The 128,208-nt window shown below is 38.2% G+C and overlaps 3 protein-coding genes, 1 long non-coding RNA gene and 1 other non-coding gene across 5 annotated transcripts; 1 reads left to right on the forward strand and 4 right to left on the reverse strand.

Moving 5' to 3' along the window:
* Window positions 1-3,866: 3,866 nt before the first annotated feature.
* On the reverse strand, window positions 3,867-11,770 carry LOC105392380. Its single transcript, XM_038121734.2, has 18 exons — window positions 11,610-11,770; window positions 11,207-11,326; window positions 10,554-10,648; window positions 10,083-10,272; window positions 9,190-9,783; window positions 8,675-9,074; window positions 8,560-8,590; window positions 8,413-8,482; window positions 8,254-8,303; window positions 8,127-8,163; window positions 7,565-7,617; window positions 7,152-7,218; window positions 6,849-6,910; window positions 6,603-6,669; window positions 6,127-6,165; window positions 5,818-5,882; window positions 4,897-4,995; window positions 3,867-4,007 (listed from the first exon to the last, which is right to left on the reverse strand). Exons 1-18 carry the CDS (start codon window positions 11,612-11,614, stop codon window positions 3,922-3,924), a joined length of 2,130 nt encoding a protein of 709 aa, XP_037977662.2. The 5' UTR covers window positions 11,615-11,770; the 3' UTR covers window positions 3,867-3,921.
* Window positions 11,771-16,117: 4,347 nt separating this feature from the next.
* LOC105392388 (Krueppel-like factor 8) lies at window positions 16,118-81,851 on the reverse strand. The gene is made up of 8 exons (XM_038121677.2): window positions 81,427-81,851; window positions 78,890-79,188; window positions 78,145-78,207; window positions 66,075-66,122; window positions 48,538-48,607; window positions 19,201-19,270; window positions 16,902-17,395; window positions 16,118-16,343 (listed from the first exon to the last, which is right to left on the reverse strand). Exons 3-8 carry the CDS (start codon window positions 78,154-78,156, stop codon window positions 16,171-16,173), a joined length of 867 nt encoding a protein of 288 aa, XP_037977605.2. The 5' UTR covers window positions 78,157-78,207; window positions 78,890-79,188; window positions 81,427-81,851; the 3' UTR covers window positions 16,118-16,170.
* Window positions 40,853-41,706, forward strand: LOC125491074. The gene is made up of 2 exons (XR_007268104.1): window positions 40,853-41,477; window positions 41,596-41,706. It is a non-coding gene; the product is annotated as an uncharacterized LOC125491074 (long non-coding RNA).
* A 4,110-nt stretch (window positions 81,852-85,961) lies between the features above and the next one.
* LOC105385589 (mitochondrial potassium channel) lies at window positions 85,962-102,457 on the reverse strand. The gene is made up of 6 exons (XM_048632136.1): window positions 102,080-102,457; window positions 94,953-95,102; window positions 93,440-93,602; window positions 87,498-87,676; window positions 87,008-87,083; window positions 85,962-86,595 (listed from the first exon to the last, which is right to left on the reverse strand). The coding sequence occupies exons 1-6, from the start codon at window positions 102,344-102,346 to the stop codon at window positions 86,321-86,323; spliced, it is 1,110 nt and encodes a 369-aa protein (XP_048488093.1). The 5' UTR covers window positions 102,347-102,457; the 3' UTR covers window positions 85,962-86,320.
* A 10,401-nt stretch (window positions 102,458-112,858) lies between these two features.
* On the reverse strand, window positions 112,859-112,938 carry Trnal-uag. Its single transcript has one exon. It is a non-coding gene; the product is annotated as a tRNA-Leu (tRNA).
* Between the last annotated feature and the right edge of the window lie 15,270 nt (window positions 112,939-128,208).

A 128,208-nucleotide genomic window follows, 5' to 3' on the forward strand; every position in this document is an offset into this window, starting at 1 on the left:
ATTTCTGTGTTTGTGTGCAGTAGAGAATTATCTATCTTTGGACGGCCCGGCAGTGTTGTTGGTTGTTGGTCTGCACGCTGACTCTTGTGCCTGGGGTGTTCTATCGACATAGGTGTACGGTGGCCTGCGCCTAAAAGTATACAGGCGAAGTTTTTAAAATAGCGATTTCAAGCTCACATGCTGCTCAAGCACATCCACATAAACACCACTGCTACACACATCACACGCAACACGTCCCCGGATTTATAACAGATGTAGCTGGTCCCTTCATCATCAGGGATCGCTATTTTTAAAACTCCGCCTGTATACTTTTAGGCGCAGGCCACCGTACATTAAATTGTTTGGACAAAAGGTGGGCTTAATGCTAAGAGCATTTTCTACCAAAAAATGGACGACTGTTGGGTGATTAGATGATTATGGCTACGACTATTTGTTTGTATTTGCAGGGAATATTTATACATTAAATGCGTAATTAAATGGTATTTATGGAGATAGTAGAGATCAAATACTATAATAATAAATATGATTTACTTATCGTCATTTACAGCGGATATATTTTTAGTTAGTAATGGCTTTTGATCTTTTCCACGAGTAAAGGCATACTTTTTGGGGCATGTTAGGGATTTTTGAGTCAAAAATATAACTTACCAAGGGCCTGTTTCACAATTTCTGGATAGTGGCTACCATGGCTACATGTGGAATAAAATACATGCTGTCACTCTCTGTAATGTTATTTGAAAGTGACAGCATGTCTTTTACCCAGAGATATGTCAACCTTTTACCCCACAGGTAGCCATTGTGAAACAAGCCCTATGTACCTTATGTATGGTATAAGTACTTACCTATTACCTATTATAAGGGAATTTTTATATACTTATCGATAAAATAATATATTATTTCATTCATATATCTTCCACCACGTGTCTTAGGATCAAACTGGGCACTGGTGTGGCAAACCATCCCTTTTTCCGACTGTATGTACCTACATTATTTTCTAGAGTAATCTGTATTCACAACAAGTAAGTACCTATATACAGTGTACATACGTATCTGCTAAGTAACTTCATTCGTAAGTATGTAGGTACAATTGTAGGTACATAATAAGCTATTCTAATCTAAGTACAAACAAATAAGATAACACCAGAGTTCCTAGCCAGCACTTATTGTATCCGTGTCAACGAGTGTGACCTAAGATTAGCCTGTCCATCTTCCTGGAATAGTCTAGAATCTAGATTGGTTTGCCTAGTTTATACACACTCAATTAGAAAGTATATTTCACATTTTATTACACATGAGTGAGACCAATCACCGATGGGGTAGTCATATAATATATAAACACTCACACTTTGTACTAATGTAGGTACTCCCTTGCAGGGTAGGCAGAGGTGCATTGCTGCACCCACTTTTCGCCAGTGTTTATGTTAGTCCCAATGTAATAGGGGGCGGGCCTATTGCCATTTTACGGGCACATCCAAGACCCGAGAACAAATATCTGTGTTTAAACAATTATCTGCCCCGGCCGGGAATCGAACCCGAGACCTTCGGTACAAGAGTCAGTGTTGCTAACCGCTGCGCCATCCGTCGACCTTAGGCGGGTGACGGGAAGTGGTTGGATGAGGAAGGCCGAGGACCGAGTGTTGTGCGCTCCTTGGGAGAGGCCTTTGTCCAGCAGTGGATGATTATTGGCTGATGATGATTTGAAGATAATAATACTTCTATCATCAAGATTTGATTACTATGTTTGTAAGTAGTTTTTATAGTTTTGTAAAAAAGCGCGTGTAAATTAATTACTTAACTGTAACATAAGTACCTAGCGTCATAAATAGTCATAATATCATAAAACAGTCATTAGGTATACTTACTTATCTGTAAGTAAGTAGTTAAGTATTATGTGTTTCTGCTACAGAACCCAAAAAAAAATTACCTGCCTACCAATAAAGGATGTAAAAGCGCAACGCATTTCTAAATTCTTATCGCGAATTAATTCGAAGGTTTTAGGATCGCATATTCATTATCAGTGTTTTATTAATTTATTTATAAAAGCTAATTATTTCAATTTAAAAGTAGGTCTTCAGATTTTATACCTATAGCTATTTTATAGGTCTTGCGCCCCGTGCTAGGCCTTATGCTTAGATATTTTGTACTGTCCAACTTAGAACATATTGATCTCCAATTTAAATGATATTTTTTTGGAATTTTTAAATCTTTTGTTTTACTTTTGAAGAAATTTTTACTTTTACATTATTGTCACCTAGTTGTCTAGAGCCGGCAGCATAAATTTTCGCGTGAACGTGAAGTAAAATTCATCGAGTATTTTTGTATGAAAAAAATTTATGCTACGGGCTCAGTACACAAATACGTAGATTAAGGTATTTTTAAATTAAGGAATTAAGTACTTCTATAGGATTTATGTTAGTTTGTCTCCAGTGCCAAATTATTTTGTACACTTTATTTAGCAATTTTGGCATCGTAACTAAATTTACCTTAACCCATTTTGAAAAGTTTTACAAAATGATCTCCAAAGTATACGACTGTATTTTTATAAAAAATCGTACCTAGAAAGTAATGTTATAGAGGGCATGGTCTATTCAACCTTAAACTAAGTGAACCGCAGTAACGGGTTTACACATTTTACTTGTTATAAAACTGGTTGTATCGTGGGTAAGTTCGAGGTTGGCTGAATCTAGGCTATACTCCTTGGCAGCCATTATGTAATGAATAGAGGGGCTTTACCTCGGATTTATTGTAAACATTTGTTTATAAACATTGTTGCTGAGTTGATGTACACACTTGTGTTGAGGAGTTCTTCATCTGTTTAAAAAAATATATGAAAATATGTTCAGTTGATTGGGAGCTACGCTACCACAGGCAGACACACACCTTAAACTTATAAAACCCCTCTTTTTATCAAATTTAAAATCTTTATGCTACGATAAGTTTTATGAAACATCGTCATCAACGTTGTTGTCACATCACTATGATACGAGCATATTTATAAGTTTGATTTAAATAAACAAATGAATAGGTAATAAAATAAAATTCAAAATGCATAAGAGAATTTCGAAATGCTTGGCGAATAATTCTATTTGAAGGTTATGAGAATAACCGTTATACTATCATGACGCCAAAGAATTAGGTATTGTAATTTATTAACTTAGATTGTGGCTAATTGCTGAGTTAGATCGATATCACAGACTCAGAACTGTGGGGCTACCACCACCGTGCATTAGCAAAAAATTTAGAATCCTTAAGCAGCGTGCTTACTTTACCGCCTTTGTAGGTATACTTAATTACTTATCTACAACTTTATTATTTGTATTCTATTCTATTCTCTGTGGGGGTGTAGTACCTGCACCTGGCTCTCTCGAATGGAACCTTTGTGCAAATCCCCAAGGTCTAAACTGCCTTCCTAAGCTTGGACCATTTCCCTCACGCTGGTCCACTGCGGGTTGGTGGGTTCACGTATTTAGATGTGCTAAATCTAGATATGCAGGTTTCGTCACGATGTTTTCCTTCACCGTAAGTGCGATGGTATATGTCAGCGCCGGGATTCGAACCCGCATCTCTGGCGTGAGAAGCGGGCGCTTACCCGACTGAGCTACCACCGCTCTCATTATTATTAATATTTATTGTAATTGTAACTTTTTTGTATAAAATAAAGTGTTTATGACTATAATCTATATACATACATGTTGTAGCAAAGCAGAAGTGGTACTTATACTTACCTAGCAAGCCAACGTTTGTTCTAACTAAACTATCAACAAGTATTGGAAATTTGCAGCATCCTGTATAAATAACCTTTGTTTTAGTTACGATATGGAGACTCGCCATTCGCTTCACACCCCAACAAGTTAAACGATTTCATCAAAGTTGTTCAATATTTTTTTATTATTTACTCAATAATTAGGTAAACTGAGTTACTCATGATTCTCTGAATTTGCACAGCTCCATTTTGAGAAGGTCCGTGGTGGCGCGGGCGGGATTATTCCGAGTGCGTTTCGGTTGATCTGAGAGAATAAGAATAAGAATAATAAGAATAATATTTATTCAAAAAACTATATCCTCTTTAATATGCTTATTATTATATATAAGTAACATGGTATGTAGTTTATTATATATTAATATATATTTTAATATATTATATATTATGATGCTAGGTATATAAATTATGTATGTAAATATATTGTAGGTAGTATGTTTTGGTATATTAAATATTTATGGTATATTCTTTATTCCTGCTACACTTTACCCTTTACATCTAAATATCCTTCCACCCAAAGGTTGTCTGGAAGAAATCGCTTTTAGCGATAAGACCGCCATTTGTACATATGTGTTAGATTAAGTTTTGTATTGTTGTCCATATTTTTTTGTGCAAATAAAGAATATCTTATCTTATCTTATCTTATAGGTAGTATTTTAATTAAAAAATACATTAGTTACCTATTTAATATACTCGTATTATAACATACTTGCACATAATAACAAACTCTATAGATAGGTACCGAGTTAGAAAGCTTAAGTGGCAGTGGGGCTGGTCACATCTGAACCGATAACCGACTAGGCAAACGTAGTGTGGGACGCCCTCTGGCTAGATGGGGGACGACTTGCCAAAGGTGGCTGGTTATGATTGGATGCGGAAAGCTATAGATCACATCCAGTGGCGTGCTTTGGGAGAGGCCTACGTCCAGCAGTGGATTACTTTAGGCTGATGATGTTGGTAGATAGGTTAAGTATTTTTCATGTCAGGCTGCGACGGGGTGCCCTGGGTATCTCTTTTGCTGACTGTACGGTCACGTGCAGAGTAACCTGACCCCCCTCTCATAGTAACAATGCTTCTGAGAGGGGTCAGATTTATCTGCCTTATACTGTACATAAGAGACATAGGTAAGGTCTTACTTTTGTTAGTTTTGTCTCTATCACAGACGGCGGGTGGTGAGTTTGTGAAGAAACTCTTGATATGGGCTCGTATTTTTGCCAGTTCTTCGCGATTAGGCCCTGAAATATGTATACAACGATATTTTAATACAAACTAGATTAATAGAGTACAATAAAGAGGTAAATAAATAAAATTAATTGAAGAAAAAAACTCGACAAATAAATAACACTCCTTTTCTACCACTCAGCTCTGAATGCTATAAGCATTAATTAAATGATATATTATGTACCTTGAATTCATCATCATTACCTACGACCCATCACGTCCCCACTGCTGGGGCACGGGACGTCTCCTTCCAATGAAGGAAGGGTACTAGGCCTAGTCCACCAACCGACGGTTGAATGGTGTAGTGGTTGGTGACACTGACTGCTATGCCGAAGGTGCCGGGTTCGATTCCCGGCTGGGGCAGATATTTGTTAAAAGACAGATATTTGTACTCGGGTCGTGGGTGTTGATATTTATAATTTAGTATGTATCTATCTATGTATTTGTGTAGAAATACTAGATATATCAGCTGTCCGACACCCATAACACAGGTTCTGCCTAGCTTGGGGTCTGATGGCCGTGTGTGAGATGTCCCCACATATCTATTATTTATTTACCACGCTGGCCTAGTGCGAGTTGGTGGACCCATGGATTGATGTGCAATACGGAATTTAATATATAATAACTAGCTGTTCCCGCGCGCTTCGCTTCGCCTTAAAAAGTTTTCCCGTGGGAATTCCGGGATAAAAAGTAGCCTATGTTCTTTCCCAGGGTCTAGCCGTATGTATACCAAATTTCATTCAAATCCGTTCAGTAGTTTTGGCGTGAAAGAGTAACAGACAGACAGACAGACAGACACAGTTACTTTCGCATTTATAATATTAGTTAAGTTATACCTGCGAGCCGCATGGCTTGCCGTCGCATACATCTGTAGCTGTGAGATCTTTCGTAGTGAGGGCATCTGTGGGATAAAATATTAGATACTGTAGTGTACAGTGGGGAGCAAAGAAACCTAACCCATCCAATCCATCTTCATACAGATTATGATGACTTTTGAAATGAGACTATACAGGAGAGAATATAGGTGCTGCTAAATCATTTAAAAAGCCGAAGGGGTAAGTTAAGTTTCAATTTCTTTGTACCTTTGTACTTCGACTTTCGCAAATTATCTTCTACCTAAAGGTACTTAATTTAGGTATAATTACCTTATCGTCATATTTTTTGCCTTTGATGGTACAGGAACCCTGAAATAAATCATAATACCAAATCATCATATACCATCTTTACAAATTTTATCGCGCGGAACTAGTGCAGCGCGTATACCGCTAGGTGGCGACTCTCCCACGCCATACAAATTCGCGTTTACTCGCCGCTACTCGCACGGAGTTAAAACTCGCACTCCCCATACAGACCTGACCCCTTAGCATGAATTTTCATCGTGACGTGAAATTACTCGATGAAATTTGTACGGAAATTTTAATTCTGCTACCGACCGCCAGGGGCGCTGTTCATATTTTCATACAAAATTACTCGATGAATTTTACGTCACGTTCACGATGAAAATTCATTCTAAGGGGTCTGAGTGACAATGCTACTAGTGTAGAGTGTATTGGCAATGACCCCTATGCTTACACTATACATAGTGTAGGTTATATAAAATATACAGTAAGTTATTGGTTACCATCCGAGTCTGTGAATCCGGCTTTTTCTGCGATTAATTGATTTATAAAGAGGACGAAAACCGCGCCCTGGAAATATAGTTATTAATAATAACTAATTATTATTTGTTTTATTTATTTAAAAAAATATACAGGGTAGCAAAAAGGGTAAGTATACTAAGCCGAAAGGGGGTGACTCAAAGGGGGCTCATTCTGAAGAATGCATAATAGGATTTTTGAAAATAAGAGTATCATTTATTTATACGTACCTTGATGTCTAGGGACCTCTTCAGTAAACAAAGATCTTAAATATGGCATCAAGTTCAGTCTCCTGAAAATAAAATCTCGGTATAGCGCCGCCTGGCGTCGGGTAGATGTAACAATTTCACGGTGTACATTTAAAACTACTAAAATATTTACAAAATGTTGCCCGTTTCTCTATGAACGATAATATAAAAAATATTGTGCCAATAAAGGCTATTTTTATTCAGCAAATTCCATGTATTTTTTTAAATTCGCCAGTACAAAAACTTATCATTTTAGTTTTGAATAGATGAAGTTGTTAAACTTACTCATAATGTTCGTCATCTTTGATAGCGGCTTCCACCAAAGAGCTACGTTCTAGAATATTTTTTTTGACTGAAAATTAATAAGTTTAGTTAGGTAACTATTTAAAAAAATGTCATGAGTATAAAAAAAAAGTTGATAAAAATTCATGCTGCATGCTCTGACCGTTTGTATTACGTTTTATTGCTATCACAACCTCATCATCATCACTACCCATCACGTCCCCACTGCTGGGGCACGGGTCTCCTTCCAATGAAGGAAGGGTTTTAGGCCTAGTCCACCACGCTGGCCTATAGTGCGGGTTGGTGGACCCCAACACAAGCAAGCTTGTGCTGAGAGAGTTGTCGGGTAAGTGGGCAACCCGACTGTCACAACATTTGATCACAAATTTTAGTAAGATGTTAATTTAAATACTAACAAAGTGTTAAGGGTATTTTGAAAAGGCTGCCAATTCTGCGGTCCAAGAAGTGTCTGGAAAACATAAGTGTAAGTAGCTAGAGTCTTTATACAATACTAGCTGTTCCTGCGAGCTTTGCTTCGCCTTAAAAAGTTTTCCCGTGGGTATTCCGGGATAAAAAGTAGTCTATGTTCTTTCTTAGGGTCTAAACCATATGAATACCAAATTTCATCTAAATCCGTTCAGTAGTTTTGGCGTGAAAGACTAACATACAGACAGATAGACAGACAGACAGACACAGTTACTTTCGCATTTATAATATTAGTTAGGATAACATAGGGTTTTTTAAATTACTAAAACCTATCATTAATATGTATATGAAAAGAAATCTACTATTTCAAATAAAGCGAAACAAGCCTGCCTTAAATATTTTTGAGTTATTTGTTTCATCACAAAGGATTAAAATGTTGATTATTAGGAATGGATTACCAATCGGTAGGCACTACGAATACTACGATACTTATAACTATTGTTTTGTCCCCCTTGCGTATAGTAAAAATATAAAACCAATAAAATACATTACAATTGATGTGCACTATCAGAGAAACTGGAACTTGAACCTGAAAAATACATAACATTCACAATTTCATAAATAAACATAATGAAGATACCTAAAATATACTTTCTTGAAATAGTACTATCATACTGACCATGAGATTCTTTCGACGCCTGATTAGGTATGAAGCAGAAAATTGTGGATCTGTAAATATATTTAGGCATATACAATGTAAATAAAATAAAATCTCTTAAAATTTACACGATATATTATAATTACCTACTGAAATTTTGCTAAAATAAAATTTACTTACACTGAGCTTTTCGTTCTGTGATTATGATTAATTAGACCCATATGTGTTATTTCTGTGGAGATACCTAGTTCTGTAAAATTAAGTTTAGACTTAAAGTAATAGTTTTATTAAATATTATAATTTCTGACTACTTAATTAGGAAATAACCTGCAATTCTAGCATCACTGCAGTCTTTGTGCTGTTGGTAAAGAAGAAAATTAGCATTAGTTTTTAATATTGCAATTTTTAAAAATGGTATTTAAAGACTATCACATTAACTCACCTTACGAAGGATATTTTTATTCGCCTTTTTAGAAGTCCATTTGTATCTTCTAATGAATGGCAAATTCCTTTTTATTATATGTCTGCTTTTGGCTGGCTTACAGATTACGCATTTCTTGCTATTTCTTTTATCTGGACTTGTAAATATATTTCTTGCTTTGCTGGAGAATCTTTTACTAAATTTACACTCATCCGTACTATGATGGCAAAATCTATGTATGTTGTTGTTATTTTTGTTTACTTTTATATATCTATTCGTTTCGATATCGTGTATGCTTTGCATTTCCCTGTCTACCATTGGATGATTAACTGATTTAGATTTTAATATTCCATTGAATCTTGACATTATATTCTCTAGCTCTGGCATTTTCAATTCTGTCTGCGTTGGTGTTATATCCTTTCTGTAATTTGTTGGGAAACATAAAGTAACGGAGCAGAGTAAAGGAAATGTAAGGACTAACTAGGGGTTCTGGGTGAGTATAAAGCATTCAACATTAGGATTAGGTACCTACTTACCTTAGAACATTTTGCATTTGATCATATCCCTGAGATCCAGTTCGATATTTAGTGGAATCTATAAAATTATGCATTGTTTCTACTGGTGATTTTCTGGAGACAGCTTCGTATGTATTTTCTGTATTCTTCTGACTTACTGCTTCTTTTAAATCTATTGTTGCTTTAGATTTTTTTACAATTGGAATATCTTTAGCTATCGATCTCGCCATTGGTTTATCTAAATTACTTATCGATTCTTCTTCTTTTGAAGTATCTGGAGTAATCATGAATTGTTCCAATGTGTTTCTTGATGTATTTTTATCAATGTTTGTACCGTTGATATGGTTAGAATCCGGTGAAAACCCCTTTGGAGATTTATTAGTGCCCATTTCCGATAAAACGTTCTGTATAGTTGTCTTGACAACTTTTGAAACTGTTTTTTCTATTGTATCTTTTAAATATTCCAGATCAGCTGTCGTTGGATTTCTATACGTGATTGTTTCTACGTTCCCTTTGATTGTGTTGAGTGACTTTTTGAAAGCTGGTTGGCAGTCAGATAGTGGTAGTGGTGGTCGGTAGTGGCTTACAGTGCGGCGGTCTCCATAGTCGAGGCCCCTAGATTATATTAATCAGTTTATTTTTCATACCTAACTATTATTATTATATTAATAACTATCAGTGCATATGTGTTTTTCTTTACTAACAACCAAACTGTTTAGCGACAGTTCGATTCAAATGCATGCATGAAAAAAAAATATCCAGCACTTCTAAAGTTCAGTAGCGACGTCGCGTCGTCACTCTACCAAATAACTCATACGTTTAAGGTTTGCTGGATTCGAATCGAACCTTGGACCCCGGTTCATGTTGTTCGTATTCGCTACACTGTAATCTATCTAAAATAAATGTTTTTATACCTCCATACGTTATCACGAGCACTGTATTCTGAAAACATTCGAGGCAGAGTCTTTCTTGTATGACCATCTGCTGGTGGCCTTTGCCAAGTGTTTCTAGAACGTCCTCGAAAAATGCGTGTCGCGCACCCTTCACAGAATATTACGCCTTTAAATGTCTCGGCGTTTTCCAGGTCCAAAGCGTCACAGACGTCTGCAAAATAATATAAATATAAATCTAGCCGTTATAATTACTTGCGAAAAAAAATACCTAAAAACGTGACATTTCACTATTCCCTCGGGAAAAGTAGTTGTGTAAATACATGAATATTTAAAATAACTAAAGAAATGTTAGTATAGATAAATAATACACGATAGTTAAATATCAGAAAAACAAAATAAATACGATTTCAAAAGTAACCCGTAGCACAATCAAGTCGGCTACTCGACAACAGATGGCGCTATAACAACAATTTATTACAAATACATTCTTACAGCATTTGTGGCATTCTAGATGGTAGCTGTACCCGTCGCGATACACCCACGTCGCCTCCTTCAGTGGCGACTCGCAGTGTTCACAGACATCACTACTGGATATAGAAATAAAATTTGTGTATAAAATGATGTGGTTATGAGTGCGGTGGTAGCTCAGTCGGGTAAGCGCCCGCTTCTCACTCCAGAGATGCGGGTTCGAATCCCGGCGCTGACATGTACCAATGAGTTCTTTTAACTTAAGTACAATGTATACCATAGCTCTTACGGTGAAGGAAAACATCGTGAGGAAACCTGCATATCTAGATTTAGCACATCTAGATATGTGAACCTACCAACCCGCAGTGGACCAGCGTGGTAGGAAATGGTCCAAGCTTAGGAAGGCAGTTTAGACCTTGGGGATATGCACAAAGGTTCCACTCGAGAGAGCCAGGTGCAGGTACTTACACCCCCACAGAGAATAGAATAGAATAGATGTGGTTATGTCCAGCTACCGTACCACGACAGCAATTATCTTAAACATGTGTCAGGTTTGATTTGAAAAGGGCAATACTTGTGAATATGTTGTTTATACTCTTTCACGTAAAAAGTTATAAACTATTGGATAACTTTTAAAGCTCGCGGGAACAGCTAAGTAGGTAGTGAATTGAACTTACCTCTTGTCACAATTCATATAGGCAGGGGGCGGGATAGGCCGCGTCGAGAGACGCTCCACACACGGACTTTGTGGTAGTCTAGACTTGTCTAGTCTAGATAGACCAGCGCAATTACTACTTCTGAAAATAGGACAAGGTGTATATTACATTCAGAAGGCCTAGCATGGGACTCAAGAGGCGCACGCCAAGACATGACAAACGGTTTCCGTCTCACTCGCTCCCGAAGCCGCGCGACGTGAATAAGCACGACACACAACTTTTGTCACGTCTTGCGTCCCGTGCTAGGCCTTCAGAAATCGAACCCACACTAGACCGCTTTATTTAAAACTTAAACCATACTTAAACCTGAAAAGTTATTTTGAACATTTGATTATTATAGGTATCTAGGTAGGTGGGTACTTACGCCATTTCTCTGTTTCTTTAAAACAATTTTTGTGTTATAATTTCATCTTTTGTACGGTTTTTTTTGTAAGTCAACACATCACTGGAGATTTAATTATTTTATGTATTTTCCACCGTGATTCCGTGATTGCAGAAATGTTAGAAATTTTTTACATATTTTTGTTATTGTTTCTATCACAGATTAAAAAAATCACAGATTATAAGTTCATAAATAACTTATTTAAATAAAGTGCGAATACTTTGCGAATATGACACTATTCTTATTCAGAAAATAAACAAGACTTAGGGTATGGCCCCATTGTTACATTGCGGTGGTATCGGTACATTATAAATGGTAGTACTAATGAGATATCTACTTTCAGCCGCTTGTCTACCGTCAGCTAAGATAACCGAAATATTATAAAGAAAGAATTAAATAAAACACCAAACAAATAAGCGTTAAGAAACTATATAATTTGCTATAAAATATACATACTTAGGTACAATTACAATAATAATAAAAATATTATCAAATTGAAGATCACACGAAGTTTTTACAGCACCATGTAGGTATACATAGAGGGACATCTTAGAGTAAACATTACTGAGAGTAATAGATTTTACCATGGGAACAAATAGGTTTAGTTAGGGTGCTTTTCCACCAGAGATGTGCTATGCAGCTATGCTGCGAAGATGTGATATCTACGCTACGAAAATATGTGACCGTTTCCACCAATACTACGCTAGGTAGCTGTGCGAGAAAGATGCGCATCTCGAGCTATGCTATGTATCGATAGTACAAAATAACTTTTTGCTTCCACGATGGCATGTCTACTTTCAGTGAAAAACGCGGGCATACTGTAGGTCTGCTCTGCACATACATAGCTACACCACTCGCGATGGTCCATAGCACATATCCATAGCACGCATCCATAGCACACATCCATAGCACGCATCATTCCATACAAAAAACATATCTTAGTTGAATCCGTTTCCACCAGTGCTAAGCTATGTGCACCAATAATATGATTGGTGGATATCAAACGCATCCATAGCATCGTAGCATAGCACATCTCTGGTGGAAAAGCACCCAGTGTTGATCCAACTTATACAAGATGTTGCAAAAGAGGTGTACTAAACCGAAAGTGGGTGACTCAGGGGGTTATCCCGAACAGCTTTTGTTCTACGGCTTTTGAAAATTCGCCCAAAATATCTGCTCCCCATGGTTAGTCATATGATATCACGATATACCCCTTTTGCAACAAACGACCTTTACAATTGTCGATTTTGAGCCTGTTCATCATAAGCCTGTAAATTTATGAGTTGTACGTCTATTTTTCAAGTAGCACAATAAATTTAATAAAAGTCAACCAGGCATACTGGACCAACGGCGACTTTCTAGGTTCGTGTAATGTTTCACCTAAGATGTTTAATACAATAGTTAGCGCCTGTTTCACAATGTCTGGATAATGGATACCTGTGGGATAAAAGACATCACTGTCTAAAACAGAATTACAGAGAGTGAGAACATGTCTTTTATCCCACAGGTAATCATTATCCAGAGACATTGTGTAACAGGCCCTCAGTATACTTACTTATATATTTACGTAGCTGTTACTTATCAAATCAACTTGAGCAGTAGGTTACCATTAGGCCGTCAATATGAAGTAATTTTAAACGTTGACGATTGTTTAACAAACTCAACTAACTTATTTCCATTCAACAAAATATACAGAAATATTACTTAGATACTGAACTTAATATCAATAATTACAAATCATAATTTTTAGGTAGGTAATAGTTAATACCTTGTAGGTAGTCTGAATTTATATTCATAATTCATTTATTCAGTTGGAATTACATTAAGTATTTCTTTAAAACACAAGTCCATATATATAGTCATGAAAACGGAAATGGATCCCAACTAATTATTTTATCCGGTGTTAAATCGATGTTTTATAATATTATTTATTTTTAAGTACAAATATGTTCAATAGATACTACGATTCGATCTATTTTTAACATTAAATTTTAAGTAACTATGTAACTAAGTGCCAATTTCTCCATAGTCGGTGAGAGCATAACCAGGGAGTAGTGGTTGACTTTTGACACATCTGTCATGAATTTTATATGGAGATGACGTATAATTGATAAATCAATCCCTGTCCCTGTCGGTTAGATAACCGACTATGGAGAAATTGGCTCTAAGTATAACAAAAAGTTTTTGCAATATCGCGCTCTATAGTTTCATGACTATATAAATGGTCTTTATGCTTTATGTAATAGCGGTGAAATGAAATCGATACCTACTTAAAGGTTAATATTTATATCTCTATTTTACGTAACTTACCTAATAAATTATATAATAAAAATATTTTAAAATTAAAACTGGCCTGTAAAATGCTAGGAATATGAACTAAAGTGGCGTGCAAATAATTAGGTACAGTGTAAGGCAGAGAAATCTGACCCCTCTCAGAAGCATTGTTACTACGAGAGGGGGTCAGGTTTGTCTGCACATGACCGTACACCCATTATTTTATTAATAATAAGTACATATTTTAAAACTGGCTGTAGCTACATTATCTATACTATAATACCTACTGTGATATTTTATAACTTAAAGGAATGTTTTAAGTTTATATCAACACATTATAGCAGCTAATTTTCAAATACTTAATAAGTACTTATAAAATTTGCAAGCGAAATAACTAAGTATATTTTTTTACAAACTTTGTATATAAAACAATTTAAGTACATACATAGACGGTTCGTATATTGAGATCAGAATTCACAGAGAGAATAATATAATCATTAATTTTTATTTAAAATATTGAATATCCAATCTGAGATCATTTTACGAGAAAGGGTAATTTTTAGGAAACATTCACAATTATTTTCTAGTAAATTATATTTTTGTTTTTCACATTTTTATTCATAATTAAACCTTAAAATACTTGCATTTCAAAATACTGGCCCCAAAGTTATCACTATCACCTATATATTTTTTAACTAAATACTTCATTAAAAATATATTACGACTATGCATTAAATGCCTATAAAACAAACATATTTTTTATAAACATTTGAAACAAAACAGACTTCATATCGTAAATCGTAGGTATATTTCTTAACTAAAAACTTTTTTTTACCTCTAATCTTAATTCAAATAAAATGTCATATAATAGTAAGTAAACTTAATAGGATATTTATCCTAATATTGCCACAAGAGCCCAAGTATAGGTACGTAAGTGTAAATGTATAATTTTTACATCTAGTGTGGAGCTTGAGAACAACTTTTGAGCATTTGATAACAGATTTATATACAATATCACACTAATGCCTAGTTTCACTTAGTGCCAATTTCTTCATAGTCGGTTAGAGCATAACCAGGGAGTAGTGGTTGACTTTTGACACATCTGTCAAGAATTTTACACGGAGATTACGTATAATTGATTGTGAATTGATGAATGATAACTGGTCGGTTAGATAACCGACTATGGCGAAATAGGCACTTAGGAAGTTAAAAACTTATATCGACTTTGTCTGTCACTTTATGTTCATAATATTGTCAAAATAGTAATAGTATTAAAGTCGATCATAGTTTAAAGTTCCTTAGCAAAACTCAGCGTAAATTACATAAAACCTAATTAAAATTATTAAAAAAAGTATTCTGTTTACTGGCCTTAAGTACGCTTTATAATGCCGCTGTTGGGACTATAAATAAGTTTCATTAAATTTAAGTTCATTCCATTTAGCAGTAGTTTTTTTAATGCCATTATTATATGGGTAAACTTTTATCAGTGGTCGGGATATAGGTCGGAGTGTTCGGTGTTCGGTATAATAATATACACGTATTTTTATGTATAAAAATCGCATCGTTAACAAATAAAGTGGGAAAATTTTAGTTGCTACAAAGTAATTTCGAAAAATTGAAATCATTTTGATCCTTATTTTATACGAAAAAATATTAGGAATTCGTTTATATTAATATTAATATATATTAAATTAATAAGCAGCTCCATTTTACACCCCAAGCCAACCTTTAGTGCTTAACTTCATTATTTTTAATTTTCATATAAATTCAGGTTGTTAGCTTCACGTGGACGGTTTTTTTTATTACTTCCTCAATTCCTCAGATTCATTATTTCTCTATGAATTGCTTAAATTAGGTTAACATGTATTTAATGGGGTAAATTATGTTAACTTATTGCTGTCGTACAAAATGTAGACCTTCAACTCAGCATTATTAGGCCACCAAATCGGTACCGCCCGCAAAAATAGTAACTATTTAAAATTGCACAATATTTTCCACAACATGTTTAGTATAAACTAAATATAGCTATTTATAATTGGAAGCATGTTTCGGTCACGAATAAACCTCTCAGCATCACATCGCACTCAAAAGATGCTAATAAACATTTAAAATCAATTTCTGCAATATCACAACTATGACAAAAGAACACAAAAATAAACAATTCACCCCACAACGTCATTCAATTTACCCCAAACGACATCCAATTTACCCCTCTAACATCCAAGTTACCCCACCCAATTTACCCCCAACATCCAATTTACCCCACCTGTCAATGCCGTCTCATGTGCAGGCGCAGATGGTCGGACCGCGCGAAGGCCCGGCGGCACAGCGGGCAGCTGAACGGGCGGTGGCCGGTGTGCTTGCGCGTGTGGCGGGTCAGCTCGTCCGAGCGGGCGAAGCGCCACTCGCAGCCCGCCCAGCCGCACGAGTAGGGCTTCTCTCCTGAGGGGGTTGGAAGAAATAGGGTAAATACTTTTGCAAAAACTAGTTCAGACCCCTTAGCATGAATTTTCATCGTGAACGTGACGTGAAATTGCTCGATGAATTTTGTAGAGAAATTTTAGTTCTGTTACCGACCACCAGGTACATATTTTCATACAAAATTACTCGATGAATTCTACTACACGTTCACGATGAAAATTCATGCTAAGGGGTCAGTTTAAAAGAAAAAGCTTTTTGAAAAGAGCAGTGCTTATGTTGGCAGCCCAGTGTAATATGACTTTTTGGTCCAGTAAAAAATAATATGAATATTAATTATTTAAGTATTTTATTATCTATTCTCTATGAGGGTGCAGGTACATGCACCTGGCTCTCTCGAGTGCTAAACTGCCGTCCTAAGTTTGGACCATTCTCCACTACGTTAGTCTCCTGCGGGTCAGTGGGATGTCCCTATAACTTTTTTAACTTTATCTGACGTTATAAACCGTCGTTCTTTTAGAGGGTATTTTATAGAAATTCGACAAAATAGATAAAGATGATAGATAAAGTCAAACGACTTACCAGTATGCGTGCGTTTGTGGGCCTTCAGATGCGAACTTTTCGTGTACACCTTGTGACAGCCAGCCACGTCGCATTTATGAAGCTTCTTTCTTCCACTCACACCCTCCTCGTTGTTATTATCACTGATCTCTGGCACTTTCGTCTCACACTCTTTAATTTCTTTCGTAACCGTCTTTGTAAACGCTCTCTTTTGCGTAAGTTGATTCAACGATCCAGACAACGCGTTTTGCAGCGCTGTGCTCAGAAGGTAGTTGTTGAAATCGGCTTCGGTTTTCAAACTCCCTTTCGCTGGCCCGTTGGGGATGTTGAACGGCAGTATTGGCGGGAGAAATGGCGTTTTGACAGCTCGTGTGACGTTTGACAGGTCGTGTGACGTTACGTGGTGCGTTTGTGAAGCATGTTGGTGAGTATTCTGGGCTTGCGGTTTGAGTCGCGGTTTGCGCGCGCTCCGGAGGTCCGGACCGACTTTTATTTTCGGGACTTGATGGTTGGACCTGAGGACAGATCAATATTGGGTGGTTAAATAATATTCAGCACGATATTTTGCTATAAAATAAACTAAAGAAAGAAAGAAGAAGGAAAGAAAGAAAGAAAGAAAATACATTTATTTCACACACACACGGAAACAACACAAAAATAAATAATAAAACAAATAATAAAGAGGTTTAAATAAAGGAAAATGAGCAAGGGTGTTGCTTCCCGGTGCAGAAACGGGTACTAGCTCAGCTTGGTGCTATGATAAACCATAGCGCTGGTTTTCAGCTAGAACTAACGTCTGTTATTTTATCTCAGATACTAAACCGACTATGCGGTATAGTGGATGGATGAGGAAAACTGAGGACCAAGCATTGAGAGGCTTATTGGGATAGTCTTACAATACAATACTCTTTATTTACACCAAAGGAAATAATAAAAAAATAAACTTATAAACTTAAAAAAAAATAGTACAAAAGACGGCCTTAATGCTTAAAGCAATCTCTACCAGACAACCTTTGGATGGATGCACGACTAGTGATGTATGATAGCTACGCCGGTACATGACTCAGATCCAACAAAAGAACAGTCGCTAAAAACTACCACAAGTCTTTAATTAATTAACGCACACTTAAACCTGTGGTTTCGCTTACGATTTACACGTTAACAATAAATTTATTAATAACTGGTTATTTATCTGTCAATCAATATCTTATCGTGATGCCGGCTCGACCTCAGCTAACCGGTGGTTAGACCATCACGCAAGTCTAAGTCTAAGTTTTTTGTTTTGTTTTGATAAATGGCGAACTCGCAGTGTCCCTAATTATCTGTCCAGCAGTGGACAAACAAATGGCTACTGAAATAATGTTTTTTTTTCGTTTCGTTTATTGAAATATTAGAATTAATAATTTGGAGATCATATTTTTAATATTAAATTGGTGAATAAAAAAACATTTTAAAATTGGTAACATTCATAAGTCCATCTTATATCGTTTCAATTAATTTAAAAAAGTCAAACATAAATTGTACTTTGTACTTTCGCTTTTTTTTAGTTGGTTTTTTTAAGCTTAGCAGTAATTTAGTGCTTTTCTCACTAGAACTTTTTAATTGCTCATGGGTGTGTCTGTTAAACTGACATGATTTGTAATGAGGATACGGAACACATAAAATGTTCCTTATTCATTAGCTGCTTGAACACTTATCATATCGATCGTAATATTTAAGTATTTCACTACCTACCCTATCATTTTTGTTGTTTAAACTTAAACGTTAACTGATTGCTATAAACAAGTTATACTTATACTTGTGTTATGTACGTACCTACTTGCTAACTACCTACAGAATTTATTTTTTTCTAAAACATAATATAAGTATATTTTTTCTAAAATACTATCTTATTATGTAAGTAAATTATAAATTTTAAATAGTTCCTAACTTCTTGTTATTGTCACCTGAGTATACGAAGGATGCCTGGCTACCCATAGCACAGGGTATCCTAGTTTGGGACCCAGGAACCCATTTCTAAACCAAATAGGCAAATAAATATTTTCATTTCATTTCATTTGTATAAATCTGACAGATGTTTCACAAATCACCGTATAGCAGCTGTTTTGTTTATGCCTAGTTTCACCATAGTATGTTAGATCATTTAGATCCCTGGTTACATTGTATACGTCATCTCCATATAAAATTCTTGACATATGTGTCAAAAGTCTAAAGCTAATCCCTTGTTATGATCTAACAGAGTATGGTAAAACTGGGGCTCAAGGTTTAAGATCCACCGGGCAGGTGGGCGTCCCACATTACGTAAAAAGTATCAACTTACTCAAATGTGAGTAGAGCCGAGGTGGACTGGTCCAGCTTCGCACATTTCGATGGAGTCGGGGAGGTGGCGCCTGGAAAATACAAAATAAACACTTTATTTATTTTTAAACACTTTATTCACTTTTTTTTTTACACCTTTGGGTGGGGTGCAAGGTGCAACAGAAGATTGGAACCTGCAAATACATAGGCACATTTTTTATAAATACTCATAAGTTTTTGTTACATTAGTAAAGATTCAGCTTTATTTATAAATGTTTTCATTCGATGTAAGGAAGAAAATGTTTATAAGTACGTAGTTTAAGTTTTGATGTCTAAAAGTAGGTATAGACGGTAGACGAAATATCGTTAAAAAATGGCTGGCAATGTTAAAATGCATTTGCTGCTACAGGTAAGTATAAATTAGAATAGATTAGGAAGTTTTGAAAGGTGTAATAAAAATTGCTTATCACACTAAGTTTGCTTTCCAAAAACTTTAAAAGGGTCTTATTTCTTTACAAAAGAATTATTTTTTATTTCGATCCTATCACCATTTTTTTGCAAACCTCTGTATTCTCACCTCGTCAAGTTTTTACGAACTCACGTCCGCATGACGCAAGGCCTAGCCCTTGCGACAAGCACTAAATCAAGGCGCACGCACTAACTTAAAGCCTAGGTTTTTGTCCAATCTAGGTAGGCAGTTAGCCCTATAAGTCTATAACCTATTACTGGGATTAGGCCGGCATTCTTACGCGAGCGGCACGATAAAAACAAATCGACTTTAAATCTTTGCCCTGGGATTCTATCAATCTTGAGTGGTTGGGTAAAGGGAAACTAAACTGCAGTGTATTTTGAACGTTTGTAAAATTCATTTGAGACAAATTTCAGTGTGGTTACAGGTTTCACATAATTCGCTTCTTTATTACCTACATGGAGAGGCCGATAAACAACCACTAAATCCTAAAATATCATTTTAAATCGGCTGAATCGATTTTTCAAGTATGGCCGATCATTCGTTCAATTGCTAGTAGTAGTGCTCGGCCGGGGATACTGTCTCACCATTCTACTCGGTAGGTGTAATGATAGTATTATATTGGTTTCACTATTACTATTATACACAAACTATTAACTGCCTCTGTGGTCTAGTGGTTAAAGCTTCGCTTCATGGCCCTGAGATCCCGGGTTCGATTCCCGGGTGGGACCATCAATTAGTGTTTCTGAATTGTGGTTCTAAGTTTGGTTAGGACATAGAAGGCTGATCATCTGTTGTCCGAAATAGTGAAACGATCCATGCTGTCGGATGGGCATGTAAAGCAGTCGGTCCTGCGCCTAGCTCTCTCCAGTCGTGTCGGTCAATCCGTCCCATTGGGCTATGAGAGTGATGGAACAGAGAGTGCTCCTGTGTACTGCGCACACACTTGGGCACTATAATCTACTCCTGCGTAGATGGCTGATCTCAAATGAGATTGGCCGCCGTAGTCGAAATTCGGCTAGGAGGACATTATTATTATTATTATACACAAACCTACATTACAGCAGCAATAGTTCGGCTAACAGTTACGCCTAATTCGTTGTCCTGTGCCAATATATTGTCGACCACGACGACGTATCGCGTGTTGTATACAGGGTGTGTTGACACCTAATAGCATTATTATTATTATTATTAAACTCTTTATTGAACAAAATAAATTGTTACAAAGGCGAACTTAATGCTAGCAGCATTTTCTATCAGTTAACCTTTGGTGATGTTGAAAAAGTGATTGGTAGTGCTTACGATAGAAGATGGTCTAAATTGAGTACCTAACCAAAATATTAATATAACTATACCTATACAATATAAGTAAATAATTATATACATGATACATACATACATACATTACATACATACATAAACTTAAAATTACTATCATCATCATCGCATAGATAGGGATCAGTTAAGCTGAATGTTCTGCTCTTGGAGGTAGTGGAGACGAACTTTAGATTTAAAAAGATTAGATTTAGATTTACAACTACACCATTTACCATGGGGTGCAAGCAACAATATTTGAATACGGACTAGATGGAGTGTCAGTGCAAAAGAAACGTCTCGACAAATAACACAACACTTGTACCGCTGAGAATTTTTGAATTAGTTCGGTTAAGATTTATGAGTTTACTAGCTGTTCCCGCGAGCTTCGCTTCGCCTTAAAAAGTTTTGCCGTGGGAATTCCGGGATAAAAAGTAGCCTATGTTTTTTCCCAGGGTCTAGACCGTATGTATACCAAATTTCATTCAAATCCGTTCAGTAGTTTTGGCGTGAAAGAGTAACAGACAGACAGACAGACAGACAGACACAGTTACTTTCGCATTTATAATATTAGTAAGGATTAGTAAGGATTCATTGGTGCAATGGTTGTCATTAGGTTGATATAAGGTCACCGCGCATAAGTGTAACGTAAAGGGATCGCCTGTTTTTCTCCTGTCAACCAGTAGAACGCGAGCTCGCGAACGCCTGGTTGACAAATGAAAAAGAGGCGATCCCTTTACGTTACTTATAAGTGCTGAGACCCTTATGCTTTGGTTTTCTATATGCCAATCATACCATCTCAATTGTTTATCAAAAACTAACTGACCATAACGAAACATGACTTTGGTTTACTATTCTTTTCCTTTTTTGTTATTCTTTTTTTTTGTACACCTTATTACCTATTCTTCCTGTACCTCGTGCGGGTTGACTGGCAGAAAATGCTTTTAGCATTAAGTCCACCCTTTGTACTTTTATTTGTAATATTTGTACAATAAAGAGTTAAATAGTTGTACAGTCCAACTGAAAAGTATTTATCATTGTAATTAAAAGTTAGGATCCACTTCCGTTTTCAGGACCTTGTACTGTACCTACCTTGTTTTTATTTTATTTTTTGTGTACTTTTTACTTTTTTTTCTGTTTGTTTTTGGTGTGTGTTTGCAGTGCACTGAATAAACATTTTCTTTCTTTCTTTCTTTCAAATAAATAAATAAATAATACACCCTGTACATCGATTGTCTCGTGTGCAGAACGTCGAGAGCCGTGCCAAGGTGAAGTGGAGTAGATTGCGGAGATAGGCCTCGGGAATGTTGTCGCTGAGTCCAATTACGCGGTTTATCATTCAATTTGATGTTGAGCGAATGTGTGGTTCGCTTTGAATAATGTAATTGCCGTTTAGACGCGGTTTAGCGTAAGCGCCCACCTATCGGTCTCTTTCATCATCAGCCAATAATCATCCACTGCTGGACATAGGCCTCTCCCAAGGAGCGCCACAACACTCGGTCCTCGGCCTTCCTCATCCAACCACTACCCGCCACCCGCCTAAGGTCGTCAGTCCATCGGTCTCTTTCGTATCACACAAAACGGATTGTCGTGAATGTATGGAGCAATGCCGATGAAGTGGACGCACTTGCGTGAATTTCTAAGTATACAAAGAATACGGAATGCGATGCGTCCGAATGCCGAAACGTGGACGCTTACCTTTCCAGTTCAGATTGAGTGGTACCGTGATCAGCCGAATGTTATCGTTTAATTTAGTAGGCACTAATGATGTAGGAAACTATACTTAGGGCCTGTCGTACAATGTCTTGATAATGGCTACCTGCTGCCGTTTCACGAGTTCGTTATCGACGTAGATAAACGTCACTTTATCGCAATTCATCATAGAGACGGCGCTGTCATTCGATGAAAGCGTATTAAACGACTTATCGTCGTCGATTACAACCCCGTGCCGCGTGTGGGATAATAGTCGGCACTGTCTAAAACATAATTACAGACCGACTTCAGTGCTAAAACTCAACCCTCCACAAATAATAAAAAAAAAAACACGCACTCACGCCTTGTACTAATGTACTCCCTTGCGGGGTAGGCATTTATTATATTGCATTGTATTAGAGGTGCATTGCTGCACCCACTTTTCGCCAGAGTGTTATGTTAGTCCCATGTAATAGGGGGCGGGCCTATTGCCATTTTACGGGCACATCCAAGACCCGAGAACAAATATCTGTGTTTAAACAAATATCTGCCCCAGCCGGGAATCGAACCCGGGACCATCGGCTCAGTAGTCAGGGTCACTAACCACTACGCCATTCGGTCGTCTTTGCTCCATACCCTCCACAAATGTCGGCAACATTGTACACACAGCCACAGAGATCTGGCACACACCTTTCCACTGCTACGCCCATGCTGGCGACACACGCCCGCCGTAATGGTATGTCATTGCGGACAGTTGCTACACCACCCTGATTGCGAAGACGAACCATTCTACGTTATTCTAGAACGTTCCAATACTCACTTTTAGTGATAAGACCGCCTTTTGTACCCTAATTAAGTTGCAATTTGTAATTCCTATGATTCTTTGTTGGTGTGCAAATAAAGAGTATTCTATCTATCTACTCACTATTTTTATTTTAAAAAATGCATGAAAAATAAATAAGTAATTATAACCAAAGGTTGTCTGGAAGAAATTGGTTTAAGCGATGAGGCCGCCATTTGTACATATATGGGTTAGATAAGTTTTTTTGTAATGTGTCCATGTTTTTTGTGTACCATTAAAGAATATCTTATCTTATCTTGTAATATACCTCCTGTAGGTTGGCTGGTAGAAAATTAAGGCCACCTTGTGTACACTTTTATGTCTTATTTGTGCAATAAAGTATTAAATAATAAATACAGGGTGTCCCAAAAGTCAACGTCATCCCTTAAAGGGCTGATAGGTCAGCTCATGAGAGGCCAGAATATCACAATATGACCTTAGAAAAAACTCGATAATTTTCGAGATATTGGCACTTTTATAAATTTGCTGAAAATCGACACCTTGGATCAGTTTTTTGCGTGCCGCCGGTACAAAAATCCATATTGTTAGAATTTGTTTGGTGTTGCATCACCCTGTCTAACCATGCTATTGATCGCAGTCAAAATAAATATCGAGTAATGCTGTATGTTTAAAAAAACACGGTTTTCAAAGTCATAAAAGGTAATCGTATTTTTTTATAAACAACTTTGACTCTACATACTGTACAAAAAAATATACCACGCAAACCTGGCACCTCATTTGAAAAGATTGTTCATTTAATGCAGTTTCCAAAATGGTACGAAACGTTGCTATTGTTTCAATTAACAAAAAAGTTATTGCTATTTTAGTACAAAACGACCTCGATGTAAAATTGTTTGAAGGAAATTTATCTGACTGAATTTATTAAGGGTAAGTCATGTTGGAATGAGTAAAAGTAAAATCTCTCATGAGCTGACCTATCAGCCCTTTAAGGGATTACTTTGACTTTTGGGACACCCTGTATAACGCTTGGATCACGGTAGCCCATGCCGACTTCATGCCAAACTTTTTTACTGAGTAATAATTTGTGGGGACATCTCACATAACGCCATCACACCCCAAGCTAGGCCGAGCCTGTAATATCAGTCAGCTGATATATTTTCTACACAGATACATACATACAGACGACCGAATGGCGTAGTGGTTAGTGACCCGACTACTGAGCCGAAGGTCCCGGGTTCGATTCCCGGCTGGGGCACATATTTGTTTAAACACAGATATTTGTTCTCGGGTCTTGGATGTGCCCGTAAAATGGCAATAGGCCCGCCCCCTATTACATTGGGACTAACATAACACTCTGGCGAAAAGTGGGTGCAGCAATGCACCTCTGCCTACCGCGCAAGGGAGTACATTAGTACAAGGCGTGAGTGGGTGTTTTTTTTTTATTAGATTTTCGCGCTTTAGGAAACAGACCTGTAACAGCCAATAGCCAACCCTTGTTGCTACAACGACATATCAATATCGGCAATGACAGACAGACAAAATTAAAGACTGGTTTCAAGATAACAGAACCGATCGGTATTTAGCGATACAGTAAATGACACTTTCTGCATTTCTGAGGTGGGCGTAGCTTCTGGTCAGACTAGTCCGGTGTTTACTGGGTGTTTAGTGTTGATTTGTGGCCTTTTAAAGCCTTATAAACTTAGTACTATGTACCTTTATTACTATAAAGTTCAAAGATTGACCCGCGATTAAGTGACGTATCGTTTTATTGGCGGGACAATCGACTGTTGATGAACCGTTCAGAATCTTTCAATTTAGTATCTGAGAAAAAAAAAACAGACTTCAGTAAATAATGTTTCAGTAATAACTGTTGACTTTGGCGACTGATGGACGAGCGAGTGAGCACAATTCATTGACAAAGGAATAAAGAGAGGACATGGCATATCCACGAAAAAAATGCGCCTACCTAAACTTTGGTTTCAATTAAAATGGCGGGTTTTTTCTTGAAAAATGTAAACAAACAAACTGTTTGACAGCTGAAGTACCTTGTGTTTGGATGTCAATCAAAATGGCGACCGGTCGCAATGTTTTAATTTTAGGCAAAGACAAAACTACTGTTGTCCCTTTTTACGTAGGATAACACCAATAAGTTAAAAGAGACGACGATATATTTTTAAGTACAGATTTTTATGCCAGGTCCTCTCTTTATTCCTTTGTCATTGGCACAATTCGATTCAAACTTTGATTAGTTTGACAAAGCACTTACAAAAGTTAAATCGCAGCCAAATTCAGGAACTTTCAAGTTGTTTGGACCGAACTGTGATTAAACATTTCAATGGAAAGGAAAGGTGCTTAAACACGGATCTATGTATTGACTGTGTAATTCAATTTCGTATCAGTCAAGCCGTTAAAACGTTATAGCTACTACAACGTCTATCAAGACTCAAGGCAAGGTGAAATTTTATTAGTGATCGTGACGGAAACAGCCTTAGGACGAAATAAATATACAGGATGTTACAAACACACACACACACTCACCCTTGTACTAATGTACTCCCTTGCGGGGTAAGCCAAGGTGCATTGCTGCACCCACTTTTCGCCAGAGTGTTATGTTAGTCCCAATGAAATAGGGGGCGGGCCTATTGCCATTTTACGGGCACATCCAAGACCCGAGAACAAATATCTGTGTTTAAACAAATATCTGCCCCAGCCGGGAATCGAACCCGGGACCTTCGGCTCAGTAGTCAGGGTCACTAACCACTACGCCATTCGGTCGGCCATACAGGGTGTTGCAAAAAGGGTCTGAAATCAAAATTTGAAAATTCACGAAGAAAAATTTCCGTTTTCATAGAAACTATCTTGGTCACGTGACTTTTTACTATGGAAAATGATTTTTTTTTCGCGAATTTTGAAATTCTGATTTTATTTTCGGGCTTAGATATACTTACCATGCTGCACATATAGGTTTCGGTTTAGTACCTCTACCCTTTTTGCAACAACCTGTATAGGACCAAATTTTATCAGTGTCATATTCAAACATATTTAAGAATATTGAACGAATAAATTTGTTCTCCATATAAGAACACCTGAAATCAATCTCGAGGACGTCCAACTGATTCAACATAAAAAAGCAAGTACGTACATAAGAAGATCTTCGTCTAGTCCACTGACAAACCCCCACCCTGTATACACTAAACACACTTTCTCAGACCCAACTAAGGCTGCGTATAGATTAGGCCGGCACTTAATTCCGTGCCCATTTAGAGCAGATATACGCGCGCCCTATAACACTAAATTATTTGTCCACAACAAATAATTCCTAATGGACATAAATTATTTGTGGAAAATCATTTAATCAGTATTTACGTACGACAATTTCGAAAGCCCTATTGTTTTGTCTGGCGGGGCTCGGCCATGGTCGTAAATATGGGGTACAGTGGTGTAACTCCAGAGTTTCTGGCTACAATAGTACGAATTACAAACACGCACTCACGCCTTGTACTAATGTACTCCCTTGCGGGGTAGGCAGAGGTGCATTGCTGCACCCACTTTTCGCCAGAGTGTTATGTTAGTCCCAATGTAATAGGGGGCAGGCCTATTGCCATTTTACGGGCACATCCAAGACCCGAGAACAAATATCTGTGTTTAAACAAATATCTGCCCCAGCCGGGAATCGAACCCGGGACCATCGGCTCAGTAGTCAGGGTCACTAACCACTACGCCATTCGGTCGTTGTAGTACGAACTATCACTGCTCAAAGCTCATACATAAATGAGCTGCCAATTATGCAGGGTGAGTCTTTCATAGAGAATGAGGGTGAGTCTCACATACTTCCGGATATGCACCTACGAAAGATTCACCCTGTATAAAGCTATAGTCAATTTGTAATTAACAAACGAGTAATGAGTAGGTATGTCTCCGGCTTATTTCGGATATTGATAAAGCGTGATGGGTCATTGTTAGGACCAATAGCAACGCTCTTTAATAAATTACGTGGACGAAAGCAATGCAGTAAAAAAAAAACAATCGTATTTAATAACAATGGTCTATAGAACCTAGAATTAATATAAACATTCCTATTTACTACTTCTTTTTCTTAATTAGCCTGGTTTGTGTTCCCACTGCTGGTATCCCACTAAACGAATGTGACTATATTATTATAGTTATAAAGGCAGTAAATCGGACTTTTTGAATTTCGAGAAACTCTGATGGTCATGTGGCTTTTTTACTATGGAGAAGCATATTTTTTTTCGCGTATTTCCAAATGTCGTAGGGCGAAAATTGATCAGATTGTCACTTCCATTCGCCTGGTAGGTATAATCAGTTTTATTTTATAGTCTATGGCTTATATATTTAATCTAATTAGAACACTATGACATCACTATGGGCATAAACAATACGCTGTCAATGTCAGCCCGCCATATTTGTTTACATGATTTTTGGATTCTATTGCAAACGATTATAAGTACTACAATTTCTTTCATGTTCGTCAAATTTTATGACCAAATACAAAAAGTACAGTAGGTACCAAGCTTGAGCACTGTATCAGACACTGCATTTAAGCCATGGCTTGCCTTTGCCAATACCAAGTTATTATATTCGTACCTATATTACTTAACTAGCGTTCTTGTTAGTTCAACGCTTATTTATAACTTAATAATCTGGGGTTTACATCAGTTTTGTTTGGATATTACCCATACACATTCTACAGTTTAAGCTAGGTATATGCTAAGTTTAAGCTAAGTTATGTTTGTATTTTTTTGCACTTTCCCCTTTTCTTTTGTATAATTTCTCTCGTCCGAGGTAGTCTGGAAGAAATTACTCATAGTAATAAGGCCGCCATTTGTACCGTCTATGTTGTGCATATTCTATTGTAATTTCTGTGTTTGTGTGCAATAAAGAATCTATCTATCTATCTATATGATGTCACTGCTCATTTAAATACATACATAATAAATAATGCTCAGCAGGGTTACCACCACCGTTAACAACCCCCTACATTCAACACTAAAAGTCGCATAACTCTTGAACGACTACGCTGATTTTGGTAAATATGGCTGAGAACACTCCGGTTTAAATTACCTTTTATAAACCGAAAAAAAAAACGAAAATGGGTTAAGCTTGGGAGGCAGATATACAAACAGATACACAGAAACGCATTGACTTATATTACTCTCAGACACTTATAACACCCCTTCCGTCAGGGGTTAAAAACGCACATATGCAAACGCATAGCACATACAAAAGGTATAAAATGACAAAAGTAATAGGTATAGGTAGCATAGCATAGAATGAGGGGACATCTCACACACGGCCATCAGACCCCAAGCTAGGCAAAGCCTGTGTTATGGGTATCGGACAGCTGATATATCTACACAAATACATAGATAGATACATATTAAATATAAATATTAACACCCAAGACCCGAGTAGACAAATATTTGTCTTTAAACAAATATCTGCCCCAGCCGGTAATCGAACCCGGGACCATCGGCATAGCAGTCAGGGCCACTAACCACTACGCCATTCGACCGTCTATATCCCTAAGCCCTATTCCCGTTTAGGCCGACAACTCGGCCCAGAATTGATCTATAACATTATTTAGTTTGCCCCAGGCAAACCGCCTTTTCGGGAGCGCCTAACAACCGTAGTATTAAGTTATAACAGTCTAAAAGACAATTTAATCGAACAATAACGTACAATATTGGACAATACTAAGTTAAAGCCTAATTATAGCGAGTCCGTTGTACAGAACCTTAAAAGGTGATGGTATGTTTTGTGTAATGTCGTTGGTATGACTTGTTATGAAGTGAATAAGCCAAGAGATATCTTGGGCTAGATTGATTAAGAAGTTGCTTAAGTCACAATGCAAAATTCGCCATGTCCATTATTTATTACTAGCTGTTCCCGCGAGCTTCACTTCGCCTTAAAAAGTTTTCCCGTGGGAAATCCGGGATAAAAAGTAGCCTATGTTCTTTCCCAGGGTCTATACCATATGTATACCAAATTTCATTCAAATCCGTTCAGTAGTTTTGGCGTGAAAGAGTAACAGACAGACACAGTTACTTTCGCATCCTAACTAATATTATAAATGCGAAAGTAACTGTGTCTGTCTGTCTGTCTGTCTGTCTGTCTGTCTGTCTGTCTGTTACTCTTTCACGCCAAAACTACTGAACGGATTTGAATGAAATTTGGTATACATACGGTCTAGACCCTGGGAAAGAACATAGGCTACTTTTTATCCCGGAATTCCCACGGGAAAACTTTTTAAGGCGAAGCGAAGCGCGCGGGAACAGCTAGTTTATAATATTAGTTAGGATACTTACTATTTTTTTGGAACTAGCGTTAAGTAAGGCTCTATAAGTCTATAATGTAGAATGTATCTAATCTGATATATGTAATGTATCTAATCTGATATATGTAAAGTATCTAATATCTAGAATGTAGAAGTTTATTTTAATATACAAAATGCTTGGATTACCTATAAACATTTTCCATAGTCGCTTTTTAGAAAAAGGTTTTCGAAAATAAGATACCTATATTTTTTTCTATTGGCGACTTTAGTTTGCACATGTATATTCATAAGCTAGTATGTATCTAAAGCCCCCGAAAATATTATGAAACACCTACTGAAGCTTTTGTCATCTAAACCAAAATAGACACAAAAAAATGATCTAACTACATATATAAGTTACACAATATAACTTTACTGAAAACACACACAACATAAAATTCTTACATTAAAAAGTAAGAGTATAAGTACAATAGGCGACCTTATCGCTAAAAGTGATATGTAATGTTAGTTAAACCTAAATTGTACTCTATCCATTATAATCCGAAAGGTCTACACTCAGTTAGATGAATGTAGGCTGTAACGGTAGCACCTTCAACTGATAGGCACCGTTTAACTGTTTTGATTGGTACAACTGATTGCTGAGTAATGCGGGGTCCAAGTTCATAAGCGAGTTTTTTTTTTTTAAATACAGTCACGAACTTTGAAAAGTTCTACTTACAGAATGTCGTCACCAAATGACCCCAATTTTTAAAACATTTAATGAAACCTAAACATATTACAAACATAATTATTATTACTATCTAAATAATTCAAACTAAATAAAAAAGAAAATGGTGGCCGGATCGCCACCGCTTGAATTTATCAGTTGATCGAAATAATAATAATATCCATTTATTTCAGGCATCAATGACCCATAGTATACGTTTTTCGTTCCTAATATTCTGATGTGCTGATAAATGTACTTCAATATTATTTTTTTCATTTAGGGGTCTGCTGTTCCGGCAACCTCCAGTAGTGAACTAGTAGAAGAAGAAGGAGTAAGGTAAATTGTCACTGGAACTTTTTCATTATTTTCATCACTTATTGTATTACACTCACTTTTGTAAATAGCTAAGTAGGTACTCGTGTACGTGACTGAGGTCACTTAAAAGGGCCAGCTGAAAATCAGCGCTGTGGCCTTACTGTCCACAGCTCATGCTGAGCTGGTGCCGTTTCGACACTCCGGACAGCAACCCGTTGTGTTATTGTTTTATATTTTGCCTGTATTTTTGTTTTTGCCTCATGTTAATTTTTTATTATTATTTTTTTGGCCTTGTTATCTTGTATATGTATTTCTTTTCTTTAAGTCTGTATTTTTCTTTTTGTTGTTGTTGCTGTCTATGTGTCGAATAAATGTTTCTTTATCTTTATCTTTATCTTTATCTTTATCTTTATTACATTTATAAGAGGGATGAAAAATATGAGCAGGTGCCATTTTTTATATTACTCAAAAAAAACTTTTTTTTACTCCATTTTGTGTTGTTTCTGTGTGCGTGAAATAAATTTATTTTCCTTCTTTCTCTCTAAACTTGGACCAAACGCCTACAAACAGATTCTCACACTGCGAACACTAGAATTAGTCTAGGATTTATGAATATTACGTGTACCGCGACAATAAGGCTGAACTGTTATGGCCGATCGGTGGTTAAGATTGTCACTCTCACCACTTTGGTGCAGGAGATTCGATCTGACGCTTTTTACATAAGTACATACATACACAGTCGTAAAGCCTAGTCAGAGGCCTTCGGGCGGCTTGAAAACATCTGACAGTCGGGTTGCCCACTTACCCGACAACTCTCTCAGAACTATCTTGCTTGTGTTGGCGTCCACCAACCCGCACTTGGCCAGCGTGGTTGACTAGGCCTAAAACCCTTCCTTCATTGGAAGGAGACCCATGCCCCAGCAGTGGGGACGTGATGGGTTGTGATGATGTGATGACACATACATATTATGCTCACGACTGTAATCCGCGAAGGGGTAGACAGAGGCGACTCGCAAGCGAGACACCCGCTTTTCGCAATACATTTCAATTCACGTGATGGGTCGCGATCCGTATCGCCGTTTTTTAATGAGTAGGTACAATTCACTTACTGCCAGTTTCTATAACTCTATCTATCGATGACTGGTAGTTACTTTCATACGATTTTGACAGATTGTAACCTTTCATTGTGTCAAAATCGTATGAAAGTAACTACCAGTTATGGATAGATAGAGTTATAGAAACTGGCACTTAGTGTACAGTACACAACTAGAATCTACAGGATGTTGCAAATAGGGTATACTAAGCTGAAAGGAGGTGACTCAGGGGGTCACCCCCTTTCGGCTTCCTATACACTTTTTTAACACCCTGTATAAACACTATTCAGGGATAGGTACGATATTTGAACAGCCACTAGCTACAAAGTACACCATAGTAGGTTAAACATACAATATACACTCACGGGCAATGAAAAGGTTCCACTGAGAAAAGCACCACATTACTCCTAAGCGGAAAATTCTGGCTTAATGACGCCTTTTGCAAAATTGAAACACATTTAACAGAGCATCAGGATATTACGAACTAAAAACGGTAATAATTTGTAAGTGGAACGTTTTCATTGCCCGTGAGTGTATAAATAAATACACACGCACTCACACACACACGCACTCACGCCTTGTACTAATGTACTCCCTTGCGGGGTAGGCAGAGGTGCATTGCTGCACCCACTTTTCGCCAGAGTGTTATGTTAGTCCCAATGTAATAGGGGGCGGGCCTATGGCCATTTTACGGGCACATCCAAGACCCGAGAACAAATATCTGTGTTTAAACAAATATCTGCCCCAGCCGGGAATCGAACCCGGGACCATCGGCTCAGTAGTCACTAACCACTACGCCATTCGGTAGTCATAAATACTATCAAATTAATACTATCTATGGATAGGCACGATATTCAAGCAGCCACAAGCTACAAAGTAGACCACAGAAGGCTAGATTTACATGACTATTGAGTTGGTTTGATTAATAAATCAAACTTGCAACTCCCTCATGAGAGGCGAGCCGTCAACCACAAGACTAATGCGGCCGGTAAATATTAGTAGCGACGCACTGCAGTATGATATAGTGAGAAGAGCTTAGGCCGTCCGCACAGCGACGTTTGGGTTACCACCACTGACACATTAGCAATTCGGTATGTTAAGTATTGTTATGTTATTTTTTTTATCATTTCTTATTGAAGTATGTGGGAATTTGAGACACTAATTAGAAGATTTTAGATTTTAATGCTTTGGTAATTTTTTTTTATTTTTTTAAAGATCCGGTCCTTTTGTACAGCGTGACGTCACGTGTTACATTAAAAGAAATTTATTTTTAAAATAATGCATAATTACACCATAAAAGAGGTGTTCTGTGGTACTTTATTATGGTTCCCTGTCTGTTTGATACACTAACAGTGATAATAGCATTGTTAACTATTGCAATTTTAGAAGAGGAACAAATATTGAAACTATGACCTTGATGAGCGTCTTGAAGAACAAAGTATATTTATGTATTTGTTAATAAAATCGGAATCTTTCGCTATTTTTTTTTTTTTTATCAATGAAAGCATTTACTAGGAGGACAATATCTCGAAGTGGTTTTGGAATCAGCATCATTTAATTTTACTTAACATACCGAATTAACAATCCATAAGCAGTGTCGCTCGTCTGTCAAACAGCTTTCAGATCCATATAAGTTTCGTCAGATTTGAAAAGTGAGCCACGCCTTGGTGATGGTATAGTGGGGTTGGCGGTGGCGGCACAGACCGAAACTAATTATTGTATTTAAAAAACATTCAACCATGTTTAGCGGTTGTTTAGAACGGATTTTGACAATTTAGTCTTTGGCCATTTCTTCTCTTGATAGACAAAGCCTTTTCGATATGTATTAAATTGTTGTTCCTTTTTTAAGTTACTTCGATCAAAATATTTTTAGTTAATTTTAAATAAGAGGTCAGTTTAGCACATCTAGATATGTGATTCAGCACATCTAGATATGTGAACCCACCAACCCGCAGTGGACTAGCGTGATGGGAAATGGTCCAAGATTAGGAAGGCAGTTTAGACCTTGGGGATATGCACAAAGGTTCCATTCGAGAGAGCCAGGTGCACGTACTAACACCCCCACAGAGAATAGAATAGAATAGGTCATCTGGCTAAAGTGTCATTAGCTTTGTAAATACATATTTATCCAACATACACTGGTGTGTGCGGACGACCTAACCCATCTATATGCAACATCGGCAGTATTGGGGTTAGCGAAACTGGGCACTAGTGAGGGGCAGTTAGGTCGGTAATTGACTGTCGATGATTGATTCAGCCAAAGATTTATTGTAAACCTTTGATTTATTGTTGAGTGTACAATCGGCTGCGTAAATGTATGTGCAATTTTGTAAGTCGAAATACACACACAAATATAATATGAACGGTTTTAGAAGTTATATTTTATCAAAGTAGCGATCACTTTCAAAAGTGGTTAAGAATGGCCTAATGAGTCACCCCTCTTTTTGCAACACCCTGTATATGTATTTATGGAATCAATTGTACACGGACGGTTGTGGGTTGAGCTTCAATGTAGACTGATATAAATTAAGTTCAGTATTTTGTATTTTGGTTGGTGAGGAAATCAAAATTGATTTAGCTTATGTTATGATCAATTTTGACCACAAACTGCTATTACTCGTATTTATAGACGTTACTTACCTACTAAATAAGCTATTTATATCCTTAACACACAAGTCTTTTTTTACATCGTGTTGGTGACAAAAAGAGAGCTAGATAAGCATTTGTAATCGTGGCGAAAGGATGAATCAGTCAGAAGAGCGGCAGTCGCTGACTACCCTGGATACTGTACGCCTTCCAATGAGGCTCCAATGAGGCTCTTTTCATCCCTCTTAACGTACAAAAGTTGGAGGAAAAACATTTTTTATGATTATATTTTGATTTTAGTAAGTACTTAGCGTACTTACCTATTTAATTTATTTTTTACTAGCTGTTCCCGCGAGCTTCGCTTCGCCTTAGAAAGTTTTCCCGTGGGAATTCCGGGATAAAAAGTAGCCTATCTTCTTTCCCAGGGTCTAGACCGTATGTATACCAAATTTCATTCAAATCCGTTCAGTAGTTTTGGCGTGAAAGAGTAACAGACAGACAGACAGACAGACACAGTTACTTTCGCATTTATAAAATTAGTTAGGATTTACAGCTGATTTAATCATTATCTTTAAACGAAAAGCCTTAACCAAATATCCATAAAACACCAACCCACAAAATTAAAAAAAAACTATCGACATCGACAAAGTTACCGCCACTACCCCATCCCTAGCACATCATCTTCACATAGCGTCGCGAAGGCGCGGCGGGTCAAGTCAAGATGTGCTCACAGAGGAGAAACCTGTTGCTCTAACGACCCCGTACCGTCGCGGCCGTGTCTAGTGTGACACAACTTATACAGGGTGTTACAAAAAGGGTATACTAAGCCGAAACCTACATGTCCAGCATGTTATATCTAAGCCCGAAAATAAAATAAAAACAGTAAAAATTCACGTGGCCAACAAAGTTTCTATGGAAAATTAATTTATATATAGAAACTTTGTAGGTCTTGTGACGTTTACTAATACACTTTTTGCAACAACCTGTATACAGAAGTCGTATCAAAAATCGGTGGATTATATTGGTGGAGGTTTCTTAAAATCATAAATACGTCTCTCTAAAAAGTAATATTAGAAGTCTAGGTAAATGTACGCCTTAGGGCGAATTCGTCCAAACATCATCTTACACGAGAATAACTATACCGGAATAAAATTTATACGCGAGTAAATATCTAGGATAAGTACATTTGCATTCTACCAAGTTATACCATGATTAAATTGAATGAACGAGGAACGAAACTGTAATGCACCTAAAATAAAAATAGTTGCGTTTCAAAGCATGCAATAGAAATGACATGCCAACTTAGTTTGAATGGATTATAATAGTATGAATTTGTTTATGTTTTAATATTTTATTCGCTGTTGTTATTTTGAGAATTTGCCTATTAACTTACTTTTGTTTATGTTTTGACAGATGTGTTTATATGTCATTATGACGGTTTTCTAATCAGCTGATGTGCCGCCGCCATTACAAAATTACTCTCGGATAAGCTCGTTACACGGTAAATTTTGGCGGTATAACATTTTATTCTTGGGATAAGCTACTTATCTTGGTTTCGGGTTTGGTAGAATGCAAAATCGGCTTACTCGCGAGTAATTGCTAGTTTACTCGTGAGTAAAAAGTTACTCGACGTTGGTCGAATCCACCCTTATACGTTCATTTCATTTTGGTCAGTCAGCGACTGATGGATCCTAAGCTGACTTGATGTTGTATATTTTTTTTCGCCGAAGACTAGATATTACTAGATTAGATATACTACTTTATACACCCATGAGCAAAAAAATTGTACCACATACAAAATGCTGACACCAAATGGCCCCAATTTATACTATTTACTGATGCGCTGATAAATGTGCTTCTATATTGCAGATCGCGTAATAACGCTAGGCCTACCTTTTCCGTTTAGGAGTAATTTGGTGCTTTGTAGTATAAGGTGCTAAGGCATTACGATAACTTCACTGGCCTTAAAATCTGAGTTACCACAGTATTTCTTCACCGCTCATCTGAGTTGAGTGCCTAGATAAAGTACCAGTGTTAATAATCTAACACTAGGTCGTTAAAGCGACAGGTTTCTGTGCGACCTGCCGCGCCTTCGACTTGTAGAGATGAGCACTAGTGATGGCATCGTTACTTGTCGATAAAATAACTATCGCTAGCAGCTTGACATAGTTTTTTGAATTTTGAATTTTTGAACTGACGAACCGTCAATGTTTCAATGAATTGATAGGCTGTTTCAGATTGACAAGGTACAAAAGTGTATAGCTAATTATGAAGCTGACTGTACACCTTTGTGCGCAAATTATATATCTTTGTTTCAAAATCCTTCTGTGTAAAAAAAAACCTTTCTAAGACTTTAATTTACACTCTTCAGGCTACTGTGGGACGCCGTCCGTTCCGCTGGACCGACGAACATAGTAAAACACCAGAATTGACTGATTACAGGGTTTTAGTGTCACCGTAAAAACGATTGCGATACCAGTAACACCGTAACGTGCTTACTTGTGCATTTATTTTGTACAAGAATAACATATGTTTATAATAACAATGTGACAGGGCTACTCACCATAATATAACTAGGAACCACTACATCATCAGCTGGCCTTCACCGAGGCACAGCCCTCCCAAAATAGACAATCAAAGGATCATTTTGCAAAATTATAAGACGAAGTATTTGCGATGTTGCCCGGCACCGCAAACAGCTTCATATGCTTTCACAACACACACACACGCACTCACGCCTTGTACTAATGTACTCCCTTGCGGGGTAGGCAGAGGTGCATTGCTGCACCCACTTTTCGCCAGAGTGTTATGTTAGTCCCAATGTAATAGGGGGCGGGCCTATTGCCATTTTACGGGCACATCCAAGACCTGAGAACAAATATCTGTGTTTAAACAAATATCTGCCCCAGCCGGGAATCGAACCCGGGACCATCGGCTCAGTAGTCAGGGTCACTAACCACTACGCCATTCAGTCGTCGTCATATGCTTTCACATCCTTAGATTAACGATATGCGAACAAGATGGTGTGTCACAGTATACAAAATTCCGCATTTGGTTAACTTTCAAACCGTTTTAAATTCAACCTAATGACAACCATTGTATCAATGAATAAAGTCACAAATCTTCTAACCGAACTGATCTAAAATAAGAGCTCTGTGGTGGAAGTGGGCTGTTATTAGTCTCCATCTTGCTCGTACATTGTTAATCTAAGTTCACACCGCAAGGGACTATCCTAAGCCTCACTTCAGCGACTACTAAACCGTTTTCGGTCACTGAAAACTATATATTCCGCCACCCAATAATCTCTTACCCATTTAAGGAGTTAGCCACATTTAACCGGATAATACACGCAAGCCGTGGCATTATGGACATCTTTTAAATAAAACATGTTTGTGTAGAATTTTGTAAATAAATGTTTGCAATGAAAATTGGTTAGAAATCCGTTGAATGGTCATAATCCGTTTAGTGGTAGACCAGTTTATTGTGGTCCGTGGCGCCTAGATCCACTGTTTCGGGGAGAGCTAGGGTTGCCACTTGCAACCTGAACTACAATTTTGATTCATCATCAGCCAATAATCATCCACTGCTGGACATAGGCCTCTCCCAATGAGCACCTCAACACTCGGTCCTCGGCCTTGCTCATCCAACCACTACCGGCTACCCGCCTAAGGTCGTCAGTCCAGCGGGCAGGAGTTGCAACTGTTTGATTAAATTCAGCTATTTTGAACATGTCGAATTTTATCCGTGAACCGAAGGCAGGTAGATGTCCGGCATCCTTATGTGCTGAAACTACAATTGTAATCATAACATCGTATTCCATCGCCTCCTTAGAATATGTTGCTGTAGAATTTAGGTCTTCACAGCCACCTATGTACCTATGTTACAATAAAACTCCCAAATGGCAAAACCGTTTTTTTTCGTTTGTTAACTTGACTGTTCTTAGCCATATTTTATCAAAATCGGCTTCATCGTTCCTAACTTATGCGGTTTTTACCGTTTAAAAGCTATGAGACTTTTAGGGTCGCTTTTACCAAAGGCTAAACGCATTTAAAATTGTATTTAAATCAAATTTTAAATACATTTTGCACTCACTGACAGACGTTTGACAGGCTACTAAATACGTTTAGCGTTTGGTGAAATTCCACCTTAGTGTTGTATGTCGGAATTTTTCATCGTTTGTTAGTTTATGTGTTTTCTACCGTCTTGTGGCAACCCTAGCCAGCTCACGTCTGATTGGCCGCCCGCAGGCTATATACGGAACCCTTCAGCGCGTGGCGCCATCCGACGCCATTTTCCCCTTTTTTGTCCAGTTTCGAAAACGTTTAGTTAAAAAAAACGTTCATTAGCGATCGATAAGTAGACTATTTACAACTAATGATTGTTTTTTCTTGCAACCGACTAATTAGATTGAAGTATCAATGTTGTTTTAAGTGTGTTGTTTAGTTGCGGCGTGTGTTGTGGCGAAAGATCGTTAAATTAAGTAAATACAACAACAAAAAACACTGTATTAATGTAAGGGGTGATTTTTCTATCTATGTATTTGTGTAGATATATCAGCTGTCCGACACCCATAACACAGGTTCTGCCTAGCTTGGGGTCGGATGGCCGTGTGTGAGATGTCCCCACATATTTATTTATTTATATTATTTATGTGACATACGAGCAGATTCGGGCTTCTCTCAGCATTGGTATGACAGCCATTCAAACCATTTTACATGAAGAACTGGGTGTCAAGAAGTTAGTTTCGCGCTGGGTGCCCCACCGTTTGACCGAGGAACAAAAGTCGGCTCGTGTTAATTGGTGTCGATCTGCTCTGCAACGGTTCAATGGAGGCAGTTCAAATGCTGTCTACAATATCGTCTTTGGTGATGAATCGTGGATTTATTCATATGAGCCCGAAAGAAAACATTAATCGGCAGTTTGGGTCTTCGAAGGTGAGGTCAAGCCAACAAAAGTTATTCGCTCACGCAGCGTGTCGAAAAAAATGGTCGCTTCGTTTGTATCGAAAACTGGCCATGTGGCTACGATTCCATTACAAGAACAAAGGACGGTTACTGCTGATTGGTACACAACAGTTTGTTTGCCGGAAGTCGTAAGAGAACTTCATAAAACTAACCCGAATCGTCGTATAATCCTTCACCACGATAATGCAAGCTCTCATACCGCTCGCAAAACAAGGACGTTTTTAAATATGGAAAACGTGGAGTTGATGGACCATCCTCCGTATAGCCTTGATCTGAGCCCCAATGATTATTTTACATTCCCAAGAATTAAAGATATGCTACGTGGTCAACGGTTTAGCGGCCCAGAAGAGGCGGTCGAAGCTTACAAATCAGCTGTTTTGACAGTATCCACTTCAGACTGGAATTACTGTTTCAATGATTGGTTTAATCGAATGAAAAAGTGCATTGAATGTCACGGAGACTACTTTGAAAAACAATAAAAGTAAATAATATTATGATATCTTTGTACTTTTTTCTATTCCCGATCATTTCGGTATCGCCTAGATAGAGATGAATTTAGATGATGCGAGTAGAATGCAAATTATTCCCCAGATATTTTTTATAATCACGATATTGAAATAAAGTGTATATTTTCAGTCGAAAGTAAAATATTATCTTCAGAGCGAGTCGGTGACAAAACTAGTGCAAGACTAGACATGTATACCATCGCTCTTACGGTGAAGGAAAACATCGTGAGGAAACCTGCATATCTAGATCTAGCACATCTAGATATGTGAACCCACCAACCCGCAGTGGACCAGCGTGGTGTGGAAAACAGAGAATAGAATAGAATAGAATAGTGCAAGACTTAGAATTGGCACCGAGATGAAAGGATTATCATTTCTGACTACAGGGTGTCCGTAAACTTATGGATTAAACGAGAGGACTTATATGGACGCATAAATAAGGAACAGATGATACGTCACGTTAATAATAATTATCCCCGATTTTTTTGTTTTTTATAGGCAAATATGTATTACACTACTACTACGCTACGGTCCGAATCACTGATAATTTCCCCCCCTGTATACCTTCAACTATATATTGTGTATGTATGTAATATGTATCACTTGAACACTTAATCGCGGGACAATCGACTGTTGATTAAACGTTCAGATTTTGTGAATTTAGTATCTGAGATTAAAAACAGACTTTACTTAAATATAGCTGTTCCCGCGCGCTTCACTTCGCCTTAAAAAGTTTTCCCGTGGGAATTCCGGGATAAAAAGTAGCCTATGTTCTTTCCCAGGGTCTAGACCGTATGTATACCAAATTTCATTCAAATCCGTTCAGTAGTTTTTGCGTGAAAGAGTGACAGACAGACAGACAGACAGACACAGTTACTTTCGCATTTATAATATTAGTTAGGATACATGTATCAGAAAGAAAGAAAAGAAAGAAAGAAAACGTTTATTCAGTGCACTGCAAACACACACCAAATACAAACAAAAAAAAAAGTTAAAAGTACACAAAAAATAAAAATAAAAACAAGGTAGGTACAGTACAAGGTCCTGAAAACGGAAGTGGATCCTAACTTTTAATTACAATGATAAAGACTTTTCAGTTGGACTGTACAGCTACAAAGGAAACAAAAACAAAACATAGGTGTGTGTTGCCAAGCACCGAAACGGACGGCGGCTCAGCTTATGCGGTGATAGGGGTTTATACCTACTACCGCGCTGATTTTCAGCCGCTTCCCCTGTGATGCCACTGACCTAATAAATACATTAAGTATATTTATTATATGTGTGTGTACCTATGCATGTTCTGATAGTGAGCGTACACCACAGCTGCCATTGTGAACCCGAGGTTTGCAGGTACATTCCAGTTCAAACCGGTTCGTGATTTCAGTTCCCTGTCCCCGGGCACGCGGCTTTCAGGTACAGATCACGCGACGCTGCCGCGCTGCACACTCACTACTACGTGCTAAATTACAGATTGAATAAAGTATGAAATACGCTGTGAAAAATGTGAAATGTTAAACTTTAATAAATTATAAGTAATGAGAAGTTATGTGTATGAGGTAAGTAGTCATATATTTCATAATAAATACTTACATGTTATTTAAATATTTACCTTCATGGAATTTATTTAGACACGGTGGTTTTATTCTTTTTTGACCTTGTGTACATTTATTCCAGAATGTATGCTGCGAACATAACGAACCACTACTATGTAGTAGGTAATTACACAAACATGGAGGGATGTTGTTTGAAAATTCTGTCTGCACGTCGCGAATAACACTGTTGTAAGTAGATACACCTACTTTAACTGTATATCATCACAACCTATCACTTCCCCATTGCTGGGGCACGGTTCTCCTTCCAATGAAGGAAGGGTTTAAGCCTAGTCAACCTAGTATCACTTGAACACTTAATCGCGGGAAAATCGACTGTTGATGAAACGTTCAGAATTTGTGAATTTAGTATCTGAGATTAAAAACAGACTTTAGTTAAATATAATATATACATGTAGGAGTAGGAACATAGAGTACCTAATAGATTATAGAATTATTATTGGTTATGGTGTTCCTTTTATAAACTGTCTCTTGTAAATATGGCGTCTAGCACGAAAGATTGTTGTCTGTTTCTTGGGTGTAAATTAATTAAATAAAGATTGTTTAAGTGCATCGGCGGCTTTTATTTTCATCCCACAACTTTTGGGGGAAAGTTGTGGGATGAAAATAAAAGCCGCTATGTTCCTATGTCGCTATGTTCCTACTCCTACAACCCGGCCATCCTGCAGATAGTCTGCCCTCAGACTATTACAAAGATCGAAAATTGAACAACATAAAAATCTTTACTAACTACATTCTTAAGACAATATAACAACTCTATAATGTAAACTTCAGAACAAACAAATATACATAACATTACAACACCGAAACTAACGCAAACAACAACTTCTTTGAAAATAAAAATGTGCCCCAGACTAAAATACAACTTCAATAAAAATATACTCATTCTTCGTCATTCATTCATCGTCATCATCATCACACAAATAAAAACTAATAAAAATCATCGCTTCATGTATTCAACGAAGTATGTGATAATCTTTGTCCATCGCTTCTTTCATCATCTTTGCTGAGAAAGTACCATTCTCGTGTACCCTCCTCTCTATCTCCATAACTCTTGAAACCATCATTTTCTTCTTGTTCCCTTCGTAAAGTATTTTATTCTCCATCAAACCATCTTGAAATCGTCTTTCTACATATCTTTTTTGGCCATCTTTCTTCTTCACAAGATTAGCAAACTCGCCTGAAAAATGCTCCTTTTTAACTACCTTTTCAACTTTTTCTTCCACCTTTGTCTCACATACCTCTTCAACTTTATGTTCAACAATCTTTTCCTCCTTAATACTCTCCAGCTCTATTGGTACCTCTTTGCTACTTTTCTCCTTTTTATTCTGTAAAACTTGCTTATTATTTACAACTTCCGTCTGACGTTGACATTTCTCGTATTCGTTCTTTATCGCTGTCACTTCTGTTTCCTCCGAATAATCATTACTCCGTTTGTTGGCCTCGTCCATCCTGACTTCGTACTCGAACATACTCGAGTGCTGTTTTACCGACACCACCAACTTGTCTCCGCATCCGCTGCTCTGTTGCTGTTCAGGGTCCTGCTTTACCGACACGTCGTCTATCGGTCGTTCGCCTCCTGTGCAGCTGTACCATCTAGCCGGGCTTTCTCTTCTCGTTCGCGCACTCATCTCCATCTTTCTTTTCATATATTCGTAGATCTTTAGTTTCTCCTTCAGATCTGGATAGGTCGTGACACCATATAGCATGACCTTGTGTATCACGCAGTCTTCGATACCATCAACTATATATTGTATTGCTACATAGTCCTCGAATCCACCGCGCTTCCCCAGCTCCTTCATCACCAGCATGTACTCATAACAGCTCTCATCACGCTTCTTCTTACGGTTTGTCATGAGCTCGTGGATCACCTTCGGGTTGGCATCGTAGGGAAACTCCTCCAGCAGAGCCCGCTGCAGTTCTTCAAAGGTCTTGAATGTATTCTCCGTGCGGAGCCACAGACCTGCCACACCAGTCAGTGCCCGTCGCGCCATCAGCAGCTTTTGTGAAGGTGACCAGCCGAACACCTCCGCGTTGTCGCTGATCTCCTCCAGCCACCTTGCCGCCGGGTATGTCGGGTCTGCTCCCGAGAACCGTGGGATTGTCGCTGGCGCCATCATCATGTCGTCTTAGTAATAAATTTTTCACCCTTTTCTTTTCACCTTCACCGTATTTACATCATTATCACCTTCTATTTTTTCACCTCAATTTAATTCACTATTATTAAATTTTAATTTTCACCATATTTTCGCTTTAGTGAGCGCCGCCATCTTTTCCGTGTGTGAAATCCTTGGAAATCCTTCACCAACACGGACCCGTATTTACAACGTTATTTACACCTTTATGTACATCTTCAGCACCTTTGGCTTATTTCCATCCCGGACGAGCCCCCAAAAGTTGTGGGATGAAAATAAAAGCCGCCGATGCACTTAAACAATCTTTATTTAATTAATTTACACCCAAGAAACAGACAACAATCTTTCGTGCTAGACGCCATATTTACAAGAGACAGTTTATAAAAGGAACACCATAACCAATAATAATTCTATAATCTATTAGGTACTCTATGTTCCTACTCCTACATACACACACCTTTATATTTAACTAAAGTCCACGCTTGGTGAAAGGGAGCGTATCTATGCACTGTCGTGATGTCTTGTCGCTCGCCACTTAATATCGAGCTGGTTAAAGTTAGCCCATTAGTTATTCTTAAGTGCAAGTTAACCTCTGGTGGAAACCAGAGATGCCATAAGTCGCAGTACTCATTTATATATATATTAAAACAGGGTAAAAAACGTATAGTAGACTCGAATGGCATTTATGAAAAACATTTGTTTATAGATTTCGTCAGCCAACAAGATGCACCATACATAACAGGCCTCTCCCATTGTGGTTTTTAAAAAGAGAGGTGTTATAAGTTTAACGTCCCTGTGTATCTGCTTGTTTTAGCATGCAAACGGCTGAACGGCGTTCTGAGATCGTCGATTTTGCGGACAGAAGGGCGTCCCAAGCTACGCTTGTCTGTCTGTTGTAATCAATCGAGAACTCTTTTACCCCAATAATATATTTTTCTGATCCAGAGAAAACCTGGGCATACTTCTTTACATAAATAGCTAGTCACTTATTCACATTCCTTTTGATCTGATGCAAATTCCGGGATTATCCCAAAATAAACCCAATGTTGAGAGCCACTGGTGTAGCCGTATCGCCTTGTAGTAGGCCACTGGGCGCTGCGAACATGGCTCGCGAATTAGAACACCCTGTGTATATGTATGTAAAGTCAGTAAAAGTAGCGGTGGGGTTTGTATAACGACTTTTGATACTGACGGTACCGGCCCTTCTAACTTTTAATTTTTTTTTTCCTTTTTGTTCCACGGTTTAGGGTGCCGTCAGAAGCACGGAAGCGCCCAGAAACATCCACTTGAAATCGGTCACCCATCCAGTGAGGGAACGTGCCATGTGTTGCTTAACTTCAGTGATCAGTTGATACATATGACAAATATTACTTCTCAATGTGCATAATTATCGATATGTGTATGTTATGTTATCCCAAAATTTATGTCGATTCTAAAGCCAGAAAATTTGATTTTAGCTATGCCAAACACAAAATTTTGCTTGTAGGAAATGAGATTAACAGAAACATTCATACAAATAATTTAAGGTTTAGACAGTACTAAAATTAATATAATTTAATTTGTGCCTTCAGAATCGATATCATTGATAGGAGTATTTTTCATAATCAATATTAAGACGACACATTTCACACTGGACCTAGGTATGCAAGCTCATCAGGATGTCCCAAGGTCGTCGAGATGACGCGGATGCGAAGCTCAACAGCTCGCAGCCACTTGTGGCGGATGTGCTGCACATACCACCCTGTATACAGTTGCAGACAGGGAAATAAGGACACTGCAGTTGTATGAAGGAACTTTATACTGAGGTGGTATAAATATTAATGGCCTACGCACACTGGGACGACATTTATTTTATTGTTTATTTTGTAAATTGCAATAAAATAAAGCCGTGACATTGAAAGGTATTTTTCAATGCCATGCTGCTTTTTAAATTCCCTTACCATGCCGTCCTCTCTGCGATAGGCCATAAGACGACACAATTGACCTCGAATATCGAAGCCAACCTGCAATTTTCACAATTTCAGAGTTGGCCCATAATTTTATATTTTATTTGTTTATTTTTTGAAAAACAAACAGCATGCTTAGTATACATAATGTAACTTATCAAATGAATAGTACATGGGTTCCCCTCATCTGGCCTAATCTTTATTTCCCAAAACTCGTTTCGCATAACTCGTAAGGTCTAAACTTTTTTGGTCGAATCTTCACTTTGTGATGACACAAGACTTATGTGGCATAAGGCTCGATTCGTCTAAAGGTCTTTAGGCACAATCTTGAAACACCTAAGTCTCGTTTTCTCAAATTTATGTTCGTCTATACCTATGTATAATCTTGATTCTCCTAATGTTATCTTAATAAATAAGTATATTAATTAGTTATGTTTTAAATGTACAAATTGTGGTATTTTTCTCCTACATCCCGAAAATCACGATATTGTATGATCAAAAAATCGAAAGTTAAAGACCAATATAATTATTACAAACCCCATGAGATCGAAACCTAAAAATAGGTGCGACGACGAGCAAATCGAGGAGAAGCATTTTAGGTTCCACATGTTCATAAAAACCAGTTTTCCAAACAGCGGAAACAATACAAGGCACCAGTTTGCGCTATGTATGTAGACGCTCCGTTAAAGTTAAAGACAAACGAAAATTATTACTTTGTATAAAGTTATGCCATAACATTATTAGGCTATTCAAGATTTGGACATACCATTATCATGCTAAACAAGATTATGCGAAATAACTTTTCACGAAACGAGATTTATATCAAACGGTTTTCGGCGAAACGAGACTTTGACCAAACGTTACTATGCAATACGAGATTAGGCTAATAAATCTTAGGCCTAAAAAGGTAGAACCATAGTACATAGATCAGTAAAGTTACTCAATAATCAGTCGGATACATTCATCCCACCCTGAGTAGCCATAGATAATCTGTCAATGTGGCTTCAGGTAGATTTTTAAATTTGCCGCCGTTTTAGAAAGAAAGAAAAATAATTTATGCAAGTTGCCACCATACGGAAAGAAACACTTAATATTAATACCAAACATAATTATTTATATAAAAAATAGTTTCGGCAAAAGGTGCCCTGCTCAGCATGTGCTGCTTTTATTTGGACATCTTTCGCTGGCCAAGCTATGTCCATAATATCAGAAAATATCTCAGGTGCACCTATTTCTGGGCACGCCACTGCACACACTAGTTCCTTGTGTAGTCGGTAGCAACACAATTATTCCATTGATTTACGAGCATTGTTAGCTGCGAGTAATCCTTATAAATTTATTCATATCGGTTCGACATAAAAGCTTGGTTAGAAGTTAATTGCTTGTTAAGCTACTTTAATCCTCTATATTGAGACGGAGAGGTGTTATAAATTTATATATCGTGTGTATCTGTCAGTGGCTTGGTAGTTTCAAAACAGGTAGCCGCAATAGAGATCGTGTAATTTGAGTATAAGGCATTCTTAGGCTACCGGTCCACCAGATAGGATCTTATCATCATCATCACGACACATCACGTCCCCACTGCTGGGGCACGGGTCTCCTTCCAATGAAGAAAGGGTTGAGGCCTAGTCCACCACGCTGGCCAAGTGCGGGTTGGTGGACCCCAACACAAGCAAGCTTGTGCTGAGAGAGTTGTCGGGTAAGTGGGCATTCGACTTATGATTAACCGACTTCAAGCAGATTGGTAGACTTGTGTTGTGGCTGATAATTCGGTAACTGGATCGTCTACTGCTGGACATTGGCTTACAGACATAATACATATATGACACTAGATGCCACAAATGCACTCATTTCTATGAAAACCGCGCGTACCAAAATTTGTACAGGAATATTCAGCTGGACAGAACTTAAATGTACCTGCCAAAAGTTGTATATTTTACAACATTTTGACACGTGCAAGTATTCTTGGGCCTCTATTGTCATATATGTCTGTGGATAGGACTCTTTCCACTAGACACGGAAATCCCTAGAACCGCCCAATCAGATACTACAATTCCAATTCTGCTAATTGATTCAAACAAACCGGCAGCTTCACAATAGAAACCTAGATCGTATTATGAATGTCACCAGAATCTTCCCCCTTTAACAAACAAAAAGCCTTAATTCGGTAACAATAAGGGTGATATTGCAGTGGTACGAAGTAAGGCTTCGTGAGTTACGATCGTGAAGTCAATTTAAATATAGACCGTATTCGTGAATCATGGTGGATACCCATCTGTAATGGTTATGCATAGAGGTGGTACCTTCTGGTACATTTGCTCCTGCGGGGCAATTCTGATGAATGAAAGATGCATGCGATGAGCAATGAGTACGATTGTAGTATTGGTGGCACCAAAAATTGGCAATCTTTGATTCTTAACTTAACTTATCTGTTAATTATCCATATACCAAAAATCCAATACACCAAACCCAGTGCGGGTTGGTGGACCCCAAAACAAGCAAGCTTGTGCTGAGCGTAGGGCCTGATGAAGATGGTGATGAAATCACAAGAACTCATTATGCTATGTATTGTTTTAAAGTTTTAAAATATCAACACTCTCCACAGTAAGTAAGTACTTCCTTCGGAGCACATAGAAAATTAAATATAATATATTATGTTATCCTTTAAATATAGTGTTTTATTTTATTTTACTTTTGGTGACTAGACCTCCACTCGCTGGTTCAGGCAGAATTACTAGCGCTGTATACATTTTTGTACAGGACATGCTGAGTCAGAGCCGTTTTACTGACACAATACACACCACAAATTATTGTTATTACTATCTTCATCTTCTATAACTGTAGGTACCTATTGATGTTGCTTTGTATTCGTGATGTGTATTTTCTGAGTAAATAAAGGATGCGTGTATGATGAGTAGTACTGACCTGCACACCGCAGGCGGCGTCGCTTCACGCTGAGGTCCACGGGCTCCACCTGCACTGGCGGGCCGCACGCCTGCGGACAAGAGAGGAGGATTTCATTATTCGCTATTGCACAATTTAAAACACTAATTAATGTAGAATCAGGTGGACTTAGTGCTAAAAGCATTTCATGCCTGTCAACCTGCAGGATGTACCTACAAAGAGCGAACGGTACGGGTGTGCAAATAAGAACAAAATTGCTCAAAAAATGTGATTGTAAAATGCTAATAATAACCTTGATTGAATGACACAAGGTATAAAAGGTGAAATTAAATGATTTCATCTGCAATGGGCTTCGTTCAGAAGCCAAAAAACTTGAGAATATAGCTATTGCGAATCGTTACTTGTAGAATAAAATGTGAGGGAACTCCTAAATTTTATTTAGGTATAAGTTATACTTATTGTATTATATTTATTTAGTGTATGTACTGTATGTACTTTTAGGACACCGTTATACGGTATAACGGTGTCCTAAAAGATTACATATCTGGGAAGAGGGGTGAAAAGAGTCACCAGAAAACTTGGAAAACAATACCCTTTAAATATTTTTAAAATACATATATATGTATGTATATACATACATAAAATATATATACTACTTAAACAGTACATACACTAAATAAATAAATAAAACAACATATAAATATCTAATTTAAAGACATTTTCTATTTCTGTATGTTAATTTAACTTGTACTTTAATCCGAAAGCATGTTAAACAATGCGTCACGCACGCTGAACGATGTAGCCACAGCGTAATTGTTTAAAATGATGAGCCCTTTCTTAGCTTACATTACTCATAGTAATAAGGACGCCATTTGTACCGTCCATGTTGTGCATATTCTATTGTAATTTCTGAGTGCAATAAAGAATTATTTATTTATTTATTTATTTAATACTTTATTGCACAAATATGAGATATAAGTGTACAAAAGGTGGACTTAATGCTAAAAGCATTTTCTACCAGCCAACCTACAGGAGGTACAAGTAAAAAGGTGCAAAAAAATATATGAAAGCAGGAAAAACTAAAAAGTCACTTGATAATTAACTTAAAAGAAATACATAAAATATACATAATACAAGAAATGATAAATATAAATTATATTATTTACACACGAATACTTCATAAATCCTAACTAATATTATAAATGCGAAAGTAACTGTGTCTGTCTGTCTGTCTGTCTGTTACTCTTTCACGCCAAAACTACTGAACGGATTTGAATGAAATTTGGTATACATATGGTATAGACCCTGGGAAAGAACATAGGCTACTTTTTATCCCGGAATTCCCACGGGAAAACTTTTTAAGGCGAAGCGAAGCGCGCGGGAACAGCTAGTATTTCATAAATATAATATATATTATCTATCTATCTACCCTAATTGGAACACCCTGTATCGTTGAGTTGTAAACATGATCGTGCATTCAGCCTTGGCTAGACCAGCCCTAGCCATAGAAAGTGGAGCGAACACATTGTTAGCTAGACTTAAAATACGATATAGTAAAACGTACACGGTATATCACACCGCTAATGCATTTGTCAGTGGTGCTCAAACTTAAGACAGTATTGCAAAGAGATTATTTTTAACTTTCGATGGAAAAAAGGGGGGTTATAAGTTTAACGCGTATGTGTGTGTATCTATCTGTAGTAGCGTAGCCTCCAAGCGGCTGAACCGATTTTCAGATTGTTTTTTAGGGTCGTAGGTAAGGTTACCTCGAGTGTTCTTAGCCATATTTTGTTAAAATCGGCTTAGTCGTTCATGTATGCGACATTTAGTGTTTAGTTGAATCTAATTACAACTATTGTACCAATAAATACAGTAGCTCAACGGTATAAGGATATTAGGTATAGGTTAAGTGTTATTTGACGAGACATAATGAGACATTTCTTTTGCACTGACACACCATCTAGCTCGTATTAAAAAATCTTTCTACACAAAAGTTTGAGAACCTCAGACGGCGAGCGGACGGAAAAAATTAAATCATTTAACTTGTTATACAAAAACACAACAGTTTCGCACACAATGATCGATATCATCAACCGGGGCGGGCGAGCGTGCGATGTGTTATTGATTTATTGATTAACAAGCCCCTTGACAAGCAGAATTGAATACAGGATGTTCCAAAAAAAATTTTAAAGAAATAAATATTTGGAAGAAAAAGTCGTTGCAATTTTTTTTGTTCGGAATGACTAAGTCGGCTTTCAGCGTACTATGCAACAGCCTGTATATAAAAAAATAAGGAAAATTTGTATCCGGGTGGAACAATAGTTGTGACTGTGATACGTCACTCAGCCACAGCCACAGAATAATAACTAGTCACTAGTGCAACCAAATGACAATGGGCAGATTGGGACCACCCTCCAATAGCAGTAAGATGAACTGACGAGTATCGGAAATTATAAGTCATATATCTCTGAACGGACAACTGTGACAACAAAGCTGTCATAGCAAAAGTTATTCCTATTGACAAGACCTATCCAACGATGTTAGTCTTATTGCTATTGGAGGGTGGTCCCAGCTCCCATATATTTTTGCCCATCCTCTTTTGGCGGATTACATTTTCATTTACACAACACCCTGTATAATGCCGATACCAGTAATTGTGCTGGATGAGTAAGTACCTGCCTAGAGTAATTAGCAACATTGCTATATTACCTCATATTTGATTACAATTGTAACTTAACATAAACACTGTAGGATTCCAATGAATGGGGGTGCAAAGACGCCATCCCGAGTGGCATCAGACACATCCTAACTAATATTTTAAATGCGAAAGTAACTGTGTCTGTCTGTTACTCTTTCACGCCAAAACTACTGAACGGATTTGAATGAAATTTGGTATACATATGGTCTAGACCCTGAGAAAGAACATAGGCTACTTTTATCCCGGAATACCCACGGGAAAACTTTTTAAGGCGAAGCGAAGCTCGCGGGAACAGCTAGTAATGTATATTTTTTATGTACTGACTGTTAACGAATGATGCTAAACCTGAAAGAAACATTACTCTACCACCATACTACCTATTTTCCTGTACCTCCTGCGGGTTGACTGGCAGAAAATGCTTTTAGGATTAAGTCCACCCTTTGTAACTTCATTTCTTAATATTTGTACAAGAAAGAGTTGAATAAATCCTTACTAATATTATAAATGTGAAAGTACCTGTGTCTGTCTGTCTGTTACTCTTTCACGCCAAAACTTCTGAACGGATTTGAATGAAATTTAGTATACATAACGGTCTAGACCCTGGGAAAGAACATAGGCTACTTTTTATCCCGGAATTCCCACGGGAAAACTTTTTAAGGCGAAGCGAAGCGCGCGGGAACAGCTAGTAAAGAAATAAATTTCACAAAGGCTCTGTCAGTAAGGAGAATAATCTGTATCGGTAATATTCTTCAACTCATCTATCTGTACTACTGACTCTCAGCCTCAAACTATTGGTACTGGCGGATACATATCTCCGTTGTCAACAGTACATTAAAGGTAAGCGTCCACCTAATAAATAATTTTATTTATTTATTTATTTATACTTTATTGCACAATTTACAATCGTAATAATGTACAATTAGGTGGACTTAATGCTAAAAGCATTTTCTGCCAGTCAACCTGCAGGAGGTACAAGGATCAAAAAGTACGGGTGTGCAAAAAAGAAAAAAAAAAAAAAGAAAAAAAGAAGATCAAAACATAACATAATTCTATAATAATAATATGTGGGCATCTCACACACGGCCATCCGACCCCAAGCTAGGCAGCAGAGCCTGTGTTATGGGTATCGGACAGCTGATATATCTACACAAATAGATACATATTAAATATAAATATCAAAACCCAAGACCCGAGTACAAATGTCTGTCTTTTAAACAAATATCTGCCCCAGCCGGGAATCGAACCCGGGACCTTCGGCATAGCAGTCAGGGTCACTAACCACTACGCCATTCGACCGTCAAATGTATGGAGTAACGGCTTTGCCAATGCCGATGAAGTGGACGCACTTGAGGGAATTTCTATCCAAAGAATACCGAATGCGATGCGTCCGTTGCGTGCCGAAAGTTGGACGCTTACCTTAAGGCCTAGTTTCACCATAGTCTGTTAGATTAGATCATTAACACCCCTGTTACATTGTAAGTGTCATCAAAAATAAAATTTCCACATTGGATTTTTGACAGATGCGTCAAAAGTCAACAACTTATCCCTTGTTATAATGTAACAGGGGTGTTAATAATCTAACAGAGTGTGGTGAAACAAGGCATTAGTCTATTAGGTGGGCAGGCGGGTTGTGATCACTGGAGTCCACTAATAAACTAGTTTTTGCCTTACAGCCTCGCGCCATAGGCGTGGCAGCACTCGCTAGTTAGATGTCGGGGTATTCTGGACTGGACTAGCGTTGAACGTGCGGTTATAAAGCCATTTGACGATGGGATGATACAGATAGTTAAAACTAAAAACTGACAGTTCGTCTTATGAAACCGGGAGCTATATCTCGTTTCAGCTAAGATGATTCCTAATCTAAGACAGATCCTAATTTTCCGAATCACGCACAAATACTATTGCGAATTTAGTTGAATTTATTACATTTGATTGGATACGACTCACACCATAGACAAAATCTACTGAGCTTCATGATGGGAATTGGGATATCTCTAAAACCGTAAAACTCAAAATGTCTCCATAACATCACAGGAATCCTCATAGCTGAAACAACGTATACCTAGTATTTTTCAACGACACGCAAATAAGAAGTTGTCAAAAGAAACATTACAAGTCATATCATATAACTTATATATACTTATATGTAATATTATAGGTATGTATAAAAATGTATAGAATTCTAGAATAAGGCCTATGTCCCGTAGTGGCCAGATAAGTGCATGGCTAGACTGTACTCGCCATATTGACAACGGTATTACTAAGTAACTTGATTATTATTATGTAATTAGTGATTTAATAAGGAAATTCTTGTAGGCTTATCCATCAACGTGGCATAGTTAGTCATAGTATTACTATGTATGATACAAATGATATGGACTTGCATGATCGCTTTAGCTTTTAGTAAAAAATATATAAAAAGCAACTACTGAAAAAAACATTCTACAGCTACAAAAATATATAAGTACTCGTAAACACTTTCTGTATTACCCCAAAAATTTAAACATTGTTGAACAGGTGTTTAAAACCAGATTAGACTGTTGACTGCGCTAAACCTCTGTTAAATACTGTCTAAGTTTTTGATGTAGGGCCCTACACGTTTAAATTCTAGTTTTCTTCTAAACTAAACTAGTTGTGTGAGCTGTGTATACTAGGGGTGAGTTAACTGGACATTCTAAACAATAAGTATACAAAAAAGGGAAAATTATACAAGACATAGCATTGAAACAAGCCACTCTTAGAGCGTGTTTCACAATGTCTGGATACTGGCTACCTGTGGGATAAGAGACATCACTGTCTAATTTTTCAATTGTCAGATAAGTGTTATCTGAGGAATAAAATTGTTGCTGTCATTGTCAAATACTACAGCAACTATTTTATATGTGATCCAACAGCGACAGCAACAATTTTATTCCTCAGATAACACTTATCTGGCTTACTTGACACTACACAACACTTATTGAAAAATCTGCCATAAAACATAATTACAGATAGTGACAGCAAGTCTTTTATCCCACAGGCCAGTATCCACACATTGCGAAACAGGCCCTTATTACTTTCCTTTAGCACACTGGTCTCTCTTTCCACACATCCTACATCTTACAGAGTCGTGATCTATGCAACATTATAATTGCAGTCACCGACTTGCCAAGCCCATCTTCACTCTCTGTTGGTGCATCAAATACATGCTACAACTATGTAAGTACACTCGGTAGCAATGAAAAAGTTCCGCTTAATTTTTGTATTTTTGTTTTTGTCTCATGTTCAATTTTTTTTTGGCCTTGTTATTTTGTATATGTATTTCTTTTCTTTAATTCTGTATTTTTCTTTTTGTTGTTGTTGCTGTCTATGTGTCGAATAAATGTTTCTTTATCTATATCTTTATCTTTAAAAAATTCAAATGTAAATGGTCAAATTTTTTTTATAAATTGATTTATTATATTTGAATACAATATTTTAGTTTTTGGTCATTGGCATCAAAATATAACCAACATTCTGATGCTCTGTTAAATGTACGGTCAGGTGCAAAGAAACCTGACCCCCCCCGCTCTTACTAACAATGCTTCTGAGGGGGGTCAGGTTTATCTGCCCCTTACTGTACTAACTTCAATATTGCAGACGGCGTCATGGAGCTGGACGTTTAGGAGTAATTTGGTGCTTTAGTCACTGGAACTTTATATTGTTAGTAAAAAAAAACGTATAAGTACCTATATTCTGCAGAATTACGCTATCCATCATAATAACTTACTTAACAGTTATCAGAAGTTATCACTGTTTTTGTAACGCGGCATAATTGGCTCAAAAATAATCATATAGTTGCTACAAGGAACTGCATTTATTCACTGTTAGGTAGGCAACGCCCGAATGTAATAATAGCGTTGTAATAGCGAACTGTGCTGAAAATATACTCATGGGCAAAGACGAAATGGCGTCAATTTTTTTAAACATTTAATAGGAAATTTGAACAAAATATTTATGTTTTTAGTTGGTAATATTCTAATGCGCCGATAAATGCACTTAAATATTGCAGAAGGCGTCATTAAGATAGTTTTTTCAGTTTCGGTGTAATTTGGTGATTTTTTGAATGGAACTTTTTCATTGCCCGTGAGTGTATGTGCACATTTATATGAATTTCCGTCAATAATGACCTTAGACTTGTGGCTCTTAGATTATCAATATACGAACAAGATGGAGCGTCAGTGCAAAAGAAACGTCTCGTCAAATAACACCCCTGAGCTCTTATTTTGAATCAGTTCGGTTAGTAGATTTGTGACTCCATTCATTGGTACAATGTTTGTCATAAAAAACATTCAACATAAAACGGTTTTACAGTTAACCAAATACTTACCTTAAAATTATAAGTAGGTATATAGATATATTATTATTATTATTTTGTTATTATTGGTACACCGCCCTCTAATTCGTCAATTTGTTTCCGCAACATATAAGGTTGCCTGTTAGAGATCGCTCTCAGCGATAAGGCCGCCTATTGTACATTAGTTCTAGTCTATAAGTATGTTTTTTTTGTATGTCTGATTTATGTGGTGTTCAATAAAGCAATAGTCTATTCTATTCTATTCTTACCGTCACTTTTTTTCTTGTTTTTTCTATGTGACACCATTTTGTTCACAGGAAAGATATTACATCATAGCTAGTATTAGAACCCGGTACTTCACCGGTAATATAGCCGCTACTAACTGATAACCCATACACTTGTGCGTCCGGACAGCATATCTACCCATATTTCACACGAGTAATAAAAACGCGTTATTTATGTAGGAAGGAGTTTTATCAGTGCTCGATTGACAGCAAATTAAATAAAACTGTGTACAAAGTTATCATAAGCGAACAACCTTCTCTCTATGCAGTTTTTTCCCTAATTACTATAAGTTGTAGAGCAAAAGTTGTTCAGGGCTAGTAGCAAGTGGCGCATTTACGAGTAAGACGTGACAAAAGGAGTCGTTCGTCAAGTCGCGCGCCTAAGAGTCGCGCGCCACGCGACTTGGCATCTTCTGTTTTTTTATATCGTCAACTCGCGAGCCCATGTAAAGTACGGTCAGATGCAAACGAATTGAAACTAAAAAATATAGTTAAATATTGTTTCCCTGGTTGATTAGCGTAAGAAGATACCGACTAGAACTAGACAGTCGCCATTAAAGAAGATGCTTTGATTTCGGGATAAAGATACAATAAAGCTATGTTGGAAGTGCGGAATGAGGCAAAAGGGGATGTGACCTATGACGCATGATACCCAAGTTTGCTATCTCTCTCATCCCGTGCGCAAATTTTACCTGTCATAGCTATGTCCTTCAAGTTTTTGTTGCAAAAATCGGTTTAAAGGGTTAAAACGTCATTGTTTTAGTGACGTCGTTTTAGTGTTACTCCAAATTCGAAGCAGAGATGTACAGTGCATTACTGACAGTCTAAAGTACAGCGCAAAAATATTAAAATGTGGCAGTTTTTACTGATTTTGATGTATTGTGGGGGTAAGCCTATAATAAATTAACTTTACTATATTACCAAGTCTACTTTGCCGTAATATAAACACAGTGTTACGTTTTCGTTGTGTTACCGTTACATTAAATATCGAATTAGCACTAAAATTTAAAACAAATTTCGTTTATTTCATTGGTCAAAGAGACAGACCTAACTGTAACAATTACTTCCAGGAAGTTCATCGCAAGCAGGTCCATCTAGTAATAAAACTGCACATGAAATCATAACATCCCAGCGAGGAAAGTCGGTACTGCTTCGTGCAGGTTATAAATATAACAAAAACCGAACAAATAAAAATGGTTGCTGTGTTTGGAGGTGTTCGAAGAGAACAGTTTGCCAAGCGAGATTAATTACTGATTTTATTTTAAAGTAAAGTCCTATAAAATACCCTTTACATTTTAAGTAGTTACTTTAAGCATAATAAATTATAACTTTTGTGGCTGACTCTACATATTTTCACAGTTGAGCGAGTTGACGACAAAAAAAGTAGGTAAATACGGGAAGGGCAATTCGCGCGTGGCGCGCGAGTTTAAAGCGCGCGACTTGACGAATGACTCGACAAAAGTTTTGCATCGCGCTCACTCACATCGCGCAGCCTCAAGACGCGACGGAGAACTTTTGTCACGTATTAAATGTGCACCGTGCTAGCCCTTCAGATTGAATCGTTGAGTCACACCCTTTCGGCTTAGTATACCGCTTTTGCAACAAGCTGTATTATTTGTACATCCTGAGTACCCTTTTTGCAACACCCTGTATAATTGTGATTACCCTGGGCAGTCCAGGACTTATAACTATAGTCTGGCTCTGTCCAAATTAAATCTACGGCAACCCCATGTCGTCTTTCACCAATTAACACCTCAATTCTCTTAATAAGGAGATAAACTTGTAGTATACCTTGCGCCTCTACTCCCATTAATTATGTTAAAATTGTCTCTTCCATCCAAAGGTTGTCTGGTAGAGATTGCTTTAAGCAAAAAGACCGCCTTTTTTATACAATTTTATATATAAATAGTGATATTGTAATGTTTTCTTTAATGCTGCAAAATAAAGGGTATTCTATTCTAAACCCTATCCCAATACTTTTCTCACCGACACGCCAAGACTATTGGGTGGAGCACTGATAAAACTGCAGCCTACACATTGAAAGTCCCAGTGCGCGGCGCATAGGCGTGGCACTTAGGCAACCGTCGGATGGGCTCGCCGGCATCGCAATTATTATTATATACCTATTGCATATATCACGACACGTATATAGACATAGGTATATTATATGCATGCATGTTTAGTAACTGCAAGAGTTGTTAACACCCCACGGAAAAAGAGTGGTGTTATAAGATCAACAAATTGTTCTTTGTAAGAGAGGGACAAAACGTCCCATAACTTTTCTACGAATAAGGGGGTTTATGTGTATCTGTGTATCTCTGTGTTGTAGAGTCGTAGCTCCGAAACGGATGAAACTTTTTTTTTGTAGGGTTATTGATAATGTTACTACGAGTGTTCTCAGCCATATTTTATCAAAATCGGCTTAGCCGTTCAACGGTTATACAACTTTTGATGTTGAATGTCCGGGGTTTTTAATGTTACACAGATACACAGACATATTAAACTTATAACGCACCTCTTTTTCGTCGCAGGTTACAACAGAAACAAAACACAACGCTTTACGGTATAAAACAGAATTATGCGATACGTGGAAAGGCAAAAGATGCACTAACGAAGTTACGAAGTTAGTAGGACCTAACGAACTAGCCATGTGCTGACAGTTTATAATACTAACAAGATGGCTGCTCGCAGATATATCTGAGAACTGGGGACGGTTTGAGGCCATCTGATGAAGCGCTTACTGGCAGAGGCACGCCTGTACCCGTTATTATATAATACTAGCTGTTCCCGCGCGCTTCGCTTTTCCTTAAAAAGTTTTCCCGTGGTATTTCCGCGATAAAAAGTAGCCTATGTTCTTCCCCAGGGTCTAGCTAGACCGTATGTATACCAAATTTCATTCAAATCCGTTTAGTAGATTTGGCGTGAAAGAGTAACAGACAGACAGACACAGTTACTTCCGCATTTATAATATTAGTTTGGATAGAATCAGGATTATGATATGTGAGTACTGTGAACGTGCCAGCTTTAGTTGACTGGTCTGAACGTAGATGTCAGCTGTGGTTGCCTAACTAGGAATAGCGCACGAAGCATTTAAAAATTATATAAATATGTGGTGACATCTCACACACGGCTTCGATATACAACATATATTATATGTACATAGTTACATACATACATACATATTTTACATTCGCAAAGTCGGAGTGGTCACCTCAACTAAGTTATCAGGTACTTACTATACTAGGTATTACAGAAAAGCAGATTAGGAGCACAAGAAATGGGTAGATGTGTTATCAATGTATGAATATTAACATAAAATAAGGTAATCTAAAATTTCTAGGTGGTTCAATTACCATATGGGTATTTCTTAAAAAAAACAAAAAAAATATTATTTTTTTTAACTTTTTTTTTATTAATGTTATTGGAAAGTGTATTGAAAATAATGAATTTTAATATCTTCAATCAAGCTTAACACGCTTTGCAAGGGGTAGAAAATGAGGTGTGAAAGTATGGTTGTGACAAATTAAATTCCTTGTTTAAAATTCGACTTTATGACTGATGGCGTGAATCTCATTTTCAATATTCCAAATCAAAGTTTTCACAGAAATAAAATTAAAGTTTGTGCCTTCAGAATAACTATATTTTTTATTTATTTGGTAGTTACGTCACATCCATGTTCGACATGGATGTGACATGTTAAAAAATGTCACGACCATGGCCTCAGAAAGCTATGGCTGTGACTGCCATGGTTGTGACATTTTCGCACCGTGCCTGACATTATTTTAAAATTCGTCATTATTTTTGCAATTTGTTACTTTTATCTGTAAGTACATTGTTTAAGTTATAAATTACGAAAAACAAACTGACAATACAGTTGAGCTTACCTTATATAACTTGAACACGGTCTGGACAGGTTAAGAGTGTTAATTTATAAAAAAAAACATAAAAATTATTATTAATTTACACTCCACCATTCATGCCGGCCAAGAAAGGGTAGGTCATACAGTGTTGATATAGCAGAAAAATATATAGTTATAGCAAATACGTGTCGCAAACTTCTACCCTTTTTTCAAGTGTAAATATTTCGAGCCACGGCTGTGACAAAAAAACATCAGACAAACTTTACGAAAGGTTTTGGTTTAAAATTACTTAGCTAAACAACATGAAATATATGTATTGTGATAAGTTAATTGCATATAAAATGATTATATAATGATTTTTTGTCTGAAAAAGCACCAATTAATTCCAGAAAAATATTTTGTTGAGTAATTCGGTGAGCGGACATCGCACGGCTGTGACATTTTGGGGGGGATATTGATATCTATAAATACAAGGCTTATGTATTTTAATTTATAATTAACTTGCCTGTATGATAAAAAATATGATTTACTTTTTTAATTCATACCTAACAACTATGAGTGCTTCCAGCTAGCCGATTCTTACGTAAGACAGTATTTTTTATAAGAATAAGAAATACCCATATATATGTGAAAACCAGTGCTATGGTCTACCTTACTATTTTTGTGTTGTTTTGTGTGTCATCATTATCCGACCCATCACGTCCTCACTGCTGGGAGGCGCGTCTCCTTCCATTGAAGGAAGGGTTTAGGCCTAGTCCACCACGCTGGCCTAGTGCGGGTTGGTGGACCCCAACACAAGCAAGCTTGTGCTGAGAGAGAGAGAGTTGTCGGGTAAGTGGGCAACCCGACTGTCAGATGTTTTCAAGCTGCCCGAAGGCCTCTGACTAGGCTTAACGACTGTATTGCCGAAGCAGCAACCGGGTCCCACGGCCTAACGTGCCGTCCGAAGTACGGAAGCGTCCAGAAAAGAAACACTTGAAATCGGCCACCCATCCAATGGCTGACCGTGCCAGTTGTTGCTCAGTGATCAGTTACGATCACGCGACGATTCGTTTTGTGTCTATACTGTACTGAATGCGATGCGTCCGTTGAGTATTATACCGAAAAGTGGACGCTTACCTTATTGAACAAACTGAGAATCAGTCGTTAGGTTGGAGTATAGCCCCATGCAAGATTCCGACAATGCAACGAAACAAAACGCAACTCTTTTTGCGATTACCCACGGCTATAAATATTGCGAGGCGGGTATGCTGTCTGCTGTCTGTCACACGTCAGCGGCGGAACGTTAATCTGTTTGTCATTTAGCGATAAACTGTTGTCAGCACATTTATTTTACACGCTTCGGTTACGACTTAATTTGAGATCAGCACAAAAAATATCTGTACTTAATTGAAATTTACGACATTAAGTGCCAATTTCGCCATAGTGGGTTAGAGCATAACCAGGGATCATTGGTTGACTTTTGACATATCTGTCAAGAATTTAATATAGAGATTACGTATAATTGATGAACCAATCCCTGGTTACGATCTAACCGACTATGGCGAAAGTTGCAGTGTTTTGGTTAACCCCAAAGATCTCTGGTTCTATTCCTGGCCAGGGCAGTTATTTGCCTTAGAAGACTATAATCGTCCATGAGTGGACATCATTGTTAGATCTCGTTTTTCTACATATAAACATGATAACAAAATTTTAACAATAAATGTAGCTATTTTTTATAATATCGGTAGGTATACATATAAAAATTGTTCTATATACGGTTCACATTATTATCATTGTTGCGGAAATTGGGTAGAGCATTGGACCCCTGCCGACACCGTATCGAGTACATTAGTACCTATTTAACTATTCAAGTGTAAAATGGGGATACGTAAATAATAATATCCTACCCTACTCGCTGTAATGTTAACATTTTCATCACAACTTTCATTCACAGAAGCTCAAAATCACTTCCACCTAATCCACAGTTCTAAGTGTTCTAACCGCTCCATAATCGCTATACACATCCAACCAGCCGCCCCACATTCTGTAATGAGCCACACACAATATCACCACCAACCATCAGCTATCCGAACGCAAAATAATTCCAAACAGCTGACAAACGTATCTCTTGCGCAACCATTGTACGCGATTCCAATTTTGAAATCCCAACGGTCTAATTTGACGGTTCCATTCGAATTTGAATATAGAGCGCGTTCGGAGCGCGCGATCGTATCGTTTAATTGATCTATTGATTTGTCACTTACGTTTGGGGGTGCGTTTTGAAACCGCGATGGCCGATGTCGATCGAGAGAAAGTGTAGATCGTGGTGTCGATTCGAAATTGGACCGGCCGTGGGATGCTGTTGCAGCGGCGATGTCACGAGTGTACACAGTGGAAAAATCACAAGCAATGAAAAAGTTCCAGTGACTACAGCACCAAATTACTCCGAAGCGGAAAAGACTAGCTTTATGACGCCGTCCGAAGTATTGAAGCACATTTAACAGTGCATCAAAATATTACCAACTAAAAAGGTTAATGTTTAGATCAAATCCTTACTATCCTTACTAATATTATAAATGCGAAAGTAACTGTGTCTGTCTGTCTGTCTGTCTGTTACTCTTTCACGCCAAAACTACTGAACGGATTTGAATGAAATTTGGTATACATACGGTCTAGACCCTGGGAAAGAACATAGGCTACTTTTTATCCCGGAATTCCCACGGAAAAACTTTTTAAGGCGAAGCGAAGCGCGCGGGAACAGCTAGTCCTAAATAAATGCGAAAGTAACTGTGTCTGTCTGTTTGTTACTCTTTCACGCCAAAACTACTAAACGGATTTGAATGGAATTTGGTATACATATGTTCTATACCCTGAGAAAGAACATATGCTACTTTTTATCCCGAAATTCCCACGGGAAAACTTTTTAAGGCGAAGCGAAGTTCGCGGGAACAGCTAGTTCTAAATAAAATGTTTTTAAAAATTAGGGTAATTTGTTGTCGACAATTTGTAAGAGGAACTTTTTCATGGCTCGTAATTATACGTTTTCTCGCATACAAAGTGGCGCCTCGAGCGGAAACTATCATGAAACTTTTGGCAGGGCCTCTAGTACGAAATTTGCAATTTATGTAAACGAAAAAAGTTTTGGTTTTCTTCTGTCACCTGCATACATTATCTGTCAAAAGTTTCATGATAGTTTCCGCTAGAAGCGCCACTTTGTTTGTGAGAAAACTGAAACTTTTATAGTTTTCGGCAAACTATCAATCCTGTAGTAGACCCCCAGAAGAAAACTTTTTTTTTTCGTTTTGGTAAATTGCAAAACTCGTACTAGAGGTTCAGCGGATCTTAGCACTGTTAGTATTACCCGCTAGGTGTAATGAGGATTATAGGAAGCCTAGGCATAACGGGGGATTGGCTCAAAACTGTCGAGCCTATCATTTTGTTGGCATAAAGGTGCAAGTAGAGTGGTGGTAGCTCAGTCGGTTCGAATCCCGGGGCTGACATGTACCAATGAGTTCTTTGGAATTTAAGTACAATGTTTATCATCGCTCTTACGGTGAAGGAAAACAATGATTGTGACGAAACCTGCACATCTAGATTCTAGACTAGATGTGTATCCTAAGTAAATTGTACTAATTCAAAAATACGCAACCTATCACGTGAGTATAACATGTACAGCGAAAAGCAGGTGACTCGCATGCGAGCCACCTCTGACTACCCCTTCGGGGATTACAGTCGTCAGCATTGTAGGTATGTATGTAATCCATCCACTATCAGATATGGGATCTTCAAAAATGATACCGTAAGCCGGAAGGAGATGGCTAAGCTCGTTATAATAAATATGTGGGGACATCTCACACACGGCCATCCGACCCCAAGCTAGGCAGAACCTGTGTTATGGGTGTCGGACAGCTGATATATCTACACAAATACATAGATAGATAGATACTAAATATAAATATCAACACCCAAGACCCGAGTACAAATATCTGTCTTTAAACAAATATCTGCCCCAGCCGGGAATCGAACCCGGGACCTTCGGCTCAGTAGTCAGGGTCACTAACCACTACGCCATTCGGTCGTCCGTCATAATATTGTAACATTATTCTTTTGCAACCCTGTACAGTCAAATATTCGAGATTACACCACATCTATAGTATATACCCTAGTAATCGTTACTAGTTCACAGTAAATAAGTTAAGTCCTATTCAATTTACCTTACTAGGCTGCCTAGGTACACCTAACTGCTTGTCCTATGACCATTAGATTTAATTTTATTATTCTGGATCTAGACTCAATAAGATTTTACGAATGAAACTACACGCCATGCCATTGTAATCTCTATGGTATTGCATCAGAGTCTTTTTTGGATTAGCTTTGCTACTGACTTCTTATTTGTGAGCCCTGTTAGGTACCTATAATAGTTCTCTACAAATTAAGTAGTGGAGAAATTTCACGCCACAGGAGTTCAAAATTTGAGTATTTAAAAGACATACGAGAATCACCTTTAAAATTTAGTTTACCTTCTAACTACAGGGTGTTTAATATTTCACGAAACCCATGTAAACTTGGAGCAATGTCCGATTCAATATTAACAATTTAAATTGAACACTATCTAAGATCTCTTTTGCAGGAAAGCATGAAATGTCACATGCTAAAATTATGCCATATATTTAAAACAAACTGCTTCATTCTGTAGTGAATTTATGCTGACGTTTAATCTACTTTGATCTGAACTTTCAGTGAATTAAGTGTATGCTTTCTCATATAAATTATCCAACATATTTAATAAAACACATAAATAGGCAAGATGTATATCTAATAACCTAACCAAGAAAGCCCAAATACTAGCAAATAGGGGAAATAATTCGTGTATAAGCGAATTTTGGCATAAATACTTATCCTTAGCTCACGTTTGTATTCAAAACTGGAACTAAATAATAATAATATACATATATACCTACTTTTCACTGTAACTAAATTAAATATAATGAGTTATCATACCTAAAATATTGTTATATGCATAATTTTAACTTCATAAGTAAACAAGAATGTAATATTGGACAAAAAGAGCGGGCCTCTTCAAATACAGGTTTATACTTAACTGGAGAGTCCCAAACCCTGTAATGTACCACTTGTTTTTGTGAATAAAGAATTTATTTATTTATTATTTAAAACTTAGCAACTGTAACCCTATGATTCCATTTCTATTTAATGTAGTTAAAAGAGCTTCATCGGAAAATCTGGAACAAATTGCTCTTTGGCAAAAAGCGTACCTTTCTGTACTTGATTTATAACTTTTCATTTTGAACTAGTTTGTAATAATATACATTTATTTCAGACATCAATTACCCAACACAAATAAGTACATTTTTAAATAAATCAAACCAAATTAATATAAATAGGTACTTTTAGCAAACTTTAAACAAAAGCTAACTTAACCTCTAGCACTGATAATAATCAGGGGGTTTCCGATCAACGCTTCTTCGGAAGGGACTAGGTATTTTTATAGGTTTTAGTGTATTGTACAGTCACATATAAACTAGCCCTGAGCTAGGCACACTAAATCCTAGCCTACATCCCAAGCCCACGGCCCTAGCCACTTACTATAAACATGCTAACGAGACGGCCTATAAAGTACAGATAGCATCTGAAATTAATCTACATTTGCACATAAAGTACCGAGCGACGAGACCGTTTCGTAAACCATCCTTTTAGACAGCTGCTTTGTGGTCCAGTTTCTGACGGGAGCCAATCTGCCTAAGCGTGGACTTAAGTCTCTTAGTCTCCCATTGCAGGATGTAAATAGGATCTAAGACTGGAGGATTACGGCCATATATAATTATATATAATATATAACAACAACTGAAAACATTAATATTTTGTTTAAATATTTAGTTAATATTGGATGTTTAATGTTTTCGTGTGAGATGGGTCTCAGTGACCTACCAGTTACCTACACTAATATAATAAAGGCGAAACTTTCTGAGATGGTCACAAAATTTGTTACTCATCACGAGAAAAACGGGTAAACCAATTTTGATGAAATTTTTATCCCGAAATTTTTTCACCTTGTTTTTCTAAGAACTTCATTTTCACTAAGAACATATACAGGGTGTTGCAAAATTGGTATACTAAGCCGAAACCTACATGTGCAGCATGGTATATCTAAGCCCGAATCTAAAATCAAAATTTGGAAATTCGCGAAAAAAAAAAATATTTTCCCATAATAAAAAGTCACGTGACCAACAAAGTTTCTATGGAAAATGATTTTTTTTTTTCGCGAATTTTCAAATTCTGATTTCAGTTTCAGGCTTAGATATACCATGCTGCACATGTAGGTTTCGGCTTAGTATACCAATTTTGCAACACCCTGTAGAAACATGTGTGTGTGTGTGTCTGTGTGTATCTGTCGGTCTTACCTCCATACTAGCAGGCTCGGAGCGGCGCGCCGCGCCCTCGCGATCATCCTGCGACAAACGAAAGTTGTTCTTAAAACCAGATGGACAAGGTCGACATTACAAGGGCTAGTTGCTGTCCCTACATGAGATTAGGCTGTAGACAGGCCCCAATAGGTATTTAGTTAGTTAATTACCCATATGAAATGAATAGTCCTTAGATTAACAATGTACGAAGAAGATGGTGTGTGTATACAAAAAAAAAACATTTTATTTTCTGTCAAACCGTTCTTAGTTCAACCTAATGACAACCGTTGTACCAATGAATAAGGGCAGAAATCCTAACTAATATTATAAATGAGAAAGTAACTGTGTCTGTCTGTCTGTCTGTCTGTTACTCTTTCACGCCAAAACTACTGAACGGATTTGAATGAAATTTGGTATACATACGGTCTAGACTCTAGACCCTAGGAAAGAAAATAGGCTACTACGGAATTCCCACGGGATAACTTTTTAAGGCGAAGCGAAGCGCGCGGGAACAGCTATCTTCTATAAAATAATTCAAAATAAGAGCTTAGTCGTGGTAAAACGTGGGTTGTGCGGACTTAGGTCTGCGTTTATTTGGAGGCTGGATCATTGCGGGAATTGCTATTAACTGAATTAAACCACAGTTCTATAATTGATAATTCTGATACACGTTCACACGTTTATTGAGAAGAGGGCGGAAGGAAAGAGTTTACATTCCTACCAATATTAGTACTTAAATTAGTTAGTCTATGGACTTTTGTGTTGCTACATTTAATAATTGCAACAGTTATTTGTCGAGGAGTTATTTTTCACGTGACACTCCATTTTATCTGTATATTGTTAATCTAAGGCCAAACGCAAATATGACTGCCACGACATGCAAACTCGCGAAAGCCACCTGAAATTGTCCCATCGATTGCGAATACATGCACAATTAACATAGAACACAGAGCCAGTAACTCGGTCTGTGTTACCATAGCCGAGGGTATGTTACCGTCATGTTACCAGGTGTTCAACAGTCACGGATTATGCTAAATTTGGTCCCCAGATTTAGAGGTATTCTGGACGTAGCGGCGATTGTAAAGCTATCAGAGATCGCTTGATTCTAGAAGGGCTTTTTAGTGTCTAACCCCCTTTATCATAAAAAAGTTACTGGACGCTTTAGCTATTGAACTGTTTTGTCACTCTCTGACAGAGAACAATTTGTTCTGTGAAAAAATCGCGTCAGTTGTTTTGTTTCTACTTTCTATGAACACTCACGAGCAATGACAGAGTTCCAGTGACATTGCACAATATTACTCCTAAACGGAAAAAACTAGCCTACTGAAGCAATATTGAAGTACATTTTGGGGTGTAGTATGGCGTCTAGTGGTAGTACCTTTCAGGTCCCGCCAGTCGGCCCTTCTTTTCTTAGGGCGGCGGGCCTGCACTGGTCCACAGGCGGCATGCAATCTCTCACCAGTGGCTCCAAGCAGCTGTTGTGCACGCAGCGGCCACACCCCGGTAAACCACGTCGACTCGTGGGCTAAACCTGGTAGAGGGTGGTCGCTACAGACTAGACGCGGACATCTCCCGCGAAGTGCATGAAGACTGCTCGGCGAAGAAGGCAACCCACGCTGATAAGCAACGGATGTTGGCGGACATGGCGAGCAGCAAGGCATGGTGAAAGGCCTAGGCCAATGGTGGAGGTCTAAGAGACCATTGGGCAGACACTGCATCCAAGCTCTTCTCTGATCGTATCGGCTCTCCGTTCCATCGGATAAAGAAGAGTAAGGACAAGAGAGTGCACCTGTGTTCGCGCGTACATTTGTGCACTTTAATATTTCCTGCGCATCTGACTGCATACTGACAATGGACTCCGATAACTCAAGTCCTATGGCGATGGACGAAGCAGAGAGGTCTGGTGGTGATGCCCACTGGGCTTTGGTGGAGTCTGCACATAGGCGGCTCAAGGAGAGTGGTCGCTTCTGCACTGCAACGGGGTAACAGTGGGGATTCGGCAGCACCATGAGTGTCGAAGCAGCCCTATTTAGGGTGGCACTGCTTCCCCGCTCAGCCGGGAAAAGGGCTAGAAAAGGTGCCCCAAAAAAGGCTTACCCCAAAAACACTGGTGGTAGTAGCCACGGCTACCCCCGCATCATTCAACTCGTGGTCGAAAACACAATAAAGAAAAAGGAAAGAAAGTATCAACAATGACATTCGGTGCGTGGAATGTACGCACGTTGCTTGATCGTGCTGGCAACCAGTGCCCTGAGCGTAAAACCGCCATTGTAGCTCGAGAGCTTGGTCAGTATGATGTGGATATAGCTGCCATTAGCGAAACTCACCTGGCTGATGAAGGAGAGCTAGTGGAGCACGGCGGCGGTTATACCTTTTTTTGGAAAGGGACTGCTGCCGCAGAACCCCGGAGATCTGGAGTCGGATTCGCGGTTAAAAACCAAATAGCTAGGAAACTTGAAGAGTGTCCTGTTCACGTTTCGGACCGCGTTACTTCACTACGACTACACTTAGATAATGACAACTTTCTGAACGTGATCAGCGTATATGCGCCAACAATGAATAACGAGGAAGACATCAAGGACAAGTTCTACGAGGAACTCACGCAGACCCTTGTAAAGATTCGTCCCAGAGAGCAGATCTTGCTGCTGGGAGACTTTAATGCACGCGTTGGACGAGACCACGAAGCTTGGCCTAAGGTCCTTGGTAGGCATGGAATTGGAAACATGAACAGTAACGGACAACTACTGCTAAGCTTGTGTGTCCAATTTGATCTGGCCCTCACTAATACTATGTTCCGACTTCCAGCCAAGTACAAGACCACATGGATGCACCCGAGATCGAGGCACTGGCACCTTATTGATTACGCCATAGTCAGACAACAGAATATCTCGCAAGTTCTCATTACGCGAGTTATGCGTGGTGCCAACTGCTGGACAGATCACAGGCTTGTCATCACAAAGCTCAGAATTCGTCTGCACCCTCCTCGAAGACCTCAGAGAACAAAATTCCAGCGGATGAACCTGGAGAAATTGGAAAGCCAAGAAACTCGAAAGGAACTGACGGAGCAGATGAATAACATGCTGCAGTCGTTTGAGGTTAGTGATGGTGACCTTATTGCTAAGTGGCAAACCCTCTCATCCGGCATGTTGGATACCGCATCTTCAACATTGGGTCTAAGAACTCGTAAGCATGAAGACTGGTTTGACGAGAATGATGGGATATTGGCTGAGGCGATACAGAAACACCGAATCCTCCGCCAGCAGCATAATGAGCGACCACAACCCGACACTGCAAAGTTGGTCAAGCAAAGTGGAGCTGAGCTGAGAAAGCTAACTCGAGAAGCAAAGGACTCATGGTGGCAAGAGAAAACCCGTCAAATACAGTGGCTAGCAGACACAAACCAGATGGGGGCTTTTTATGATGAGGTTCGCAAATTAGTTGGTACGTCCTATCGCAGTAGTGTTCCTCTTAAGTCGCATGATGGTACTGAATACTTTAATACCAAAGAAGACGTACTGCAACGTTTGGCCGAACACTTTAACAACTTGTTAAATGTAGATCGAGCAGTGGACCTCCAATTCATCGATTCGATTCCCAAGCTACCTACTATCACTGAGCTGGATGAACCACTGACACTAGATGAGGTTGTAGTAGCGATAAAAAGACAGCAAAATAAGAGGGCAGTGGGGATTGACAATATTCCGGGGGAGATACTCAAGTATGGAGGTGATAAGTTGCATGAAGTGGTCTGGAAGATGTTCTTGCAGATGTGGGATGATGAGCGAGTGCCTTCTGACTTTCGCGTTTCTCGCATCTGTTCTCTTTACAAGAACAAAGGAGATCGCTCCGACTGCAACTCCTACCGAGGCATATCGCTGTTGTCTACTCCCGGAAAGATATTTGCAAGAGTACTCTTAAACCGCCTGATAAAGCTATCGGAGAACATCTTACCAGAAACCCAATTTGGCTTTCGTCCAAACAGAGGAACATGTGAAGCTATCTTCTCCGTGCGTCAGCTACAAGAGAAGAGTAGAGAGCAAAACCGACCGCTATACCTTTGTTTCGTGGATCTTGAGAAGGCATTTGACAGTGTACCACGTGAAGCCTTGTGGTTGATGCTGGTGAAACTTGGATGCACGGAGAAGTTCGTGAGGATACTGCGGCTCCTGCACGACGGCATGGAATGCTGTGTTACTGCAAATGGGGAACAGTCAGAGTTTTTCTCTGTGATCTGCGGCGTAAAGCAAGGCTGCGTTCTTGCGCCAACTCTATTTGCCCTATATTTTGCAGTCGTAGTCCGTGAAGCTCAACAGAACTCTTCCGAAGGCGTTCGTATTCGGTTCCGCACAGATGGGAATGTCTTTAACTTAGCAAGACTCAGAGCACGGACCAAAGTATCGTACGATATCGTGTCGGAGATAATGTATGCAGACGATCTGTGCTTCGTGTCGGAATCCCCAGAAGGTCTGCAAGAGCTGATGAGCAGTCTGAATGAGTCATGCAGTAAGTTTGGCCTAAAGATCAGTGTGAAAAAAACGGAGGTCATGAGTTTGGACACACATGGTAATGACGACGTGCCACTTACTATAAAACTTGGTGAAGACACACTGAAGCAAGTAAATAAATTTAAGTACCTGGGTAGCACAATAACAACGAATTGTGACCTTGACGCCGACATCAACAACAGGATCGGAGCAGCGGCTGCAGCGTATGGCAAGCTACGGGTCAAAGTATTCCGGTCGCATGACTTAAAGTTGGCTACAAAAGTGTCGGTATACATGGCGATTGTTTTGCCCAGCCTCCTCTACGCCTCTGAGACTTGGTGCCCATACCGCAAGCATATACGCGTGCTGGATAGATTTCATCTTAAATGCCTTCGTGACATACTCAACATCAGATGGTCTGATCGCGTAAGGAACACGGCTGTGTTACGACGGGCCAACGTTGGCGGAATAGAGGCATATCTGATGAGGCGGCAGCTGCGCTGGTGCGGGCATGTCTCCCGGATGTCCACAGAGAGAGTCGCAAAACGCATCTTCTACGGCGAGCTACAGGAAGGCAAGCGGAATCAAGGCGGCCAGTTCCTGCGGCACAAAGATGTGTTAAAGCGTCACATGAAGAGGTGTGACATAGATCCGTCACACTGGGAGATGCAGGCTGAGAACCGATCAGAGTGGAGGCTCACCGTGCAGAAGAAGGTCTTTGAGTTCGAGGCAAAACGGAGAGAAGATCTCGACGCCAAGCGTGACGAGCTCAAGGCTAGACCACCGAGAGCCATATTCTATAATGTTGTCGGAGGAGTGCTGACTTGCCGTCAATGCGGTCGCACTTTCGTCAATAAGTTAGGCTATAACAGCCACCAGAGAGCACACGAGAGAAGCTCGCAGTCACACTGACCGAACACGGTCTGGAGAATATATAGAAGTACATTTAAGCGTATCAGAATATTACCAACTAAAAACGTAAATACTGTATTGAAATATTCAATGTTCTATGGGATTCATTTTTAGGCCAACGAAATTTCCCCTTCACGATCGAATCAGAAACGCAACTACAACCAGAATACTTTGACGAACTTTATCACTCATCTTCTTGCACCAATATACTAAATTAATACCTTTAAAGGTAAATTTTATTCAAAACTGTCTTCAGTTTTAGAAACACAACCATTTGTACATCTAAAATAGGTTATGCGAGCAATAATAGTCTTTATTGTGTGTGTGATATGGAATAGATAATTTCGTGCATGTAATTGGTATTCAAAATGATGAGTTGCATCATGTTCCGAACTGATCACTGAATGCTTAAATTTTTATGACGATTCTGAATAGACACTATGATGTCGACTCTGAAGCCAAAAAATCTAATTTTAGTGGTTATAATTTATTGCAGTTTAGTCAAAACCTTAAATTCTTCGTTTTTAATTCGAATATATGTGTAAATCTAACGTAAATCTAACTTTTGGCCAATTACTCAAAAAATTGCACAAGTTTAATTTAACTGCCATCGACCCCATACAGAAGTGAAAAAGAATGTGTGTTTTTTTTCAAAGCACCAATAACAACAACTTTTTTCATACGTTTTACTCTGCAATGTTGTCTGGAAAAGCTGGCTTTTACCGATAAGACCGAAATTCGCGCATTTAAATTTAGTTTCCCCAAGGAGACGGACTTCAAGTCGTTCAGAATTCGCATTCCCGCAGCCCATCAGAAAGTTCTTCAGTTTCGACGCTATAGCGAGGCGAAAAAGACTATGAAATCCCCCGTTAGTGCTAGAGTATAAGTAAGATTTTTTTAAGTATAATGTTATGTAAGTTATACTTATTCATAATTGTATTTATGTAATGTATCTATGGGCCTATTAGTTGCCTGAAATAAATGGTTATTATTTATGTGGTGCAAATAAAAATTATTATTAGTAATAGGTACACGCGATTCCCAACTGATCACTCCGCGGATATCAGAACGGAAAACGCCGAACATATTCAAGGTGCGGCGGGACGCGTGCGAAGTCACGCTCCGTAACTGTATCGTGGGAACCTAGCATTTGCACTTTCACTGGTCGCCAGTGTGCGCAACGTGTGCAGTGGCCGGCCGGGTGAAGGTGTCCCTAATTTTGTACAAGCTATTAAGAACCTAATATAAACTATACACTCACGAGCAATGAAAAAGTTCCAGTGACAGCACCAAAGTAATACTAAGCGGAAAATGCTAGCTAATTAATTTTCATGCACATTGCACATTATTTTTATCTATAATAACATAACCTAACCAACGTTAACCCGAGTACGCGTTATGATATGTTAAAAACTCCCGACATTTTACACTAAAAGTCGCATAAATGTATATGATATGGCTAAAAACATTCGGTTTAATACTACCTATGAACTTAAAAAAACAAAACTAAAATCAGTTATGTCGTTTGAAAGCTATGCTCCTACAGAGACACGTTAAACTTATAACAAACCTCTTTTCCCGTCCGTAAAAAATAGTGTCAATTACTGTACTGATTTCCACGGCGGCCACTGTACAAAAGCACCTAAATCACGTTAGTTACGAACTCAGATACGGCTCCGATGCCACCGTCCAATGCTATATCAATTTATACGCCCATCATTTTAAACGAATCACCATAGAAAGACTATATCGAACTAGCTGTTCCCGCGAGCTTCGCTTCGCCTTATAAAGTTTTCCCGTGGGAATTCCGGGATTAAAATAAATCTCAGGGTCTAGATCATATGTATATGTCGCAGGCATCTGGTTTAATCTCCTGTTTGATTGAACCGCTAGCCCGTTCATTGGATGACGCTACTCAGTTGAATGACTAAAGAACAACTCGTCAAGTGGTTGACTGTAACGTCCAACGTCTTGACTGAACGTTATTCAGCGAAGTCGTTAAATGGGATATAGTATAGCAACTTTGTAATGTCTGGTTAGGATGAACATGACCAGACAATAGTCAACAAAAAGACTATGTTACAAAGCTCTCATCTCACAAATTAACTAAACAATAACAATAAACGTACCTCGATATTGTTGTTCATAATTATCAAGTTTCAGCACATTTTTTTTCTTTGAAACTATCCGCCGGCGGTGTAATAATAGGTAAATCCATGTTGTCACACTATTTTAACACAAATAACGCACTTTAAAGCTAATTTATTTGCAAAAAATAACAATACAGGTGCTTTTTGTGTCAGCTGTTAGCTGTTAGACGCCATATTTGTTTTGTTCACCACCTGACTGATTTTAAGTCAGCTAACTAGTTGGACGTTTTGTGACGCTTGTGCAATCAACGTTCGGCCTAGTCATACAACTAAGCAACGTCATCCAATGAACGGGCTAGCGGTTCAATCAAACAGGAGATTAAACCAGATGCCTGCGACATACATACCAAATTTCATTCATATCCGTTCAGTAGTTTTGGCGTGAAAGAGTAACAGACAGGCAGACACAGTTACTTTCGCATTTATAATATTAGTTAGAATGTATTTTATGTGTACTTATAAATACCTACATATATGTAACAATACTATAGTTATAGTGGTATAAGACTATAAGTAAATGGCTCACAAATAAAAAAAAGTGGGATGAAATATTCAGACATTCAAATATGCTATAGATGTAAAGTGACTAAAGTGTTTTTGTTTACACCCTTGGCCTAACTTCTACATATTTTTATCATTAGGCTTATAAATCGTCTACTACTACTGGACATAGACCTCTCCTAAGCTATAAAACACTGCACTCTCAGTACAAATTAATAAAAAAATAAAATATTAAAAAATAATCATTAATTACAAGTTCACAGCAGGAAACACTTATATTTTTGTAAGTACATATTTCATTAAACGAACATGCTATTTACGTGCAGTAAGTACATAATTTATATACTACTAGCTGTTCCCGCGCGCTTCGCTACGCCTTAAAAAGTTTTCCCGTGAGAATTCTGGGATAAAAAGTAGCCTATGTTCTTTCCCAGGGTCTAGACCGTATGTATACCAAATTTCATTCAAATCCGTTCAGTAGTTTTGACGTGAAAGAGTAACAGACAGACAGACAGACAGACAGACAGACACAGTTACTTTCGCATTTATAATATTAGTTAGGATAATTCTCATGTAATTCCTAATTTCGCCAACAATGTTGCATATCAACACTACCGAAACGAAGTAAGTATAAAATGTTAAAACGTATTTTACTACCAGGCTTTTTGCAAAGTCAGAGATTTTTTTATTCAGTCTTGAAAACTCGTGCAAAAGGTTCTCCCACTATTAGATATATGCCGAGTTGCAGAAAGGGACTTTAAGCTAATGTCGACATTAAATCTATGTCTGTCTCTTTCTGTCCGTATACTGTCAAAGCAAGGCAACAATACATTTAATGCCGACATTAACTTAAAGATCCTTTCTGCAACTCAGTGTTACAGTAACTTTTTCCGAATAATTATATAAAATATATCACCATACTAGCTGTTCCCGCGAGCTTCGCATCGCTTTAAAAAAAAACGTGGGAATTCCGGGACAAAAAGTAGCCTATGTTCTTTCTCAGGGTCTAGAGTCTAGACCATATGTACACCAAATTTCATTCAAATCCGTTAAATAGTTTTGGCGTGAAAGAGGAACAGACAGACACAGTTACTTTCCCATTTATAATATTAGTTACGATTAGGATTAGGATAGTTAGGATATATCACCATATGAGACTGACTGTAAAAGTTTTAAAACGATATTTCTATAGGGAATACAATATCACCAAATAGGACAATACAATACTTCAATGCCTGATATGTATAAATAATTGTACTTATTCATATGTCAGGAATCAGGATAAAAAATAACCTCTCTTAACAACTCAAGTGTAGCATCTAAATCTAATATTTTTTTTATAAATATGACATAATAAAATACAATTCCCTTCTCTTTAAGTATAGTGCATACAAACCATACAAGTATAGATATTTTAAAATGTAGTATAGATATAGAAATACTGCATAAAGTAAGAACCATTGCTAGGTATACACACAGTCATCATAAGTACACGCCTTAGATAAACAACATACGAACAAGATGGATTGTCAAAGGAAAAGTAACGTCTCGACAAATAACATCCTACTCCACAGAGCTCTTAGAGATCTCTGAGATATTTTGAATTAGTTCAGTTATAAGATTTGTGACCTTATTCATTCGTGCAATGGTTGTCATTGGGTTGAACTTAAAACGATTTGATGCTAAACAAAATGCAGACAGTTCTTTGCTCTGTTTTAGTATGTGGCACATCATCTTTGTTCTGTTGCTGTCCTAAGGTACCCCAGTGGTACAGAGGGCCTTTACAAGCGTGCGCCACGCCGTCCTGTCCTCAGCAACTACTCTGGCCTCCGTCCAGTGGTGCCACTCTTGAAAGGCAATGTATTGCGTCTGTCTTGCGTTCCCAACATTTAAAAAATCACAACTTCTCTACAGAGGCGTTTTTCCAAAAAGAAATAATACTAATATGATCAGCTAGGTAATGCCTATTTGGAGAACCTCAGGCCTTGCGCTCACAGCTCGCGATCACCACTATCTCGTTCGTATATTGTTAGTCTAAGAGACACGGCCATCAAACGTAACATTACGATTGCGATCAGCCAGTTGCAAGGCAGGGCAGTCTCATCTCGAGTGGCCTTGTTGGGACTAGAAATGAGCATCGATATTTAAGTATGTATGTTTTAATGTGTTTTGCGGAAGGTAGGTAGCTAGTTTAATTGGTGCATCTGTTTGGCTAGAGCAAGTATGTATTTTGTTTTATTTAAGAAAAAAAGGATTTTGCTTAGTTTAAGAAACATTAAAAGTTACATTTATCGCGTTTTCGTTGACGTAGTGGGACATGGGAGATTTTCTCGCCATTCGAGAAATTAAGAGTATAAAATAAAACCTTTCACTAGTTCTCTACTACTCAGTTCGTTGTGCCTTATTGTGTTATAAACATTATATAAGTAAGTAAGTATTATAGTTAGCGCTTTTTATTCTTTTAGTTTGCGACCTCTAGTGACCTATTATTATATTATTATTGGTTGTCTGGTAGAGATCACTATAAAGAATAACCTTTTAGCACTGGTTTCTTTTTAAGTAATCTGTTTTTAATTATGTTTATGTTTTTTGGTGCAAATCAAGAGTATTGTACCTATTGTGTACTGAATAATTCTAGGTAATGAAGGTCACGCTATTAAATCTATGTAAATCGAGAGCGGCAGAGCAAATAGATCATTTTTAGAGAGGAGAGGTCGCGAGGTCGCCTGATGACCGCCGATTAATCAAACTGGCGGCTTGCGGCACAGTGCTATCATGGGATGCGCCCAAGCAGTTAAGGCGAAGATCTATCTGTACTTTAGAGGTAGACAGTAATAAGTCCTCTTTTTATGAGTCTCTTTTTTTACAATCTCAAGAGTAAAATTAAAGGTTTTCTTAAAAAGTGGACTTATTACTGTTAACCTCTGAGGTACGTAGGTAGGTACTCTATTTAGTCTTTTGCCAAGATGCCTAACTTGATACTACAATTTTTAAAGGATTGTGCCTACACGGCGAAAAATCATGTCGTAAAATTTTAAATTAAATGTTTTTAAAACATTCTGGTCATTTATTTGGTGTCAGAATTATTTTAAAATATAGGTAGGTAGGACCAGCGAGGTTCGGGGGCAAAACCGGAAAACCTAGTATTTTTTATTCAAATTTTTCAAAATTCAAATTCAAAATTCTTTATTATATATCCATCCCATCAACTTATAAAATATTTACAAAAAAACACACAATGATCAGTTGGGAACTTCGCCTTAACAAACAAACAGTCGTGATAGTCGACGCTCGCTTGCAAGGCCGCGTCTGCTCTCGGATTTAGCTTAATTACTGGGACAAAAAACACAGCCAATTGCCGGCAATCTATGCAGGTACAGCTGGTACAGTCAGCAAAAAAGTCGTTATAGAGCCTATCCGATACCTACTATACTAATACACTCGAGAGCAATGAAAAAGTTCAACACACAAAATTTCAACACAATATTTACTACTAGCTGTTCTCGCGAGCTTCGCTTCGCCTTAAAAAGTTTTCCCGCGCGAATTCCGGGGTAAAAAGTAGCTTATGTTATTTCTCAGAGTCTAGACCATCTGTACACCAAATTTCATTCAAATCCGTTCAGTAGTTTTGGCGTGAAAGAGTAACAGACAGACAAACAGACATAGTTACTTTCGCATTTATAATATTAGTTAGGATTAGGATTAGTTAGGATTGGTAATTTTCTGATGCGTTGTTAAATGTACTTCAATGTTGCAGACGGCGTCATTAAGGTAGCCTTTTCCGTTTAGGAGTAATTTGGTGCTATGTCACTGGATATCGTTCGCAACTTATCACGTGAGTACAAATGTGCTGCGAAAAGTGGATGGCTCACTTGTGAGCCACCTCTGACTACCCATTCAGGGATTACAGTCGTGAGTGCATATGTATATGTATGTATGTGTCACTGGAACTTTTACACTGCACGCGATAGTGTAATGTTTGTAAGGATGGATTTTAACATAAAGTTTTGAATAACTTACCATGTAAACCATGAAGCTTTCTACCCCTGAATGTACTTGTCCTTGGGATGGGTCATTGGGTGCCTAAAATAAAACAAACCAATTAATACAATACAATATAAGCAAAAAGTTGAAAATATGCTCGAGGAGTTTCTTTCGCCATTTCTTTCGTCCTGACGGAGCCTTTGTGAAATGGTGGTAGAGTAATATTATATTATGACAATGGACAAATAATTGTAAAATTTTACGTCCAATTAAGAATATTTAATTTCATTTCAATAAATTTATGAATTATATAATTTGGTGCCTTTCCACTAGATGTGACATGCAGTGATGATGTGAAAGAAAGGCGTTCGCACTAGTGCTATGTGAACCAATGAATATGGTTGGTGGATATCAAATACATCCATATCAAAGTTACATAGCACATCTCTCTCTCTTTTTCCAAGACAAGAGGAATTAGGATAACCCAGAGATAAACCATTGCCCAGCAAGAGAAATAATAGGTTTCCTCTCAACATGTTGGTGAAATTGACACATCTGTCATGTATTTTATACGGAGATGACATTTAATTTATAAATGAATCCCTGTCGGTTAGGTAACCAACCATGGAGAAATTGGCACTTAGACAGTCAGATAGCTTCAGTCACTGACTGCCCCAGGGTGAAACCCACACATCTTCTTCATTCTACCCAATAAATGGTTGACCAAATAAAAATTTAAGTGTGAAATACAATGTTCAATAGCAAATAAAATTATACTTACAATTTAAGGGCTTAAAACTTCCATTAATAGGTGTGTAGACTTAAACATGCTGCTCTTTTCATATAAAACTGTTATAAACTAGTACTGGCCTTATTTTAATTATATTAAAATACTAATTACATGTTTTTATTATCAATAATGCGGTTTACTGGCCTCGATTATTGTAAATATTAATTAAAAAATCACATAATTTGATTGTTACTATCAAATATGTATTTTTAATTGAACATGGCTATACACGTACAACTACTTGTATACTGTATAATATTATTATTGTCTTGGGAAGCTGCATCCTGTATCTGAAACAAACAATAGTAACTTTACATTAACAATAAACAAATATCTGTATTTTAATTTGTGGGGTTGTAACACTGTTGTTTATAATACAGATACCTACTAGGTACTATAATGTATTTTTAGGGTTCCGTAGCCAAAATGGCAAAAACGGAACCCTTATAGTTTCGTCATGTCCGTCTGTCCGTCTGTCCGTCTGTCACAGCCGATTTACTCGGAAACTATAAGTACTACAGTGATGAAATTTGATGGGAATATGTGTTGTATGAACCGCTACAAAAATATGATACTAAATAGTAAAAAAAAGAATTGGGGGTGGGGCCCCCCATACATGTAACTGAGGGATGAAATTTTTTTTTTCGATGTACATACCCGTGTGGGGTATCAATGGAAAGGTCTTTTAAAATGATATAAAGTTTTCTAAAAAACATTTTTCTTAAAGTGAACGGTTTTTGAGATATCAGCTCTCAAAGTCGTAAAAAGTATGTCCCCCCCCCTCTATTTTTATAACTACGGGGTATAAAATTCTAAAAAAAATAGAGGTGATGCATGCTAATTAACTCTTTCAACGATTTTTGGTTTGATCAAAGTATCTCTTATAGTTTTTGAGATAGGTTGATTTAACTATTTGCTGCTACGGAACCCTTTGTGCGCGAGCCCGACTCGCACTTGGCCGGTTTTTTCTTATTTGTCGTATATTTTGAGCAATCTTGGAGTGTCTTTTTATTTGAATTAATTTAAAAACTAAGTTTAAAATAAAACATAATGACAAATGAAATATTTACAAGCAAAAATTATTGATTTCGTAATTAAACCATTTATTTTGGCCGTAGTTTATTTTATAATAGTATTTTAATTAAAAAGACACACAAAGATTGTTTACCTTTTTTGCCAAATAAGGATGAATAAAAAATGTTTTTCTTAAGTAATTATTTCCTCAGCCTATCCCAGAGTATCACTAAAGTTGAACATTTGTCACCAGAGTGAAAGAATTAAAGACTGCCGCAACAATGCATTCTGATCATAGTTTGTTGGTGACAAACACCAGAACTGGTCTTGGGTTTGTCAATTTACTGAAAGGATTAGTGCCAATTCACCATTCTCAGTTATCTAACCGACAGGGATTGATTTATAAATTAAACGTCATCTCCATATAAAATTCATGACAGATGTGTCAAAAATTAACCACTACTCCCTGGTTATGCTCTAACAGAGAATGGTGAAATTGGCACTTAGCCAGTCAGATATTTGTCAAATTGCCGAGGGGGCACTAATATAAAGTACTAAGAGTTGATATTGTGTGTATATTTGAGCAACGGTAGCTCAGTCACTTCTCATGGAGTGGGTTCAAATCCCGGCATGGACTAACCCAAACCCCAACCTGCAGTGGACCAACATGGTAGGACCAAGCTTAGGAAGGCAGTTTATACCTTGAGAATATGCACACAGGTTTCAAGATAGAAAGGTGTAGGTACTTACACCCCCACAGAGAATAGAATAGAGTAGAATGTGTGTATATTTTTTTCATAACAGTATGTAATACTAGCAACTGTAGTCATGAGGATGGCTTACAACAGCAGTGGGGACGTGATGGGTTGTGATGATGATGAATGCATGCAGCATGAAAAGTTTCTTACGATTTCACTGTTTTAATGTATTATCATAATAATAGATAAAGGTACAGGGTACACCTAGTCCTGAGTCTTCCTCAACCAACCAAGCGGACTGGAGTATTTCATCAAATTAATGGTGGATGATCGAATGAACAACTTATTCATTTGAATATTTTTCACCGAAGAATATTACAAAAATAAGGAATGTGAAAACCGAAATTATGGATTTTAGACGGTCTACCTGCAGTTTACACTGAGAACTTCCTACAAATTGTATGTGTGAATATTGAAAAATGTGATGTATCATAAAAAAACATGCAATAACATAACCATCCTTCGCTTCTGACCAACTTAAAATCCAGAACTCTTCAGCTGAATCATGGTTTCGTTAAATAAATTCATAAAAAGACCTTCCACTATACTTTAAAAAGAAAATTACTGTGTTATTTAATGATGATGATTTCCCCTGTTTTATATAATAAATGCTGTCTACCTCTCGCATGTTATAATGTTCAACAATGTTTCATTACCACACCCAGTTAGTAATTATATGTAGTTTATGATAGCACAAGTAAAACTAATTTTGAAGTACATAATCGAAAAAGTTTAGCTAAATTCACTTTGACCAACCTGTATTTAGTATCCATCTGTAGCTATTCCTGAGCGGATGCTTTTAGGAACATCTCCCAATTAATAACATTTATTCTCACACTGAAGAACTCATGAAAACTTGTAGGATTTACGAAGAAAAACTTGCATTTCAAGTTTCTAACTTTTCATGGACGAAAAACACAAGCAAAGCAAAAGGCAATAGAAAAAAAAACTGAACTGTCAAAACTTTTTACATTACGCTTCACATTTCAATATCCACAACATTACGGTCCAGTTTCCTAAATACAGGCTACATTTTTATTTGGCCGGTTTCTTTTCTTTTTTTTCTCAAAAAAAACAAGTTCGTTTTTTATTAACAGAGAGTCGTTATCGTTATTTTCAATTCGTTATCGGAGTTTGTTGTTATTATTTCAGAGAGAGGATGTAGGCCGCTAACCGATCGCCGCGGCCTTCCGATTAATACTGCCGGCCTGCTGCGAAATGCACGGATTAGTGAAATATTGCCGTTTGCATGGCTAAGCTTGGTCGTGCGTAAACTACGGTATAAGTAGCTATACAAATTCATAAATAATGCTAATGATGTGATATGATTGTGATTAATCAATAAATACTACCACAGCGTGTACCTCTACACCTAATGGACAACATTTCATTTTCTTTACCCTATATTTTTATTAGCTATTCGGAAAGTTTATAGAAAATTAGTGAACCCGTATTTTTTTATTTTGTATATACATTAATTTTTGCATGTTATTTTTAACTTTAAAGTTAATTATTTTAAAACCGGAAGTGGCGTCACATATAAGGCTAAATTTTTATTTTTGTCTATTGCCTGAGTCTCGAAAAAAAACATAAATGACACTGACAAGTGACATTTAAACTTTGTTTACATGCCAACCAACAAATGGGTCATTTTCAAATGACATTGATATTTCTGATGATGGAAAGTAGGTACTTATCATGTAAAAAAATAAGCAGAAGCATTTTTTCAACTGTGTAGGCGGTGGCATGCTCTGGGACATATTATATAGAGGTCATCTCTTAATAATAAATAAAAAAAAATAGTCAGAAAGTGTCAGAACAGAATTAATGAAAATGACCCAAATAAACAACAACGTCACGATAAAACGTCAACGTCAATAAAAAATGAAAGTGACAGTTACTTTGTTTTTAAATCTATGGGCTTTGATCATCAAAATGCATCGCACCTGATGCATGACGCCATCAGCACTTTTTTACTATTTTATGATTTTCTCGAAAATGATACATCCAAAAAATACAAAAACATTTTTGTTGTGGCCTTTAGAGCTAAATCTCGAAATGGTTTTCGATTTATAGCAGCTTTAGTTTTTTGAAATGTTGTCTATTAAAGTGTCCATTGAATTCGGAAACGACAAAGTAATCACGGAAGTCTCATGGTATTCATTCTGTAGCTCCTCAGCAGCAGATGGGTGAAAGCCTTAAATATTTATAGCTCTGCCATAGGTAGTACTAGGTGCATTGGGGCGTGGGACGCCCTGCGGTTTGGACTGACGTCGTAAGGCAGCTAAATGCTAGTGTCTGGGTGACGAGGGCCAAGAACAGAGTGTTTTGGGTACTTGGGGTTTGCGGGGCCTATGTCCAGAATGGACAACATTTCATTTTCTTTACCCTATATTTTTATTAGCTATTCGGAAAGATTATAGAAAATTAGTAGACCCGTATTTTTTTATTTTGTATATACATTAATTTTTGCATGTTATTTTTAACTTTAAAGTTAATTATTTTAAAACCGGAAGTGAAGTCACATATTAGACTCAATTTTTATTTTTGTCTATTGCCTGAGTCTCGAAAAAAAACATAAATGACACTGACAAGTGACATTTAAACTTTGTTTACATGCCAACCAACAAATGGGTCATTTTCAAATGACATTGATATTTCTGATGATGGAAAGTAGGTACTTATCATGTAAAAAAATAAGCAGAAGCATTTTTTCAGCTGTGTAGGCGGTGGCATGCTCTGGGACATGATATAGAGGTCATCTGTTAATAATAAATAAAAAAATAGTCAGAAAGTGTCAGAACAGAATTAATGAAAATTACCCAAATAAACAACAACGTCACGATAAAACGTCAAATTCAATAAAAAATGAAAGTGACAGTTACTTTGTTTTTAAATCTATAGGCTTTGATCATCAAAATGCATCGCACCTGATGCATGACGTCATCAGCACTTTTTTACTATTTTATGATTTTCTCGAAAATGATACATCCAAAAAATACAAAAACATTTTTTTTGTGTCCTTTAGAGCTAAATCTCGAAATGGTTTTCGATTTATAGCAGCTTTAGTTTTTTGAAATGTTGTCCATTGATATATTTATGCTGTTAATAACAGGCATAGTCATAAAAACTTAAACTTATAAACACTTCCCCAATGCGAGTTTTTACACCGTTCTAGTAATGGCGAGTAAGGGGCCGTCCATTAATCACGTGAGGTCGATTTTCTCCTATTTTGACCCCCCCCTCCCCCCTGGTGATATTTGATGAGGTTTTAAACCACCCCCCCTCCCCCCCCTGGATCACGTGTATTTTTTTGGAAGTCTATGTAAAGGCTATTTTTGACTAGAAAAAATATAACCCAAATTGCGCGGCGGTCTTTCGTGGCGCGCGGGGAGTCGTTGCTTAGCAACGGCGGGCAAGTCAATCAAGGTCATATTACAAATCGTTCAAATTTTTGCGCCGTTTAAAATTTCGGTTCAGAAATACCTAGCGCTTTTGACAAAAAATTTATACACGTGATGTCTAACGAGACCCCCTTCCCCCCTCGTGATGTTTCGTGAGGTTTTCCGTACCCCCTCCCCCCCCCCCCTTTGAGCCTCACGTGATTAATGGACGGCCCCTAAACGTGATTTTGTATGGAGCGAGAGAGTCGCCATCTAGCGGTAAGTAGCTGTACTTGGTCTGCGCTCTACAATTTTGCATCAAGTTTCTTAGTGTAGTTCATATGCCCGCTAACAGATTTCACTTGGTTATATTTGGACTTTTACAACGGCTATTGAAAAGCTCCCATTGAACCCCCACTCATTGGTTGTTAGAGCGAGAGTATTGAAATGTCAAATTGTTATGTTAGAGAAATATGAAATAGTTATGCAAATGAGTTTATTACGATAAAAAAACTTATAACTAACATAGAACTATAAAATCAATTCAAAATCTACGATCCACAAATAGCTTCGTCATTAACCTATATAACAAATGTTTTCAGCAATATGCCTCGTCAAAAATCACTCAAAAAGGCCACCCCGAATCGTACCTGGCCCAAAGGTACCCATTATACTCGCAGCATTACCGCGTTGTATAGCGAGTGATATCCTTTGAGCGAGGTACGAACCGGAGCGGCGGTCATAACCTCTGATAACTATACGTCGTACAAGGCCTTTTAAAAAAGACCTTGCCTCAGACCCCCATACTCCACTTGTCTCAAATGCTAATGCTAGTTATGTATTGTACTTTGCGAAATGAAGTGATAGACATATATTTAGTTTTGCTATTACATTATAATTTTTTTTTAATACCATGATAAAAAAGTATGAGATATACCTACCTTATCAACTATTTGTTCTACCCAAGTGGCCTACCCGAGCCAGTATTGATACTAGAGTATTTGAAAAAGAGTAAGCCGATATATATGGTCCATGAATCTCTAAATGTAGAAGTAAAGTAGGTAGTAGAAGTTTTTCAGAATTACAACTGACTCACCCGTTTTTTTGCTCAGTAGGTATATCCTTATTGTAAAACTATTTATGCTTACTTGTGGATCTTAATAATTTATTTCTCAAATAAAAACAAAAGGCATAGGTAGTAAATGTCTTCTATAAAATAAAACAAAAAAGTTTAATTATAACAACTATATTACCACTTTATGTTCGTTTAAATTATACTGTTACACAAAACATAGACTGTTATTTCTTACCGGCAAACTATATACAATGGTTTTCCAAAAAAAACAGAAATTATTTTGAAATAATTCTGATGCAAAACAAGTAACAATATCGTTTCCATGACATTTTGTACCTCACTTATGACAAGTGTATAAAGTGTAACTTTAAAAATGAAATCACATTTTTTTGCATTATTTTTACAAATAAAACTATCTATACCTAGCAATGGGATATCACAATCAGGAAAAAAACAATTGCTTACTTAACAGTTTTTAGTAACATTATTTCAAGTTGCTTAGAAAAAAATATAAAATATGTGCAAAACTAACTTTAAAGAAGCTACAACAAATTTAAATGTTACTTTTTGGATTTTGGTATTTTATGGGTAAAAAAGTATTAACTGAAATTATAACGAATCACAGCTACAAGCCAAAATGGCCACATTTCTTACAAACTTATAAAAAAAAAACTAATTAGTTCACAAACACCAAGCTTTACGTTTTTTATATCAACATTGCACATATAAACCCACGCTTATCTTGGCTTTGTTACAATTTTTATAACCATAATTTAGAAGACTATATGAATAGTAAACTTCATATAATTTATGTACTTAAATGAAGAAAAGTTATATATATTATATAGATAATTATAAAGTAACCAGTTCGAATAAAGAAACAATTTAAAAAACGGCGGACGTACTCACACTATCTCGAACTATCTCATCTTATCCTAGATCTATCTACACTCCTTTATAATAAACACACAGCCCTTTCTGTAGTCGCCATTTTTAAACTCTATCATCATCCGCACAAGTTTCAACTCTGCTTGAATTAACATTGAAAAACTTACATATAGCCATAATACAGAGTGTTGCAAAGTAATTATTATTTACGCCAATTTCTATACTATTATTGCAAAAACCTGTAGTCAAATACAAAAATTGCAATACCAAGATAACCATGGGCCATATACCTTAGCCAATCCCATCAACTAGCCCTACCGACGAAATTTCCAAATATAAGCGCTATACACACTAACACCCCTAATGCTGTGAAGACCTGTTGGGGTTCCAAAGCCACAGTACTAGGGACCGCTTCTGGGGGTGGGGTTCTGTCGATGTCATCCATTTCTTGGTGGACTACTGCGAAAGCTTTGGCCAAATCTGCGTCGGATTTTGCGCTGGATTTTGAAGCTGCTAGAATGAGTCGCTTGAGGTCCCGCATTTGGGTTTCTAAGACGTGCTCTTGGTGGTTTAGGTGGTCTGTGAAAGAGATTGAAGGTTTAGGTATAAGATTAAAGTATAATAGGGGGTGAAGTTAGGGTATTGGGGTGAAGTTAGTTTCAAATTATTTGTTTCTTATTGAAAATGGTGTCATTAGTAAGTATTCATTTTAGTGTGCACTTCGGGGAACCCCTATCTTTTAGCAGGCGATAATTTACTATCATTAACATCCCCTAATCGTCCACTTCTGGCCGTAATACTTTAGAAGTACCGCCAGAATACTGCATTCATAAAAAATGCATACAACTAGAGTCTGTTTTTTTATCTTAGATACTAAATTGATAGATTCTGAACGGTTCATCAACAATAGAATGATGTTTCGTTTTGTACTGAGATTAAAAAACAGACTTTAAGATAACTAAAAAGCAAGTTTACTAATGGTTCTACTGACCTATTAGCGACGACTGCTTGGTGACTAGGTGGCTGATGCTATCCTGCATGACGCGCATGCTTTGTGCCAATTGTTCCTGCAGACAAATAAAAATGTAACTTTAAAAAAAACATGGCCGTAATTATATTAATATTTTATGTTGGCTTAGGGTATGTTGAAACATTCTAAATTCTAGATATTTAAAAACTATATGTATACAGAACCGAACTAAGTGCGCCATCTATTGTTTCATCATGTATTTCAGCTACTCGTCAACAGATGGCGCTAGCGTAACTCAACGCGCCATCTATTGCTCCATTATGACATGTCTCTAGCTCCATCATGACATGTCTCTAAACTCTAGCGGAGGTTGTTGTTTTTCAGCTACTCGACAACAGATGGCACTACAGTCTTTAGCACTTTGATAGCTTTTCCGCTACTCGTCAACAGATGGCGCTACCATCTTTAACAATTTCATGGCCACACTACAGTATTAAATTAGTGAATTTACCTGATAAGCGAACTCGGTCTTCATAGCGTCAGTGATGTCCGCACGACTGGCCGTGGCCCCTCCCGCTATAGTGTAGAGTACGCTCGCACTGCGCGCCATCTGTTGCTCCATCATGTCTCTAAACTCCGCCATCTTCAGGTGGTTGTTGATCGACGAACCGGCTATGCCAAGCACTGTGCCTGGAAGAGAGGAAATAGGAATTTATAGGTACAGAAAAACTAAATTTTAAAGGGTACAAGAGTGATCTCTAAGAGGCAACCTTCGGGAGTATGGATGACTTACGAGTATGTAATGCTATAAAGAAGTTATTGAGCGATTTGAGCGTGGAATAGTTATTTGTGATAAATGATTATTCATTCTGAATACCTTAAATTGTCTTCTTTAAGTTATCGCTGAATGTCACTGTATGTTCGTATGTTCCTTGCGGTATAATTTTCCTCTATACAGGTTGTTGCAAAAAGGCTCTTTCGGCTCAGTATACCCTTTTTGCAACAACCTGTATAAAGCAGAATACTAATACATAGCAGTCGTATTCTATACGTTTTGTAGAGAAACTCTAGGTCTTACCGAATACACCTAAAAGTCAAATTTTCCTTACCAAACATGGTAGCGACGATATTATGTCAAAACTTGTGTCTCAGCTACTAGATGGCGCTGTATTGCCTCACACATCTGCTATGCTGGCGACGATGTAACTAAATAGCACAAGTACTGGACTTGTGCAATTTAGTTACTAGATGGCACTATTTAGATAGATAGATAGATAGAATATTCTTTATTTGTACACACACACATAAAAGAAACATAGATGGCGCTATTTAGTTACTAGATGGCGCTATTTAGTTACTAGATGGCGCTATTTAGTTAGTAGATGGCTTGGTATGGTCACCTGCTATGCTGGCGACGATGTACCAGTACTTGTTCCGCTCGGCGTGGGCTCGCTCGCGCTCGTGGCCGAGCTTCACGGCGGCGCTCATGGTGGCGAACAGTTACTAGATGGCGCTATTTAGTTACTAGATGGCGCTATTTAGTTAGTAGATGGCTTGGTATGGTCACCTGCTATGCTGGCGACGATGTACCAGTACTTGTTCCGCTCGGCGTGGGCTCGCTCGCGCTCGTGGCCGAGCTTCACGGCGGCGCTCATGGTGGCGAACAGTTACTAGATGGCGCTATTTAGTTAGTAGATGGCTTGGTATGGTCACCTGCTATGCTGGCGACGATGTACCAGTACTTGTTCCGCTCGGCGTGGGCTCGCTCGCGCTCGTGGCCGAGCTTCACGGCGGCGCTCATGGTGGCGAACAGTTACTAGATGGCGCTATTTAGTTAGAAGATGGCGCTATTTAGTTAGTAGATGGCTTGGTATGGTCACCTGCTATGCTGGCGACGATGTACCAGTACTTGTTCCGCTCGGCGTGGGCTCGCTCGCGCTCGTGGCCGAGCTTCACGGCGGCGCTCATGGTGGCGAACAGTTACTAGATGGCGCTATTTAGTTACTAGATGGCGCTATTTAGTTACTAGATGGCGCTATTTAGTTACTAGATGGCGCTATTTAGTTACTAGATGGCGCTATTTAGTTACTAGATGGCGCTATTTAGTTAGTAGATGGCTTGGTATGGTCACCTGCTATGCTGGCGACGATGTACCAGTACTTGTTCCGCTCGGCGTGGGCTCGCTCGCGCTCGTGGCCGAGCTTCACGGCGGCGCTCATGGTGGCGAACAGTTACTAGATGGCGCTATTTAGTTACTAGATGGCGCTATTTAGTTAGTAGATGGCTTGGTATGGTCACCTGCTATGCTGGCGACGATGTACCAGTACTTGTTCCGCTCGGCGTGGGCTCGCTCGCGCTCGTGGCCGAGCTTCACGGCGGCGCTCATGGTGGCGAACAGTTACTAGATGGCGCTATTTAGTTAGTAGATGGCTTGGTATGGTCACCTGCTATGCTGGCGACGATGTACCAGTACTTGTTCCGCTCGGCGTGGGCTCGCTCGCGCTCGTGGCCGAGCTTCACGGCGGCGCTCATGGTGGCGAACAGTTACTAGATGGCGCTATTTAGTTACTAGATGGCGCTATTTAGTTAGTAGATGGCTTGGTATGGTCACCTGCTATGCTGGCGACGATGTACCAGTACTTGTTCCGCTCGGCGTGGGCTCGCTCGCGCTCGTGGCCGAGCTTCACGGCGGCGCTCATGGTGGCGAACAGTTACTAGATGGCGCTATTTAGTTAGAAGATGGCGCTATTTAGTTAGTAGATGGCTTGGTATGGTCACCTGCTATGCTGGCGACGATGTACCAGTACTTGTTCCGCTCGGCGTGGGCTCGCTCGCGCTCGTGGCCGAGCTTCACGGCGGCGCTCATGGTGGCGAACAGTTACTAGATGGCGCTATTTAGTTACTAGATGGCGCTATTTAGTTAGTAGATGGCTTGGTATGGTCACCTGCTATGCTGGCGACGATGTACCAGTACTTGTTCCGCTCGGCGTGGGCTCGCTCGCGCTCGTGGCCGAGCTTCACGGCGGCGCTCATGGTGGCGAACAGTTACTAGATGGCGCTATTTAGTTACTAGATGGCGCTATTTAGTTAGTAGATGGCTTGGTATGGTCACCTGCTATGCTGGCGACGATGTACCAGTACTTGTTCCGCTCGGCGTGGGCTCGCTCGCGCTCGTGGCCGAGCTTCACGGCGGCGCTCATGGTGGCGAACAGTTACTAGATGGCGCTATTTAGTTACTAGATGGCGCTATTTAGTTAGTAGATGGCTTGGTATGGTCACCTGCTATGCTGGCGACGATGTACCAGTACTTGTTCCGCTCGGCGTGGGCTCGCTCGCGCTCGTGGCCGAGCTTCACGGCGGCGCTCATGGTGGCGAACAGTTACTAGATGGCGCTATTTAGTTACTAGATGGCGCTATTTAGTTACTAGATGGCGCTATTTAGTTAGTAGATGGCGCTATTTAGTTAGTAGATGGCGCTATTTAGTTAGTAGATGGCTTGGTATGGTCACCTGCTATGCTGGCGACGATGTACCAGTACTTGTTCCGCTCGGCGTGGGCTCGCTCGCGCTCGTGGCCGAGCTTCACGGCGGCGCTCATGGTGGCGAACAGTTACTAGATGGCGCTATTTAGTTAGTAGATGGCTTGGTATGGTCACCTGCTATGCTGGCGACGATGTACCAGTACTTGTTCCGCTCGGCGTGGGCTCGCTCGCGCTCGTGGCCGAGCTTCACGGCGGCGCTCATGGTGGCGAACAGTTACTAGATGGCGCTATTTAGTTAGTAGATGGCTTGGTATGGTCACCTGCTATGCTGGCGACGATGTACCAGTACTTGTTCCGCTCGGCGTGGGCTCGCTCGCGCTCGTGGCCGAGCTTCACGGCGGCGCTCATGGTGGCGAACAGTTACTAGATGGCGCTATTTAGTTACTAGATGGCGCTATTTAGTTACTAGATGGCGCTATTTAGTTAGTAGATGGCGCTATTTAGTTACTAGATGGCGCTATTTAGTTAGTAGATGGCGCTATTTAGTTAGTAGATGGCTTGGTATGGTCACCTGCTATGCTGGCGACGATGTACCAGTACTTGTTCCGCTCGGCGTGGGCTCGCTCGCGCTCGTGGCCGAGCTTCACGGCGGCGCTCATGGTGGCGAACAGTTACTAGAAGGCGCTATTTAGTTACTAGATGGCGCTATTTAGTTAGTAGATGGCTTGGTATGGTCACCTGCTATGCTGGCGACGATGTACCAGTACTTGTTCCGCTCGGCGTGGGCTCGCTCGCGCTCGTGGCCGAGCTTCACGGCGGCGCTCATGGTGGCGAACAGTTACTAGATGGCGCTATTTAGTTACTAGATGGCGCTATTTAGTTACTAGATGGCGCTATTTAGTTAGTAGATGGCTTGGTATGGTCACCTGCTATGCTGGCGACGATGTACCAGTACTTGTTCCGCTCGGCGTGGGCTCGCTCGCGCTCGTGGCCGAGCTTCACGGCGGCGCTCATGGTGGCGAACAGTTACTAGATGGCGCTATTTAGTTACTAGATGGCGCTATTTAGTTAGTAGATGGCTTGGTATGGTCACCTGCTATGCTGGCGACGATGTACCAGTACATGTTCCGCTCGGCGTGGGCTCGCTCGCGCTCGTGGCCGAGCTTCACGGCGGCGCTCATGGTGGCGAACAGTTACTAGATGGCGCTATTTAGTTACTAGATGGCGCTATTTAGTTAGTAGATGGCTTGGTATGGTCACCTGCTATGCTGGCGACGATGTACCAGTACTTGTTCCGCTCGGCGTGGGCTCGCTCGCGCTCGTGGCCGAGCTTCACGGCGGCGCTCATGGTGGCGAACAGTTACTAGATGGCGCTATTTAGTTAGAAGATGGCGCTATTTAGTTAGTAGATGGCTTGGTATGGTCACCTGCTATGCTGGCGACGATGTACCAGTACTTGTTCCGCTCGGCGTGGGCTCGCTCGCGCTCGTGGCCGAGCTTCACGGCGGCGCTCATGGTGGCGAACAGTTACTAGATGGCGCTATTTAGTTACTAGATGGCGCTATTTAGTTAGTAGATGGCTTGGTATGGTCACCTGCTATGCTGGCGACGATGTACCAGTACTTGTTCCGCTCGGCGTGGGCTCGCTCGCGCTCGTGGCCGAGCTTCACGGCGGCGCTCATGGTGGCGAACAGTTACTAGATGGCGCTATTTAGTTACTAGATGGCGCTATTTAGTTAGTAGATGGCTTGGTATGGTCACCTGCTATGCTGGCGACGATGTACCAGTACTTGTTCCGCTCGGCGTGGGCTCGCTCGCGCTCGTGGCCGAGCTTCACGGCGGCGCTCATGGTGGCGAACAGTTACTAGATGGCGCTATTTAGTTAGTAGATGGCTTGGTATGGTCACCTGCTATGCTGGCGACGATGTACCAGTACTTGTTCCGCTCGGCGTGGGCTCGCTCGCGCTCGTGGCCGAGCTTCACGGCGGCGCTCATGGTGGCGAACAGTTACTAGATGGCGCTATTTAGTTAGAAGATGGCGCTATTTAGTTAGTAGATGGCTTGGTATGGTCACCTGCTATGCTGGCGACGATGTACCAGTACTTGTTCCGCTCGGCGTGGGCTCGCTCGCGCTCGTGGCCGAGCTTCACGGCGGCGCTCATGGTGGCGAACAGTTACTAGATGGCGCTATTTAGTTACTAGATGGCGCTATTTAGTTACTAGATGGCGCTATTTAGTTACTAGATGGCGCTATTTAGTTACTAGATGGCGCTATTTAGTTACTAGATGGCGCTATTTAGTTAGTAGATGGCTTGGTATGGTCACCTGCTATGCTGGCGACGATGTACCAGTACTTGTTCCGCTCGGCGTGGGCTCGCTCGCGCTCGTGGCCGAGCTTCACGGCGGCGCTCATGGTGGCGAACAGTTACTAGATGGCGCTATTTAGTTACTAGATGGCGCTATTTAGTTAGTAGATGGCTTGGTATGGTCACCTGCTATGCTGGCGACGATGTACCAGTACTTGTTCCGCTCGGCGTGGGCTCGCTCGCGCTCGTGGCCGAGCTTCACGGCGGCGCTCATGGTGGCGAACAGTTACTAGATGGCGCTATTTAGTTACTAGATGGCGCTATTTAGTTAGTAGATGGCTTGGTATGGTCACCTGCTATGCTGGCGACGATGTACCAGTACTTGTTCCGCTCGGCGTGGGCTCGCTCGCGCTCGTGGCCGAGCTTCACGGCGGCGCTCATGGTGGCGAACAGTTACTAGATGGCGCTATTTAGTTACTAGATGGCGCTATTTAGTTAGTAGATGGCTTGGTATGGTCACCTGCTATGCTGGCGACGATGTACCAGTACTTGTTCCGCTCGGCGTGGGCTCGCTCGCGCTCGTGGCCGAGCTTCACGGCGGCGCTCATGGTGGCGAACAGTTACTAGATGGCGCTATTTAGTTGCTAGATGGCTTGGTATGGTCACCTGCTATGCTGGCGACGATGTACCAGTACTTGTTCCGCTCGGCGTGGGCTCGCTCGCGCTCGTGGCCGAGCTTCACGGCGGCGCTCATGGTGGCGAACAGCTCGCGCTCCTCACGCTCAGCGTCCGAGAACATGAGGCGGAGGGCTCGCTCTGAGATTATTAGCTGTGGAGAGATAGTTTTAAGGTGAATACGGTTAATTATTGTCTGAACAACATAGAGTCTAGCTAGAGCTCCTTTTGTCATATAAGTGCATAGAATAAAAGGATACCATTAGATAAGTGAGTTTTCGAGTATCCTGCAAATACACTTTTGCATAAAACTAAACAAACTATCCATTTTTTTTAAAATGCGTGAATAGGCCTCTCCTCGAATAGCCGGTTTGTTAGTTTGTTAAGGTTCACGGTGCTAAAAGCTACCAACTTTAGGAACTATCAATTTGTCGGTACCTGGGGAAACCTGCATATCTAGATTTAGCACATCTAGATATGTGAACCCACCAACCCGCAGTGGACCAGCTTAGGAATAGGAAGGCAGTTTAGACCTTGGGGATATGCACAAAGGTTCCACTCGAGAGAGCCAGGTGCAGGTACTTACACCCCCACAGAGAAAAGGATAGAATAGAATAGAATACCTTGTGCTCCTCAGTACACAGCTGCAGGTACTTCTCGTCCCCCTTCATGGTGTTCTGCATGTCGGCGTGGAGCTCCTTCAGACGAGCCTCCAGCTCCGGTAGACCAGCGGGTAACGCTTCTCAAGCCAGAGATGCGGGTTCGAATCCCGGACATGTACCAATGAGTGCTAGGTACAATGTGGTTTACATCGCTCTTATGGTGAAGGAAAACATCGTGAAGAAACTGGCACATGATACTAGAGTGCATTGTACACATTCAAAAAACGGCGATACGGCTTGCGGCCTATCACATGAGTACAAATGTACAGTGAAAAGCGGGTGACTTTTTTGCGATCCACCTCGGACTACCTATTCAGGGATAACACAATAACAGTCGTGATCATTATGTATGTATGTATGTAATGCCCATACCTTATGCTCCTCAGTACACAGCTGCAGATACTTCTCATCCCCCTTCATGGTGTTCTGCATGTCGGCGTGGAGCTCCTTCAGACGCGCCTCCAGCTCCGGTAGCTCAGTCGGGTAAACGCACGCTTCTCATTAGTGCATGTCAGTGCCAGGATTCGAACCTGCATCTCTAAAGTGAAAAGCGAGCGCTTACCCGACTGAGCTACCACTGCTCTAAACGCGCTCGCGCTTAATCCTACTAATATTATAATATGCAAAAGTTTGTGAGTATGTGTATATTTATGAGTGTATGTTAGTTACTTCTTCATGTCAAAACAGCTGAACCGATTTGAATGTATTTCAATATGGAGTTAGCTGACACCCTGGATTACCACATAGGATACTTTTTACTGTAGAATTCTCACGGGAAAAGTTTTTATGCCGAAGCGAAGCTAGCGAGCACAGCTAGTGTTTTATAACAACGGGATCATTACCTTATGCTCCTCAGTACACAGCTGCAAATACTTCTCGTCCCCCTTCATGGTGTTCTGCATGTCGGCGTGGAGCTCCTTCAGACGAGCCTCCAGCTCCGCCAGCTGACGGCCGAGGTCGCGCCGCCGCTCCTGGGAGGTTACGAAGCGCTCCTGTGAGGGGGGAGAAATAATTATTTTATTATTTAATCCAATAATATCCAATATAATCCATTTAATAATTTGCACAAATATATTAATAAGTCTACACTTTATTTATTTATTCAAACATAGAACTATCATCACACGCCTAACCTAATCCTAATTAATATTATAAATGCGAAAGTAACTGTGTCTGTCTGTCTGTTACTCTTTCACGCCAAAACTACTGAACAGATTTGAATGAAATTTGATATACCTACATACGATCTACACCCTGGGAAAGAACATAGGCTACTTTTTATCGCGGTATTCCCACGGGAAAACTTTTTAGGTGAAGCGAAGCTCGCGGGAACAGCTTTCCAATATAAAAGCATGACCAATATCAATTTACTTGATTAACTTAAGTAACATACTGTTTACAATGCTGTTCTTCTGAATACACTCAGAGAACAAAGAGTGGATTCAATACTGAAACAATTTTCTACCTGTCCAGTCCAGTATAAAGTATAGGGTTAGAGATATTACATAAAATAGCAACATATATAATATACACCCCCTTATTATAAAACAAATACTAATGATATTTCTGGTTTAAACCCAGGGAGCTTTTGACTACAGATTTTGTATGAAATCTCTGGTTCTAAACCAGAACTATCTTTAGTCTGGGTTTTACAATAAGGAGGATATAATATAGGATGAAAGTTAAAAACATGTAGTAAATTATGGCTGAGAGATGTTACACAATACAGAGGTTGCACTGCCGCTCCAGGGAGGTTACGAAGCTCTCCTGGGGAAGTGGATGGAAAGTGTGGGGTTAGACTTGTTATGTAAATTTATTATGGATGAGATATTGAGTAAGTATAGGAGTAAGTGTAAATGTGTCACAGGCAGAATTTGTACTGGAAATTAGGAGGCATATAATAAGTTAACAGTTAACCTGAATCTGCACTACCTTAATCATATAAATATATCTACACCATAATATAATCTCCCTGAAGTCTTATGTACACTAATTTTTTTTTATTGCAAAGCTATGTATTTTTTATCATATTGCACTTAGCAAACATTGTAGATTCTATGCAAATATACTTGCATCACCTGATAATTTTAGATCCAAGAAAGTAATGATAACAATTAGGTATGTCATTCGCGAGCGACGACTTGTCGTGAGTGCACGCATTCCGCCAGTCGAATTGAGCGCGATGAGATTTTTTACGTCTACCCGCAATTACAATAAAAATGAGTCAAAGGGGCGTTTCTACTAGTCCAATTTTAGTAAGTTCTAATAACGAAAAAGTGCTAATGAGTGACCAAAAAGCGAGTGATGCAGAATTAGAGTGGGATGAAAACGGGACACAACTATCTGATGAGGAGAATGATTGCCGCTTGGCAGAGAAAAGACAAAGACAAGACAGCAGCGAAGACAAAGAGGAAGATGAATTTATAAAAGTGACACACCGCAGACCTAAAAGGCTAGCACGTAGTTTTTCTACAAATAACAAGCAGATGGAGCAAGATTCTAGTGACATAGTCGATACTGAGGTATGTATGACTGCGAAAGAAATGTTGCCAAAACAAATTGCTCTAGCCAAAAAACTAATGCTAGAAAATATAAATAACATTTTGAAAATAAAATATAAAAACCCATATAAAGTGTTCATACGCTTTGAAACTGCTGAAGATGCAAAAAAACTGCTTCATAATAAAAATATTGCTGATTTAGGATATAGATGCCAGTTAACACATAAACTAAACTTTATATACGGCGTCGTGAAAGAAATGGATCTTGAAGAAAGTGACGAAGATTTAATGAAGAACATTAAAAGTGAAGCCGAGATTATTTCAGTAAGAAGGTTAAAAAGAAAGAATTATGAAGGCGAGTGGGTTGAGAGCGAATCAGTGCGCTTTTGTTTCAAGGGGTCTACTCTACCCCCGTACGTACGTGGTTACGGGTGCAGGTTTGAAGTAGAACCCTATATATTTCCCGTCACACAATGCTCGAATTGCTGGAAATTCGGGCATTTAATGCGACAGTGCCCAACTAAGAAGGTATTGTGCCCAAAATGTGGAGGACAACATGCGAACTGTGATACAACAAATTACAAATGCATTAACTGTAAAGGCAGCCATATTTCATTGTATAAAAGATGTCCAGTCTACTTAAAAGAGAGACAAATACGAGTTATTATGTCACAAGATAACTGCACTTACAAAGTGGCACTGAATAAATACCTCACGGAAATACAAACAGAAGAATGCGATAGTATTGTACAAGAGGGTTATAACGGTGATACTAATTTAGAGGACACTCAACCGATCTTAAATAAAAAACCTTCCTACAGAGATATAGTTTTAACTAAAGCTATAGTACACAGAGAAATGACACAACAAGAACCGGAAGTAAATAGTTCCAATAACAAAACGAATAAATCTAGCCGCAAAAAGAATAAAAAAAGAAACAACTTACAAGATGAAACCATGTTCAGTAGCGATACAGAAACAAATATGAGACAGGAACCAATGTTGACAGAAAATGAAGAGAAGAAAAATAAAAGGGAAAGAAAGTTTAACTTCATGAGTACACTCGGAAAAATTAAAGATATAATTTTGACAGAAAAGACATGGGAAGAAAAAATTCAAATGCTGGTGAAAATATGTGTTAATGAAGTTAAGAACTTTATAATGGAAATGTTGAAGAGTTATGATTGGTTTAATACAATAACAAACACGTTCAATAATGAATGACAATAATGTAAATAGAAACATAACAATTAACATTGCTCAGTGGAATGCACAAAGTATAAGACCTAAAATAGTTGAGTTTGAATGTTATCTTCATACTGAGAACATACATGTGGCGATAATCAGTGAATCATGGCTGGAACCAGAATCAGGACTTCGGATAAGTAATTTTAATATTTTTAGAAACGATAGAATTGATTCTTTTGGTGGTGTTGCAATCATTGTCCATAAGTCAATAAGAGCTGTACCTAATATAATAAACATAAGTAATTTAGGTATAGAATTAGTGGCTATAAAAGTACTCAATTGTTATAACTTAGAAAACATAATATCTATTTACTGTCCGTCAAATGTAAATGTAACCAAAAATGACTGGGACCAAATATTTTGTCTATACCCGACTAAATCATTGATTGCGGGTGACTTCAACGGTCATCATACAAACTGGTCGTATAAAAACGATGCCCGAGGAAACCAGATAATGGAGTCTTCTTTAGATAACGGTTATATTTCTTTAAATGATGGCAGAGCAACCAGAGTAAGACTAGTTAATGGGGTTCTTCAGGAATCTTCTCCTGATATTACCTTTGTATCTTCAGATATATGTTTACTTTGGACATGGAATGTTACAAATGAATGTTTTGGTAGTGACCACTTAATAATTACAAATAAATTAATGACTCACAAACTAGGTAGCACTTTAAAACGAAGAAATTTTAAAAAAGCGGACTGGAAACTGTATAGGGAAACTCTTGAAGAATCATTTAGTAACTGTGTGACATGTAATGATGTACAAAATAGGTATGATTTTATAATGGAACAAATTAATAAGGCTGCTGATAAGTCTATACCAATGTTAAAAATATGTCATGATCCTCAATCTAAATTTAAACCCAAATCCTACTGGAACCAAGATTTATCAAAAGCTGTAGCACAAAGAAGGTTAGCACTGAGTTTCTTTAGAAGAAATCCTACGCCAACTAATCTTATAGTTTTAAATGAACGGATTAAGGAAGCTCAGAGGTTGATACGTAAAGCTAAAGCTCAAGGGTGGCAAGATTTCTGTAGTAGTATAGATGAATCCACATCCGTATCTGAAATGTGGAATCGCATGCGTTGGATGAAAGGTTACAAAAGTAGTCCTTGTGCTATATCTGACTTACAAAAGACCGATCTGATCCATAGCCTGGCACCAGACTCCGTTCTTGTAAACACTCCTGAAATACTTTCTGTTAATGAAGAACTACAATCGAGTTTTAAAATTCATGAATTTAAGATGTGTTTAAAGAGAACGGATACAGCGCCGGGACAGGACCAAATTACATTTTCTATGATATTCAACCTACCGGATATAGTGAAGTTGTATCTACTGCAGACATATAATTTAATATTTGAAACAGGAAAGATTCCATATCAGTGGAGAGAGATCCAAATTGTACCGATACCGAAGTTAAGTGTCACATCTCATACAGTTACTAAGTTAAGACCAATTGCCCTAATGTCCTGCATATGCAAAATATTTCACAGTATGATTGTCAAACGACTTGAGTGGTATGTCGAAAGAAATAAGATACTTTCCAAAAAGGCCACTGGTTTTAGACGTTCTCAGTCATGCATAGATTCATTGGCACGGTTAATACTCCAAATCCAAATTAGTTTTACCCATAACATGCCTACACTAGCTTGCTTCTTAGATGTTGACAATGCATATAATAATATACAAATTGGAAATGTTATCACTAGTCTTGAATCTATTGACGCAGGGTTATATATAAGTAGGTATTTATGGAATCTATTGAGTAAAAGACATTTGACCATAAAAAATCAGGAAGACGGATCAACAATAATAAACAGATGGACTGCAAAAGGTTTAGCACAGGGTGATCCAATGTCTCCTTTGATTTTCAATATTGTTACTGCTAATATATGTCATACTATAACAAACGTTATGATATCCCAGTACGCTGATGATTTTGCTTTATATGTAAGTTCTAAGAAAATTTGTGATAGTGTTAGTAATATGCAAAATGCAATTGATGCCATAGTAATTTTGTTAGATAAATTAGGTTTAGAAATATCTCCCAGTAAATCCAAATATTGTTTATTTAGTAGAGGTCACAGAAATCAACAAATAGAATTAAAAATTAATGGATGTCAACTAGAATTTGCACAATGTATTAAATACTTGGGTTTATGGATGGATAGCTCCTTAAGATGGGGGAAACAGGTCAATGAAGTTGTTGAAAAGACCCAAAAATTTCTTAATATTCTTAAGGTATTGGCAGGCTCCGGGTGGGGTATACATCCAAAACATTTACGAAGAATATACACAGCCTTAATTAGAAGTAGAATGGACTACGCTTCTTTTTTGTTCGATAATACAGCAAAAACCCATTGTTACAAGTTAGATAAAATACAAAACCAAGCGTTACGTATCATCGGTGGGTTCATTAAAAGCACCCCAATTCATGTCATGGAATCTGAACTATCCATCCCACCTCTGGCAATAAGAAGGATATTTTTAGCATATAAATATTGTTTAAGAGCACAGTCATGGGAAGGTAATGGGACAATCGAGTTGATGAATGAACTAAATGTACTAATTTCGACCAATAGATACTGGCTCACTAAAAAAAAACCATTGTTAGCGTTACTTTATGAAAAGATAAAAGAAGAATCCATATCTCGTAGTGAAATATTACCAATGTTTACATTAGACACGTGGATAAATAACATAGATATTTGTAATTTTACTGCCTACACCTTAGATAGCATTAAAATGGCAAAAAAATCATATGACTTGAATATTTTGAAAAATACAGTTATACAAGAATTACATAATAAATACAGTGACTGGCACAAATTATATACCGATGGGTCCAAAAGTGTCAATGGATCTGGTGCTGCTTTCTATGATGCAAATGTACATAAATCTAGAAGTCTTAAAATTACAAACTGTGACATTACTATTATGTCCTTGGAGCTTGTTGCGATCTCAGAAGCACTTACACATTTAAGCGATCTTGTTACGGACAGTCGGAAGTTTGTTATTTTTACAGATAGTAGAAGCGCCCTCCAACATTTGGCTCGGTGTGCCTCTGGTGTCAGAGGCGTGCCGTTAGCCTACGATGTCCTGGCGTTACTTAATAAATTCGACAAAAAAGGGTTGCAGCTGAGACTGCAATGGGTTCCATCTCACATTGGTTTACTAGGGAATGAAAGAGCGGATCGCTTGGCAAATAATGCGTCAATTACGGGCACATACATAAATATAATACCGTGTTATTCAGAAGTTCTACCTAGGTATAAAAAAGAAAGTCACAACAAATGGAAAACACATTTTGATGAAAGATCTTGTGAAAAGGGCATATGGTACAGAACAATGCAAAGCGAACCACCTCACATTCCTTGGTTTGCCAATCTAAATTTAGATAGAAGATATTTAACAATAGCTTTTAGAATTCGATCAGGTCATATCCCGTTTAATAAATTCAACTTTTTGATGAAAAAAAACGAAAGTCCAAATTGTAATGTCTGCAGTTCCGTAGAGGATATTTATCATATTTTAGTAGAATGCCGCCGGTATACGAACTTAAGACAAGCATTACAAAATCAGTTAAAAATAAACTTTGTTGATGTAGGTATTCTACAAAGTTATTTATCTGAGCCTAGCAGTAGTGAAGCAATGTACGTGTATAAATATGTTAAACACTGTACATCCTTAAGATTAGATTCTACATTGTAAGCGTAAGTTAAGTCTTAGAATAAGTTACGATGGGACTGTCATGTTCATGTATGATCAAAGTCTCTAAATAAAATAAAGATTTAAAAAAAAAAAATTAGGTATGTAGATATGTGAAATAGCTATATTTTAAATTTAATTTAATGTGTTCAAAGTCATCAGCTATAAGAGCTAATAGCTGATTTCTACAGTGTCTGCCACCAAATGGACTTTAAACATCTAAAATAGTCATTGCTAAAAGTTTGATACAAACATGTCTTTCCTTACGATATAGTTATGGTATTTAAAAGTGTGACGAATTTACTGTACAAAAACATACAGGGCTGAAATGTGGCGTAAAACTAACAAAATCAATTTATCATTTAGTTGTACATTTATAAGAGGTCCCTGGGTGAAAATCCTGCTGCTTCAGAAAAAAATAACACGCTACCTGTAGCTAATACAGTAACTTTTCTGCATTTCATCACAACTACACCAAAAATTCCGGCACCAAAAACCAGCTCACCTGAGCATCAATAACCGTATTCTGGATCGCCATGATCTCCTGGACGCCCGTGAACTTCTCATATCTGGCGACCAGCTCCTTCACCCTCGTCGTGATGGCTTGCTGCTTGAATTTCTCCGCAATTTCTGTCACCTTCGAAGCTGGCATATACTTCGTTATCAGCTGATCGACTTTCTCACGGCCCTGTGCGTTCAACTGGCCCACTTCTGCGGAACTGGGCAGCTTCCCCCGCAGCCGCTGGACGAGCTGGCGGAACTTCTCGGCCATTCTTACATGTTATTCGGTTCGCGCTGTTTAATTTCGTAGTTTTATTTGCATTTTTTGGGTGATATCATCGCGACACGGTGACGGGAGGTCGAAAAAGTGACGTTTTAAACGTCAGTTTATTACATTTTGTAGGTACTGTGTCGTTCCTTTAGAGGTAGCAAGCGGCAATTCTGCAATACAACTACACTAAAAAATATTGAATCTTAAAATTAAAAAAGTGAAATCTCAATCCAAAATTATTGAAATGTAAAATTTCTCCTATGAGTAAACTTAAACACTGCAGAAAATAAGAAAATGAAACCTTTTTGGATGCTGCGTGTAACGAATTTCGCTATTGATAGACAGCAGCGCCTCTAGCGGTAACTTTTGTAAACTTACGGCTAAATATGCTGCCACACTAAAAATAAATTTCTTTAGAGTAGATTTCTGTAAGATAATATTGGCGATGACTGACGGGAAGAGGCCTGATGGGATATTGCTCATCCTCTGAGCACATGGGAGGTCGTCGACATGCTGGTGCTGGCAGCGTCGCATGACCCACTAAATTTTAGGGCGGTGGGAACGGCAGCTGGTGCTGCGGAAAACCTGAAACGGGAGAGATACAGGTGGCTCGGGAGCACATTATTTATTTCTCCCGTATGGCTTAGAAACAGAGGCCATGGGGCCCGGTCTGGTCAAAGTCATCATGTCCCAGCTCGCAAACGTCTCAACGGTGAGTGACGAACGAGCCAGACCCCGGGGCGTACCAGCGCGAAATGTGGCTAGTATAAGAGATTGGGGCAGTCAGTAACCGTGAGCTGAGCTACTGAGGCCCCATTGCAGCAATTTGGTTATTTTATATTAAGACAACCAGACAGGCTACTCGGATAGAGACTATTCGAATTTATATTGCCTGAAAATTCTACTAGTATCTTTCTACCCTTTCCATCCCTTTTGGCAGGACTTTGGTAGATTTAATCATTTCTACCTGGTATCATTCACTGTCTCGCTTTCTGTTGCCTGAGCAAATCCTGTTGTTGTATACTTTGTTTTACTATATTCCTTTTATCTCTTCATTCAATAAAATCTTTATATTTTACTATATCCGCGCGTGGCGTCGTGCTTGTTATTTTCGGTAGTGGCGAACTTACTTCCATGTCGGCCGGGGAAGAAAGGCCACGCTGAGTTTCGCATCCTCTCCCTATCCGTTGTCCCAACATGTGATAATAAAATGTAAATATTTGATTGAAACAATCGTACAAAATGGACGAGAAAGGTTGTAATCGCGAGTGCAGTGTGCAGTGATTATGTTTCTGTGTTTAAGTGATGAAACTTCGCTGGTACAGTTTATGTTTTTGCCGTGCAAACAGTGCTTTCTTGCGTTTGAGAATTCATCCCGTTTCATGTCTTGATACTGTCTGCTAACAAGGTAAGATTCATTATTTTGTATGTTTTATCCGTACATAAACTTATTTTGCCTAGTTTCATTCAACAAAACGCTGTTTTCCCATGTTTTTTCACATCTGCAAGCAATATGTTTCCATGTATGAGTCATCTCATTTTATTTTTATTACTCTTTCTAATTCGCGTTGGTTGCAAAGGTCTGTTTGGCTTGGTTGCCCAAGTTGACTATAAAGGGTTCAATTGTCGTCAATTAACATGGCTAAAAATATTCTCTGTGTTTTCTTTTAGTGGTCTTTTGTACCAGTTCAGGATAAATACAGTTTTGCAGTAGAAACCAACAGATAAAATACTCATGTTGTCAATAAATTCAACTTTAGGTGTACTTAGCAATATTGTATGTCTTCATGCCAACTCCAGCTGGTGTAACATTTATGGTTCTGGGATGAAAAGCATTTCTATGGAATTTAGTGATGTTGTAGCTTTTACCAGTTCAATTCAAACAACTTGGTAATTATGAAGTTGTCAATGAATGTACTTTTATACAATTTCAAACTAATAAACTGCCCATTTATTCTTTAAAATATTGAAAATTGGTTAGTTGGACAAAGCACAAAAGTGTAATGGCACTCATTTTAGGAACGATCACGTTGTATTGACAGAACTGTAATGGTGAAATATTTTTTGTAAAGATAAAGATAAAATTATCTTTTTTGCCCACACATAGAAAGGTTTAAGTTTCATAGCCAAACAAACAAATACTTTATTTTATAAGGCTGAAATCAGACAAACAGCCCGCTCTGCGCGATGCTCTGGTCAGCCTAACATGTACATTTCCTACTTAGCTATCAATATTATGACTATAATGACTGTGGTGGTTTAACCTTTACATAACTTGAACATGTGTTCATACTGTGTCCTATGTATTTTATAATATCAACAACTCAAGTGTAATTGGCACTCATACCAGTTTCTCAGTTTAGTTATCTATGCTAGCAGGAAGTAATAGCTAGGCCAAAACAACAGCCAAAGATAGCCAAAGAAGTGGATGTGAGTGCAGACCCTCAGCACCTCTGGAGTGTCATAGTCTAGACCCAGAGACCAAAAACTTCTCAACTTCAGTTTTTGGCTGCTGCAAAATTATCTTTGTCTGAACCCTGTTGTTGGTCTCCACATTATGTCATTTTATGAGGTCTCTGAGTCTCTAGAGGTTAAGGCAGCAAAAATATAAACTTAACTTACGTATAAATAAATGACAATGCCTGGATTGCAAGGCTACATGGTATGTTTAAACACACTTATCAGTAAACTATCCTCGAGAATGGCCCTTGATAATAAAACATGTTATTGTAATAATTGTCACTCAAAGCGATTCAATTATTCTGGGAATAGCACTGACTCTGGGTGCTATCTAATTAATTGCATATTGTGATTTGAAGCCGTGACTTAGTGGCTGTTGGAAAATTAATAATTATTTATCAAGCAGAGGAACCGAGTCGGACTCCAACATAATATAACAGGAATGAATAGATAGAAAGAGTACTCTTCATTTATTATGTACACCATCATAAAACTAAAATTATATATACATGCAGCTAGCAAAAGGAATAACCTGAAACAACAATTTTTTACTCTGTTTTGCCAGCATACTATTGTTTATTTAATGCTCAATAAATCAATTTTGCAATGTCTTCCATGACAGAGGTCCTGACCTAACCTAATTACATAAAAAAACATAATAGTCAGTAAGGAAATAATAAAAATTATGTACCTACATTGAAATTTAATACCTACAGTGTCAATGTCCTGTTATCACTTATCAGCAAATACTTGATAGGCATGTATGTTTATTTGTGTCAGATCCAGATAAATGATTGATGATTATGGTTCTATCTGCCGTTTTCGCAACTAAGATTTATAAGTTAAGCAGAACTTCAGTATGACATTCATGAATCAGTATTACCAGGCCTGTGTCACTCCGCGCATGGGCGGCGCAGGCGCCAGCCTGGCGCCTGCCCCATCGATGGGGCAAATCTAGTCGGCTGCCGCAAGCGGAAGACGATACAGCGCGCGCTATTTGTTCCTATTTTGTACTAGTTTATAAATGTCGTATTTAGGTATTTATTAAAAATTATGAATAGAAAAATGGACATAAAAAGAAAAAAAGCAGCAAAAACAAAAAAATACTGTGCCGTATTTAATTGCTTAAATACGGATCGTGATCCAAATTTAATTTTTTTTAGATTACCAAAAGATGCTGACAGGTAAAACTAATCTAAGGGCGTCTTGCACAACAAAGTTAAATAAAATTAAATAGTTTGTCTCTTGCTCTGACAGTATAATGTCAGAGCAAGAGGTCATAGATTTAATTTTATTTAACTTTGTTGTGCAAGACGTCCTAAGTATTTTATTGATTTCTTCTACGTTCCTTATTTGAAATGAAATTAATCCGAACTACAAACCCTTTTTTTTCTCCACGTTGAACAAAGTCTATTCCAATTTTGTTTTCGTTAAAGTATTAAATTTACAGACACAACTACCTTCAAAATGTATTAATGAATCGATTATAAAATGTGCGCTGAGTGGGATTAGTGCTTAACGAAACTAACACGTTCTGTATCATAATATAAATTATATCCATAATATAAATTATAACGAAAAAAAACATGTTTTCACAAAATTAAATGTTTTAGGTATTCATACACATTTTATGTACTTCAAAATATCTTAACTATGAAATTGTTATTGTTTTTACTGGTTATTTCCAATAGAAAAAAAGTTTGGAATAGCTTTGTATTCTAAATTCAAATTAATATTGTTTTAAAACATGACATTCTTTTTACAAAGTCAGTCCGTTGCTTAGTAAACGTTGTAGTCTGTGGTGCTGAGGCAACCCTAAGGTGGCTTCTTTTTCAATGCGTATAACCACGTATAACTTATTATGCACCGTAGTCCAGTGAAATAAGGCGCATATTCCCTCAAAAATTAATTGGTAGGTAAGTAAATAAAAAAGTGTGCGGCCGGAACGCGATCTAAATTAGATCTTATTGCTTATGGGATGGAGTCATATTTCTTTGCAGGCCATTGCGAAGATGGGCTTCTGTACCTGGTACTAGTTATTATTCTGTGGTATTACTTAAGTTTGTTCTTAGGTAGGTTTACTCATACAGACATATTATTAATTATTTATACATAGATGTTGAAATTGGACCTAGATAAGCAGAAATGAAATTTTAGAAAAAGTAATAGCTAGGTAGGTAAATTATATTTGTGTCAGCATTAAAAATTATAAAATTATATGATGATACCTCAACATCAAAACAAAAGACTAATGCATCATCAATAGGGAATATGCGTAATTTTTTTTAATACTTTTATTGGATAGTTTTACATCACTTTATTATAGTAAAAAAAAATTCAACGCCAAAATAAGTAATTTAAGGTATTTTAAAGAAAGTTAAAAAACCAATGTTGTCATGGTAACAAACGAAAAAGGAAGTGTATAAAGTGTGATCAGTGGCTGTTTTGTAATGGTAATAAAGTGTGACCAGTGGCTGTTTTGTAATGGGAGCTCGTAAATAGCTGCTAGTACCTCTTTTGAAATGGGAGCGCGCAAACCAGAGGACCTTTGTACACAATATTACGCTATTATGCCAAAATGAATATAAAGTAATATTTGTATTGTATGTAAGTACTTACTGTAACTTTGGTTCTCAGTAAGAGAGTCTAGGATTAGTGGGTCATTCTATTCTATTATCTGTGGGGGTGTAAGAACCTACACCTGGCTCTCTTGAATGGAACCATTGTGCATATCTCAAAGGTCTAAACCCCCTTATCTAAACTATCGAATAAGAGTATAAAAATATATGCATATTCCCTAATATTTGGGCACACGGCTCTCGACTTTTCAATAGTCTTTGCTGTCCTTTTCCGCAGCTGGCCACAGTTTACTCGTTCATACTGCGTAATAAATTTAATGTGTCCAGTTCTTCTGATTACGAGAATTCTTCCATAACTTAATTTAGAAAAAAATAACAACTTTTGAAATATACTAACACGTCCCTCGAGCTATAATCCTCCAAAATTTAAACTCAATAGAAACTATTTCTGATGATGCCAAAAAATAGTCGTGAAATAGTCATAAATAGTCGTGTTTTCCAAAAAAATAGTCGTATCATAATTTCGGAGTTAGAGCTATACTTTATGGAGGATTATAGCTGGAGGTCTCCAGCTATAATCCTCCAGCCTCTGCAGAACAAACGGTAAGGCCTATCGACTTGGTTAAGGTCTCAAAAAATAGTCGTGAAATAGTCGTAATGACATGCCAAATTTCAGAAATAGTCGTCCAAAGATAGCAGAGATATAAAGGTACTTTGCTGCAGCCCTGGTGGAGGATTATAGCTGGAGGTTTTGAAAATATCGAATATCTTTGGAACTACTATGACTATCGGTTTGAATTATGTCTCAAAAAATAGTCGTGAAATAGTCGCTTCTATTTATTATAATTTTAAGCTTGATAAAAGCTGTTAAATAATTATATCAAATTCTTCATACAAATCAAAGTGGACGAGAATGCCAAAGCAAGCCAGTACACAAAAAAATAGCACCGTAGCATTGAAGTACTCATGTCGAATTTATCTATAAATCATTTATTTCGTCATACTTTGCATCAATAGTATCTAAACTAATCTTTGGTATGACATTTTATTGCTTTTGCCTTTACCTTACTGTGTACAGAGAAAACGTATGCCTATACACGCACACATTTATCTCTGTTATCTTGACAAACGATAGCGATGACGACTACGGCGATGTAGTACCTAGGTCAGTTATTGTCATCCCTTACTATCCCGTAATCAGACAAATATTGCTATCCTTGTCTCCTTTCTAACCGGCATGCATCGCACGCATAGAACGCGTGAACGAACGTATCACCAGTTGCATCTTGACAAGCAATAGCAAAGCGGTATTTATTACGTCCCTTACTATCCCGTGATCACACAAATAGTGCTGTTCTTGTTTTTTTATTAGCGTTGATGTGACCGCCACCTCCGCCGGTGAAATTGGGATTAGTTTTATTGAAGACGCAGTACAGGGTAGCACTCAAGCGATAAGAATAAAATACGGTGTTTGAAATATAACTCATTTAATTACAATCACAGGCCGAAAGTACTTTTATTTATACTTAAGTGATTCATTAAACAATCTTTAGGTAGATTAGGTTTCATACAATTATCTCAGTATTATTTGACTATTACCTATAAACATATTTAGTTTAATTTAAAATAATCACAGTTGGTTTATTGCTAAGTAATAATATAATATTGACGTAGTTTAATTAAAAATAATTATGGTATGAACTTAAATATGTAGTTATTTTACTATTTAAAAATAATTATTTTCTAGCCCTATATCATAATAAGCTTAAGTTAAAGTAATCACAGATTGTTCATTAGTAGGTTAAGGTAAGTATAATCACGGTTATAGTCATAATGAAATATAACTCATTTAATTACAATCATAGGCCGAAAGTACTTTTATTTATACTTAAGTTATTCATTCCTTCATTCATCTTTAGGTAGATTAGGATTTAATTATTTTTAGTCTCCATAGTAAAAAGTCACGTGACCAACTAAGTTAATATTTAAATTCTGATTTCAGTTTCAGGCTTAGATATACCATGCTGCACATGTAGCATTTGGCCTAGTATACCCTTTTTGCAACATCTTGTATAATTGTTTTAATAAATATACCTAAATAACTTCGTAGGTGATAATAGGGTATCTATAATGCCCAGATAACTGAATCCTGTAGGTGTAGAACATGCAAAAATTATGAACAGCCACTGTAGCTTGCGACGTTATTGAAGAACACACGTAAGCTGCGCTGAAAAAAAAATAAGGCAAATTAACGTCATATTAATAAAAATATTTGTTTTTTTTTAAAATATTATATCCATATAAATATGATATACGAGTAGGTAGATACGAGTAGTAATAACGTTATTTCACCTAGACTATTTGTTTGGTAATTTATTGTCATTTGGAGACCACAGCAAACAGTGGAGTAAAATTTCTTATCAGTAACTTATTGCAACAATAACTTGAAACTGCGAACTTTTGTGCGAAAAGGGTAGAGTAGAAATACTGTTCATTAGTGTATTCGCTTTTTTCAATATATATGTCCCATAACCGACCTCTATTGTTTTTGAGCGAAAGAGATAGCTGAGTAAACCATTTAGCTTTTGTCCAAAACCGGTTTGGTCGGACGGTGCGTTTGAAACTTGTATGAAATTTCACAGGGTGTGAATTACTTACATAGGTATTTAGTTCAGAAACACGTTTTGTCGCTTGTAACTGATAGGTACAAATGAGTTTTGACAAGTAAATTGGCTGTTATAACTTTATCAACTTCAGCACCACAACACTGTATAGGCCTAGCATAAGCACAATACCATATGAAAATAGTGATAAATTCTTACCCAGGATTTGTTATCTGGTAATCATGTATTCGGAGCCATTGCAATTTTTTAGCGCATTACATCAATGCAGTCATGATAGTTTATCGGCGCATTACATCGATAGGCTGTGTTTTCACCTGAAATAATAATACGTAGGCTTATAGGTAGGTTACACATATTTTTTTTAATACATATATTTATTTGCCTAGTTTCATTCAGAAATACAAACAATAACGCCTTTTTTTGCTATTGAGGGTTAAATATCCACATTTAACCAGGCCTACCATATGTAGGTAATCGATGATACCCACATATTTTCGTATCTACTAAGATATGTACATGAATGCCTTGATTGCATGTATGCACAATTTACTCGCTCATAGTGTAAAATTGCTAATTGAATGACAATCCCCATACATATTAAGCATAGCTATTAAAAAATAATTTGGCTACGTTACTTCAATAAAAAATCATGTTAATAAATAAGCTGAACGTAACAAAATGGGATGGCTTGCTTTGATATTGAGTATTAAAAAGGATACTTACTTGCAATATTCAAACATAACATAACATCCACTAAAAAGGTACGGTACACAAACAAAATACTTATATGGTTATACATATGTGGTTATACAATTACAGTTTTGTTATGTCAAGTGCGTTCTTGTACAAATGACGACAATTAGTTTGATCCTCACACTAGGCGTACCCGTATCGTGAGGATCAGGTACACGAGGTAACAGTTTTGGTCGGAACACGCGCTTAAACTAAAGTTAATACTAAATTATATAATAATACATACATTAACAATTATATATGAAATGTGATGATTTATGTGTGTTAAGGAACTAGGTACTTATTATGCATGCGTATAGAGCACTCACAATATTTTAACAACCAACAATAACACCGATCGTGACCATAGTTTGCACTAAACTGTAAACAAATTATCAAACAAAACATGCAAAATACTAACCCCAACTTCACCGGTGGCGGCGCGCGGCGGCGCGCGGCGGCGGTCACATAAGGGACGTAATAAATACCGGTTTTCTATAGCTTGTCAAGACGTTATGCGGTCGCTCACGCGTTCTATGCGTGCGATGCATGCCGGTTAGAAAGGAGACAAGGATAGCAATATTTATCTGATCACGGGATAGTAAGGGATGACAATAACTGACCTAGGTACTACATCCCCGTAGTCGTCATCGCTATCGTTTGTCAAGATAACAGAGATAAATGTGTGCGTGTATAGGCATACGTTTTCTCTGTACACAGTAAGGTAAAGGCAAAAGCAATAAAATGTCATACCAAAGATTAGTTTAGATACTATTGATGCAAAGTATGACGAAATAAATGATTTATAGATAAATTCGACATGAGTACTTCAATGCTACGGTGCTATTTTTTTGTGTACTGGCTTGCTTTGGCATTCTCGTCCACTTTGATTTGTATGAAGAATTTGATATAATTATTTAACAGCTTTTATCAAGCTTAAAATTATAATAAATAGAAGCGACTATTTCACGACTATTTTTTGAGACATAATTCAAACCGATAGTCATAGTAGTTCCAAAGATATTCGATATTTTCAAAACCTCCAGCTATAATCCTCCACCAGGGCTGCAGCAAAGTACCTTTATATCTCTGCTATCTTTGGACGACTATTTCTGAAATTTGGCATGTCATTACGACTATTTCACGACTATTTTTTGAGACCTTAACCAAGTCGATAGGCCTTACCGTTTGTTCTGCAGAGGCTGGAGGATTATAGCTGGAGACCTCCAGCTATAATCCTCCATAAAGTATAGCTCTAACTCCGCAAGTATGATACGACTATTTTTTTGGAAAACACGACTATTTATGACTATTTCACGACTATTTTTTGGCATCATCAGAAATAGTTTCTATTGAGTTTAAATTTTGGAGGATTATAGCTGGAGGCACGTATACTAACGACTGCCATTATAACCTAAAAGTAGAAAGAGCAACTTGTGTCATGTTCATGTCATAATACTTACAATACAAATTTAATTTTATTGTGTTGCAATATGGAGCATATTTGAGTGGCTCGTTGACTAGCGAATGGCTGTTTACGCCTCATTACAATAGAACAACTAGTGGCAGCCCATACACTACCAACAAAAAATATAAAAAGTCCTAAACTTTGCAAACAAACAAGCATATCAAACAAGAAGTGGAGAGGTTATAGGAGGCTAGGATCTACTCGTATTGGAAGAATTTTTATGTGATCCATCGTATCTGATCACAACGAGCATCACAAATACTCGGTGACATTAACATTTCTTTGTTTACACTTGACATTTATTTAACTATACGCAAACGCAAAGAAGTTATTATTCTGAGATTGATATATAAAGAATTATGACGTCACATCCGCCCTAAGAAAATGGGTGACGTTTCTCGGAAGTTAGAATTTACCGAAGTTTTTTTGTACTTTTCAACTTCATTTACTTGCTCAAAAATAAATTATAATCAAAAATAATGATGGAGTCGTAGTTATGAAACAACAAAGTTTATTATAAATAATATTTGACCTTTATTTGAACCACTTGCATATTCCCTATTAGCATTGCAAAGAAACCCCGTCTAGTACTTCCATCTAAAGATTACTAATTATAAATCTTATGAGCACTTGAAACCAAAAATGTATCTGACAGCGGTGGGATTCGAACCCACGCCCTTTCGGACTGGTGCCTAAAACCAGCGCCTTAGACCGCTCGGCCACGCTGCCTTGTGTAAAGTGTTGCGAAATTAGCATTTGTTATCAATACGCTATGATAACGTACCGTGTGACGCTTTTCTTATTACGTACGTACTATACTCGTATATTGCGAACATATTTTCGTCTCTTTCACATTAATCGTGGTAGAAAGAGACGCGTTTTGAGCAATTGAAAATTTTACAGACGTTTTCATCGATTTTAGTCTCGTCAAATCGTTGGTTATTGAACTTTGACCCTACTTTGACTTTCAGGGTGAAAGTCAAAGTTCAAAAGACGTAAAAGTTTGCATCATTATATTTTTTAAATAAAGCGTCTACTACTACGTTTTTATCAGAAAATTCACGAAACTAAATAAGTAAATACACAGAAATTCGTTTGATCACACAATTTCTTCCAATCGGCTAAATAAAAGATAGGCGCGCTAAACTAGCTCCTATTTACTAAGGCATACAATTGTATTGTATTATTACTATTACTCGCAAAAGCCATGCCGTTGCTAATGTTATTAATTTCTGTCGTTAATCAAAAATGATGTAGCAATAGGGGGTGCGGTGAACCGTGTAATATGGCGCGCGACGAAATCGATATAACCTAACCCAACTTAAAAACTCGCGGGAATGACGACAAAATGTGGTGTTGTTTTGTTGCTATTGTCAAGAGTTCATGACTCATGATTCCTCGCAATTTGTCACGGCACGGGACACCAAAAGGATAAAACCCTCGGAATATTTTATAACCTAGGACCCAATTCGCCGGCGGAACCCTAAGCTAAAGTGGGGGGCGCAAAGGACCGGAATAAAAGAGGGGTTCCGCCGACAGACAGACGGTCGCCATCCTTTTTTTGGGCTTCATTTGTAATTCGCTAGCTTTGGCCGAGGACACAGTGAAGTTACAGTACAGTGATGAAGCTCTTTGTGCTACACTACTACTGTAATGAAATAATTTAATAAGTATATTTGTTATTAATTTATTCAAATTAAATATCAATAAAATACCTAATGTAACCGAAATGGGACGTGTGCCTGCAAATAAAACTACCTTCTTTTATTTACTACTGTGTATAATAATATTACGAAATATTTTATCAGTGTCATGCTTAGCGTAACGTCAATCTGGATCTACATTTCTGGGTTCTTCACTGTACTTGGTGTACACTGCACCTATTCAAGGGTTGAAATCAATATTAAATAACTGCTTGAAGGGTTAATTATCGATGTCGTTCGTTGTTTAACCGCAAACTGTTGCATTAGGGGCCGTCCATTAATCACGTGAGGTCGTTTTTCTCATTTTTTGTATATATATATTTTAATTATGTTGTATCATGTATGTACGGTCAGCAACAGAGATACATAGGTTCGTATGCCGCCGAAAATCAAATAGAACTCGCAATTTGTACAATAAACCAAAATTCATCCTTTATTATCGTGTATGTATTTAATATTAAAACTTTTCACTTTAACAGAACCGCTGTACCCACAGCCTATTTATATGAAGTAATATGAACTACTCAGTAGTACCAACTTTGCAACGTTATAGAAACTGGTGGCAAGGCAAACTGAATGCATCTTCTATTCTAACTGCACACTAGCTTTTATGTTATAAAGTTTGTTTGTACTTGTTTTTATTCAATTGTATAGCGACATAAATTCATTGTGCAATATTTTATACAATTGTAAAGGATATACGTTGTTGTTTTGCATTTCCCTTCGAGCTTAGCTTCGCCATATAAATTTAAAAGGTTTTCGTTTAAAAAAATACGCTAAATGATTTTAACGCTATTTAAAAGATGTAATCCAGGGTGTCAGCTAACTCCATACCAAATTTCATTAAAATCAGTTCAGCCGTGTTGACGTGAAGAAGTAACAAACATACCGTTTGACGACCGAATGGCGTAGTGGTTAGTGGCCCTGACTGCTATGCCGAAGGTCCCGGGTTCGATTCCCGGCTGGGGCAGATATTTGTTTAAAGACAGATATTTGTACTCGGGTCTTGGGTGTTGATATTTATATTTAGTATCTATCTATCTATGTATTTGTGTAGATATATCAGCTGTCCGACACCCATAACACAGGTTCTGCCTAGCTTGGGGTCGGATGGCCGTGTGTGAGATGTCCCCACATATTTATACACACTCACAAACTTTCGCCTTTATAATATTAGTAGGATACGATAGGATGAGCTTGGTTCTTTCAGATAAAAAATACTGAATTTAATTGGCTAACTCATTGCGACAGACATGACACGACAAACTTACAACAATCGCCTCTTTTGGTCGCGGGTCATAAAAGCCATCCTCTTACAACACTCTAGTGATGTAACGAATGTGTGTTTTTGGACGAATGCGAATATCTGATATCGACATTCGCGAATGCGAATGCGAATATTCAGCTTGTGTTCAAATTTAGAGCCATTTGTATGGTTTAGTGGCAGTCTCGTACTGAACTAGGTACGTTACGTTCTAGCACAGAATAATAACTAGTACCAGGTACAGAAGTCCATCTTCGCAATGACTTGCAAAGAAATATGACTCCATCCCATAAGCAATAAGATCTAATTTAGATCGCGTTCCAGCCGCACACGTTTTTATTTACTTACCTACCAATTAATTTTTGAGGGAATATGCGCCTTATTTCACTGGACTACGGTGCATAATAAGTTATACGTGGTTATACGCATTGAAAAAGAAGCCACCTTAGGGTTGCCTCAGCACCACAGACTACAACGTTTACTAAGCAATGGACTGACTTTGTAAAAAGAATGTCATGTTTTAAAACAAAATTAATTTGAATTTAGAATACAAAGCTATTCCAAACTTTTTTTCTATTGGAAATAACCAGTAAAACAATAACAATTTCATAGTTAAGATATTTTGAAGTAGGTACATAAAATATGTATGAATCTAAGTACCTAAAACATTTAATTTTGTGAAAACATGTTTTTTTTTCGTTATAATTTATATTATGGATATAATTTATATTATGATACAGAACGTGTTAGTTTCGTTAAGCACTAATCCCACTCAGCGCACATTTTATAATCGATTCATTAATACATTTTGAAGGTAGTTGTGTCTGTAAATTTAATACTTTAACGAAAACAAAATTGGAATACACTTTGTTCAACATGGAGAAAAAAAGGGTTTGTAGTTCGGATTAATTTCATTTCAAATAAGGAACGTAGAATAAATCAATAAAATACTTAGATTAGTTTTACCTGTCAGCATCTTTTGGTAAACTAAAAAAAATAAATTTGGATCACGATCCGTATTTAAGCAATTAAATACGGCACAGTATTTTTTTGTCCATTTTTCTCTTCATAAATTTTAATAAATACCTAAATACGACATTTATAAACTAGTACGAAATAGGAACAAATAGCGCGCGCGTGTATCGTCTTCCGCTTGCGGCAGCCGACTAGATTCGCCCCCTCGATGGGGCAGGCGCCAGGCTGGCGCCTGCGCCGCCCATGCGCGGAGTGACACAGGCCTGGTTCTAGGCACATTCCGAATCCGACTAGCCAACACTAGTCGCAGTTTTTTTGTAAAAGTAGTAACACTTTAGTTAGCTCCGTAACTGTTACGACACACTGCGACTGTGTGCGGTTTCTGAGGATGACTTACACGAAACATTTAAACGTATTTAAATTCTGATACTACAAGGGTTATTGGTAAGTAGACCTGATCCTTTCAAGAGGTGATAGAGGAAGACATTTTCAGTCGATTGAACCTATAATTCATTATCTGAAACTTTACCATTTCTAAGATATTTAATATTTTTTTTTACATTTTCAGCTTATAAGCTTTTATATAACATATTTCAATATCAAGTCGATTTACGTATGACTAAGATATTATGGCCAAAACAACCAGAAAACGCAGAGAAAACTCAATAGGGGTTTCCATACTAAAGTCAACAGGACTGAAAACAATCACACTTTTTACCTTTAAATTGGGCTAATCTTGTTAGTTTTCCTGTTGAATTTTGTCCGTCTGTGCTGGTTGTTTTGGCCATATCTTGGTGATACCTAAATCGATTTGATATTGAAATATCTCATTTGAAAGCTTATAAGTTGATAATTTTTTAAGTTGAAGTGCACGAGAATATGTCACATGATATTCTTTTTTAATTTAACTTATATTTTTTTACGTTTTCAATATATTTTAAAATGTTTAATTATTTTGAGGTATTGTGTCTAATTTAAGTCAAATAATGCACATTTGATTATTTTAGTTAGTTTAAAAAGGTGTCACTTATGCAAAACAACAAAAAAAATTAAATATAGCTAGTTTTTTTTATTTATTTTCGGTTCTAAGCATAACATTTTGTCAATTAAAAAAAACTTAAATATTAAATATCTTAGAAATTGTTAAGTTTCGGATTATGCATTATAGGGTTCAATCGACTGGAAATGTTCAGGTCACCTCCTGAAAGGATTAGGTCTACTTGCAAATAATCCTGTATACTGTCAAAATACGCTTATTGTTTGTTTAAAGAGTTTATGTCTTATGAAACTATTAACATCTAAAGTTTCATTTCCCAAAGTAAATAAATAATACCAAATGATAAAGTAAGACTGGAAATGTGATTTAGAGGGTAACCTACCATTATCTTCAAATAGTTTTTGTTAATAAGTACTGATATTCGCAAAACATTCGCAAAAAATCTTGCGAATGCGAATGCGAATGCGAATATTCGTTACATCACTACAACACTCCTACACAAAACAGCAAAAAGACGCATCCAAAAAATGCAACAAAACCGGGGGCGCTATTCTCGTATCATCAATCGACCTAAATGCCCGTATTCATCTCGCAAAGTAGAGCAAACGTACACGGAACAATGAGCTATCGGTATCGGCCGAACGGAAGGACGCACGGGTTCCCGTGTGCGCCAACTTACCAGCGAGAGTGTGGATGTTAGGAAACAAATGTTTGTGGATGAGGCTGGATCAGCTATTGATAATACGTTGGCAGCTTGTCAAATTGATACGGGATTACGTCGTGTTGACGTCGATACGGCATGTTAAAGGTATTGCATTCGTGAGATATGCTATCATAATGGTAGCCAGGTGCATTATCGGCATTTGGCGCATCATTAACATCTATCGGTGTGGACTTGTGGAGTGTCTTTAGGGGTTGACGTCTTCTGCCTCGGATTACCACTAGCCATAGTATATCACCTTCTGTTTATATTAAACACAATCATTTCGGTTCTGCTGTTTCCACACCACCACCAATTTAAAGTCAGATTTGGCCTTAATAACCTGGCGTATCCACTTAATTCCATCACTGAAACTAGTGACTCAATGCATTTGCACTATTATCGCTTTGCAGAGAGGAAGTCACCTACTACTGCTCACTACCGACTGAGAGCTGATAACTGGTTTAATACTAGGTATGGGCCATCACCAGCTTGAGTCCAGAGGTTTTCCAGGCCATCAGCTATCAGTGGGATTACCACGACCACACATTAACATTCTTTAAGCAGCGACGATCGCTTGTCAAACATCTGTGAGAACCATACAAGTTACGTCAGATTTGACAGACGGGTGACGCTGCTTGTGGATGGTTAATATAGCTAACTAGATGTTCCCGCGCGCTTCGCTTCGCCTTAAAAAGTTCCAGATAAAAAGTAGCCTATGCTCTTTCCCAGGGTCTAGACCGTATGTATACCAAATTACATTCAAATCCGTTCAGTAGTTTTGACGTGAAAGAGTAACAGACAGACAGGTACACAGTTACTTTCGCATTTATAATATTAGTTGGGATTAGTTAGGATTAGGATGTGTCGATGGTAGTACGCTATCAGATGTTTCCTCGATAATACCAACGCGTGTCGAACTATTCGAGTTTTCGAATAGTTCTCCCGTGAGAATGCACTGCATTTTGATGTGAATTTATTATTATTGGATTTTTGACGCTGACGCGGACGTGTACATTTTTATGACCGTTATTTTTGTTTTTCGTGCATGGATAGTTTGAGTTTTGTGCCGTTTTTTAGATGCGTTGTATCGATTTTTGTTAAGTGGATTAAGTTTCTCTGCTCTAAATTAATGTGATGATGTATTTATTTATACAAAAGACAGCGTAGGTAGTGTGTTTTATAGAGTGCGGCTAATGAAATACGAAACTCGTTAAGTGCGGTAAAAAAATATTCGGCTGGTAGCACAGTTTATATCACCTGTGTTCGAATGCATAAGAAATGGATGAATGGTTGCGCCTCTAGAGGAGACTATCAGGAAACATTTGACAGATAATGTATGCAGATGACAGAAGAAAACGTAAACTTTTATAGTTTTCGTAAATTGCAAAACCCGCACTAGAAGCTTAGACCTAAGAACTGGTTTTCAGTGATGATTATTTAAGTACATTATAGAGCTTCCACTATGCTATTGTATTTTTAACGTTTCCTTATTTCTGGTAAGTAAAGTTGGTTTTCCTTTGCAGTCGTCAAATATGTATGGGATTTTGAATGTCTAAAAACCAATAATATAATGGACAGAGTATAGTGATAGGGCACTGCAGTTGCATCTCGTCAAAACTATATTTATTATAACATCGCATAACGCCGGTTCTGACGGCTCCCGTTAAAGACCTGTCACATGCAACACACCCGGACATCCCCGCAGAGTGGGGGGGGTGCACTCCCACTTTACGATTATACATAATGATAATAATAATATGTGGGGATACCTCATACACGATTATCCGACCCCAAAATAGGCAGAACCTGCTGTAATATGGATGGGTATCGGACAGATGATACTATATGATCTACTTAGACAGATACATTTATTATAATAAACATATTAACACCTAAGACCCGAGTACAAAATATCTGTCTTTAAACAAATATGTGCCCGGCCGGGAATCGAACCCGGGACCATCAGCATAGCAGTCAGGGTCACTAACCACTGCACCATTCTGTCGACATATGGAACACAACACATAAACTCCTACCGCCTTCACCCGTTGCTAAGCTAGCGTAGTCGCACTGTATTCGTGTATGGAGAGCGTGGCTCCGTAGTTATTTCGGTGCGGCGTGGCGCTATCATTGCATGGAGGAAGCGAGACTCGACCCATATAGTGTGCAGTCTGGAGGGAGTCGGGGAGACTGTCCACTAGAGATGGGCTATGCTTCGTTGCTGTGGATTAATAAATAAATAGCTGGGGACCCCAAACTAGACAGGGCCTGTAATATGAGTGTCGGTCCGCAACAACGACAATAACAACAAGGCAAACAAGTGCTCATCACAAGAATATTTGCCCTTCTAACCTAGCACAGGGCGCAAGTCAAGACGTGTCAAAAGTTCTCCGTCTTGCTCCCTCCCGAGTCTTTGTCACGTCTTGACGTGCGCGTCTTGCACCCCGTGCCCGTAGCCCTTCTGCTTTATTCTATGCTGTGTTATGTAGATGTCCGTAGTCGCACTGTATTCGTGTATCGAGAGTGTGGCTCGGTAGTTATTTCGGTGCGGCGTGTCGCTATCATTGCATGGAGGAAGCGAGACTCGACCCATATAGTGTGCAGTCTGGAGGGAGTTGGGGAGACTGTCCACTAGGGATGGGCTATGCTACGTTGCTATAGACTCTATAGAGTAATAAATGCCATCAAACAAACAGAATATTATGAGGAATCGAACCCGGGACATTCAGTGTAGCAGTCAGGGTAACTCAACACGACACCATTCGGTCTTCTAAACTAAATAATATAAACCATTTGTTCTAATACGAGTATTCAAGCTGCTTGAAAGTTAGACTATTATAAACTCGTAGCATCTTGAGAGTTATCGAGAGTTGTGAGTCGTGTATTTCGGCAGAAATATGTGCGCGGGGACGAAGGGGGCAGGGAAGTTACTCGCTCGTGTGGCCTCACCCTAAGCAAGAGTTGTCGCACTGTATTCGTGTATCGAGAGTGTGGCTCGGTAGTTATTTCGGCGCGGCGTGTCGCTATCATTGCATGGAGGAAGCGAGACTCGACCCATATAGTGTGCAGTCTGGAGGGAGCTGGGGAGACTGTCCACTAGAGATGGGCTATGCTACGTTGCTATAAATTAATAAATAAATATGTGGGGAGATTAGAAACACGGGCGTCCCATCCCTAACTGTACAGTACCTTTGGGTTGTTACTCTCTAAATCGACGAATAAACGAATAATCGGCACGCTTAATACAACGAAATATAGACCCGAGGTTGCGTGTTTTGAAACTATACAAGGCCAAAACGCACCCATAGGGCTACCTGGTAACTAATCACGTATAGTTTCAAGTGCTCGCATTGCCGCTTGGCGCTTGAAAATATACACGATTAGTACGCAGTGGTAACTGCTGCAGTATATTTTCAAGCCATAATTTTGGCCCAACTGACTTGAAAATATACGCGATTAGTGCGTAATGGCCTTGTATACTTTCAAGTAAATCATGGCACCATTTTAATTTGAAAATATACGCGAGCAGTCCCAACCTCTGCGTTCTGGCCTTGTATAGTTTCAAAACACGCCGCGAGGTTATCTGCATCGCTAACTATGTGTTGCGTTGACTGAAGGTTTGGCTGGCTAGTCTTCTTCATTAAAACCAAAGTTTCACAGTGAGACAGTATTTTATGGCTTATGACAAGAATATTTGCCCTGGGCGGGATTCGAACCCGCGCGGCCCTAAGCTTCGGGAGCTGTGCAGCGATCACAGGATTCGATACTTCTTTCGAATCTACATAAACATAATATGGAAAAACCAAATGTCATAAATACATTTTGACAGTGACACTTGACGATACTGAGTTTTTTCCATATGTTTGTGTAGTTTCAAAAATAGTATCGAATCCTGTGATCGCTGCACAGGTTGACTAATAGCTACGAATTTGATTTCCACCAATCATATTTCATTGTTCTACATACTATGGTACTGGTGAATTTATTTCACACCATCGTAGCATAGCTACATAGCGCATCTGTGGTGGACAAGCACCCTTATGTTTTATGTTATGACGGATTACGTGAGCGAATGTTTTGTTAAAAGCTGAGTTGTGTGCTTTTGAAAGTTTTATTCGACGAATGCATTAGGTTTGTGGAGTTTGGAGCTCAGAGTTGATTTAATTTAAAATTATTTGTAATGGTTTTGATTCGTCATTCAAAAATGAGTCTTGATCCGAGGATGTCACATTTTTTAACCTTCTCCAAAAAGGAGGTTCTCTTTTTGACCTGTGTGTATGTGCGTAATACGTTTATATAATATATATGCTATTATTTCCTTTCGACTCGCTGCAGAAGACCTTTTGATCGCAGAGAAATTTATTACTAAAGTGATTTGCACTTTTATTGGTGTGTGAAGAAACCTGTCAAAGCGTAAAAGGCTGACAAACTTAGATTAAAAATATGCGAACCAGATGGTGCGTCACATACGAGCAAAAAAACGCATTTTGTTGAATATCCAACTGTTAAAAGTTCAACCGATTGACAACCATTGTACCAGTGAATAAAGTCACAAATCTTCTAACCGAACTAATTCAAAGCTCAGTGGTAGAAGTGAGACGTTTCTTTTGTGATGACACTCCATCTTGTTCGTATATTGTCAATCTAAGCAGACAAATAATAAATAAAGCTCAGAATCGCTTAACATTTCTGTTTACTTTCAGTCTGATTTTGAAGCCGCAATTTCAGGCCAAACCAAACAAATCTGCGAAACAAGACTTCAAAGAAAAAACAAACTTAGCACCTCAACTTCAAAGACGTAGATTGATTGACAGGCAAATAAATAGAAGAAAGAGTAACTGTCAAATTTTGAGGTTAAGTTCGATTGGAATTCTGGATGAATGAAGGTTTAGGAACCGATGAGCTCCTAATCGAAAACCATTCCTTTCACTATGAGGCATATTTTATAACTAGATCTGCCCATGTATTTTGTAACTTTTTGAGAGTTAGCAACCGGTGATAATTGGTATCAACTTAGAGACTTATTAACCGAAAACACCAAAAATCTTAGTGAAAGAAATATGAAAGAAGCCTTACAATATATCCTTACATTCAACATAAACGTTTGTGAAATCAGATAAGTCAGTAAAAAGTTATTAATTAATAATGCTCTAAGTTGACAGCCATTTTATACCAACTAACCCCACTCGGAGTTACATAATACGGGGGCTGAAGCGTATTCAGACATTAATAATATTATAGGCTGGAGAAAATGTATCTGACCGTTCAAAGCATTGTCACACTGAGAGGGGTCAGGACCTCTACGGTATCAGTACGGGATTTGCTATTTTTGAAAACTATAAAAGTTTGCGTTTTCTCCTGTCATCTGCATACACTATCAGTCAAAAGTTTTATGATAGTTTCCGCTAGAGGCGCCACTTAGGATGGGAGAAAACGTAAACTTTTATAGTTTTCGCCAAACTATCAAACCAGTCCTGGACCCCCAGATTTCTTTGCGGTAAACTGTAAATTGCGTAAAATTTAAGCCATAATTATCTTTTTCGCCGAGGTTTAAAAACAAGGAAATGAGCGGTGACATATTGTCCAACAATACAGACCTATTATACCTATGCGGGTTCGTGCAACCCTAGTAACCTCGAGTGCAATCTAGATTTAGCATCTAGACCGCCTTATTTGTTGATACGACACGGCGCCCGCCTCCTCCGTGTCAATCTTGAGTCTAGAATCTAGACCTTGTTAAGACACTAGCATACTGTCACGACTGTGTAGTAGTGATGTAACGAATGTGTGTTTTTGAACATTCGCGAATGCGAATGCGAATGTGAATATCTGATATCGATATTCGCGAATGCGAATGCGAATATTCAGTTTATGTTCAAATTTGGCGCCATTTGTATGGTTTGCTGTTCTAGGCGCATTCCGAATCAGACTAGCCAATACTAGACGCAGTTTTTTTAAAAGTAGTTACATTTTTTGAAGCGTCCGTAGTCGAGCTAGCTTTAGTAACCGTAACTGATCACTGAGGTTAAGCAACACATGGCACGGTCAGTGATTGGATGGTTGACCAATTTCAAGTGGTTTTTTTTTCTGGACGCTTCCTTACTTCGGACGGCACGTTAAGCCGTAGGTCCTGGTTGCTGCTTCGGCAGCAGTCGTTAAGCCTTGTCAGAGGCCTTCGTGCAGCTTGAAAACATCTGACAGTCGGGTTGCCCACTTATCTACCCGACAACTTTCACAGCATAAGCTTGCTTGTGCTGGGAACCATCAACCCGCACTAGGCCAGCGTGGTGGACTAGGCCTAAAACCCATTCTTCATTGGATGGAGACTCGTGCCCCAGCCGTGGAGACATGATGGGTAGTGATGATGATGATGATGATGATCATGATGATGACACTTTATTTAGCCCCGTAACTATTGCGACTGTGAGCGGTACGGTTTCTGAGTGTGTAACGGTTCTCATTAAAAGTCGCTCAGCGTGCTATGGAGAGAGCTATGCTTGGGGTTTCTCTGATGGATCGTATCTGAAATGAGGTTACCGACATCGCTGTCAAAATATGCAAGCTGAAGTGGCCGTGGGCTGGTCTGAGTTCTCGAGTGGAAACCACGATCAAGGCAAACGCAGTGTGGGACGACCTCCTGCCCGCTGGACTGACGACTTTAGGCGGGTAGCCGGTAGTGGTTGGATAAGAAAGGCCGATGATCGAGTGTTGTGGCGCTCCTTGGGAGAGGCCTATGTTCAGCAGTGGATGATTATTGGCTGATGATGAACGGTTCTCACAAAATATAATAATAGTGACACGTAACCTACGGGTGATTTAATAGATTTCAGTGCGTATCGGAACGCAGTCTTAATTTTGTTCCGAGATTTGCCGAGCGGATACGAATCTCATCCGACAGATTTATCATTTTAATTAATACCAAATGATTAAGTAAAGACTGATAATGTGATTAAGAAGTTATAAACAAATGGATTTTGATTTTGTTAACGTACCATTATTTTCAAATAGTTGTTTTTGTAACTAATACTGACATTCGCAAAATATTCGCACAAAATTTTGCGAATGCGAATGCGAATATCCAAAAAAGTGCGAATATTCGCGAATGCGAATGCGAATGCGAATATTCGTTACATCACTACTGTGTAGTCTGCAACAGGGTAGTCATTTGTGACAAGACTTTCGGATAATACAACACACTTTTACATATTTACTACACACATATTTATGTTTAGTTGAGGCTCCACTCCCACTCACTAAAATTGGTCCTGGCAGAATACCAGCGCTTTGATTATTTAATTATAATCATAGTATTATGCTGAGTCAGAACCCTTTTGCTAACATGATAAATACACATGTTGCTTTTCTATCTGCATGTCTTTTAATAGTGTTTTGTGTTTATGTAATCTTAAACTTTATGTTAAAAATCTTGCTGTGTAACCTGTGTATGTGTTGTGTTAAGTAAATAAATAATTTATCTATCTATCTATCTAATGCATTGTATGCATAGAACAACGCGGTCTCGGGTGTACCCTCCATACTCAATACATCGTCTTACCAATCACCCTGTATCCTAAATATTGGCACTACACATTGCTATGAAAAGTCGTTCAAACCACATCTTAAAACTGACACATTTCGTCGAATATCATAAGAAAGTTCTCCGTTCTTACCTATCTACCCACAGAGAAACACACGACAAAAGTACGGTCAGCTGCATAAGTTGTTATACACTTCTTTACCTTGTCAAACTGACGAAACGTCAATGCTTCAATGAATGAATAGGCGGTTTGTTAGATTGACAAGGTTCGAAAGTGTACAGCACACACACACACACATACACACACACACACACAAACACACACACACATACACACACACACACACATACACACACACACACAAACACACACACACACTCGAACATCTACTCACACGCGCATTACTGCATTTTGTTTTTATAAATATTTTAACTAAAATTCTGATTTGTTTAACTTTTTATTTTTCTGTTGAACTAAGTTAAAGTAGTTAAGTAAATTGGAAATGTAATAGTTTTTTGTACCTACTTTACCGGTAGTCCTTACTACAGGTTTTTAAAAAAACCTATTTAGGACACCACTGACCCAAAAAACAAATAACATGTACTTACGCCCTAGTGCCTACTTTAAGAATACTGTAACCATATTCAGAAATAAATCATTTTTAATTTAAAAAAATAATATTTTTTACTTATGCAGCTGACTGTACCTACATCAGCCCTATTTTATGGGGGTCACTCCATATGACGAAAAACTAAGTTCCGGCGCGCTGCTGCGCGAGCCACGACTCTTTATCTCGTTGTATTAAACGTGCCGATTGCACGACAGCTCTCGTTCGTTCGTTTTTCGTCAGTATAGAGTAACCCTCCTGTGCAGCGAGCACCGGATTCGATACTATTTCCGAATCTACACGAAGGGTCACTTTTACCAAACGCAAATTTTAAATACATTTTGTACTAACTGACAGACGTATGACAGGCTACTAAATACGTTTAGCGTTTGGTGAAATTCCACCTGACATATGGAAAAAACAAATGTCACTTTTGGAACTAACTTTGCCTTACATTTTGACAGTGACAGTTGACGATACTCAACGTAAACGGAGGTTTCGAATCCTATGCTCGCGACTCTGGGGTTAATAAAGTGGGGTCACGGGAGTGCCTCCAGCGAGGAAATGAGAGGCCGTGTCGCCACATAATAAGTGCATACAATGAGGATGGCCTCTTATTTTCATGCGGCTCTGGAGGGGTCAGTCTAGCTTACGAATTAATAAGCTTAGCAACTATTTTTTTTTTGTTTCGTAGCGCTGTCGTGTTAATTTGGACTCTCTCCGGTTGTATTAAACGTAGCGATTGTACGATAGGTCTTGTTCGTTGGTTTTTTGTTAGTCTAGAGTCAGCTGTAGTGGTCACAGTGTTGTGGTTTGTACTAAATAGGGGTGTTATTATTTTTTGTCCACGTAATCATTATTTATTAGGTATCGGAAAAAATGCCCATCAGGACGCTCTGAATTAAATCAAAATGACAGAAATATTGTAATTTTGGAAGTAATACCGCCTATCGACCACTACAAATTGATGAAAAAATAGGCATTTATGATTAAACACATTTAGTTACTGTGATGTAAAAGCTTTTAACACTATAATATGGTATATGGCTCTTCGTGCGAGAACTCAACATGCACTTGCCCGGTTTTTTACATTCATCCACCTCCGCATGGCCAGACTGTCATACCATTTTCGCAACACCCTGTATAAGAGGAAGATAGATAGTCACTCGCTAACTGGAACTGGCTCATTTTTGCTATTAATAAGTTGACTAGCTTTTCTAGTGCAGCGTCTTGTTATGAGATGAGCAGGATTTGTTCTTGTTGTGCCGGCGTCGCGATGGGTTTGGTTTTGTAATGTTTACGTGTCTTCTTCTTGTTCTATCGGCGATATAAAATAGAGTTTTTTTACCGCGGCGAAAGGATTGGCCAATAAAACAGCAATTTGCTTTAAGTAATCAGTACTTACCAGACCTTTGGATCGAAGATTGAGAATTTTTGGTGGTTTGTAAATTATATACTCCGTAAATATATATGTATTACTCCGAAAGGGCTCTGAGATGTTAGAGAGGGGGTTGAGAAAAAACATACAATAAGATACTACCACGTTAATCTAAACATTTTCTTTATATTCTAAGTCAATATACCAAGAAAACACCAAGTCCCTCCATGAATGACCGCTAAAATCAGAGGCAAACCAAATTTGTTATAAACTTGCGGTATTTTCAGCAAACTTTTCAGAGGCCCAATTACAATATTATGCAGAACGTCTGCACGGAACGGGGTTTCATGAATAAATAAACAAATGAGTTGGGGTGGGAGGGTCGCTGAAAATTTTCGTTCATCTTTCTTTTATTTATTTATTTATATTCTGGCAACAAACAGTCATGTACAATAAATTTTACATATAGATAGTGGTATTATTATAGACCTATAGTGCCGACAATAATCACAAATACTTGATTAACTTATAGCTAGTTGAAGTTGGGTTGGGTTACTACAGTCCATTAGCAGCCAGAGTGCACTCGAAAGCAGCTATAAATCGAGTTCATACGTCTCGTCTGATAATCACGAAAAGTATATCGGCCACCGAGCACACTCAAACCGTCAACGAACTGCAGACGAGATTTCTTTGTATTTTTTTCTGCTACCGTACGGTCGCCTGTCAAACATCGGTCAGATCGATACAAGTTACGTCAGATTTGGCTAATGTTCGGTGGTGGTAACCCCACTGGCCCCCGATTTTTGTGGTAGATTTAGGTTACCTGCATAGGTT

This window comes from Plutella xylostella, chromosome 30 (genome assembly GCF_932276165.1).
Source record: "Plutella xylostella chromosome 30, ilPluXylo3.1, whole genome shotgun sequence".
In the NCBI taxonomy this organism is placed as follows: Eukaryota; Metazoa; Arthropoda; class Insecta; order Lepidoptera; family Plutellidae; genus Plutella; species Plutella xylostella.

Bases quoted from the DNA above. Each gene is read 5' to 3' on its own strand.
- LOC105392380 (XM_038121734.2), bottom strand. The intron at 6,166-6,602 runs GTAACCAATAAC...GATTTATTTCAG, and splicing joins CGGATTCACAGACTCGGATG to GGTTCCTGTACCATCAAAGG. The intron at 5,883-6,126 runs GTAATTATACCT...TTTATCCCACAG, and splicing joins GCAAAAAATATGACGATAAG to ATGCCCTCACTACGAAAGAT.
- LOC105392388 (XM_038121677.2), bottom strand. The intron at 48,608-66,074 runs GTAAGACCGACA...TCTTGTCCGCAG, and splicing joins CCGAGCCTGCTAGTATGGAG to GCGTGCGGCCCGCCAGTGCA. The intron at 19,271-48,537 runs GTCAGTACTACT...TGTATTTTCCAG, and splicing joins ACGCCGCCTGCGGTGTGCAG to GCGCCACCTCCCCGACTCCA.
- LOC105385589 (XM_048632136.1), bottom strand. From the start codon at position 102,346: ATGGCCGAGAAGTTCCGCCAGCTCGTCCAGCGGCTGCGGGGGAAGCTG. The intron at 87,677-93,439 runs GTGACCATACCA...CCTCTCTTCCAG, and splicing joins CATCGTCGCCAGCATAGCAG to GCACAGTGCTTGGCATAGCC. The intron at 87,084-87,497 runs GTAAATTCACTA...ATTTGTCTGCAG, and splicing joins AGACCGAGTTCGCTTATCAG to GAACAATTGGCACAAAGCAT.